The 125,423-nt window shown below is 39.5% G+C and overlaps 2 protein-coding genes across 5 annotated transcripts; one reads left to right on the forward strand and one right to left on the reverse strand.

Annotated features, from left to right (window-relative positions):
* Positions 1 to 1,212: 1,212 nt before the first annotated feature.
* cblb (Cbl proto-oncogene B, E3 ubiquitin protein ligase) lies at positions 1,213 to 76,296 on the reverse strand. Its single transcript, XM_033648339.2, has 19 exons — positions 76,084 to 76,296; positions 74,680 to 74,857; positions 74,170 to 74,420; positions 47,818 to 47,964; positions 37,966 to 38,122; positions 32,959 to 33,080; positions 26,394 to 26,531; positions 25,179 to 25,266; positions 23,120 to 23,251; positions 17,475 to 17,675; positions 16,532 to 16,726; positions 15,380 to 15,766; positions 11,484 to 11,575; positions 6,785 to 6,919; positions 6,620 to 6,684; positions 6,147 to 6,260; positions 3,533 to 3,718; positions 3,213 to 3,329; positions 1,213 to 1,641 (listed from the first exon to the last, which is right to left on the reverse strand). Exons 2-19 carry the CDS (start codon positions 74,845 to 74,847, stop codon positions 1,388 to 1,390), a joined length of 2,949 nt encoding a protein of 982 aa, XP_033504230.1. The 5' UTR covers positions 74,848 to 74,857; positions 76,084 to 76,296; the 3' UTR covers positions 1,213 to 1,387.
* A 4,610-nt stretch (positions 76,297 to 80,906) lies between these two features.
* Positions 80,907 to 117,666, forward strand: LOC117270230 (uncharacterized). Of its 4 annotated transcripts, none has more exons than XM_078172209.1 (5): positions 80,907 to 81,067; positions 81,184 to 81,251; positions 82,262 to 82,492; positions 85,575 to 87,520; positions 90,396 to 117,666. In XM_078172209.1, the coding sequence occupies exons 2-5, from the start codon at positions 81,224 to 81,226 to the stop codon at positions 116,754 to 116,756; spliced, it is 28,566 nt and encodes a 9,521-aa protein (XP_078028335.1). In that variant the 5' UTR covers positions 80,907 to 81,067; positions 81,184 to 81,223; the 3' UTR covers positions 116,757 to 117,666. The 4 variants fall into 4 exon arrangements, with proteins under 4 accessions (XP_078028335.1, XP_078028336.1, XP_078028337.1 ...); XM_078172210.1 differs by having other exon boundaries at positions 85,578 to 87,520; XM_078172211.1 differs by lacking the exons at positions 80,907 to 81,067; positions 81,184 to 81,251; positions 82,262 to 82,492 and adding an exon at positions 89,193 to 89,253 and having other exon boundaries at positions 87,443 to 87,520.
* The last annotated feature ends 7,757 nt before the right edge of the window (positions 117,667 to 125,423 follow it).

Below are 125,423 nucleotides of genomic sequence, written 5' to 3' on the forward strand. Positions count from 1 at the left end.
TTAAGGGGCTTTTAACTTCACGCTACTGCACTGTGAAGGTGCATATGACTCATCTCAGTGTTTGAATGCTCTGCAGTACTCTGTTCGTCTCTGCTGTATTCACACTATAACCCCACAGAGAAGATGCATAATTACTGCAAATCAGACTGACAGCGATTCCTCAGACACGTGGGGAATGTGGACATTTTCAGCACATGATGGCTGTGTAATTGAAGTGGCGACAGGCGGCTGCAGAGCACATCGTCTCTATCAGCGACGTCTGGCTCACTCCTGTCATTTAAATGCTTGAGCTGAAATGCAGGCACTCTGGCTTTTGTCATGGAGAAATTAAGAGAATTCCACAAACATTAAACATTTCCACCACTTAGTCATTAAAGGGCAAGATGGGGGCCTGAGAGGAGCTCAGTGTACAAAGGTGTAGCTCACTCAAACAGAATGAATACATTCATAGGCTTGCTGTGCTCAGATGAAGAAAGTTAAAAAAAAAGCACCAGCTGATGAATCCCCTAGTCTTGAAACAGAAACAAGGAGAAAATAAACCTTCTATCCTTTTCCTGTTTCCCTCCTCTTGTCCAAATAAGATACCAAGTCCAACAAGAGTGCTCGTCTGGAGCTGTCGCACAGTTTTCTCCAGGTCTGAGGGAAACAAGTGAATCAATAAGGCATCCTCTGGCTCCATTTAACTGCTCCTGACTCACCACACCTTGTTACGACCTGCAAGTCAGCCAGACCTTGGGCAAATAATGGAGTATCCTCTAATGGGCAACACACGAAGGAAGAGCAGAGAGTGGGTGAAATAGCAGACATGTAGAGAGGAAAGTAAAAAAGGAGTTAGAGAAGAGAAACGGTGGAGTCTGGCTCCCCCCACTGGTTGTAAATAAAAATGACCCCTACACATTGGCTGTGCATGTTCGGCTAAAAAAGAGCTAGAGATGTCTTGCTCTATTGAAAGGCCCTTCAAACCTAATCAGGAGAGTGGCAGGATGTGAAAGGAACAGTAGCAGCAGTAGCAGGATCAGGCCATTAAACAGGCATACAGTCCAAGCCTGGAGACAAACAGGAGCGTTTGAAAACCAGAGGCCAGCACCGGCACAGCTCACTGTAAACAACACCAAGCCTGGTTTCTTTTTTTCACAGGTTTAAATCATTCACAGATGGTCTTTTCTCCCTTTTTTTGATTCTCTGTGTTCTACTGTGATTTGGTTTTAGCCACTTTGTTGTGCATCGTCGTCTCTGTTCGGCAACAAAAGGCAAGTGTCTTGAAATATTTCTGTTGATAACTGTAGTTACAACAGTCCCAGGCCGAGCAGAATGAAGAAGCCCTTTTAGTTCAGTTCATTCAGAGGCACAGCTTCATTGTTGTGCTCCCCTTTCACTGTCTCTAAGACTAGAGGTTCAGCCTCGGGGCCACTAAGGCAAACTCTCGCAGAATGTGTCGGGCCACGTCCACTTTGTACTGGGCAATCATCAGTGCCCGCTTCACGTCCTCGAAAGAGTAACCCTCCCCCATCAGCTTGGCAATTTTGGCGTCCACGTTCTCTGACTCTAGACTGTGGGGTTTGCTCGGCTGAATGTCCGGAGGGATCTTTCTGGGCAGTGGTTTGGGCGGCCTGGCAGGGGCCTGCAAACAGTCCATCGATACTTGGAGAAAGAAGAGGAGAGAAATCATGTCAGTGGAAAAATGCCCCTGGCACACAGGCAGAGTGTTATTGGTGGTCAAGGAGAAGCTTGTCTAAAGGCACAAACTTATATTTTATTTTTACCCCTACCCTCATTTTCAAGTGCCTTTTGTCCCTTGGAACACAGTTTCAAGGGATGGTGGTTGGAATCTTCCCCTATGAAATGGGACAAGCCTCCAATACCCTAGTACCTCATCAGTAGTCACCACACGCAACTATGGCCATAATGGCATTATTACAATAACATTTGCCTTTTTTCTGATGGAGAGAGAAAAACATGTCACGAATCATTCACAATTCGAAAATCTGCTGCAGCCCAAAAACACCATTATAAAACAGACCTCTGTAAAACTGTTGACAGGACACCTTGAGCTACGAGCAAGGTCAATTATATCATATCTATTATGAATTTTTGATCCACTGAGGTTTTATATTTGTAAAACTTTCCTCGAGCCAAGAAAAGCGATTGAAAAATCTGTGATGTCATCGCAATGTAAAGTCTATGAGCCAAGCGGGAACTTGTGGGTGGGGCAAGCAGGAGAAACATGACCGTGGACGTAAATCTTGGAAGCTAGAAACATTGTCTGGCATATGTGGCAGGCGAGAAACTCCACTGGACTGAACAGGCGCCATCTTGGGGTTACACATCTATGACTTCTACTGTACATACAGTACCCTGCCAGCCTGCACTGCTATTAGAGGAGCGATAAGTGCAACAACTTCGCTGCTGGACTTAAGTTAAATCTCGCCATCATGCCCTCTCAAACGGGGGAATGTGACATGGAAACATGTCAAAATTGGGAACTATCATATGCTTGTTATAAAAAAGCACCATGTTACATTGAAACAACATTAAACTAAGATAATATGATGGTTACTGTAATGTTAAATCTGTATTTATGAGGAAAATACCTTTATTAGTAAGTAATCACCATCTTTCATAGCTACAAAGCAGATATTGACGTATTCACTGCACAGAAGTCTTTGATGTCCTGCTCCTCAGTCTAATACCAGAGATGGTAAAATGTGGTCAGCCTGCTTCCAGGGAAACACATTAGAAGTGCTGAAACCAAGCTGATTTGAAATTCAAAGCTTCAGGCAAACTTGACATGTCTGCTCAAAGCAACATCTACTGTCAACACTTAAAAAGAACTGCTCATGCAACATGAAACACGTTGGTCATGTTGAAGAGACTCTCCGGCCCGTGAGAGCATACATGATTCTTTCAAAAGACAGGCAGGGATTTTTTTCTTTGAGAGTAACTTTTTTTTTTTTTTTACCATACTTCTTTCTTACTTGAGTTGCACAATTTCAATTTCAAAGCCTCATATTTTTTCCAGACCTTAATTCCAGAAAGGTTTTGATCTTTTTTGGTTTTATGTCCAGTCAGAATATGTAAGAAGACTGTAGTCCAAAACACAGACAGTATGCAGTTATATGTATATTGCAACTATATTTTACAATGTTATTGTTAAAGTCCACAAACCCAGACACGTGTGCATTTCGTTCACTAAGAAGGAGAAGTAACTCTACCTTGACTGGCTGGTAAATGGTCGTACTCCAGGCAGCCTCTGGAGCCTTTAACGTGTTCTGTGTGTCGTCTGACTGGAGGCAGAGGAGCAGCACTGTTCAGCATGTCAAACACCGTGTCTAGACACAGATGACATTAAGGAATTCAGGTAAAGAAGCCTATTGCTATCTGTCACACATCAAAGTAATACAGTGTGTATTTTCCACAATTCAGCAAACATAACAAACTCTTTACCCACTGCAAGAGAAAATAATCAAATTAGCATAACATTGTACAAGATGCACTATATTTATTCTAGGAGTTCAGGAGTTTGGCAGCTCACCGGGGGTTAACAGCAAGTGCTCGTGTCCAGATGAGGGCCTGTGTGGTCGTGCAGTGACAGAGGATGAGGATGTGGAGGAGTTGCAGAATGAGGACGAAGAAGAGGAGGAGAGGTCGATGAAACTGTGCCGCGCTGGTGGAGGAGGAGGCTGGGACGGAGGGCGGCTGTTGAAGGGGTCTTCTAATGCTGAAACACAACAGAAAGCGAGGACAAGACTGAGCTCTCTGCTCTGCTCTGATTCACACTTTATACTTCTTCCATGAGGAGGTGGCTGACGCTGCTATAAAGTCTAAACCATGTGCAGTCCCAGCAATGGGATTACATGCTGAAGAGCAACTGACATGCCGCCTGTTAGAGAGAAGCCAAGAGAGGATATTCTTGAGACATCAGAGGAGGAGGAGGAGGAGGAGGAGGAGGAGGAGGAGGAGGACTGGGAGAGGAGGTGCAGGAAGGCTCTGTTTCAAATACTTAGCCATGCACATTGCACACATGGATGACTCCGTAAAGGTGTTGAACTACAAAGTCTGAGTTAACAGAACCCTTAACTGGTGCTAATCAAACAATACAATACAATACAGTAATAAGCACATAATGAGTAATCAGAACAGTCAGGCAACTACAGCTATGGAGGCCCATAGGGGTCTTTAACAAAATGATAATGTAAACTTGAAAATGAAAATGTAATTCCACAATAGCAGATCATCATTCCAATAGTAACCCATGTAGCAGAGTTCACATGGTCCTCATCTGTGAAGGACTGAAGGTGCACTGTGTGATTGTAATGCTGTAAGGGACTGTTCTTTATTCACTAGAGGGGAGGGGATGGTGCAAAAAGGGGGAGGCATGTCAAATAATTTTTGAAGCACGGGGAAGGCATTGAATGTTTTTTATTTTGCCTTAGGGGAGGGGCATACAAATTTAAATAGCTGTATTTTGTATTTATTTTATCGCTGATTACACAATATATCACAATCAGAGACTGTAAAAACAGAAATTATTGTGTATTTTCAAATTTCTGATGGTCCTTGGACACATTGTGTGTGACGGACACTTCTGTCAGAAAAAAAACAGAATCAAATCTGAGCCTAAAATAGTGATATTATACCAGTATCACCTTATTCTATGTCTCATTTAAAATTTGGCCAAAAATAAACCGCTTTCACTAATTCACCAGCATGCATGAGTGAAAATCCAAGGCTTTTTTTCATACCAGGATCTTCAACTGTTGACTTTTAACTTTAAAACATCAAAGGGTAAGTTTAAAAAATCGAGCTACAGGCTACAGTGAAGCTAAAAACAGAGTTCATATGACGTTTTTCGAAACAACTTTTTATGTCGCGGCTGCAGCACACTTGGATCACTATGGATGAGATATTTTGTGGATTCAATTTTGTGTTCTTGGACGTTAGTCTGGGGTGCCGTCTGCCATTAGGTGTGCTAGCCGCTCCCCCCGCCGATCTCCGCAAGGGATGTGAGGACTCTAAAACTTCACCAGGGCCTCCATCGGCATATAGGTGAGTAGATAATGGCTGAATTTTCATTTTTGGGTGCACTATCCCTTTAAGGAAAAACATTTGTAGCTTCAGGGAGGGTCAAAATGAAATATGTAAAATAAAAATTTAAACTCCTCTGAAGAATTTAAAAGTAATCCATATACAAATAGCTATACTATTCCACAATAGCAATATCATTTTCCACGTATGTATGTTATTTGAATAAAGACGAAAATAAAATGTAATAAACCAATTTGCATTTTACATTTTGACTTAACTATTGCCTCCATACATGGAAAATGAGGTCACATTTTTATATTGCATTTTAATTTTCAAATTTCAATTAACATTTGAATATATTCCACTGTTCAGCGGGGTGCAATTTTGAAAATTAAATGTCAAACAGCTTTTTCATTTTTATTTGAATACGGTCTCAGAACGCTCATACAGGTAATGTGAAAATAAAAATGTAAATTGCATTATTGCAATGTTGTGAACATTTTTACTCAATTCATAGCTGGAAAATTATAATGTAGCTGTGGAAATACATTTTCAAATTTACGTTATCATTTCAATAAAGTCCTCTGTGACCTTCTATAATAGCTGAAGCCTACTTTTGCTTTTTGATGACAGCGTTAGAGTAACACACTGCAAATGTAGACCATGTGAACTCTGCTACATGTGTTACTATTGGAATGATGATCTGTTGAATAGATGCTGTATACTAGCTGCAGAATGTGGTTTTAATAAAATGACACTAAAGTTAATCTTATTTTGGGGTTTATGAATAGATCTTATCTTCTGATAATCTGCCTGTAATCACACTGAACTTCTCAACAGAAATTCCTGTATAAATGAAGGAGACAGATATTCTCAGCCTGTCACTTGAGATTCACTGGTAGAAGTCAAGATTGCAAGTCTGACACTGGGAGATTTTTACGTGACAAGAGTGACATTTTACAGTCAGACAGGTTTGACAACACAGGTGTGTTGCAGAGAGAAGACAGGCTCAGACAGGCTCAGACAGGCGATTAGCCAGCAGAGGGGCTGAGACAGACAGGGAGCTGAGGCTGGGCGAGGGGAGGAGGGGGTGGAGAGGTGTATCGGACGGGGGTGGCTACCTTGTGGAGGCAGCAGAATGTCATAGTCGGAGGGTATCTTGTTGGCGCTGAAGGGGCAGGGGGCAGTGTGTGGCACCCGCGGGACCAAGCCCCTGACTGACTCGGAGTGTCCACCTGAAGAACAGAAGCAGAGAGTATGTTTTTCTCAATGAATAAGACAGAATTTTGCCAATGGTTGTTATGCACTTTTACATTATTTAATATCTTCTATAAGGTTTAACATCCTTAAATGAGACAGAATTCTGGTATCAAGATAATATCCAACAGGAAACTTGAAAACAGGCTGATGTGTAATGGAAACACATGAAATTATATGATATGTTCATACAGTTTCTACAGATCATTTCTGGGCATCTTATTCACCCTGCTCATTGCAACTTCCTCTACATCAGATGAAAATGCAAATGATCTCATAGCACTGGAGATTCAGATAATTGTGATGTTAAATCCTCTCTGCTGGTTTCAGGACTCACCAGGCTCGGGTGGCTGGGACTTCTTCTCGTCGTTGGAGGGCTCTGGAGAGCCGTTCTCCAAGTGCCTGAACGAGAGGAAATCTTTTTGGTTCACAGCAGCCTAATTAAACTCTAATGGAACCATCATTGCTGTATCACCACAGTACATTGAAAGAGGGCCGGTACCTGCTGGGTACAGAGATGCAGATGGGAGCCTGGCTCAGGCAGAGGTTGGATGAAGGGATCTGGTAATCGTCCTCCGCTCTCTCCATCCCTCCCCGCTGTCGTTCTATCACAGGACTGCTGAAAGGGTTGGAAGGTCTGTAAAGAGCATTATGACAGGTCAACCTAACCTTTCCATTAGTGTCACTCATGCAGTTATTACATTCAAACTGCAATCACTACCCCATTCCCATAAAATAAAATAAAATGTTTAAACAGTGTGTGACAGCTCTATTCAGCCTTTCTGGTACTAGGTTACTTAGAGCACTTTGAACAGCGTGGTGTTGTTTCAGTTGCAATTTCTGATGAATTTTTTTTCTTTTTTCACTTCGCTCCCAAATTCATTACAAAAAAACAAAATGCACCCTGCTAAGTATGTAGTTTTGTCACAACTAATGAGAACTGGTTGTCCAAGTAGTGCATCATGCTCTCCAACTTGTAATATATCAATGAAAGTGAAAAGATTTGTCACTGTAAATAGAGCTAATAAAATGCTGATACATTTCAGCACACAAACAAATCTGAGCTGACCAAGATGACTCATATCAGACTGTACACTCAGAGCCACTTGACAGGACAGGTTTTCGCTGCTTGTGGGACAAATATTCATCACTGTCCAACACTGTATTTAGCGTGGTACTGCCATTCGCAACGTCATATGTGTGTAAGCCGATGTTTTTATCCCCGATGGAAGACTCATCTGTCAGTAGAATCAGACTTACAGGCTGCACTGTCTCTAATTAACCATATTTTAATAACCCTGCATAAGACACTTTGCGTGTGCATAACAGCACTTTCACATATCCCACAAAATGCTTGTAACCTTTTTCTGTTATTTGTTTTGTCTTTGTGCACTTTTAAGGCTAATTTTACTTTGATAAAAATGACAGAAATACAACTAACCAATTTTATTCCAAGTTTATTCTAAGTTGTATCTGCCAGTCTGCACAGTAACCTATCCTAAACCTGCTGACATCCTTTATCCTGAGTGATTAAAAGTTCACTGACACCAATTTTGGTTTAAATATGAGAGAGGGAGGCCTGTGGACTTAGGGTGTAGGGTGTAATCTCTCTCCAAGGAATATGTGAAAAAATGTGAAAAGCAGCTGAGCTCCCTCACCTTTTTCATTACTACTCAGCCACCCTGGAGCAAAATACTAAGCCATGAAGTGTAGCCTATCAGCAGAAGTGGTTGCACGTATGAAGTTGTGACTGATAATAATCAGGTTCTTTCTAGATGGATAAAAGTCCCAAAACAACACAGACAGACTTCAAACCACAGCCAAATTCATTTAGACTTCAATTTTGTGTAGTGTAATGTGAAATTATGCAGCACCACTTATCAGCTGGCTCCACCCTGCTGGCTGTGTTTACATACCTAACGTGTCACAGTACAGTGTTTTTGTGCTGCAGAGGTACAAAGTACACTAACTGTTGTGTCTTCTGTGGGAAACCATGAAACATGGGAACAATGAGGGTGCTGTCTACCATGAATGATGCAGTAATTTCTTTGGCCAATCAGTTACAAGAAGCTTCATGTCCCACTGTAACCCCTGTTACATATTAATCATGAGCATGGAAACTAAGCCAGTAGTTAGTTTACTAAATAAACATTCAGGTTCAGATCAGGCCTTTTGGGAATAAATGGTAGTCTGCAAATACATAGTGAATGGAAATACTACCTTGTGGCTGTACGCCTCCACCAGCCAGTCAAGTTGCAATTTACATTTATGTCTGTCCAGACTCATGTAATATATGTAGTGAAGACTTTAATAAAAGGTATTAAGTGTATTTTGGGGGGAAACATTGATGATTCACACACATCTTCAACCAAGCAGCACAGAAGATCTATTTAATCACCACTGTTTTAGGGATGACACCCAAGATTAGTGTCACAATTTGTTATCTAACCTCGGGCTAGGCAATACTGCCTACCAATAATATTGCGATAAATTGAAATCTCCTCTATCTGTAGAGTACTAAATACTAAACTACTAAATAAACTACTGTTACAATAAAGTTGCATAAATAAATTGATAAATAGTTAAAGAAAGTACTGTTACAATAAACTTAAATAAAGTAATGTTAATGTGTAAAGTAATATTATTATAAAGGTTAAATAAACTGTTGTAACAATAAAGCGAAAGACAGTACTGTTACAATAAAGTTCAATAAAGTATTGTTAGTAATTTTGTCGTAATCTGTGTGGGAATTCTCGAGTTACGGCTTTGTGAGGTCACAGTGACCTTTGACCATCAAATTCTAATTGGTTCATTGTTGAGTCCAAGTCCACATTTATGTTATTATTTGAAGAAATTCCCTCAAGTTGTTCCTGAGATACCACATTAATGAGAATGGGACAGAGGAACAGACTGATTGATGGAAGGATGGACAAATGGCTACAGCTGTTGCTAACACAGAGGCACAATAAAAAGTGTGTTATCCTGTGAAAATAATGAGTGTTTGCAAAATGCATATGTGCATGTCAGCTGCAGCCATTTGTCTAAGGCAAGGCTGTGTATATCACTCTAACAACCTCACAATATTTAACAACACTAAATAGTTTTCAGCCGAGCCAGAGCTTCCCCTCTCAGCTCAAGCTTCATCAGAAGTGACAGCTCTATCCCCTGCCTCCACTACAGCAGCCCGATAAACAGAAATACCTAATCTAATTCTGGCTGCAGCTAAAAGGCTATTAGACATCCAGCCATCATTTTTCAAAGCTGTTTCTAACCAGGACTTTTCCCTAAGGCTAAAAGACCTCACTGGTTGACGGTCCCTGAGTCTGAAACCACAGAGAAAAAACAGAAGAAGGTTCAGGAGATGAAACTTTAGACTGAAAGGAAAGACTAAACAACTGACTAGTGTTAAACTGAATGTTACTCAAATCTAAAACAGGTGTCCAATTTTGTTACAGCTTTCACCAAAGTTTGCTTTAAGACTGCAGATCACTCAGCTATTTTGTTCTATTCCCATGTTGGTCTGCACAGTTCTGCAGTCAAATAACTTTGTGGGTTTAATATTGGAAATTAGATATTAGGGATGTACCCGCATGCACATTAGGAGGAGGAGGCGTCATGTGCGGGAATGGCGAGACAAAAAAGCCTTGTGTGGCAGCTGAGCTCCCTTCAAATCTACGCAAATTATATATCAACATGAAACTTAGAACATGCAGTTTTCTGGTGTATTAACTGGCTCCGTTTAAAATACTCAACAACCAACAGATAATTTTACCTTGTATTTTTGTATTTCAGTCAATGTTCATCCATTTAAGATGTATCATGAGTTTTGACTTAGCACCCACTGACACACTTCCTCCTATAGATTTCCTCATTCATTTATTTCAAGAATTATTTTGTACATATGTAGGCATTTTTCTTATTTATTTCATATTAGGGATGCACGATAATATCGGTACGTCATCGCTATCAGCTGATATTGGCTTTACAATGAAATATCGGTATCGGCCAACATGCTTTTTCGTAATTTGCACAATGAATGATTATATACATTGCAGTATGTAATTAAGTATTGTATTTCATGTCTCCATCTGCTGGTGAGCCTTCACAATAAGAGAATGCATGCATAATATGATGTTAATTCCACTACAGCAGAGACTTGATGATCAGTAAAATTAGGAAGGGAAAAAAGACATAGTATTGGATATATCTATTGTCGATATCGGTAACAGTTATCGGCCAAATGATTTGTTACACATCGGCATATCGGCAAAATATCCAATATCATTTCATAGGGATATTTATAGAGATAAAGTCAGAGAGGCCAGACTGAGATGGTTTGGACATGTTAAGAGGAGGGATAGTGGTACATCGGTAGAAGGATGCTGAGGTTGGGACTGCCAGGCAAGAGGCCTAGAGGAAGGCCAAAGAGGAGATTTATGGATGTAGTGAAAGAGGACATGAAGTCAGTGGTGTGAGACAAGAGGATGCAGAGGATAGGGTTAGATGGAGGCAGATGATTCGCTGTGGCGACCCCTAAAGGGATCAGCCAGAAGAAGAAGAAGGGATATTTATTTATGTACTTATTTGTTTTATACTGACTTAAATGGCATTTCATAGTGTTTGGGTTCAGAGAGTTCATAAAACTTTGTTTAGTTAACAATAAAAAAATATTAATTATATGGCATTATTAAATCAAGCTGATGCTTTAAAGGCGAAACAATGTCATTGACAGTAAATATTAGTTTAGAAAATACAACACTTGACAATTTAACGTGACTTCTGATATAAATCACACCCACTTCTTCCTTCTATTCAAATACAAACACAGACAGATAATTCCCGTGGTTGAACAGATACCAACACAGATAATAATGTCTCTGTGCATCTCTATTAGATATACCAGCATGTCTCATCTCTATGATTTACACAGACATGCATTTTGATACACTGGTTTTCGATACGGCCTACAAACAAGTTCACTGGGAACTCGCTGGCTGCAGAGACGTACCACTGCATGGATACAGAGAACAAACATGCCTCTAAACTTCTCTGCCCATATTAATACAAATGTGTTGATATCATTTCACAACTTTCATAGGATACTTCCAGGGAAACTCATATCTCGCTGGATAAATAGTCCCATTGTGTGTGTGTGTGTGTGTGTGTGTGTGTGTGTGTGTGTGTCTATGTATAATACTCACTTGTGGCTACAGGCAAGCGAGGACTGCGTTGGCGAGTGCCGTGAGGGAAGGATGTCATACTCATCGCTGACTTGCACACCATTAGAGAAGGGCTGAACACAAGAGAAGGAGGAGAATTATAAACACAAAGGAACAGCTGAAAGCTTAATGTTGGCTGAACTTGATGAACTAAAATAAACTTTAATACAGTAGATTCTGCTTCTCATGTTCCTCCCTGATTCTGTCGTAGGAGGAAGGCAGTTTAGTCCTCGCCACTTATCAAACACATCCAGGACACATGAAGGCTGACACAGCAAGTCTGCAGAAAACTAATATGTCCCTCACCTACTGGAGCTTTCAAGAAACTTACTAGCATTGCTGTGCAAATTACTTGTTTGAATCAAACCTGATACATTTCAAACTAAGGGTGCTTTCTGCAATCATCAGCTGGCAGGGCTGTGAACAATATAATTTACTTTCTGACATCTGTTTTTATCTTTTATCACAACATGACAAAACACTACATAGACAATGTCACATTAAAGCAGTGCTGCTGAGAGGAAATGCAACGCAGCTCCTCTGTGACTAAGATTTGCATTGATCCTGTGCCAACAATAATCTACATTCACAGGACGGCATGACCTGTGAATCTTCTGCCTGATTTGCCAGCATGTAGTAAAGTGAGTAACTCTCCAGATCTGCAAAGACACATAAAGATGCTGTGGGAGAAGCATTTCAGCCTGTGGTACTGTCTTCATGTTTTAGGCCACATCATTGGACAGTTCTGAAACTCCTCATGCAGATTTGACCTTCAGTAACACTAGCTGAGAAAAATATTCCATACACAAAGCGCACCTGTCTTTGAAATCAAAGCAGCTCTATATGGAAGACAAAAAGTATGCAAATAACTGCATGAACTTCCTGAATATTACCAAAAGTGACAATGCTCTCCACAGGCGACAGACTGGAGGCACTTTCTGATCAAAGAGTGTCTCTAGAGGGAGAGTGAGTGATTGGCTGAGTGTGTGTGTGTGTGTGTGTGTGTGTGTGCATGAGTGTGTACTGCACACTAAGCTTTTAAAAGATAAAGTGTCGAGAATGTACAAATTATGCGGATGCTCAGCAGCACTCTGGTTTCCACTCTGGTGAATGTTGAGGCAGCCTCTGTAGGATCTGATTGGTTGTATTTGAACGGTCAGACTGAGTTTCAGTTAAATCAGGGATTTCATTATTTAGCATAGATTATCATATTTACATTCCATCTAACACACTTCAAGTGTGTATTTACACATCAGAAGAATGGCGGAGCAGCTTACAGTAAGAGTCTTGCGCCTGCTACATGTCTTATCTACAAAGTGACTGTGAGAAAAAGCTTCTGTTCTTACTTCTGGTTTCATGTCTTTGACATTCAGGGTGGTAAACTGTACGCATGAGTAATTAAATCAGGAATCACATCTCCCTCATGAATAAAAACAACACAAAACAAGTGAACTCAAATTCTATGTATGACACATTACAGAAACGTACGCATCTATGAATAATGCATATTCAAATTATGGGCACCAGGACATCCACATGATGGCATAAACAATACTAACCTACATCTGTAAGAGGTGAGGGAGATACTGTGTTTCCCTGATCCAACACTGAGTTAATGTATGTTATTAGATGCTTTTGGAAATCTAAATCAGTCTGAGTGACCTTTCCAAAATAAACAGGTTATTATTTAGCATGCTAGTAAGCTGTGGGGATAACCTTTGGTTCTGTTTGTCCCACTAATACCCTCTCCATGGGACACCTGGTCGAGAAGGATCAATGTGTTGAAAGTTGTAAAATAAACTCATAATCAACATGGGTGGGGCTGAAAGCAAATGGCACCCAAAACCTATTAGCCCACCCCTTCCTTTATACTATGTCTTCAGTTTCTCTGTAGAGACTGTGACACTGAAAACACATTTTACCAACTGGACTGGACTTCTCTCTGCTTCTTAAAACTGCTTCTTACTCGGTCTCATGTATTTGCTGTGTTCAAGTCCAAAGAAGATGATATCATTGGCCCCTCACTGAAACAAGACCTTACCAGACAAAGCACTTACAATTTGTCTTTTGTTGACCCATTCACAAACACATTCATACAACAATGGTGGTGGAGCTGCCATGCAAGACGCTGGCCTGCCTTAAAAACTTGGGATTCTGTGTCTTCCTCAAGGACACTCCGACATGCATAAAGGAGGAGGATCGAACCGCCAAACTTGTGATTAAAGGATGACCTGCTCCAGCTCCTGAATCACAGCAATACGTACTGATCACCTTAGTTTTAGTTTAGCAGTTAGTTTACAAAAAAGTAAACATACTGAAACGTTTTATATTAACAGGAAAGATACAATTGTAATGAAGCAACATCTACACATGCACAGATGCTTGTCACACAAACTGCAACGTTGGTGTGAATGTACATTAAAGGGGCTCCATGTGAAATTCAAAGCATATGAGTTGTCCGTGCACTGTTCTCGACATGGAGGTGGCTGAGCCAGTGGCTAGCAGCTAACAGTGCTAACTCCATAAACAGTGCTAAACAACAACAAAAGTGCTGACAGAGCTAACAGTGTTAACCAGGGGGGAACTGGACGGTGGGGGCTACGCTTCTGTGATGACCCTGTCCTGATCAGCGATATGAGCGCAGTACAGAGTGGCAATGACGAGCTAGTCAGTGTGATACACACATGCACCAACATGCATGTGCGTCTGGACCAGCTTACCAGCTGACCAGCTCAAGACACACAGAGGGAGGATGACTTCATTCTCTGCTCAGGACGCCATTACTCCATTATATCCTTACTTAGCAAATAGTGATTTGCTGCGATATCAATGCTCTGGAGGTTACATATCGGACCTTTTCTCTTCTAAATTAGACATACAAATGTTTTTGCAAGGGTGTTTTTTTTCTGGTGTGTTCACAAAGCTGTTTTACCACTGTCTACAATGTTTTCCAACTGTGAGTAGCTCTTCAATTTCCTTTGAGCACTGCACTGTGCATCAACAACCCATTAAAAAAACAAGGGTTTTTTAGTATGCATACAGACTTCTTTGAGTATACTTCTCACTTTTTCAGTGTGAGCACAAAAATGAAAACCTATTTGGATTTAGTATGTAGTTGAATATATTATGGAATACATAGTAAATGTGTACAGCCATGCTAGCAGCTCTGTAGGGCTGCATTGCTCATTGTTACAATGGCCAAACAATGAGATGGATAAAACAAAGTATTGGACAAACAGAAATTTTGACCTGCTGGTGGAGCGAAATGAAAAGTTCTCCAAGACAATGAATGACTCCACCAAACTGCATGACACTCCATCCAATAATTGGTGTAATGTTTGCCATGTTCGCCGTCTTAGTTCAGTAAGTTTGCAGAAAGTCAATCAATCAATAAATCAATTTTATTTATAAAGCCCAATATCACAAATCACAGTTTGCCTCACAGGGCTTTACAGCAGTCCAGCTGAGATGGGTGTGTCATTGGTTTTGCAGGTATTTGGTCATAAACCAAAGTCATGGACAACTTAAAAGGTTGGCCTAATGATGGCGCTAGATTAAAAGCCAGAGGTTCACCAAACTTATCCCTTTTCATCATGAGGGGAACCTGAATGTCATTACAATTACTACATAATTTCATTACAATCCATCCAACTGCTGTTGAGACATTTCATTTTGTACCACAAGTGGCACTAGAGGAAAAGGCAAAGAATAACCAAGGACATTGGGATTCTCAGAACCCTGAATGTCTGAGCAAAATTTCATGGTCATAGATTTCTTTGTGCTTATTGAGAAAACAAAAGAAAGAAAATAAAGAAACAGTTTTTTCTACTTGTCATATATAAACATCTTAAATGTTCGAACTGATACCTCAGCCCTACCTTGGAGCTCTCTGAGGTTCCTGCTCCCTCCATTCTGTGATGTAACCTCCCAAATCCAGCTGATGGACAACTGAGCGGTCTTCCGTTAAGGTGAGAGGGGCCGCTGGGTTCCAGCTGGAGCGGGTGCTCCGATCCAGTCCTGTGGGCATCTGCAAAGTGGCTGTCTTTGGGACATCGTGTCTCAGGGGGCATCTGGGAGTCTGACAGCGTGCCAGTAGAAGATGAGATGGAAGAAGATAAGGAGGAGGAACCTGGGAGCCAAGAGTGACGCGACTCTGGGGGGATGGGAGGGGGACGCTCAGGAGGAGGCGGTGGAGGTGGGTCCCTCTGAGGAGGAGGCGGGGCTGGGAGAGGCTTGTCCTGTTTCCTGGACATGCCTGGTGATGACTAGAGAGGAAAGAGACATGGTATTTTCACTGAAATGATAAGAGACATTCAAAATAATGCTATACAAATTTCTAAATGACACCACGGTTAATGTTTTACTGTTGTTTTTATGTAAGTATTTTGTGGAAACTTCCTGTAAGAAATAAAGAGACTTTATGCAAAGATACTCTAGTTTTTGGCATTCAGTATGGTCACACAGCCCAGTCGCCAGAAGAAAATGTTGGCATTGTACATTTCTGCAAATCACAGATACATTACATTTGCACATTTCATTCATATCAAATCAGCGTTTTTCAAGTGACATAGTATATGAGCTGACTTTGTCATCAGGAGGTGGAGAGCATGATGAATGGTGGGACACCTTGGCGCAAATGACTCTGAAATGTGTCAAGGTTGTAAAGAACACACTTTATTTTACAACAAATTTCAGGCACAGAGATTTTATTTTGAAGTGCTGTTTCCTGCAGTAGAATGAGTGACAATGGACAGCTACTTGACAGAGACAGCAAACTAGCTCAACAACATGGTCAAACGAAATTATGATGCTAAGTGTATTAAACTGTGTGGACCTTAAACTAAATAGTAAGGAGAAATCTGGACCCTGGGGCTGGACTGGTTGGGAACCACTGCTTTGAAGACCTGTCTAAATTTTATTTTAAAATAAAATTATCATGTGACAGCCCACTGACACTTGACTTTGGTGATTATGTGCAGGAAATACAGGCAACCTATTTTTCTTTATATGTGGGGAACTGTGTGACTGACCTTCGGGGAGCCGGTGGGACTGGCAGACGGGGAACGGATGGCACCCTTCTGGATGAGGTCGAGTCGTGGCGGGACTGGGGGAAGGCCGAGGTGCTGGACACAGTGGCTGGTGTCTCCACCCTGGACTTTTCTGTGTTGGCTGACAGGTGAAGAGCTGGGAGACACCATGGGCGAGTTCTGACGCTCTGCACAGTGCTGATAGAAAAGTAAATAATCTGTTAAAGGGCTGTTCAGTCATTTATGACCAGCTGTGGTGCAGTGTTGTAAGAGAGTTAACCATCTGTTCATATTTATTAAACTGCTAAAAGTAAAATTCTGGACCAAGTGAAAGATAAAAGTAGAAAATCTTTACCTTAACCCTAAAAATTAAAAATGTAATATAATGCCTTTAAATTTAAGAGAGCTTGAGAGACATTGTAAGGGCAGATCATAGATGACTTTAGTAGGGAAACAGAGATGAGGACACACCATTTAATACACGTTCTGGACTGATTGTACAAAATGATCATTGATCATCAAAAATAATGTGTCAGTTTAAGCAATATGTGTGTGCAGTAGTTTTAACAGACTATTTGCATTTGATCTTAACATGTAATAGGATGTTACTACTTTCTTTGCAGTTATCAGGGCTGCGAAAAACAAAAATATACACGACAGTGGTTTTGTTTGGAATCACTTTTCATGCACCTTTACTGTCTGCTCTTGTCATTGTGCTCCTAAATTCTCATATTTTTTCTCTGATGCACCTCGTCTACTAAAAATTCCTCCAGTTAACCTTTCTTTTTGTTAGTATTTCAGCAAAATTGATATTGGCGGATACCGATGACGTGCCACTTTTATTGTGCATCCCTAACTAAAAGAAAAGAATAATCTGATTTTGTGAAGCCCTTTTACCTACCACCAATCAACAGATCAACTACCAGCTGGTTCTGCAGGTCTTTACCTTCCTGATGTTGGCCAGTCCATTCATCACCAGGCAGTCCTCTCTGTCTTCCTCATCATCCAGCTCCAGCATGGGACAGCTGTGTTGGTCTAGGAAAAAGCACTTGTTGCCCTCATTCCTTGGGTCAAAGGGATCAACAATGATGGGCTCTGTGCCTTTGATCTCACAACGACAGAATGGACAACCCTGACCATCCGATTCCTGGAACAGATAAGAGAAAGGGTTTGCATGATTTGTCATGCAAACACACACACCAACATACACAAGCTTTAGTATGGCAGGGACATTTGTAACCCTACAGACGTTTCAAGATCTAACAATCTGATGAGCATGGCTTTGTTGCTGCTGTGTTTTGGGAACATGAGGAATCACTTGGGCTGTGGAACAGGAAGGCTTGTTTCTGCACACAGCTGGGATACACATGGTTAAGGTTATGTGCTGCACTACTGCCCTATATCTTACTCGCATTTCCCTCATTCATGCAAGGATTCTGGCAAAGTCAACCGGACACATGTTTGCGTAGATCCTCTCCAGGGAAAACTGTTTTGCGACTTTACAACATTCATTGGCCACATGTACATATTCCACATGGCTGCCTCTGTCAAACAGGGGTCATAAATAATAGGATAAAAGAGGTTTCGGTTTTCAGTGCATCTCTCGCCATTGACTCAGGGGCTACAATCAAAGGCACACAATATTTACAGAGAACAAAGCTGCATTTGTGGTGGCCATATGGTTGGGGACTTGGCGGTGGACGCACCAAATGCATGTTTGAAATTGAATCCTAATTAGAGTGGGTGGAGAAGGGAAGGAGTGGGAGGCTGAAAGGAAGGGAACCCAGACAGGGGAGGAGATGGTGTGATGGTCGGAGACACTGAGGAAACTGTTGAGCGACAGACGCGACTTAAGTGACAAACTAAAACAAACTGCTCCTGAACCTCTGTCATGATGAAGGGGAAAAACCTGTCCAGCTTTACATCAACTCTGAGCTATGCAGAAAATAGCCCTTTTGTTCAAAAACAAGCTGTTGGTATACTCAAGCTTCCCACATTAATTTAGTGACTTGCAGATGTCTTGACACCGAGGTTAAAAGTGGGCAGCACTGGTTATGGAGTAAAGCTTTTTTAAATGTCTAGTTTAAATATAACCATCGTTTCAACAGCATTTGAATTGACCGAACTTTAATGGGTAGTCAATTAAGTAGCCCACTAATGTATGTAACTTTGACATCTAAACACATGCATTTATTGATTTCTTTAGGATCACTTTTTCATAACACTAGAAACAGTACTGACATACTGCATTATCCTTTATAAAGTTGATATTTTGATGCATGTTTGCTAATAGCTGCCTTTTCACACATCTGGTAAACTAAGTTTGAGCAACATTAACATATATTTAGAGTCATGTGTCTGGCCACCTGTGATATTCACTCTCTTTTTTGCTCCGGTTTGGTCTCCACCGTCTCCTGATCATAAAATGTGGCTCTTTAGCTGCAGCGTGCTTAAGCAACTCGCTGACAAACATATGCTGATGAGAGCAGTGAGAATGAACCAGAACAGTAAAGCTGTGAGCCATAATACCAAAACAATGTACTCAAAGATGCTAAAATGTTAAACAGAGCTAGGGGGCACTGCAGAATCAGGTGATTATTCTCTGCAGGTTTGTCACTATGAGTGACACATTTTACAATATACAGTGGCAGCCATTTAAAGTAGTCAGCTGAGCCCTGACAGGGTTTGGGCTTATTTACAGCCGATGTCCGCTAGGAATCAATGACATACAGTATAAAATAAGCACCCACCAACTGTACCACAGCGCAGAGGAAAGAGTGTATGTATGGACAAGAGTAGGGTCGGGTATCATTCACATTTGAACCAATGGCGGTGCCGGTTCCAGTACCTGGAATTCCTTAAGGGTACCCAGCAGTACCTTTTTTCAATACTCTACTTCCTCTGTAATAACAACAAAAAAAATGTAACAAGCTGCAGGGGTTAACTAAAAACACAATTCTGCTCCCCCTTTTTTTGTTGGGCAGCATTAGATCAGTCCATAGGAACTTGGAAACCGGAGGGTCGCTGGTTCAAGTCCCCATATGGACCAAGTATAGAGCATGGACTGGTAGCTGGAGAAGTACCAGTTTGCCTCCTGGGCACTGCCATGGTACTGAACCCCCCACCTGCTTGGCGCACCTGTCCAAGGCAGCCCCCTCACTCTGACATCTCTTCATTCAATGATTGTTTGTGCATGTGCGTGTATATGACAACAGAATGAAAAAAAATTGAATTTCCCCTCTGGGATTAATAAAGTATAACTTCTCTTTCTAAAACATGGAGCTAATGTTGTGTCTCTGTCTGTCTGCTTGTCTGTGCATATTTGTCTGTGTTCGTGTGTGTGTCTGCTCATCTAGCAGTGATAACAGACTATTACTAAAATGATATAGAAAAAGAAAATACTCTGAATGCAAAAGCTATCACAACAGATCGGTGCTGCAGCAAGAGTTTTGGCTTGCTGTCAAACCGACTGAATGGCTGAATGAGTGGCTGTGCAAATCTGTGACCGGCTTTCCAGCTTTGGGGTGCCTCTGCCTCCCATCTAAAGTTGAGCCCAGCAGCTCCACAAAGCTTCACTATCAACCTCAGAGTTCCGTGGCTGACTTCCAGGCTTCGGGGCACTTCGCGGCACTTTCACCTCTTATCTAAACCTGGTGTTCTCACCCAGATGCACTCTCAGGTACCGACATTTCACACTGATGAATTTAACGTGAATTGGTACACAGTAGTAGTGACAGCATCATCTCACAGATTTCTGGAAAGAGACATTACTGTTGAGTTTTTCAAATGGATTTTTTCAATGTTTTGAGCACTGCAAGCTGAGCACCATCTTGTTCCATTATATTGGAGAGAAAGCAGACGCCTCTACGGCTGATATCTCCAACACTGGGCAACTTACACCAAAACAATCTAGATTGATAAACAGCACTACAGGTAATAGGAAATATATGTATTTTTGATTTTGGAATGAAGTGTCCCTTCATAAGGAATAAATAAATTACAGCAGCTTTCAACATCATCCACATTTTTGGTTGGGTTAAGCAGTTTTTGTCCATATGTCCAGATCTCTTTGACCTGAAAGTCACCAAGGCTCTGTTTGCATCAGTCTGAACGATGTTGACTTTCGTGGAAAGACCTAGTTACCACTTTCCAATGCTCTTGATCCAGTCATTAGATGGATACACAACCCTCATCATCTAATGGAACCTACAGTCTGCTAAATAAGAGAGAGAGAAAAGCCCCTGTGAATCACTCAGTAATTCCTCACTACATTGATTCAGGAAAAAAATAATAGCAAGAACAAGGGAACCCTCTCATGTGCCCCCATACTCTGCAGAGATCAAAAAGGGTCATTATAAAGAACAGGATGTAGAATTACATCAGCCAACTGTGGGTGTCTGATCCACCCCAGCTGACTAATATACAGAGTGAGAGGACCGATAGGGAACCACCACTGAGTCAATGACCTGAAAGGACCACTGCTGGATTACTCACTGTCACAGGGTAGGAGGGTTCCCTCTCTCTCTGACTCACTGTTTCATTAATGTGGCGGAAAATACTTCATTACTGAAGCACACACATATGTTCACACACGCAGTGACACACGTCAGTCAGTCATTCAGTGACTGAGGTTGTAGAGGAGGCGGGGTCACAACGAGTTGTCATAACAGGAAGTATGACAAACAAGCACTGTTAATGTGGGTGCTGTTGGGTCCCACTGTTTACAGAGCAGAGGACTGAGCTCTGGAAAGACTGCGCTCATTTGCTTAACCTACAGCTGTGTTCATACTGAAAAAGGTTTCCAGCTCCGTAGGCATGAAAATGAACTTCTTAAGAACAAACCAAACACTTGTGTGCACTCCAAAAGCTGCTCAAATGCTGGAATCAGGGTTTTCCAAGACCTTTTACGTCAAGGACCGTTGAACTTACACTCTGTGAAGCACAGATCTATGTTTAGTAAATGCTTTCATTATTTCTTTGTTACAATAACTGTGACCAAAAATATTTGATCTGGGGGCAGATAACCCCAAAAAGAAGTTGTGGTATAATTTGACTTTTAAGCTTGTTTGTTTTTTTTGAAGATTAATGAAAAGTCTACAAAAACACTACAGAGGATGACTTCCTGTGAGGGTAAGCACAGGCTGACTGCGTTACCACAGCAGCTACTGACGAGCCTTTAGTTCTTATCATGTTTGCAGTTTCACCAAAAGACACTTTCATCTTTACTTTGGTGAGCAAAACATAAAAAGCAATGGATTTGAATATGTTTTCATGGTATAAAATGTGTTTCATTGTTTGTTCATTTAGACACCCACCCCTGACTAATGCAATGCAAACAAAAAGCTCATGATAAATGGAAAGTATTCTAGCCCTGACTGACTGAAAAACAAAGTGCACTCAGCCCCGTGTATAAAACCTTGACTCATTGTCCTCTGAATCATCTTCCATGTCCTCCCTCGCAAAAGCTCCACTGCCAAAGTAGATGTTTGAAAAGCAGCGTTGTGATATGGTGTGCTTGTGTAAAAAATACAGAATGCATAATACAAAAATATAAATAATGCAAGATTTGCTGTTGGTCTCTACTTGAAACCATTCCAGTTAGAAAACAGAAGGAGTCCAGTGATAGGTTTCTCTTGTAGAAAGTTTCCAAATATATTCAACACCAATCAAAAAATATCCTAATTTGTCTGCTGACTAAAAGTCTTTGATATGAACCCCTCTGAGAATTACAACAAATGTACTCTCCACCAACTCAAAATAACCTTGATACAGAATTGTCATTGCAAGTCAGGCTTTTGGGCTTATGTCCAGGACTGCAGGGAGAATGTGTATGTGTGTGTGTGTGTGTGTGTGTGTGTGTCTGCCAGAGATCAATAACATCAGAGTCAGTGCAGACCTCGTACATGTCTGGAGAGCCACCTCTCTGTGACTGCAACACAGATGTCCCACACAAAGGAGAGAGGCAGGGGGAGTCTTTGGACTCGATGCTAATGACTCATTAGGGGAAGGTAATTACAAACACACTTTGCTGGCACAGCTTCTGAGTGCACAAGCACAATGAACGCAGCGGTGCAGGACAGTGTGCTGTGGGATGCAAACATTACAAAAAAATAGCACACAGCAGGAAGCAGAAAAACACACGCAGAAACACTGGAATATACCGTGTGCACACATTCTCAGTTTTCACTCCCACTACTGACTGATATGTGGAAATTTGATTAGGATAGATGCAAGGACACAGCGAGGAAGTGAGTGAGGGACAGAGTTTTTTTTTATCTTGCAGTGGAGGCTAAAAGCTGCTTCTATTATTCAGTAGTCTCTCCTCATTTATATACAACCGCTTTTTTAGCTTCAAACTCAAAACTCTAAAAAACCCTTGGTTATCAGTGTTGAATAGCTCAGAAAACATTCAGATCAGCATCGAGAACAGAGATAATGTGATGATGTAGACGTACAGATTCTGTCATTAACCCACAGTGTCCCATGGATGTGTGTAATGGAAAAAGCAATCGGTCAAAGCCACAGATGTGCCCCCTTTGTTCAAAGAAATGGTCTGGAAATAAGTTTACGCAGTACGGTTCATTACTATACCTGCCAGGCTGTGAGACAGGAAGTACACATGAGGTGACCGCAGGGTTCAATCTTGACGTCTTTGTCGTTCTCAGCGCAGATCTTACAGAGTTGGAAGGTGGAGCCCATTTCACAGTACAGCTCATACTGCTCCTGTTCAGGCAGAGTAAACTCCTGTTAGTCATCAAGTGATGCACATATCTATTCTAACTATACAAGAGAACAGACACTAAACTATACAGACACAGTAAAAGCTTCCCACCACGGCCTTAATGTTCTGTGATGTTTCCCATCTCTAATGCAGAACTATTCCATGACCTTGAATAGTCATGGTTAATGATGTTGTCAACAGGGGTGAATAATCTATTTTCTGTCTCGGTCATGGTAAAATCACTGGAAAACAAATCATATGACAATGTATGTTACCCGTCTGCAAAATCCCCTAATATTTACTGACTTCCCTGTTTGGAATACACTTCTAAAAATATCATCTTATCAGAAATTCCCAGTCACACAGCAGCAGCCTATCATTTTCTCTTCACACACTATCATTTGGTCAAGCCAATAAAAATTAGCTTGAGACAACATTACAACTACAGTTGGTAACTTCAATAACAATAACTGTTTATTATATTTGCTGGCACTGTCACTACAACCTGACAGTAGCACGGGACAGATTATCTGTAAAAAAAAATAATCATACTGCTCTGCCTCCTCCCCTTAGTGCTTCCAAAGGCATTATCGTATGTCAACAAATACAACCAAGCAGAGCCGAGGACTCTCTAATGTCAGCCAGGTCAATCACTACTTGTAAACTGTGGTCAAACTTTAAAACTAGACAGTGCTGATCATATATGAATCAAGATTCTGTTACGGCATTCTTTATGTCTCACCTCAAATGTTTTTGGAAACATATATAAGTTGTTTAGCTGTAAAACGAGAACATTTGTGACCCGGCCGCCGAGTTGGAAACATGAGAGCCGCCCACCAACCAGTAAGGGTGGCAATAGCACAAAAGTTGGTTTTGATCTGATACCAAGTAATACAGAGCCAGAATCCCCCATATCAATATCAATATGATACAATACGATCTGTTATATTATTAAATGTGGCAATTTTTTGTTTTATGAAGGGAAAAGCTAATGATGACCAGTTACAGTTTGAAAATGTAACATTAAGCAATGCTGAAGATCTGATTTGACTAAAATATTCATTTCACTAGGCTACTATATACCTGGATATTTTTATTATCTGAGGCTCTCTAAAAAGACACTGTCAGTGAACTTGGTCTCTGTGGCAGAGGTCTGGATGTTGACGCATTTCCCTCATCCTCCCTTCCTTTTGGTTCCAGCCCAGATTTCTCTTTCTCCTGTTTTGTCCTCTTTCATTAAGCTATGATTGCTAGATGTGTATACAACAATGGAACAATGTTTGCACAGACAGTTTCACTCTTGAAATACAAATAGGTGCAATGTAAAAGAGAGAAACAAATAAAATTTGTTATTTACAGCTAAACAGTACACTAAAATATGTTTCTGAAAACATCTGAGGTGAAAAATAGGAAATGCAGTGACAAAATCCTGATTTATATTTGATCAGCCCTGCCTAGTTTGACCACAATTCACAGGCAATTATTGACATGACTGACAGTTGTGATAAAGGCTCCTCTGGTCTGATTGGTTGTTTTACAACATTCTAGTAAATGCTATTAGAAACACCATGTGGAGGCAAAGGAACATCAAAGGAAAAGGAAATATGTGGTGGCAATTCTGGAAAGATCATCAACTTTCAGCCTAACTTTACACAAAAATCTGTTTCATTTCATAACATATTTCATATAATTTTCTAAACACTGCATACTGAGCATACCGCAACATATTTGGTCAAATTCAGTCAGTTCTCAGTGAGCATTTTCCACCCTTAAATGTCATAAGGAAAACTGAGCCTACAAGATGTATTCTGGCTCTGTGAGGCTAAGAAATTCCATGACCACTGGGAATCATTAACATTACTCTGCTTATTCAGATGAGGTGTGTTTTCAGTCATACATACACACACACACACACACACACAAACCCACTTGTGTCACTTTGATGTGATCATGAGGCGTCGGCTCACATAAACCAGTGAGGTCAGGATTGTAACTGCGACCATCGGGGAACAAGTAGCTGCAAATGAGACAAAAAGTTTCAGCAAGCTAACAGTCACAAACACACAGCAAGACATCTGCACGACTTATTGATTTAAGTCATGTTTTATTAGTCATGTCCTCTAAGAGGTTATCAAATATGAATTTTACTTACTGCACTTAAGGGATTTTTACATGTTACATATATGATATTTTACACATGTAAATGTGTAAATAACCCATAGATATGTTTCACATTATGTGCTAAAATATGATGAAACAAAAATCCTTACAATGAGTAGCAATTAGAACCACTAGCGGCAATGGGAGCTCTTGTAGTAACAGTTTTAAATTAATCCTGATGTCTGACTGACACATAAATTATGAGCAGAAGTTAAATGATTGAAAAACACTAGAAGTCTTAAATTAAAAAACATATGAGTTAGTAATATCTCTCTGTATGGAATAAAAAGTACAATATAGCCATCAGCAATTATTACAGAACTAAACTTAAACTCTTTTCCAATTGAAGCCCATTTTGCAAATTAATTCTGCATTTACAAGCCTGATTAATTACTACCATCATGACTGACATTTGAAAGAGCGTCTGATGAGAGCTTAACTTCCCCCAGAGTTGCTGGGGTCTCCCTGCTTGATCAAAAACAGAGGTGCTTCAAACAGGATCCCCCCCTCCTCCCCCATCTCTCTCTGGCTACAGTGGACTTGAAAGAAGACACGCCGCTCCTTGAAGAGCCCCAGCCAGCTGCAGTTGATGGCTGAGGGAAGCGAGACGCCGCACACTAAATGGAGGGAAGCTTGTTTGATTTGTCTGGGGGCCTGTCAGATTATCAGGTACGATAGAAACAGATGGTCTCGCAAAACGACTTGAGGCTCAAAGACATCCTCTCGTCTGTCTGAGACAAAAGAAACACCTTGTTTCATCTAGGAAGTGGCTTTCAGAAAAGAGGCACTACAGTGCGCTCTGCAGAGAAACATTTAAAAACTATGCAAATCAGACATGACTGATTGAGACAGTTTCTCATTTGGATACAGCGGATACACAGTGGATAGTTTAGCACAGCTGATCAATATACAAACAGCGAGTGAGCTAGAGAGAGATAGAGAGAGAGAGTGTGTGAGTGTGTGAGTGTGTGATAGGTTACGTACAAGCCCTCTCTGTAGCCATCAATGAGGGCCTGGAACAGCGGTTTGTTGTGGGGGATGGTCTGCAGTATGTTGCCATCATTAGTCACATAGCCAATGGCCCACTGGCCCAGCCGTGTACAGCTCAGTCTGAAGATGTAACTGTTGGAGACAGACAGGACAGACGTGCACGGTTCACACACACAGGCTGCTAAACAAAACATGTACCAAACTTTAAATAACAATGCTAAAGCAATACAACATTTGAATGTAAAGGTTCCTGTGAAAATATATGCAGAAGACTCAAAGAGCTGTGAGTGAACTGCTGCAATTAACTTTTAATATAAAAAGTGTTTTTCAATAAATGTTAACAGCATAACATCCTTATCAAACTTTGACTAGTCATAAATAAGCTACTTATTAATATGTTTATTGACTTTAAGCTGAATCATAATTATATGACCATAACGACAGATAAGATTTTATTGTCCTGTATTTTCTGCTGCCACCCTTGCTAGATTTTGTTCATGGTTTTATTTTGTACTCTTTGTTGTTGTAGGCATTTAAAAATTAAGTATGTTGAATTTACATGCAATAAAATGTGCTACATAAATAAAAGTATTTTGTTTTGCAAAGGGCACTCTTTTCAAAGATCAGGTCGACATGGGATTCAACATGTTTAATCAGTGTGTCCGCCTTGGATTTTTTTCAACAGCGGTGCTGAAGTCTTTTTGCCGTATTTCGATCAACCTCACTCACAGGCCAGAAAACAGGTTAGTAAACAGCAGAAAGCAGTGTGAAGGCCTGTGAAAACTTTACAGTGGTTACTTCTTTTTATATATCTCTCTCTTTCAAACTCAATGCACATGAATTTGGATTGATGTTTGAGCATAGTTCGGGCAGAGATGGACAGTATTTTGTAGTGGCAAGTCATTGCATCTCGTCGGTAAAATTAGCATGTTCACCCTCATGTTGTGTTTCTGTCAAAGCCGGAACCGATAAATACCCATGACCACTGCTGAATCATTTGATCTGGGTGTGAATGCCAATAATAACCTTTCTTGTTATATTAAAAAAACAGATGTTAGCAGGTTTTTTTATGCAGTGGAAAAGGGGCTAAACATTGCTTGTACAAACAAATAATGATTGTTAACATGTAGAACACAGATACAAGTTACCTTGATAAAAAAATGTATCCAAATAGTTCAAGATATTTTTGAGTAATGACATCATAACCAAAAACTGCTACAGTCGCCCTCAGTCTCTCCTACTCAACCCTGTGTTTCCAGTCACGGAGACAAAACATCTTAAATCCTGGAGAAATGCAGATGAGAAAGAGCTGGTATACATTAAGATGCAAAATTATATGTCAATAGCTGAGTGTATCGCAGCCTCTACAGAAGTGCATCTGGACAGGCAGGTGAGCAGGACATAAATAGCAACATTCAAACCATCAATGTATCTGTGAAATCAAATCAGTGTGAGCTAGTTTGTCACAGTAAAAAAAAAAAATTGTATGTAGAAAAGTGTCTCTTGTGTTTTTTTGGTCATCTAATTGGCTCCTCTAATCGACCTTTAAACTATTTAGAACAAATATTGTCCGATACTGATCGGTGGCCGATAGATTGCAGGATCCTTATCAGGGGGTGTTCAGTTTATAAATCTTGCTCATCCCTAAGTCTTGCAGCTTACAGTAAAGATAGCAAGTTAACTGTGTATGGGGAGATTTTTATACAGCAGCAGTGCTTATCATTTAGCAACAATGCAGCACCACGGCTAAATTCATGTAGGAAAAACGCTGTTAATTATAATCATACACAGCAGAGTGGTTGAGATGCATTCAAACAACTGCCTCAACAAATAAAGCAAACTCTAAGTCTTTTTAGTTTCACCATTTGTATATGGTGTGACTGAAAATCCCCTTCTGCTAAATTGAAAATATAAAACCACTATGTGGGACACACTGCAGTCAGACCTCTATAACTATTGCTGCTATGTTGCGTGTGATTGTGTGTGTGGGGGCTTTTAGTGGTTTAAGAAGAAAAGATAGATTGAGTCCTCTTTAGGACAAATGAAGCTTCAGCTCTGTCCTTGGAAAGACTTTACGTGATTATTGGGTGCAAATATAGAGATAAAAACTCATTCTTTGAATTATCTTTGAAAACGTAATGGGCTTTCAGATTTGGCTTATTTGAGGAAGGACATTTGCATTTGCTGGCACTTTTCAGGATTATTTCCAGGGGTGAAAGTGGATTTAGGTTCATGCCGGTGTTACTACCCCAACCTCTATTGCTCCATGTTTCTGCTCTGGCCCCCAGTTTCATGCATCCATAAAACTAATACTCAGTTTTTTAATGCTGGTATGGTGTAGACAGAAAATAAAACACTTGCCATCATATGTAGCAAATAATTTAAATGGTGTAAGTGCCACAGAATAATTCCTGAATTTTGACAAAATTATCAAAAATGAGAACAATGTTTTGTTGTTTGTACACTAAATTCATCAAAAACAGTCCAATAGTTTAGAAATCTCTGTCCTTGAATTTTAAGAACATAAAAAACAACTTTCTAAGAGCAAAGTTATTGAATATTTGGGCACACTGTAGGTCTATAAAAGTGATTTTTTTTTTTTCAATAAAAATTCTCCAAAATGATTTTGGTGACACTACACTGTTTAAGAGTAAAGTTATTGATTATTTCGTATTATCTCTTTTTTGTGTTGCACTTTGTAGATGGTCCCTGCGCACGTGTCTCACAGCCAGTGGCTGTGTTTTGATGAAATGTAGCATGTTGTTTATGTCATTATGGCTAGAATACGAAGTATGAATACAAATACAAATATGAATATGTCATTAAGACATGTATAAAAATGTGTATTCACCATAGCACATCCCACAAAACGCATACATACAACATTTAGGCTACACAAAAACAGAAACACAAAATGCTACAAGACGGAGGTGTCATTGTGTTTTAAAAAAGTTTCGCTTGTGAGTTATTGATCCAGGCACTTTAAATCTGTGAATATTTTTCCAGCTTTACCAAACTGGCTAAGGCAGGCAGGCAGCTGTTGTCCCCTCTGTCCAGTACTGTGTACTGACACTGAATATATGAGTGGTAAAGAGTACCAGACCATACCAGCCTACTTTCAACCCTGATCATTTCATCAACAGCCATGGCGAGTCTATCCCTAGAAATAACGCTAACAGCCTTTTAGAAATAGCCTCATGATTCAATTGCAAAGACCTGATGTGATCAGTTACACCTGAGTGACCGCTGGGGGGTACAACAAATGAGATCATTACAACTCACCCGCTTCAATCAATGAGAAATGAGCCAATAACCAAATAACCAAGAAAACAATGTTTTTTTTTTCTATGGTGAAATATGAACTTTCTACCTTTGGCTTTTATATAAAACTAAACTGCAACAAAAAATGGAGCTTCTGCTGCTTCTTTCAAGCTTTTGTGATTTCCTCGTGCAAATCATAGCTGAATACAAAGGGAAGAGCTCAGCACGAGGTGGAACAATCTGAACGTGAAAAAGATGTGGAAATGAGAAAGAGGAGGTATTATAAATTCAGTTCAGTATGAGTACTGGGCTTAGAGCGAGCCTTGACCACAGTATGATCCCACCTCTACCAGCAACAAAGGCACCAAGCTAAATCCACCAGGGCTTTGACTGAGAAGAGATGTGGGAAGGCAGTTTGAGAATTTCAGACTGTTTTACTGATGTTAATAAGATTAAGGTTTCCTCTCTCACGGTAAGAGCTCTGCTGAGGATAGAAAGTCTGCCTGCCTGCCTACATGATAATCACACATGCAGTCCCACATGCATTACAATTGCTTTATCATCACTCTCAGTGTGATAACCACGTTTGGTGTTAATGTTTAACTGAGATATGATCATTTTTCACCAATCTGTAAGATCTGGCTTATCCCAACTGCATAAACAGAAGTGGGTGTGTGTCTTTGTGGTGTAGTGTGGGCCTGTGTGTGTGTTTGAGTGTGTGCCTGAGTGAGTTGAAGTGGTAACATGACATATGACCGCCCTCCCCCACACAGCTGTGTGTGTTTGATCCAGTGTTGGTTCATAACAATGGCATCTGCATGATTCACTCTGTGATCAGCATACTATACATTTGCATAGTCAGACACACAGACACATTTAAGCCCCTTCCATGCTCACTTACACCACACGCACACACACACACACACACACACACACACGTTTCCTGTCCTGTCATTATCTGCTCTGCTCTACCATGCCGCCACGCAAGACCGCCTAATCACAGGGCATGCATGGCTCAGCTCAAGGCTATATGAGCTGCTCGCAATGAATTAGCACTGTTTTTAAAGGTATTTTTTCAAGCTACTTTCTTCCCCCCACCAGGAACTTGCCACGTGGAGGGAAAAAACCCTTAAGATTGCCACCAAACCAAACACAGCTTGCCAGCATTCATTTTGGAGATCAGCATGTAGGCTTTTGCCTCAACACACACAAGCACTTAATCCATATTATTGCAAAATTTGTTTTCCAAAAAGGTTGAGTAAACTCTATTATAAAATGACTTACTGCATTTTTACATAGCATCTGACTTTCTTTTTGATGTTCTCACAGTTTTTCACTTTTCTTTCATAATTCTGCTGTTGTTTAAACTGATCCAGGCCAGCTGGATTTCCTTCACTGATTCTTGCTGTGTTTAGGGACCATATACGTGCACACTGCTGCTATCATAAGCTTTAAAACAAATATGTGACATGTTTTATGAATATATATGACAGTAATAAGTAGCTTAGGGAAGGTTTTTCAGACTGCGGCTCAGAGGTGTGACAGTAAAGCATGACCTGTTTATGACACACATAATCCTAAATGCAAATTTGGTAAAGTCAAAAACATTCTTTATTTCTGACTGATATTTGTTGCCTTTAAGCCAGTGCTCTAAGGCTATTTGCTACGGCAACCAAGGTTGTAAATATTCATGAGCATATGTGCAGAGGAGATCAATGGTTTTATCCCTGAAAACTGGATCCTGAGACAGACATTGACTTTCAGACCTGGCTGTGTGTCTGCACTAGATAACTAGAAAAGTGCACTCAGTAGAGCGCAGATATCCGCCAGGCGGCGCTGATCGCGGCCTCACTAGACAATGCATGTGGTGCAGCAGCACCCGGTGGAGCCCTCTAGGCTCCCTAAAGCTGAAAACATACCAGCGACGTGGCTGTGCAGCGCATCATCTAATGCGTGTCAAGTGTCACCCCTAGCACACAATGGATGTGTTTCACTGCAGCTTGTCAACAGATGACCACGCAAAATTATTACTACTTTTACTGAAAGATCTGTATGTCTAGCAGCTGCTGGTGTGGGGTTGTACGTCGAAAATAATACAGCCATATTTTGCAATGCTTGGCATTTGCCGCTGGTGTGTTTTGGTCTTTACAGTCATAATGGCAGGTAAAATAACAGCAAGGGCAATTTTTTTCATCTTGTATCGTGCATAACTTTAGTGAAAATAATTTGCAGATGCTCCACTTTAACATGAGCACAAACTTGTCTATGGATGTCAGTTTTTAGCCATGATGAAGGCCACAGCCTGTCTTGAAACAGATGCTAGGGCTTCTTGTTTGCGAAATGACACAATTTCTGCAAATGCTTTTTGCTACATGCTTTTGTTGATTACTTGCGGCCCCTACCATCCATTTAAGAGGAGTGAGGAGTCAGCAGTCAATGACGATATAAAACAGATTTTTCAGCAATTGTGAATCACTGTAACCATGAAAGGTCCTTGAGCAGTTATACATGCGCACGCAAAATATTGGGCAGATTGGTCCGGTAGTTTTCGAGGTTAGCTGCAGACAGACAGATACACACACTCACAGATGTACACACACACACACACAAACACACACACACACACACACACACACACACACACACGACCAAATGCATGATCCTCTTCAGGCTTTCACCTGGTGGAGATAACAACGGAGAAGCTGTAGGTGACCAGCAGAAGGGTTCAAATTACCCAAACAGTCCAAGTTTTTCACCATTAAACTGTGATCAAAATCACACGTACACATATACATACATGTGGACAGATGGACGAACAACCTGAAAACATATTGCTGGCCATCACCGGCGTGGAGGCATAAAAAGTTAGTTTCAGAGAGATGCTTAAACCCTACTTACTTCCTCACTGCCACACAACTGGCCAATCAGTGTGAGGTGGGTGTAAACAATTATTGGTTTCATAAAGTTACAGAAACTTTTGGACACAGCCCTGAGCCACTCTATTCCTCAGCTCTATTAATACCTCATCAGTGTTCCGCTTAAATAAAGCTTCCATTTAATTTCATGTTGGGTTGAAACATTCCTGTTACCGTTTAACTTATTACTATGTTATTTGATGCTTTCTATTGCTTTTCACAGCGTATCATATGTATGCCAATATGATTAACAGCATTCTAAATCAACTAAGAATATTTATTTTCTAACTTTAACTTTGCTTGCTGCTCATGTAGTCTTGATATGTAATGTCATAGAGAAATACTCTGACATCAAATTTTAGGTACCAAAATAGTTACCCTACCTGCCAGGCTTGTTGATGTACTTGTGCAGTCGGGCCTTGACTTCATCATATGTAAGGAAGGCCATGTAGCCAGGGTGTGTCACCGCCAGGAAATTCCAGTTCCTCAGAATTGATCCCCACGGCTGAAAAAGACCAGTCAAAGTTGTTTTAATGAAACAGATTAACATGTATTATTTTTTTCATATTATCAGCATGAAGTTACATTGAGTCAGTGTTTTGCCTCAAATAAATAGTAAATAGTAATATCATAGTATACTGACTTGGCTGAATCTGAATTCTCTGGCTGTCATCAAGTTAGTAAGTAACAAACCAATTGAGGGAGAATGCAGAGCAGCTCAACAACTAGGAGTTTCAGGTTGAGCATACGACAGTCTCGTTTGAGGTTTAGACCATGCTAACTTGAATGGGGATAAAAGAACTAATTTGGGTGACTCTTCTGGACTTTCCAAATGTTATCAGACCGAACTGGTCAAATTCTGATAGTGAAATAAATCATTTTGCCAGGGGTTTTATCCACGGTTTTACTGCCACAACAGTAGCGACAAAATAGGCTACAGTGCAGCCTTTAATGTAAGCACAAGCTTACCTAACTTGGTTGTGACTGGCCAGTGAGCCCGCATGCGCTCATGCACACAACACTCCTAGTTATGTTATATTCCAATTAATTCCAGGACCCACAGTTTATTTTTTAAAACATAGTCAAGAGAAAATAACAGTTCATCTGTTAATGGCTGGCTAGCTTAAATGTGTTTTTCCTGAATGACAATCACACTTGCTGCTAACGTTTAAATAAAAAAAAACTGAGCACAAATTCATCTAAAAAAAAAAATGTACATTGCCACTGACAGATGAGCTGTTTACATCCAATCTCTGAATTAAGACCAAAACGCTGTGGGGCATTGTGTTTGGAGGTCTTCAGTGAGACTGCCAGTTGGCTCCAAGGTAGAGGCAAATGCCACAACATTCACCTGCCTGTTAGCTGGAGCTCACCAGGCACAATGCTCTGTTGCCCTTACTGTGTAGCTGGATTGGCAGAGGAAAAAAAACTAATGGATACTGGAATTACTGGCCTTCGGGCTGAAATGGCAGTGGAGCCAAGCCCTGACCACTCTGTGAGTTTGTTGATTTGAGCTGTAAACTGGACAGTGGCCCGGCCCAAGGAGGCACGCGCAGCCAAATTTAAAAAAAAAAAAAAAAACTCCACTAACTACTGAGTCTGACACAGAGTGGAAAGCAAAGCAAGTTAAAACACCCCTCTCACTCTGTCCTTAATGGTCAGATCACACATTTGTGTTATATGAGTTAAATCATTTTGTCAATTTTAATGAGAGCAGAAGCTGTCACATGACCTACAACTAGTTGACACACATGTATGCACTTATGATGAATAATGTGGAGCCTCTGATCCTTGCTCTGCCTCTTAACAGGACTCCTAACCAGTGAATCAACCAGGGCAGGGACATGAGGTTGACCACAGCTAACTGCCTTGACTGCCACACAGGTTACACAGTCAGTCAGCGGCAACAACTACACAAGACTACATTTACTTTAATAGACTATTCTGCCCTATTATGCACATTGACCACCCATGGGCTCAGGAAAAGTCAGCAATGAATCAGAATTTTAAGATTATTTCTAGCACAGATGAGCCCAGGTTCAGATATGGCCACTCTGTACCACATTTGGTGCTGTCCAACTCTGTTATCAATTTGATATGCCATCTTTAAAAAAACTCTACAATATTTCTAATAAGGAGATAGGACCAGATCCAGGATAAGCAGTATTTGGAGTAGCTCAGAGAGAGTTTACACTCAGGTGTACAGTCTGACACTGGCACGAAGGTTAGTGTTGATTCAATGGAAATCTGCCAAGCTGTCACTTCTCTCTAAATGGGTGGAAAGTATTATAGCACATCACTCAAGTGGCTAAGCTGAGATGTCTGCTGATTTTTGTGAAGTCTGGAAACCTTTCCTCAACCACTCTAGGCGTACACGCGGAACGATTTAGTCGCCTCTCCGGCAGTTCCACAAAATGTGTGGTAATTTATAATAATTTATGCTCTTTAAGCTATACCTTTTGCATTTATATTAAAAAATGGTAACATAAGACAACCTGGTGAGGTTGTCAAAACCTGGTCGAGGTTTCCAAATGGAAAAAGTGGACATTTACCTTTTTACACCAAAAGTAATGTTTTTTAAACATGGGAAAACATGCTAAAAAAAAGGCTTTGCAGCAGATGAGTATGCCATTCTGTGTGTGTGTGTGTGTGTGTGTGTGTGTTTTACTGGTATTTAAATAAAACATAAAACATCATGGATAAGCTGGAAAACAGGTTAGTAAACAGTGGCATGCAGCATGGAGGCCAGTGGAAATGTTGCAGTGGTTACTTCCTTATCTATTCAGATCTCTTTCAAACTCTGCTGACTAATTTGGTGCGATGTTGGAGTGCTGCTTGGACAGAGACAGACAGAAATTAGCTAAAATTAGCATGTCCACCCCTGTGTTGTACTTCCATCACTGCCAGTGGAGGTTGATGGGAGCTGGAGCCGATAAATACCCGTGACCCGGGAGTGAATGCTAATTGTTAGTGTTTTTTTGTGTAGTGGAAAAAGGGCTATTGAGAAGCATGATCATGTGTGCATTTGTCTGTGCATACATTTCTACATCAGAGAAGGCACTGAGGCAAGCGTGGAGGAATAAAACGCCGGCTGCAATCCTAGCCACATGGATCTTCTCTATCAAGCATCCTGCTAGCCAATATAGACGAATTCGGCAAGCGATTAGTGTATGCCGCCATCTTGCGGCAGCGCCATTGCTGCGGTGACGTGTCAGTCATCAATTCATTATGCTGTCAGTGTGAACTTACTCTCTGGCCTCCGGTAACTGATGAAGGTATCTTAAATGAGTACTGATATTAATATAGAGATTAATCATTTGTTTGAGCGATAAGCAGGAAAGATTAGAGTAATAGGGAGATAATAGACTGTATCATTAAACACTGTGTAATATAACGTTAGCATACGTTACGTGTGCTGACGTTAGCAAGCTAGCAAGGTGACATTTTATCATTATGGACATATGACCATCACATCATATTGAAGGCGATCAATATTAATCGCCTTCAATATAATGTGATGGTCGTCTAAAAGGCAGTGTAAAATTTGCCCGACCCATCCAGAGCTCAGGTAATTTGAACCACAATCAGAGACCTGTAATTGCTGTTTTTTTGGTCATTGGAGGCCAGGCAATCAATAAAATATTCTTGAATACCTAAAACAAAACACAAACACATGTTGTTGTTGTTTTTAGTCACATAGCCTGTCCATAATGATTAAATGTCACGCTGCTAGCTTGCTAACGTCAGCACACGTAACATATGCTAACGTTATATTACACAGTGTTTAATGATACAGTCTATTATCTCCCTATTACTCTAATCTTTCCTGCTTATCGCTCAAACAAATTATTAATTTCTAAATTAATATCGGTACTCATTTAAGATACCTTCATCAGTTACCGGAGGCCACCGTCTAACATCATCAATCCAGCTATTCATGATGCTGTCATTGTAGAGAGTCAGTTCACATTGACATCATAATGAACTGATGACTGACACATGTCACCGCAGCAATGGCGCCGCCGCAAGATGGCGGCATACACAAATCGCTCGCCGAATTCGTCTATACAGACATTAGATAATAAACCTCAGAGCCCGCATCAGTTTCCAACTGGATATCAGGAAGTGGAATATCCTTTGTTTCACTTAAACTTGCCTAAAACCTTAAACACTGGACAGCACCATTCAACCAGTTTACTCTTTTTTCTAAATCCCAATCTTATAGAGAGAGGACTCTGACAGGAAACGGGAGGAGACGTGTGCATCATTGTGACTAATAAGTGGTGTGACAGTGGGAATATAAAATACTTTCTTGTTACTGCTCACCTGATCTGGAGTTATTGTCAGCCGAATGCATCTTTTTACTAAAGGAATTTACACTGGTCATTATCACAGGGGTCTTCACTCCACCATAAGCAAATACAGAGGCTGCCCTGTTGGATGTCTGCAAAGAACCACACAGACCAGTAATACTGATGCTGCGCTAAATGTTGCTGGAGACTTCGATCAGGCTAACCTTAGGAAGGTCATACCTAACTTCCATTATCCCATCAAAACTGAGGAATTGCTATTCTTACACCATAAACAGCATCCTGACACGAAACATGACTGTGTGGTATGGAGACAGCACCAAGTCTTTCAAGGCCTTTCAAAGAATGGTTCGTTCAGAACTTAACTGAAGGATGTTTACACCAGGCACAGCAAAAATAAGGCCAGGAGAATCATTAAGGATCCGAACCAATTAAATAGCAGCCTTTTTTCCCCTGTTAAGGTCAGGAAGAAGATACTGGTTACCCAAGGCCAGCACTGAGAGGCTCATGAAGAGCTTCTGCCCTCAGCCAATAGGATCCTAAATAAGAACACTGCCTTAGACTGCCTAAATCCAGCTAATACATTTTTTTTCTTACTGTTAAATAGTCACTGCCACATCTTGTATTCTTCATTAGAGTAGGTTATGATAAATCATCAGTGACATCGCATTTGATGGTTTGAGCTGCTTACTGAGTTACACCCGCAAGTGCATTGCTTGTTAGCACATGTAATGACAACACCACACTTTACGAGCATTCTGTTTTCTGTCTGTCCTCTGGGTTCTCAGAAAAGATTATTACTCTGGTATGAAAAAGCTCCAATTTTCATGATATATTATAAATAAAATGCCATGCCTAATATTATGTTGAAGGGTGTCATTTCTGGCAGTAATTTGACAACATGTCTGGCTTCAAAGGGGGACTGAAAAATGCAATCCGCATATTCCACGCAAAGAGGACATGTGTAAAAAGAACACAACAAGCTAAAGGCACTACATGAAAACTCCACAACCAAACCAGCAGTAAAGTGCTATGCACCATGTGTGTCAAAATCATTTTAGTAGTTTTATGTTGACTGACCTGGAAGAGGCGTGTGAAAATGTCGAACTCAAACACAGAGATGTAGTCGTTGCAGGTGAGGTCGATGGTGGATTTGAGAGCCATGGCCTCCAGGCCTGAGCTGATGGGATGCACTTCGTGAAGGCACTGTCGGAATACTTTCCACGGCACTATTGTCCTGCAAGAGAGCGACAAGTCGAATCATAAAAGTGAAAGCACCAAGGATTCACCAATTGTCACATTCAGGGCCAGTACTAATACCAATGCTTAAATTATTTTGGCTAATATCCAGTACCAATGTTTTACTGTTGTTGTTGCTGTTGATATTGTTTTTGTTTTTCTTTATTCCCCTTCTTAGTGCCGGGGAAACAAAGAAATCTTAATTAACTGCTGCACAATTCTAACTTTAATTGAACACATCATAATGTATCTCAATGCAACCTCTGTTAGCTTAGCCACTGAGTGCTAACAGCAAACAATAACCTTCTGGCCTCCTGCCGCTTTCAACACATATATGTATTTCATAATGTAGCATTATCAAGGAATAAACAGCATATGTCCCCATCAATAGTGGGTTTGCTGCATCCTGTTGTGTAGCGGGAAAGATCTCTGTTTGTCGATACCATTAGTCCCAATTTATAATTTATAGTCCCTACTTTTTAGCCTGTGCAAAAATTGATGTGACACAACAGAAAAACATCGGCCATTGCACCTGCGTCACCTTATTTGCTGGTAGGCCAATGGCAGCCAACAAGGCAGAATTCAGCCGATAATGATGTTTGGCCAATAAGTCGGTACACCCCTAGAAGATACAGCAACTTGTATGACTAAAAAATATTTAATCAAACAACACATCTTTACTGATATAAATATACATTTGACAGAGTGGAAGAGATTCTGTAGAACAAAAACTGCATGATAAGGAATGCAAATCCACAGCTGATTTGAAGATCTCACAGATAAGGTGAAATGTTTGTTCTGCTGATACAGCTTTTTTTGGCTTTAGATTAGATAAAACAATGAAAAGAAAAACACACGTTCTCTAGTGATATTCAAGTCTGGTGGTACAAACTGAGGAGGAATGAAGTGTCTCAATCACAACTGACAGAAAGTTGCCGTGGGAAATTAAAGTATCTGTTGGTGATGCCAAATGCCAAATTACCAGATGTTTGTGGTGACTGATCTGCAACCTCAGTGCAAAACACAACTAGTTTATCTCACACCATTTTATCTTCATTCCTTACAAAGTATTAAAACTTCCATTGCAGCAACAGAACAAAACTGAAGAACACTGTTACTGGGCAGCAACACAGACTCATTCAATTAGAAAACGGCACCTGCAGAGAGATTAGTGTATACTGTAGCACTAAACAAAGCCTTCCTGGAAAAAGCAACATGTTTTGTACATAAGCGAGGAAGGGGATGGTCACAGGTCTGTTACATCTGTTCCCCAGCTAGTGCTAAACCTAAACCCCATACACAGCATGTTATTAATGCTGTTGTTTTCATTTTATGATTTTATCTCAAGAGGCTGCACCTTATTGAGGTGGAGATAATACAGAGAAAACTCTTGCACCAAATACTTCTATTCTATTATCATTGCATTACAATGAGAAAAAAAGACATATATTATTATTTATTATTGAATGTATAAAATAAAAAAATGAAAGGTGTATTTTGTCGCCATATCAGCCAACTGATGTGAGCTCCATAGCTCAGTTATTGCACTGACACGATGACAAATGTGGCTCTGCAGCAAAAATATAAATGTGTGTTTCCACTGAAGGTGAAACCCTGAATCTCCACAAGGCCGACTGAAATGAGGAGTGGCAGCTCCATTATGAGGACATTTACAGAGGCTCAAGAGAAATGTCTCTTGGGGAACATTTCCTCCTTGCTCATCCCACCCAGTGTTTGAGCGCCAGGCTTTTAATTTTACCGTTCAGCCACAAGCATTCGAGTGTGGAGACGTGTCTTAGCTGAAAGCCCTCCTGCTATTCTTATGATTGTCTTCCTTATTTTAAATACAAAATATAGATGAACACATTAACAATAGGCCTGTCACAATAACTTTGCTGGATAATATATTGTCCTAGAAATAATTGCAATAAACAATATTACTGTCATTTTGAGACCATTTTATGCCACTGACATAATAATAATATAATTACAAGTACACCCTTTCAAAGATCAATGACATTTTAATTTTTAACAATACTCAGACATAAGAAATGGAACATGAAAAAAAAATTTTAGCATATGTTTAAAAAAGTAATTAACACCTGTTAATATATACAAGAAAGTACATATACTATAAAATTATAGTGTTTTCACAGAAGTAGCTCAAAATTACTTTATTTGAGATTTGATACAAAAGTTGACCACCAGAAACAAAACATTGTGATGCCTCTTGCAACTAAAAGCCAAACTTAGAGAAGCTCCGCGACCATCACAGTCGCTTCCATAATCCAGCCAGTGTGCTGCAGTCCGCTCCCAGGGATGGTCAGCCTGGGGAACAGGGCAGTTTGCTGGTGGACTTAGAGAGTGGACGATTTATTAGGTGTAAAATTACAAACAATGGACTTTTCAGCCCATTGCCGGGGGTGGCAAGCTACAACTATCAGGACTGCCTCTTTCATCTCTGAAATGTAGATGCAGGCTACCAGTAAGCTACACTGTGTCGTCTTTGAAGTGTTGTTTTAATTTTGACCAGATTCACATTAAGTAGGCAGGATGGAGGAAAAATTTTTTAAAAAAAAAGGCAGAATTGCTGTGCCCAAAATGGTCCTGAAAATGTTGATTCTGGCATCATTTTGCTAAAATATTGGTGGTATTTTTATGTTAACAAACCTGCTTGTAAACACAACGGGCGATATCAATGTCAGTAAAATGATCGAGCTCATGTCCATATATCATACAATAAATCGATAATGTAATTATTGTGACAAACCTAATAAACACTTAGTGGCTCCTTACATCCATCAGATCATTGTTAAATGTGATTCTAATATTGTTTTGTTGTTGCTGCAACACAATATACAACTAGGGCTGGATATAAAATAAAAATAAATAAAAATATTTCAGTCTGTATGAAACGAAAGAGTCACGAACCAAAAGTTATTATCAAATGCTTTGTCAGAAATGTTCTTGTGCGGCTGCTGGGTTGGGATTATCCCCGTTTGTGCCTCTAGTGTTTTACCATTACATTCAAGTTAAATAACTAAGCATCTGATTTTCGGTAAATCATTACCTGTCCATCTCTGACATACCAAAAGGTTCAGGCCTAGTCCACACAGACATGAATATTTTTGAAAACTGGGTTTTTCCCTTATTCGTTCTCAAAAAAATGCCTGTCCACACATGCCAAACCAACACACGGCAATACACAGTAACGATAACGCTAAAGCTACACGAAGAAGAAGAAGAAGAAGAAGAAGAAGAAGAAGAAGAAGCAGAAGAAGAGAATGTCAGCCAATCAGAAGTCTAACAAAAGCTATGACTAGAATACTACCTGGAGCAGTGACCTCTGTAGCACATTCTGACACCTTTGCCTCACAAAGGAGATAACACTCCGACATCACAATCCAAAAACTCTGTTTTCCCTGTCTCTGCATCAATACTGAAAATAGAGTTTCTGAACATATTTACCCTGGATAGAGTTTTACAAAGACCCATTTTCAGTAGGGATGCACCAAAATGAAAATTTGTGGCCGAAGCCGAATATTATTAAACGCTTGGCTGAATAGCAAGTACCGAATACCGAATACCGTTTAGTTTTTCATTAGTTTTTGCAGATGAACCCCCTCCAGATTAGTGTTGTCACGGTACCAAAATTGGGACCCACTGTACGATACCAATGAAAATATCATGGTTCTGAGTAGTATCATGATACCACAGTGAAAATGAGACAGATGTGCCTTTTGTCATTTATGAAAAGATAAATCACTTTTCTATAATACATCAATGATATTTCAATGGAATAAATTACTTATTGACTTATTCATACTTGGGGGGATCAAAATAAAATAAATAAATAAAATAAAAATCAACCAGCCACCCTCCTCCCCTGACAAGTAAAGAACAGTCCCTAAAGTGCGGTGAGGTTTGTGGGCCGTGAACGGCTCGTTTCTCCTCTGACACATCACATACCTGTGTTCGGCTGGCTCGGCTGTTCAGGTACTTCTGGGCAGTCCTGACACCAAGAATTGGATATTATTGGAACCGACTTCTCCGTCGCCCGGTAAGCCGATGGCCGCCGTATTTGACAGGAATACATTAACGTTACTGTCTGTGTCTGTGACCCCCGTTCAACCCACAATCGGTGGGATTCGCCTTTCGTTTCTGCTGCTGGTTGAAATCTGTAGGCTGCTCGCACAGCATGCTGAATGATTTAAGCCTATTTTGCTCGCTCAAAACTATTTTTAGTCGCAAATGCGAGTGTCGTGACGGACAGATCGCCACACTACCGACATTTTATTCCGCCCGTCACGGCACGCCGTTTGATTGCGTTATCAAAACGCCGCTATTATTCGGCCTTGCTTTTAACTTATTCCACCGAATACCGAATGTGTGTTTTTTTGCAATATTCGGCCGAATATATTCGGTTACCGAATATTCAGTGCATCCCTAATTTTCAGTGACCTGAAATGCAGTCTGCATGTGAACAAAAGGCCAAAATGAACAGAAAAGGCGACAAAGAACCTTGTACATATGGACAAGACCTCATTTAACAAAACTTACACTACACTGAAGATATTTTCAGAACCCTCGAAAAAGAGCAAGGACATGTGATAAAGTGACATTTCCTGCTAACTAGACAGGAAGTACAGTCTTAAATCAAGAAACAAATTAAAAATATTTCTCAAAGTAAGGCATCACAACAAATGTGTCAGTATCACGACTGAAATTAAATTGTTGTATTCAAAACAGTATGAGATGATGTCAAATGATTCCCAGCCGTATGTGCAACACAATGAACAGCAACATTTGATTTTAGAATCATAACATAACAGCCAATCCTGTAATAAGGCAAAGATGGTATATTATGAAATGGACAGCTGGAGTTTAGAAAATCAATCAAAGACTGTGTGCTACAAGGCCAGCTGATTGTATTGTGCTGCCATGATGATGACAGAAATAAACCAAACTGGACACAAGCTGGTGACATCACAGCAGCTCCTGAGCTACCAGCTGGAAGAGCTTTTAGTACGAACACACAGTCGGAGTTAGAGGAGAGGAAAATGAGCAGAGAGAGGGAGGGAGACAGAAGGGAAAAGAGACACTACAAGGACAGTGAAAGAGTAATGAGAGCGAATACAGCACACTTGAATGCTTCATGACAGCAGAATGCCTTTTGATAGTAATCAATGCCTTTAAACAACAACAACAAAAAAAGCAGCACAGTGCTGACGGGAACAGCCCTCACGAACTCAACGCTTGGCCGACCACAACTTTAATATCAACTCGCCTGTATGCATTAGCCTCACATACACACTGCTGTGTCTGACACCACCTTACTGGAACACAAACACACACACACACACACACACACAGAATAAAGTGATTAATTATGCTGCTGTATTAAGAATGGTGTATGCAAACGGTACTTCAAGAGGAAGCTGGTTATCCTGCACATATGAACCGTGTTTTGTAACATTAAGATATTTTACACATAGAGTTATTTGATTACAAAGAGCTCATGTAATGTACAGTAGGTAATATAGTTAGCTCATTTGCTGAACCTGACTATACTGAAATCTGGGACAACTTTGATTAAATGATTCAGTATGACCTTGACTAGGTGTAATTTATGGTGAAACTCCTTTAGCAAGTTCTTGCAGGGTGTGGGTCTCCCAGCAGTCCTCTCACAGTATTGATGACGAGCCTCCATCCTCTCCCCCTAACCACGGGAAGCTGAGGTTTGTAACAATCTATAATAGATTAGTCTTTGGAGTGGCTGCAAACACAGTGGACATCTAAACTGCAGTGAGGAACACATAGTCTCAGGTGGGATTTTTGTCTCAATTCACTCTTCTGCCAAGGATTTGACAAATAAAATAATACACACATGTACATATAACATGCAAGGTTTTATTTTGTATTTCTAGAGGTACATGTTTTTATGGACACATAAGAAATTGTCAATATGTCCTATTTCTCAAAGCGAGTTTGGCATAATATTTTCCACCAGGAGCAGGATTGGAAATAATCTTCAAAGAAATCTAGTGGGTCCTATAAACAGTGACCCTGCAAGATCCCTAGTTCAGTCAGGACCACTTTAGTCAAAGAAAACTTTATTTCCATTTGCAGTATTGTATTGGGTGGTATGGCTCTATTCTGGGGCCTCTCTGCCTTTCCTAGGCCTACGCAGAAAGCTTAAGGCAGAGAGAGCACACCCCTTCCACACGCAAAAAAGGAACGCCTGAGGAAGAAAGAGCAAACCGCCCTGCCCTTCCATGTGCAGCAGCAAAGCCCCCCTGGGAACAGAACAGAGCCAGTATCAATGACAAACAGAAATGACATTGATACGTAAGTCACACACAAAATGAAAAGGAGGAGCTGGGGTGGAGGTAGGTTGCAAAGCAGCTTACAGAGGAAGCAGCAACAGTAGGCAGGGTTCTTCGGAACATTCTGAAGCAGCATTATAAAGAGGAAAGCATTTCGTATTGTAAACAGCAGTGTGTTGGGTGAGTACCAGACAACTTGGCAGCAAGGATCATTAGGAGCAGAAAATCAAGAATTTCCTCCACTCTCACTTCAAAGAAATCCCTATTAAAATGCCAACTGCTATTGAAACAGCAGAATATTATGACTTCAGTTTGTCTTCACCTAACAAGTGAAACTATTGAGACTTTGTCACATGCAATACTGACCTGTTGCAGTCCATGGAAGTCAGCAGTACATAGGATAATACATTCACCAATATCAGTATCCTTGATACTACTGCAACATCACAACTAATAGGTGTACTATACAGCAACTGACAATAAAAATTTAACTGATTTATCGTAAACATGATATGGCATTTACATGCGCCAATCAATAAATGGAATAGTTCTGCATTCTGTGAATTATGACAATAATGTGCAATAAGGATATGTTCAAAACTGGGCTCCTTTCTCAGCACTACACCTACATATTTTACTGTATGACAAAAATAAGAAAGCTCTCATTTTGTGTTCTTGTGGTTTATTTGTTTGTTTTCAACCACCCCATTTAGCCTAATTGCCTGCATTTGGTTTTCTGTAGATAACGGACACATTTAGAGAAAAATAAAGCTTTTTAGTTTACTCCCTGTAATCTAAATTTAACTGTTTACTGGGTATACCAATATTCTGAAATCATTTAGGCAATACAGAAAGTGTTCCTCTACTTAGGGAATTCAGTAAATTAATATGGGACTCTTCCTTCATTAAATGAGACCTCTCTCTCCTACCCTGTAAAATGCTTCTTTTGGGGTTAGTTGTGGGCTAAATGCTGTTTGATGGTGCCATTATTACTCAAAGAACTACTGAAACCTTTAAATGACTCCTAACTTCTACTTAAAGTATAATTAGGGGTTCTTTAAAGCATCTTGAGCTTCCAAACACAACAAAGAGGCACTTCTGAGCTTTCAGTTTATCAATTAAAAAACACTGATGGAGCAGTTCAAACAAGAGCCTGAAACAGTACTGATAGCCTAGGCTCCTAAAACTCACAACTGTTGTCTTAACAGGAAATAAAAACAAACAAATCTGACTTCTGAGCCTGGCGGAAGTCTTATGAAAAAATATACTCTTCCTATCATATACATCCAAAATCAGAGCTGCAGTAAGAAGAGGGCTCCAAACCCCCTGATACAGACAGTGTAAGGTTGACTTTTTTTTTTTTTTGCAGATAAAGTGTCATGTATGGTTACTGGTAAGCCATACAGGAAGTGGTGAATCGAAACTTAAGCTATGTTCACATGAAACAATATTCAAAGTCATCAGATCGGTGAAGTGTTCACACTAGACAACATTCTGTCTTGTAATCAGGAGTCTTGAGTCACTGTGGTTGTTCACATGTCATGCCTATCCAGCAACAGGTCACTTACTACAGGATCTTTCAACAGGAGGAATCCCAGATGACTATGTCATGTGATGCATGAGTTGAACCACAACCCAGGGTCATGGGGGTGTGCTTACTAGCAAAATATTAAAGTCTGAAAGTGACAAAAAAGCATTCTGGTTAAGTTATTAGACTAACAACTTAAAGAAACATTGTGTGCAATAGTCCACCTTCCACCCTCTCCTCTCCTCTCTTTGTCACTTTCTCTCTCTCTCCCTCTAAAACACACACACACACCTTGAAAAGTGCCGCAGCAGTGCTTGTCTCTGTCCTCAACCCTTGTTGTGTGCTCTCACTGGCTGTAGCTCGCCGGCACAGTCCAGATATTAAGCATGCTAGATATCTGAGGAGCCTCTACGATGCACTTACGAACCCCTCAGCTCATGTCTTTGAATAGTTCAAACATGGCACATAAATGTCGATTTGTAAGTGCCAAGCCAACATTGATTTGTCTCTGATCTGAAGCTTTTGACAAGGAGCTCCAAAGCACTGTCAGCAAGGGGAAAATCAGGGCTAAAGGCCTTGACACACCAAGCTGACAGTCGGCCATTGGTCAATGAAAGGCCATCTGTGAGAGTCTGTTGCCCTAGTTTTTGCTGTGTGTCTTGTGCCATTGGTCCTTGTGAACTTTATTTCCAGCCAATTCTGCATGTTGAATCAGCGTTGAAAGCCCGAGCCCATCAGTGAATGAAGTCACTCTGATTGGCAGTTTGGCTCAGCACACAAAAAGAGAAATGGAAGTGAAGAAAGTAAAGAAAGAGGCATAGTCAAGAAGGAGTGAGATCAAAACAAACTTGTTACACAAGGTCAGATTATTTCTTTTAGCCATGAGCTCTTTAGCAGAAACATTTCGTGATGGTTTCTGTTATTGTTCACTGGCGCACAGTTAAATGTGCTTTGTTCTTTTAAGATTGGTGTTAATGTGCTAACTGGCTAACTAACATCGTGGCAGTCTTCCGATTTCCCTTTCTGAATGACAATTACTGACTGCTACAGTCTGCTGGTGTGGAGAGTTACTTCCTCTCACGCAGAATGTATGTGCTGGTTGGCTGTCAGTTGTAGTCTTTGTGGTGTGTTCATGTGCAACTTTTTGCCGAGACACAGGCAACATGAGGTAATGCAACAGTAAGCTTTCATCATTGCTAGTTCTTTGAAGTCAGTTTGGGGCATCTGGGCCTTAAAGTCATGTAATGTGAACTAGGCATTAGCGAGATCTGGCTGCCTTTACCTACAAATCGCAAAAAAAAAAGTATTTTCTCATTTAAGGAAGGCAAAATGTGAAGCTGCCAAATACAGCTGTAAACCAAAAATACTGTTTTTGGACTGATAAAGCTTAGCAAAAGGTGACAACATACAGACAATGTAAACTAGGAGAGCTTGGGTAAGCACACGTTAGCGCATGAGAGAGGTAATGACCTTGTCTCTGCTGTGCATGTTAGTAAAACAAAGATGGTCAAACACAGCAGTTGCCCTCTGCTCTCTGCATGCGTGCGTGCGTGCGTGTGTTATCAGTGCTCAGTGTGACAGTCTGTCACACCTTTCTTGGAGGAGCTCCAACATCAGAGCATCTCTTCCTCATGTCATTATATTGAGAAACAGAAAGCACATGTTTGAGCCATCAGGAAAGTGATAGTATCCTGGAGATGAAAAAACAGGAAACATCCACACACTGACATCATTTAGATCCTGATGGCAGCTTCTCTTTATCACATAATTCAATCTTCCAAAAAGGGGAGTGTCAACTCAGAGTAGCAAAAGAAGAGGCCAAAACAAGGTGAAGCTTACTTTTCTCCAAAAAATTTCCTCCAGAAGTCAGCGGCATCAGCTTTGGTGATCCTGAAAGTGTCCCCCTGGAACTGTCCTCCGGGAAAGATGGCTTTGATTTCAGCCAGCATGTGGCTGAAGATCAGAGACAGCTTGGTCAGGTTCCTCCTGCAGAGAAGAGGCCAGAACAGAGAGGAAACACTTACTACAATTATAGCTTCAAATGCTTGACACCATATGGAAATTATTTGACCATCAGAATTCTTGACATGTTTGCAAATTTGGTTGACTGCACATTTAGTGGTACTAGAACATAGAAACTACCCTTTCTGACACTGTCTCAGACCAATATACAATACTTCAAAGTACAGTGATGATTTACAAAAGTAAATCCAAACAAAAATGTCTCACAAAATATAAAAAAAGAAGCCTTAATAAAATAAAAGTAAATTGTTGGTTATCTGTGTTATATCATGCATCTATATCACATCCATCTGTCACATGATAAATTAAACTGAATATGAAAAACTGTCCGTGTGTTTTCTCACTCAGGAAGTGTTGTATATGACACATGATGTGAGAAAGGTCACACTTTTGACATTCAGAGATAATTCTGTGATTAATTCAAAACCAAAGCCAAGTCATGTCATTTTCCAGCCTGCAAAGTTGCTTCTGCAACTTCCAGACCTAAAATGTCACAGTCACAGCAGGGCTCAGTTCAATCAACTTGGTATTGCTTGTTTCAAACTATCTTTGACTGTAATTACTCCTTGTTAGCTGTCACACCAGCCAAAATGTTTGATTGCAGTTGTCGTGTTAAGGGGAAGTCAAGTTCACTTAATTTCTACCCTTGCACAAAAACAATCCAGTCTGTTTGGGCGTGTACCATTGCTTCTGAAAGCCAGAAAACATACTATAACCCTTTAAATGTGATTTAGGATGTAAGATCTCGCATTGCAACGAATAACCTGCTGACTTTGTTAACTCAAAGGACCTTTAAGGAGTTCTTGCACCCATAAGTGGTTACATCTATTAAGCGACTACTGCATACAGGGCACAGTACTGTAGACTACACAGTATTTGCTTTAATGTGGTATTTAAACAAATGCTTTACAATAACACACCTGTACCTTGTCATTGATACACACTCACACTTACTATTATTATTAAACAAGTATAACTTGTAGTCACAAATCTAACATTATAGTAGATTGCATTGTATTATCGCATCTTATATTATTACTACTACACTGAATCACAGGATAATAATCATTACTGTACATGCATTATCATGTATTTATCTATTTCCATGGCATATATATGTAACACTTATGTAATAGTACAGTGTGTATATTACATATACTGCACATATATTCAACATAATATATTTACAATACATTTTTATATATTATCTTTATTATTCATACCTATATTTAAAATGTTATAACATAGTCTAAAGTATTGTAATGTATATAATATATATTGTTTTTGAAAGCTGCAAATTCTATGAATTCTGATTTTTACTTTGACCTATTATTCAAATAGTTCATCTGTTTTATTAGCTTTTGGTCTCTTTGCTGCTGTCATGTGTTTTTCTTCAGAATCATTACAGTATCATATGTTATCTTAATGTTAGGTTTATTTACAGAGCACATTTAAAAAATATAAATGTCCCTTTTGTGTGAGGGGCAATGGTGCAGGACACACTGCACATACAGCCTAACTTTGAGTGACAGCTGACTGCTGGTTTGGTGTGTCAGGGCCTTTACACTACATGCCACATTTACCTATTCACACACACATGCATACACTGGTGGCTGAGGCTACCATACAAGGTGGCATCTGCTCATCAGTTAAACATTAACACGCACTCACACACAGATGGCACAGCCACTGGGGGCAATTTGGGGTTCAGTATCTTGACCAAGGATACTGACCAAGGGAAAGCCCGCCTATCTTCTGATTAGTGGATGGCTGCTCTACTCCTGAGCCCAGGCTGTCCCAAATTTGAGAAAATGTTTTATCTTTGACCACCAAATTCTAATCAGTTAATCCCTGAGTCCAAATGGACGTTTGTGCCACATCAAAGAAGTTTTCCTCAGGGTATTCTTAACGTATCAGATTCTTGAGAACAGACTGACAGACAGACAGACAAAGAACCAGAAAACTTAATCCCTTCAGCTGCAGCTGTTGCCAGTGTGGAGGTAAAACAATGACTACTAAGTTTACACTGCTGGAGCAGGATCATCTGTAAAGGAAATACAGCTATGAAGTAACATTAAACTGGCAGTGGTAGAGTCTTCATCAAATATTTCACTTCATAATTTGGTGTTTTTCATTCCATTTCCATTCCATCTTGATAATATACAAACATGAATTTGCATTTAAATTACATTAGTAAAACTGAGTTGAGTACTGCCGTAGAAGGAGAGATAATTAAAGCCTTGAATTTTCAGAAGTGTAGTTTACTGTTGAAATTACAGCTGAATCGGCTGCGATATGGATAGTGGAGTTTAAGCTTACAGCCACATTTAAATGAGCAATTCCTAAATCCTCAAGGAAGTATGGAAGCACACTCCAGGAGGGTTTTTTTTTAGCTTATTCTTTGTAAAGTGTTGGTGACTCCCATCTCCCTCTCCTCTGGGACGGGGATTTGTCTAGCTGTGAGATTAGACTGTAGGCTCGTAAACACTCCCTGGTAACACTCAGGCACACACACAAGACAGGGTGACTTTGCCCAAGGTGTGAGTGTGTGGGACAAAGACAGCACACTGGCTGTGGGGTGCTGATAACAAGCTTTGTGTGTGTGTGCACATGTGTCTGTGTGTGTGTCTGTGTGTGTGTTTTGTACCTGAAGCACATCATCCAAACTTTTAATTCTTCTTTCAAACGTGAACAAAAAAAGTTTTGTTAATCACACCTCTGTGATTCACCAGTGTCACAGAACAATAATTCAACTGAATTTATCATTTTAAGTACACGTATTGTTTGGGTAATGAGGGTGTGTGTTGTTTCATATTTTTTTTCAATTATCAATTCAAATCTGATATAAGCTTACTGACAGTGACACAGCCTCAATAATAGTAAGAGATGATAACACTTTAGTGGGTCTTTAGCGTGACAATATTTCACGATAGCTTTGTCTCAGTCCTCACAGCTATACTTCTAATATCGGCCTCAAAATCTCACATAGAATGGGAGGGGGGGCAAATAGATACTGCATAGTATCGCGATATTTCGCATGGCAATATTGTATCCATACATGGGCACTGAGTATCGATATTTTATTGTATAAAATATTAATGCTGCATATACAAATCAAACTTTTAGCAGCTTACTAGAATAATAAAATCAATTGCTTTTTCAGTCCAATAGATTCATTTTGCTGCAATAAAAAGAATCAAAGTGAGACTGAAAACTTTAATTTATTAGATAAAAAAACAGATGAAGACAAAGTTGTTTCTTAATTTGTAGTTAAAAAAAGGCAATATGTTTTCGCAATACCCAGCATGTTGCAAAACATAAAAATATAGTAATAGTAATAACAATAAAAATAATAATAATAATATAAAGGCAAGATAATAATTCAGAAATATAACAATAACAATAGTATTGTATGATGACCTAAGTATCATGATAATATTGTTTCGGGGGCCTATAGTGATTCCCACCCCTATCACATAGTGCACAAAACTTATCAGGACATTTTTTTTATCATAGCATTATCATAACATTTTTCACATCACTGTAAATATTATCAATACATTTTAATTGTTGTTGCTTTTTAAATTAAAATAATCATTCTCAAATAATGCTGTCAAACTAATTAATATCGTACTAATATTCAGCAGGATTATACTAATATTATGGGAAAGAAATGTAATTGAAAGGATGTCATTTAATAAGAGTGACTTGAAACTTTCATTGTATTTATTGAAAATGCCATAATTCTGTAACTATAGTTAACATGGTCTATATTTAGACTCACTGTCTACACTTTAACTTACATATTCTCAATACTTTAATTTCTCTCTGACTATGTTTATTACAGATCAACAGAATTATATTTTATACAGGTGTTTTATACTAATGGAGCTCATCATCACTGTTGACCATACTGTACTTATTTTTGTTTTTCACAAAAATACACACTCAATACATACAGACACACACACACACACACACACACATACACTTATTAGATATGACAAGGTGCTTATTGTCAGACTGTTACTTAAGCTTAAACAGATGTGTGTTCAGTGAACACACCAAATCTAAATCACTTTTTTTTTTAACTTATTGCTTTGATGCCCTGGCATGTGGCCTTTGAGCCCTCAAAAAATGACCTTGCTTCTAAAAGGCCTAGTTACAAGTCTGGTGTCAATTCAACTTAATAGGAAAGCTGAATTCATGGAATGGGATTAGATTTTAGTTTAGATTTTAGTTTGATTTGTAAATAGATACTATGCTTTTTGAACTTTTTTCAGACCCTATTAAAATCTGTCTGGTAAAGAAAATACTTGCTTAAAGGGATAGTGCACCCAAAAATGAAAAAGCCATGATCTACTTACCCATATGCCAAGGGAGGCTCTGGTGAAGTTTTAGAGTCCTCACAACACTTACGGAGATCCAAGGGAGAAGTGGGTAGCAGCACAACTGCACACCTAATGACTGACGGAGACCCAGATTAAAACGTCCAAGAACACAGAATTGAAACCATAAAATATCTCCATACTGCTCGTCCGTAGTGCTCCAAGTGTCCTGAAGCCCCGACATGAAAAGTTGTTTGGAAAAACGTCATTTGAACTCTGTTTTTAGCCTCATTGTAGCCTGTAACTCTAACTGCATCTCTGTGGACCATGCTTATGTGTGCACGTGAGCAGTATGGAGATATTTTATGGTTTCAATTCTGTGTTCTTGGACGTTTTAATCTGGGTCGCCGTCAGTCATTAGGTGTGCAGTTGTGCTGCTACCCACTTCCCCCTCGGATCTCCGTAAGTGTTGTGAGGACTCTAAAACTTCACCAGAGCTTCCCTCAGGATATGGGTGAGTAGATAATGGCTGAATTTTCATTTTTGGGTGAACTATCCCTTTAATAATATAATTATTCTATATTTTTCTTTTTGTCAAGAAATCATGTGCGCAGATCCAAATGAACAATCAATTAATCCAAAGTATTGTGTGTGTATCAGAGCCTGATATATCTTCTTCCTCTGCGCCATAGAGCTCCATTGTTATCCAAAGACAAATAAAAACACATCAGTGAGCCACACTGTTGCACTGGATGACATGCTCCGTCATTACCATGAACACACACACACTGTAGTTTATTTTGACTCAGTCCCACATGCACCATTCTGCTGCAGAAATACTCACTAAACAACCAAATGTGGATTAATCCGCGACTGAAAATAGTCCCCAACAAAAGTAAATAATAATTTAATGTTAAAAAATATGACTGGCATTTTAAAAAATAAAACTATAAATTTGTGATCTGCTTCTAAAGATTTTAATTTCAGTAGCCAATGGGCTCAGGCCTGAGAGACAGAGATGTTATAAAGTATTCAGAGACAGACTAACACATTGTTGATGTGGGTCTCTCAGTGGACTTTGTCAGCTCACAGAAAATATAGTCCACAACTGGCCACCAGTGTTGCCAGTTTTAATGTCAGGACAATGTCTAATGTCAACTCCAGTTAATTGGGGAATGCTGATGATGCTGATATGTTGTTGATTTTAAGTTATTTTTTAAGTAACCAAAATCCAGCATCTTCTAAACGTCTCATGCCAACGTCATTTTGATGCAGATTAATGACACTGAGTCTTAAGATATTAAGAACAAAATCCAATGCCTGTGAAATGTAATGTCAAATCTGACACAACTGGAAATTCCAACATCATTAGAAATTTAAAATATCGACAGCTTGATTTTCATTCTAACCAAAATTTAGTCTGTCTGACGTTAGGAGCCTCACGACTTTCCGACATCATCATGACATCCAGCACCAGCTGGGGAATAATACAACAATATCTGTTAAACTCTACAGGTTTAGCAGTCACATATTCCCTCTTTCCATATCAAAGGCTAAATAATACATTTTAGATTCTTACCAAATATCTTAAATCAATCATTATATCATCAGCAGTGCAGCACTGTCAAATTGTATGTGCTAATGGAGCCTAGCTGGAGTTTAATTTCCTCTACATTAATCTGTTTTAACACCATCACATCGCTAATGCAAATGCTGTCAGTAATGATGGCTGCTGTATAACCTTGGCGCCTGTGTCTGTGTATGGCAGGTGTTTGATATTGTATTTTCTATACTCATGTGCTAATTGATGCAGCGCAACCACGTGAATAGACACCCACATGCAGTGTGGTTAAGTTCTAGTCCTTCTAGTTTGAGAACACTGATTCCTAATGATAAAATAAAGGTTAATCAGCAGTGAGTTCTGGCAACTTCTGAGCTTCAGTGGGAGTATTATGTTTCCTGTGTCTCACATGAAAAGTGCATTTGAAAGAAACTGCTCTCCACTTTCTCCACTGTCTTGCAAAGCATACATGCGAAGTAGAAATTAAAACAGAAAGTACCAACAAGTCACGTAAATAAGTCATAACAGTCTGAATACTGAATGCATAACTAGGAGAGGTGAGGGATCTAATACTGTACTAAAGCTCCTAGGTTCAAGCCAATCTTTGGGGTTAAAAAAATGACACCAATATGAAGTGTCAAAAGGTGCAGTTCCTCTTATGGCGACGAGACTGGCAACGAGAACGAGTCAATCCCCATAGACCCCCATGTTATGCTTAATGCTTAACTTTACAGCAGAAATAAACATGTTTACAGCCTGGAGCAAAAAGCAGTTTTGACCTACATAGCTAATTTCCCCGTTCATGACAACTGTATGGCAGGTGAATTTTTATATAACTGACCCATTTACATTTCATCCGGGCTTAAACTTACACATAATTAAGGGTGTGGCCACCTTGAGTCACAGGTCAGATCCTACCCTTGCTCCTCCACAGCAACACCCTCTCATCCAAATGTGGTCACTTCTGGCTCCAAAAACAAAGACAATGGCGGTCAAAATGCCAAACTCAAGGCTTCAAAATGGGCTCGTCTATTGTTTTTAACACAGCTGATGGCTCAAGCATGGAAATACAATGAGAGTTCCATATACATTTCCAAACAAACTACCTTGCAGCAAGTGGCTGACTCCCTGAGGTGAGGTTTTGCAGTAACAACCAAACTAGCAGTGGAGTAGTAACATTAGATTTTCCAATAAGGAATCCTTCACTTTTAAAATATCATCGTAACTGTTATTTCCCTGTTACTTTTAACGCTACTAATTTCATGTTTGTGGAAACATGATGTACAGAGTGGGAGCAGAGACACAGCATGTAGCAGTAAATTTTTTTACATCTAACTCTGAATCAGGGATTTATTTTGACCGAACTGGAGCCTGTGACTGTTGGAACATTGGACTAAAAACTAGATGACTAACAAGATGATCTGAAAATGTTTTGGTAAAAATTTTTTGTGTCTGTTGAGTCTGCATGAAGTGTGTTTTACTATGCGTTAACAAGGCAATTAAGTTAGCACTACGGCCCCGCTGATGTGTGCTGTCACCATGACCAGTGGTGAAGTGGTAATTGATGAGGCTGATGTACTACTAGAATGATAGGTCGGCTACCGAGGAGGAAGTGAGTATCCTCTTTTTAATATTCCAATGGCTTTTTGGTTGATAGGTGGGTATACTGTAAACAGCCAAAAATAGGGGTAGGTGTATGCCCATATGCCTGCATATAACCTGCAATACACCACTGACCATCAACGAGCAACAATCGTTTTCTATTGTACTTAAATGACCATAGCAAACAGTCCACTGTCCTTGCTACTCATTTTATTTCTATGGGTTCAAGCATGCATCAGTTGAAAGTCTTGCAGCATGTATGTCTGAGCCACTGAGGTTGGGGAAATACTATATCTCACATTGGCAGTATCCTCAATCAAATAATTTTATAGTTAAATAATGTCCCGTGTAGGACTGTTGAAAATAACAAATCAGCTGCCAACACATTTAAATATTTGAGAATGTATCCTGTCTTTTCTGGCAGCATGCAGTGCAACCAACAGCAGTAAAAAGGCTTCACGAGCAATAGGAAATCAAAATGCACATAATCTCCAGATAAACCTGTCTTCAGTATGTGTTGGACTGCTGACTCATGCTGAAGGCACTGGTACAGATCTCTGTTCTGTACATCAAGATAGTGGTTATTAAGTGAGGTTGACATGATTTATTTATGATTGCTATGTTTTCTACTGATAGCAGACTACGATCAATCCCAATGCTGCTTAGGTCAAATTATTTATGACACAGCAGATGCTCTGCACTTTCTGTCCTTGACCACACACGCTTTTGCATGTGGCGTACACAACACAGCTGACAGTGATATGACTCTATCAATGACTGTGACTGACAAAATACACTCCAATTTGTTCAACAGCAAAAACCGGATGTGTTTTCTTCATACTAGACTGATCAATATGTCAAATAATCCGTAGTTTTCCATGTAGTGCACTTGCAGAGTAGTGACTGGAATAAAGTAAAGAGGGGAACAGCAGGGTAAAGCGGGATAAGTGGGAATCACTGTTCTGTGCCTTGGTGGTAGCATACACTCCAGTCTGTGTGTGTGTGTGTGTGTGTGTGTGTGTGTGCGCCTGCGATGAAAAAGCCAAGCCCGTCTCAGTAATTTCATGCTCATGCTTTCATGCTCTCCAGTCAGCATTAGGCCTCTAATCAACCAAGGACCAGCCAAAAAAGCTCTCTATTGGGATGCAGAGGGAAACGCTGCAGATTCTTACATAATGGTTGTGATTTGGAACTCAATTTCTAGCCTTGTTGTGGAGGAGGGCTCAGCTCCGAAACACCCCCAAACAACCAGAAAAACAGGATGCATTCTGAGCTGTGTGATGTATTTGCAGCTATTTGTGGTATGCAATATTTATCTTTGCTTATTGCATCATGAGACTGCACTGCTTACTGACAAGACCCATATATTTCTGGACAAAAACTGCAGGGCAGATTGTATGTTCACGTCCCCTGCAATAACATCCTACATGGTTTGGTTCGTTAGTCTTCCTCGTGTGTCCTTGCCATGTCCTGTGCCATTAGACTGGTTGTGTAATCTGCCTCGTTTGACAAGCGCCCCAGGAAAGCCCAGCCCATTCATTAGGGCTAATGTACTCAGAGTGTGTGGAGCATGGTGGCCAGAAACTGTTGGCTGACTAACACAGTTGTTACCGACATCCTTCCGTGGCTCTGTTATGTGCATATATGTATATCAAACCATCATCAGCACCAAATGGAACCGTACCAAGAGGGTTTACATCAAAATGTTTACTGAAAAAGTCACATTTCAGCCTCTTCTGAGATAAAATAGAATCCTCCAGCCGAACACTTGTACAACCAGAACACAAACTTGCTGACACGGTGTCACTCCATTGTTGTGGTGACACCTGCACTAGTGCAGCTCAACCGCTCACTATCTCAATCCCTACTGGTTTCCTGTCACCTGAACGACATCACTATCCTCTGTCAAAAACTGTTGTTCCTCTAACTCACTGTGGCAGTGTACATTTCCCTCTAAAACATTTGGGCCACTTTTACCCCTTTTCGCAATGTGGAAGAGGTTACGTTTCAGTTCCCAAATCTATTTTGAACCATTCGAAGCAAGTGTTGCATGGCATACCAACGTTAGTAAAGTACTGCAATACCCTGCTGTTATTAACAGTACAATACCTTGTTTTATTAGTATTGATACTTGAAGAATGAGCATATTCCCTATGAGTTGTGTCTATGTGCAACAGTGGCTCGCTGTGCACACAAACACTGCCCTGCTGACTGTGTGTGCAGCACTCTGCTTCCACTCCCAGTAAGCATAGTGGTAGAGACATGGCTGCAATTCAAGTGCTCTTGTCGACAACGCAGACACACAAGGCAAAATATGGCACTATTTGGCTTGCGTAGCCAACAGTCAGGTTGAGCCCACAGACACCACAAAGCCTGCCTGTGTAAGATGTTTAAAAGCTATGCAGACTAAGGGAGCTAACATGTCCAAAGGGGAGACAATGACAATGTATCTGGATCTCCAGACAAGTGAAAGGTTAGAGGAAAGGCTGATTAAAACCAAACACCTGCCTGAACTCCAGGGTTTTCTGGGATTGGTGATAGCTATGATAATGAGGCCTGAGGGTTAAAGGTCAAAGCTGGTGGTTTAGGGTGGAGGGGGGAGCAGTTGTTATATGAATAAAAGCTACATGCTTTGATTCATCGGGGCCAGGAGGGGCCAGTCCTGTTTTCCTCTGTGTGTGTTTGAGTTTGGGTGTGTTCTCACAGCTGACAGCAGAGATACGGCAAGAGCAGAGTGGCCATGAGGGACTGTAATGGTTTCACAAAGGGACTATCAGACAGATGAAATGTCTATCAGATCTCCAACATGCTGCTGCTGCCGCCACACTGACTCAGCCAAAGGGTAGGACAGAGGCTGGTGGAGAACAAACAGCTGCGATGAGGGTGCGGAAGGAGAGGTGGTGGGAGGGAAGGCTGGGTGGGTGAAAACACATTGTGGGTCAAAGCAGAAAGATGGAGGAATAATGGAGAGTGAGAAGGGCACTCAGTCAGCCGAGTCGCTGATTTAATTGTTTCTTGGGATTATAATTAGCATCAATTATTCAGGCAAATATTTGTCACAGAAAAAAGCTACAGAACACCGTCCATTAAGTCAGGGAGACAGAGTCAGAGGAGGGAAAACGAGCTCCTAAAAGCATTTTATTTCAAACAAGACCAAGTCGAAACCTAGTATATGGCTGGATTGCGTATGGTCAGTGTGCTAAATTGTGGCCAAATCGTTACACGTTAAGTCAGTGGTCGTGTCTAGAGATACAGAACACATTTACGTCCCGTCCCCACTGAAGGGAAAAACAATTATCACTCTCATTGACTTTGTATTGCGTGAAGGTGCCTCCTTATCATTTACGTCTCCTAGCAAACAACTCAAAAATGCCTAAAAGCTTCTGTGTGGTGGGATGCACTACCAATACGGTAAGGCATCCATAGAAAAGCTTTAACAAGCTGCTGAAGCAAAAAAACTGAGCTTTTAGGCAATAAGATGTGAGTCATCTGCAGGAGGATATGAGAAAACTGTGGGATCCTAATACTCAGTATGCCTACGTGCAGCAAGCATTTTGCTTATTTGGCCAGACAAACTGTTGAGGTTGATGATCTTGCCTAGTGATCGATCGAATCAAATAGTTGTAAATATCAAAACTACTGGCCGTTAAGTGGAATCATTTCTCCGACTCCAAGATAAGCAAAGTAAGGAGAAGTGACACTGAGACAGATGCAGCTGTGAGTTTGTCAGTAAAACTTTTCTTCTCTGGTAGACATAAGGTGCTAAAATAAGCCTTTGACATGCTGTTATCTAAGGTTTTTAGCTAGTCATGGGCAGTGTTTAGTGAATCAGCTCTGGGTTGCATACTGTGGCGCCAATGTTATTTTCCCTACGGAGGACATGGTTTCCAGAGTATGACACATTGAGCTCTGTCTCTATGATGTGAATTTCTGGATGTTACGACTTCATGTGGGGCCCCCTGTAATGTTCATTCTTAAAGGAGAAGAATACCAAAAGACATAATGAAGACACGTTTGAGTCAGATAATTGAGGAGTGTCCCCCACGGCACTGTAAAAGCCTCCTGAGGAGCCCGGGTTCCCATCCACACTTCACATGGATGTTTTTAGAAAGCTTGTCTCATTTTTCTGTCTTTCTTCTGCTCTCTCCTCTCCTGCTCTTCTTGTCTGCTCACTAGTGATGCCATAGTGAGGTTGCCCCACTGGATAATAAACTCATAACAACACCGGTGTTAGTGATTACACGGGATATTTTACCAAAAAAATACATTTGTGAACAATGCACAATATGTCTAGAACCCTGTGGGAAGTTACTGCTTATGCAAATTAAAAAATTCCTACTGCTGCAGCTTCACATTTAAAGTGTTGAACTGCCACAACATAAGTTGACTTTTACTGTAAAGTACACACTAGAAATGCAATATCTTTGTCAGTGACATTAGTACTACCGCTACTGTTCATAAAAGTGCATGTACAAAAAAAAGACACAGTCACCTTTGGCATTTTTTGATAGCGGATCAGTGTTATGTGTTTAAAGTCAAGATGAAATGAAAAATGACTTAGCCACCCTTTTAGATCACATCCCTGACAAGTGTTTGCACCTATTTAACAATATATGCCAAAAGAATTGACAGAAAACAATTTCTTCATATTCTTATATCAAAATCCAATCATGTTTTCTTCCTGTAGAACAAAATATGATGTCTGCTTACATATGCTAGTACCAAACAATAATATCATGACTTTCACCCATCAATCAATCTGCAAGTTTTAGCTGCACAGAGCTGAGATGAAGTTAGCTAGCTGGCAAAATCATGCTACGTCAGTGTATCTCTGTTTCCCCAAAATACTGTGGCATCAGGCCCTCTAGCTAGAATTTATTCATAATGACTTTAGTTGTTCTTTTATCTCAGACATGTTAGGATGTTACATACTTTGACATGTTTCAGTGGAAACTTCCTCCTTCCTCAGAAGTAACTTGGTATTAGGGAGGCGTGACCGTCTTGTCAGTTTTTGACAGGACGGTCACGCCTCCCTAATATCGGTTGATTGACAGATCAGCTGATAAAGACGCGTCACAACCACCATCAAGTAGGGCTGTGACGGTATGTATTTTTTCTCACAGCGGTGACAGAGTGATGTATGGCGGTGATACGTCACTCGTCGTTGTCCATCAGCTCCTGCAGGCCTGGGTGTTTTTTCCAGTTTAACTTAGTGATTGCTGCAAAGTTTTCACTCCTTGTGATGCACTCTCTGTGGCGGTTTTCCTCCTGATGATATATCTCCCCAACGATGGTAGCACCGAATCCCATTCTGTGCAGCAAAATGATTCCACCTCCGTAGGAATATGTTAGCTAGCCCCGCAGCTACACCACCAGTCCTCCCCTGACCTCCGTCTCCCCTCGGCCTGTTGCTGCTCCGCCGCTCCGGAGGATTCAGCCTCTCTTCTCGCCCACTCAGCATCCAACACCTGGGAGTTCCTCATCTGTATGCTCCGGCTCAAACAGGTATGGCTCTGGGTCTGTGTCCGCTACAAGAAACTCCTCAAAATCGTGTTCAAAGTCGTCCATTGCAGCTACTATAGTCCGGAGATATCGCTAGGCTAAATAAACAGCTGAGTTTTGTTTACAGGCTATGTCTGTGCCTGTGCCTGCTCACCGGTGCATCCCTCCGCGGATCACAGCGCCGGACGTACTGACCCCAAAGCTAACCGCTGAGACCCAGCCACTGGACGTATAGACATACAGTCTATGGTATGGAGTATTCTTTTAACATTTAGCTTGGGAACCAGATCCGCCGCCATGATGAATTAGCTTCTTTTTTTTTTCTTTCTTTTTTTTTGTGCGGTGATGACCTCTTCACTGCGGTAGGCATCACTTGACCGTGGTATTGCGGTGATGTGGTTATTGTCACAGCCCTACCATCAAGTGACACTTTTGAGGAAGGCGGAAGAAACTAAAGGCATAATCAACACCACTGAAGTACAATTTATTCACCTTGAGGAAAGAGGTATCTGTGGCAGCTCCAGATTATGCGGAAGGCAGTTTACAGTGTTACATGGAGCATACGACAGGCATCATCTCGCTATCCCTCCTTGACAGATAGTACTAGCCTATTGGCGTTACACCATAAGAGCCTCACTGGTATGACCAATATGACACGCCAACCAATATCGTTACCTTATTTTTTTTAACTTGAAAAAAATGGCATCAGTCAGGCTATACCTAAATGTGTTTAAACCGTGGGAGGAAATGAAAAATAACCACTCGGAGAACGTACAAACTCTAAATATAAAAGTCACAGCAGTCAGATTTAGATCATTGAATTAAATGATCGGCAGACATGTATTAGTCTAACTTGTGTGGGTGTGAGTAAAAGGTGATAATGTTCGTATTTGTAACCCCTCATTAGGTTACAGCAGTTTAAGTAAATGTCATGAGTTAGTTTGGGAAATATTTGGCTCTAAGTTTATCGAGTCATGAAGGAAATACTCCTCCGTGTCCATTCCACACAACTTGTGTCAGCAATTTGAGAGAAAACCTTAGTCAGAGTGCAGTGAGTAAGCCTAGCAACGACCCTTATTCCCCTCTGCCACACACACACACACACACACACACACACACACACGTACACACACACACATATACACACACACACACATACACACCTCCCCCTTGCTCTGAGCCTCTTGGTCCCTGGCTGAAGCGCTCTGGCTTCCTACTCTGGTGCTCCACTTCCTCCCCAGATGGTTCTACTTTCTGGAAGCTTACTCATCTCAGGCAGGCTCAGGCCTTTTAAGCCTTCCATGGGAACATGTGACATCATCACTTCAAAGCTTGACTGCTCGCTGTGACGTACCGACGTGTGAGGATGTGTACAAGTTTATTCTATAGAACTGACACCAAAGCAAATACCACATTAAAGCTTATACGTGTGGCAACTAGAGATCAAACTGCCAATTTTGTCTATAAAGTTTTGAATAAATATGTTAGATACTATGAACAAATACAATTAAAGGAAAGGGGATTTGGAAAAACACAGCTTTTGATCTGTATAGGGAACTATGAAATGACAGCAAGAAAAAGGGTCTCATCTTACACTATTGGTTATGCTGCAAAGTGATCCTGATTTAAGACAGCGAGACATGTGGTGAGATTATTCACAAGGAAACACTTCCTGTCCTTTCAGCTCAGTGATTCAACCACATCACTTCCATCCATCCGGCTACAGCCTGCACTGGTAACAGGAATCACGCATTCAAACATAAAAGGACACTATTTTATCATAGGAGCCAATGTCATTACCTCAATAATAATCAATGGAGTCCAACTAAACTCTGAAAATTTAGAAGCACAGAAAGATCCAAAAAATATGTTCGTTTTGTCTGCAGTGCCCTGGCCAAACGAGATAGCAACTTAAATCTAAACTTTTAAAATACTGATGATCAATTAGCAACATGAGATAAACTAAGTGTCACTGTTACACTGTCATATGTCTCATGTGTTAGCTTGGTATGTTAAAATGAACGTAAATAAATTGTCTTTCATTTTCCTGTGAAAGGTGGAGACTTTGGTAAGGTCTGCCTGTATGTGTAACACGTGACTTCAGTGGTTTCGGCGATGGGCACCACAGCAGATAGGAAACCAACTCAAATAGAGAATTACGGTAAGCAACCAAACCTAAACCCACACCAGAACAATTAGACAACCGTTAACAGAGCTGGTGACTACTTTTCCAGGTTTTATGAAACATTTATTTAGGTGTTCATTCTCTCAGCTGCACAGTGATTAAAGGGCCAGTGTGTAATATTTGGCATGGTTTATTGTCAATCTGAATCTGAATCTGAATATTCTACCCATTAATATGTTTATACAAGTGTATAATCGCTATAAAATAAAATTCGTTTGGTTTTCATAGCCTTATAATTATGCTTTTATATATATATAGCAAGGGCCTTGCTTTAGAGAGGTCGCCATCTTGCGGCGCCATGTATGTAAGGCAGCCCGAGCAGACAATCCAGCCAGCCAGAGAACGCGTTTTGCGTGTATAAATGAACCAACGAAGACAGTGGAAGGAAGGAAGAAGGAGGAAACAGCAGAGAGTGTTAGTAGTTCGTCGATAGAGAGTAGTGAAATGTTTTTTTAGTTATAAAGTTTGCGAATGGACCACACTTACCACGCAACAGGAGAGAATAAACCCGAACCGTCATCTGCGAGGAAAAGAAGACGCAACTTCACTCCTTGTGATGCACTCTCTGCAGCGCTTTTCCTCCTGGTGATATATCTCCCCAGCAATGGTAGCAGTAGCACGGAATCCCATTCTGTGCATTCAGCCTCTCTTCTCGCCCGCTCAGCATCAAACATATGGAGTTCCTCATCTGTATGCTCCGGTTCCAACAGGTATGGCTCTGGGTCTGTGTCCGCTACAAGAAACTCTTCAAAATCGCGTTCAAAGTCGTCCATTGCAGCTACTATAGTCCGGAGATATCGCTAGGCTAAATAAACAGCTGAGCTCTGTTTACCGGCTACGCTGTCAGTCAGTGTGCGGGCTGGAGATTGAGCAGAGAGGGGAGGGGGTCCCCACTCTGTATGGTAAACGAGTATGTGTGTAAAGTTATGAAGTGTGTCTGTTACGCTAGAAGAGTCAGAGTTTGGGATGGAGTCTTTTACCCCCTGGAGTGTTACCGGAGTTTCTGGAGTGCTCAAATAAACTGGCCTTTTTCCCGAATGCTCCTCTGGTCTCCTGCTCGTGAGGGATTCATTACAATATCGTAACATGGCTTAGATTTCTAAATAAACATTCACCTCATCGCTAGATAGACCTACTCCTGAAAAACTCGTGCGCAAGGCTTTTTGTCCCTACAAGGCCACCGTCATTTACCCGACGGGAGGGGTGAGTGAGTGAGCCCTGCAATCTAGAATTTGACCACTGATGTCACTGTTTTCAACCCATTTTACACACTGGCCCTTTAAGTTTAAGTAATGGACAGTGATCCTCCATTTTAGCCCAACAGTAAATTCTTCATATACTGGAAACACTGTAAAGTCTGTGCCAGACACAAGCTTCAACTAGTTGGCAGCCATGCAGACACAAGAGCTGTAAGACCTCAGAGCTTTATTTAGTCGGATTTTTACAGCATATCTTTTTCATTCAGTATGAAACAAAACTTTGCTTGTCTTTTTCTCTTTGAGCTAGAAAGGCTTGCCAGACCTCTATTTATGTCAAAAGTGGTGATGATTCCTAAAAGCCTAAACACACCAAACCATCATCAAAGAACTAAGAGCGACGAGGGCAGACTGTTGCGTTGCCTCATGTCGCCTGTCTCTCAGCCAAAAAGGAGCACTTGAACACACTGCAAAGACTACAACCAATGTCCAACCAGCACTTACTTACTTTCTGCACCTGCATGGGAGGAAATAACTCTCCAAACCAGCAGATGGCGACAGTCTGTATTCATCATTTAAAAAGGGAAATCAGAAGACCAAAAGACAGACTCATTGTGATGGTGAAGGTAAGCCATGCAACTGTGTCGTAGTTTGTTAGTGTCCTAATGTTAGCTTTTAACTTATCGTGATTGCATCTGCGCTTCAAAAATTGTACTAGTGGTGTTCCCCTATGGAGATCATCTTACTGAACAAAACAAGTAAATATCATAAATGTTTGTTTCCCACAGAGCTCATTTGTTGCAATAATTCAAAGTTCAATGAAAAAAATCCAAGGGTGATGCTAAATTCTGTGTCGGCCTACAAAACACGTCATCCCTGCAGCACCCTATATAATAAGTCTGTTTTGATCTCACTGCCTCTTGACTTAAGTCATTTGTTTGCTTTCCTCATTTCCATTTATAGGGATGTACAATAATATCAGCATGCCATTGGTATTTTCTGATATCGGCTTTAAAATGAACTATCAGAACTGGCCAACATGCTTTTTCTTATTTTGCGCAATACATTAATGTTACATCCACTGAAAAGCATTTGTTTCATGCCTCCATCCGCTGCTGGGCCATCACAATAAGAGTATGCGTGCATTATATAATGTTAATTTCACAACAGAAAACACTTGATGATCACTAAAATTAGGTGGGGAAGAAAGTGGATATATTGACATCAGTGTCAGTTAGTCAAATGAGCTGTTACATATCTGATATTGGTAAAAAACCCAATATCGTGCATCCCTATTCATTTCCCTTCTTGTACACTGAGCTGACCTGCCAATCAGAGTGATTTCATTCACCAATGGGCTCCACCATCAACGCCAATTTAACATACTAAATCAGTCAAAAAGGGCCAACAAGGGCTGACAAAGGCCAATGGTGCAGGACACATTGCAAAACTAGGGCAACAGACGCTCACCAGCAGCCTGACATTGACGAACAGCGACCGTCGGCTTGGTGTGTCAGGGCCTTAAAAGCTTTTTTTGATGAATAATTCTAAATGGTGGCTTTGATGAAATAAAGTGAACCACTGTCAAGCCTGAAGAGGTTCAATCTCCAATCAGGAAGATTCAAAAGCAAGTGTCCATTTACAGTATTTCCCCTCTGAATTATAAAAAATGATAAATTATCAATTAGACTAAGCACTAAGCTGCACTGTACCTTCCAGAGTCAGCAAATTACAAATTAATGAGAAAAAGATGATATTCAATCCACTCTTGTTCTGGGTGAGGCACACAGGACACGGGATATAAATCTGTAAGTGATGGAGTCATCTTGAAAGACCATTTCTTCATTCATTCTTAAAGCCTTAACACTCCTGTTAGAGAGTTACGAACATGAGTGTTGGTCACAGCAAACAGTAACAAAATACTGAGCAGGTTTCTCCAACATGTCACTGCACCATGAGTCAGGGGTTATTCACAATCAGCCAGAGGCGGTCGAGGAGATGGATTGAGAGAGGAAGGGAGGTCAGATTGTCTTTTATCTGCAACGCTCTGCTTCCTGGCAAAAGAACTGCACTTTTAATCCATCTGATTTAGAGACAATCACTTTAGAAAGCTGCTAAAGCCATTTTTGTCAAGCCGGCTATAAAACACTCTGCTGTGCAAATCACTTCAGATGTGCTCTATAGCTGTATCGAAAGGGCATGAAAGAGTTTGCCACTAATATATATATATTGTTATATCCAACATTTGACTTACTCTATGTGGAACTAGCAGGCACACTACCAAATACACACTTTAGTGGTAATTGTAGGGCTGTAATTATGTAATTATTCGATATGAAGCCCATTGATTGACTGTCAAGGTCTGCCTTTGCGGGATCATCCTGGAAAAAAAGGACAAGTTGACCCAGCCTTCACTGCAGAAAGGGTGGTTTCTAAGGCAGAGGCGGATATCTCATTCAAAGAGCAGCTTTATGTTTTACAGCCCAGCCTCAGCAAATAACATCTCATGCAGTGAATTGATCCTTTGCAGCAGCACGCTATGAAAGCCACGGCTCTCGTGTTTGTCAATGTCATTTTATGCTGTGGTTGCAGGTCTCTCTCCTGAGAAGGGTTTTCATCTCAGAAAAGATTAATCTGGCTGAATGTAGAATTAGAACCACTATTTTGACCACTAACTGCCCCCATACATTGTTGACCATTGTATATCTTTAGTAAGGAAGTGACTCATCTTCTACACTGATCCCTCTTTAGGAACACAGACAGTAGAGAGTTCAGTCATTGCCAAGGTGCTGAGGTGCCAAAGGTTTGTTCGAGAAAAGATTTAATTAAAAAAGGATCTTCAAAAAATGTCAAGAAATCCAATTTGCCTAATTGCATAAAGCAGCCCACAGACTCACATGAGGGGCTCTTGGGCATTTTTATTCAAAAGAGGCTACAAAAGCAAATTGTTATTCAGGCTTAAGTGGCAAATATAACTCAGGGTCAAAGACAATTAACTCAAAGAGACATGAACAAAGTTCTATTGCAATCTGTAACTCTTTAACAAGAACAGTTGTTTGCAATTTTCCCCCATCCTTCAATTTCCTAATTAATATTCCTATCTCGTCCGTGTCTCACTCCGCATGTGAAAAAGAAAAATGCAGCGGGATGGGGGATCAGGTGGTCAGATGTGGAGACGAGGACAATGAAGGCTGGGGGGTTGGGTGTGACGCATGGACATCAGATGGCTTAAGACAGGGTGCAGCCCTGAAGAAAGGTTTGGGGGTGATCACAGCAGTTAATCAAGCGCATGAAACAGACTGGTGCTAGACAGGCTGCCACAAAGACACAGCAGGCCACATATGGGTACCCACGTCCCTGGAGACAGATGTGATACCAGATGTGAGATCACCTCACTGTTTCCTCAAAGACTGCTTGTTCCTTTTATTCCTCTTTGTTGGAGGATGTTGTGTGTTGTGTTAAACAATAATTACACACTACGAGACACTGCTGAGAACTGATGTTTACCATGACACACAACTAACAGTTAGATCCAGCTCAATGTGAATTAAATCCTTTACATGTGCAACCATTTATTAGTGATGTACACTTTAATCTATGTGACAGGTTTTAATGCCTATTTACACAATTCCAAGTGCTTACACAAACATTTTGTCATTGATAATTTTGCTCATGTAATCTGACAATAACAAACAGGGATGGATTACTAAGAGGGCCTACAGGGCACAGATCAAGGGATCCTACAGGTAAAGGGGGTATCCATTCATGTTAACAAGGAGTTGAAACTGTATTAAGTTAATAGTAAGATATGTTGAAATTTGAGTATGAAAGACCATATTATATACCACAAGATTATCATTCAACACGGTATTGGCTGGCAACGATGAAGAAGTCATTTGTAAGCTGTATGATAAACAAGTTGGGACTAAGGGCTCATTTATGTTCAACGTTAAATACGGATGCGGATACGGACGGAGCCTTCTGTCCGTGCTCCACGTTCATTTCATCCGTATTTCTGCACGTTTCCATAATACTTACGGATATGGGCCAAACGGAGCAGTACCACCGGGAACCGTGGGGGCAGTGTTGCTGTCGCTACCCGATACGTAGCTCTAGTGAGACACGAAGAAGAAATAACAATTCAATTTCTTTCATCGGCAGTAGGCTACTAGAGAAAAGAATTCTCCGTCGTCCAGTCGCGATGTATTTAACGGCCTCACCGACCACCGCCTCCTACAAGGCTGCCTCTGTTTTTGTCTTTTATGCAAGAGGTAAATTATCAATATCTCCTCCACAGTCGGCATGTTTGTTTTTGAGTTTGTTGTTGTCATAAACTTTTGACGCTGGGCTGCCTCCTGGTGGATATATTGGTTAACATCCATGCCAACGTAAAGGGCGCATGGAAATATGTGGGCAGTGACGGTAACATCGTTTGAAACAGACATATACATTTTCGTACGTAAAGGGAGCATAAATGAGCCCTAAAGATGGAAACACCACAAAATTTCTGCTTCCATATTAAAATTTTCCATCCAACAAAGGGCTAGGCGATATGGCTTATAAATAATATTGCAATAATTTTAAGCTATTTCACGATGCACTATATATATATATATATATATATATATATATATATATATATATACATATATATACATATATATATATATATATGTATATACATATACACATATATATATATTGGTATTTTGAAATCTCCTCTAAACTACTGTAGACTACAAAAACACAATATTATTAAATAAACTACAGTTACAATAAAGTTAAACAAACCACTGCCATGATAAAATTAAAATCAAGTAATTATGATACAATAAAATAAATTACTGTTATAATAAAGTTAAATTACGCATTGTTATAATTAAATAAATCAAAGTGGAACCACTGGTGCTTTTATTCTGAAGCACCCCACTTGTCTCATGTCAGAGGTGTTGATGTCCATGCTGTGAACTTGAAGCTTCCAGTCAACAGTTAGATGTTGGCAGAAAGTTAAATTGATTGATAAAGTGATGATTTATTCACTGTAAGCTGGAAACAAACTAACAGCTCTCCAGTTCATATATTAATTATATGTACAAGTTGCACTGGTGCTCCATGGTTGCAAAAATCTACTTAATAGTCAGAGTCTGGAGTCCTCTGGATACAAAAACACACACTTCGCCTGCTCAGACACTATCAGTCAGGAGCTAGTGGTCTAGATGGAAGAAGAACCGCGTGTAATTTATCATTTTTGATATCATCATTTTATACATCCCACAAGGAACAAGCAGCGATACATTGAGTATAATCAATATATCGACCACCCCTAATCCAACAGAATACGCTAGTCTGTAACCAACTCCATCCACAGAACAGCCGCACCAAACTTGACAGTCAACGATGGCAAGACTGTACGAGGGCGGTTAAACATGATATAGAATAAAAATAACCTTATCAGTTGACTGATCTAATTTATTGATCTCAGCGTGCCCTTGTGTAAAATAGCGCTTACTGCCTATACATTGTGGCAACTTTTAGGTATTCAGTCTCCAGTCCGTAGATATTTATATCTATGTGCATCTCTCTTCAGCTTTTGTTTGCACAATAACTTCATTGTTTTTTTTAAAGCAATATCATCAGTAGGGAAATTTCAATATTACCCAACCAAAAATGACACAGCAACATGACCTGGAGAAGGATATGAGGGGGTGTATATGTACGTATACACAAGGGCAAGCCTGAACATGGTCATTTAACACTGCACTGTCTGAAATGTTTTAGGTCTGTATAAAAAAAAAATCCCAAACTGTGTTTTATGTGGGCTTTGGTTGCCTAGATATTAAACCAGGTAGCAGAGGGAAATTGAATTCATTGTGATTACAGACACTGTTGCATTGCCATTATTACATGATTGCACTGAGAAGGTGAATACAGCATTCTTCTTCTTCCTTTTGTTTTTAGCTTTGACTGTATTATTTTGTTTTGTTGTCAGGTTTACTGCTGCTCTGAGAAGTTAATAATCCTGTGGCCTGAATCACATCGAACAATTGCCAGTGGGCTTGTGCATAATTACAAAAGTAAGATTCCATTGTAATAACAGGTTGTTTATGGGTAAAATTTATTTGATTAAGATGCATGAAGAAAACATCTGTTTCAAAAAACAAAACTTTATTGTAGTATTTTTTATAATAATTTACTTGCAATTTACTTTACAAAAATATCCCTGTAGTGTTAGAACAGCACCCCTGGAGCAGGTCAGGGTCCACAGGGAGAAAGCTTGCAGACAGCTGTGTTTAAAAACAAGATCTGGTTTAAGAACGGTCTTCCTGTTCACTATGACACCCCGCTGCCTCTGAAATGAGCCACACCACAGCCATGAATAGAAGTGGTATGTCTGTAAGCGTGTGTCAGAACAGCGGATCAGACAAAAGAAGCTGCTAAAAATCTTCTCAGTCAGTCTCCTTTGGCGTGACTATGCTTGTGGTGTCCAACAACACCTGCCCACAAAGCAACAGCTCACCCTCACATATGAAAGTAAAAGCAATTAAGTCAGTAACACCAGTCAATAATGAAATTAAATCCTAGAACAGTCATACTAAAGTGTCCATGAGTGGTACCAAGAATCTGATTTTAGTCTTCATTTAATGGAGACACTACAGATGAAAACATAATTTTTGTCTTCTTTCAGACTTCTGGAAAGAAAACATCCAAAATACACATTGAGGTGTTTATTTTAGCTCGGATTTCTGTTTTGGAAATTTCTGCAAAGAGAATATATTTAAATGTATAATGCCTCATTTGCATATTTAAAAGAAAACTTGTAATATAAAAAGTAATGTCAGTACCCTATTTACCTGCAGTGTCTTATTTTTTTGTCTAAATATGTGATTTTGCAATACATAACCTTATAGACGATTTTCACAAAATGAGTTCTTTCTCATACTTTGAGCCAGAAATCTCTGCTTCAGTGGCACTTACCAAACTGTTCAGTTTTATTCCTCTCTATATTCTGAAGGTTTTTACACAGGGGCTTTTTCATAAATCATTCATAGCCTGAATTTTATGACTTTTTATTCCTAAAAACATGGCAAAAATTGATTTTTTTTTTTGTGGCTTTTCTTATTTGTGGAGTAATAAAAAAAAGAGATTTTCAAAATTCCCTTTGTAAAAAACCATGACTCTTAACATGCAGACAAAAGCAACAAGAATTTTGAGCTGGACTTTATCCAATATTTAGATTTATGTCCCAGAAATGTCTCAAAATTAGTGTGTGTTTAATTGTATAATGCCATATTGGCATATTTAAACATAAAATTTGAAAAAAAAAACCCTTGTAATATGAAATGATGTCCTCATGTAAGTAATCAAATGGCAAAGTTAGTTTTGCTCTATTCACCCAAAGTACTTCCCCTTAAAGCAGGAGATATAGTCAGGATATCAAGGGTGGGATGTTACATTTTTAAACTTATTCTGCTTTAACAACTGCGCTTCTCCTGCTGATACCAAAACAAATTTAGTCCATCTATCAAGACGTCTGACACATCCTGCATGACTCTCAACATCTAATGCAAGTCTGAAAGATACTATGTTAAAAGCAGGAGATGAGACGTGTACGCCTACTTGTTGTAATGCCTGTTAAAACCTGCCTAAAATGTGAGTGGCAGAGGGACGTGTTGTGTTTCTTGGGAAAATTACGTGAATTGCAGCTTGAACTATCCTGTAAGTGGCAAACAAAAATCTGCTGAATTACAGTGTACGTAATGAGTGAGCATGTGATTCAACTTTGACATTTAGTTTAAAGAAACATACAATTCATGCCTGATTTCTCCTCTTTTACTGTAAGTAAAAGCAGCGATGTGCTGTGTTTACTGTAAACCCTGTTAACATGCAGATAGATAAAAAAAAATCTGCTGGCTGACTATTTGAGAGCTGAACCAGAAAGGAAATATATGAACAGGATGTAAAGTGCATGGGGATTTTCCCTCTGCTCTGCACATGGCAACTAGAAAGAGCTCCTGAGAATCACTGGAGCCTTTCACACCCCTCATTAACTCGAGCTCTTCTCTTGCACTAACTGTTTAATAAATGATATGAATAAGGAACCAGATTCACTTTTGTTGGTCCTTACTCCTTTTTGGAAACAGCCTCCAAAAAAGACAAATCATGTGATCCAAAACATATGCTGGTGTACAGTGGGGCAGTCCTCTGTCTTTGCTGTTGTGTTGTTTTTACAGAGTACTTTATCTAAAACAAATTTACTACTTAGTAGTTCCCATTCATCCGGTCTCATTCTCCTTCGGCACTCCAGTCAATACTAAGTGACCATAATGCATTTAGGTCACCGTTAAAGAGGAAATCATGTGAGCTCAAAGCAAATTTAGCTGCGACAATCACAAAAAAAATGGTTGGAAAAAAAATGGTTCTATATTTTGGTTGACTTAATAAAGGCAAACTCCCTGTCAGCAGTGTCAGCAGCTTGACTCTCCCAGTACCAGAGATATGTGACATTTTTTAATATAGTGCTTCATAAGGTAAAGCATAAAGCAAGTGCAGCAGCATAGGCTGCTAACACAGATAACCAAAAAACTGAATATGCCTCTGCTCTCTATTCTCTCTCTAACTCTCCTGTTTTTCACTTCTCCATCTTCACCTCCCACACTCTCTTTAATCTGAGTCACTCAGGCTCATGTCTAACACATCACGATCACAGTGGGTTGATTTAAGTAAAGATGACATGCCAGACGGTTACAGGCCACACACCAAAATCTGCGTTTGATATGTCGCAGCCTGCACAGTGAGACCGTGGAGGGGACAGGACTGCTGGGTGTCCTTCCTGTAGCCCTGGTGAAATGGGCAAACCTCTGTCATCACTGTCATCACAACACCTCTGCCGTCAACCCATGCTGAGGTTTTAATATCTATCGTGACAATGACACGGTTGAGGTGAGACAACATTGGCGTACACCAAAATGATCATCATTAGATGACTTTCAAGATAAGCAACTTGCAACTAAAGAATTGAATTCTAGAACTGAGAAGTATTTTTGCTTATGAAATCTACTTTTTATCACCAGGCCGTTTTAGTTCTGAAATTCAGTGTGACAGATATGAGTAACTGTGGATTCAACTGATGCTGTGGGAGGTCAGATAGTTCACACCATCTCTAAGATGACACACATCTGAAGTACAAAGCTGAGCCCAGATGACGAAATGTAGCCTTATTTAGTTTTGATGAAACGAAACATTCACAAAAGCACATTTTCCATCAGCAGCGTATCAAAATAAAAATGCTGATGGAAACCCCGCTCAGCCAAGAGAGGACAGTCAGACGCTTGTGACTTCAGCCTGCCATCTCTTCTCTTGCCACTGTGACCATGGTTGTCAGTGAGTGAGAAAACGAGCGGTGCAGTGATGCCAGACACAACTCACATCCTGTCTATTATATTATTCTAAAAGGGCACTGACAGCTGAATAGAGGGCATCCTGTAGCATCTACTGCATGCTTAACCCACAGCGTACTGCATGAAGCACTGGAACCAGGGGATCTGAACAGAGTGTACCCTCAGAACATTTTAATGCTGAAACCACCAACAAAACTGTTTTATATTGAACTGCTTTCAGATTGTCTGTCTGACATTGTAACTGGAAAGTGTCATGATTATCATCTCTTTGAAGGAGGTTTTCCACTGAGGGGTCAATGCAGGTCAAGTCAGTGACCCTCTGTACACCACTGTCATCTCAAAAGTTAGAAGTTAAAAAAAGCACAAAAACAAGATTCTTTATCAAAAGTTCTCTTACCTGTCCTGTGACTGCTCCTCATACATCCTCTCCTTTCCCTCTTTAAAGAGTCTGATGGCCCGTTTGGATTTCCTCATAAGGCTGTCGATGTAGATTTTAAAATACTCGTTTTCACTGAGCTGTGTGAGTCTCTGGTTCTCTTCATATTTGCCCAGTGTAAGCCGCAAGTGCTGGTAGGCATCAGGTAAGATATCCAGGATGTATGGCGGACTGTTTTTCAGCTGGAGTCTGGGATTTTGGCAGAGGCGGACCTGTGGCAAAGAAATCCATGAATGACTGTATCAACTCAATCAGTGTCATCAATGAGTTATTACAGAGTTTGAAAAATATGTTCCAGCCAATATGTAACATTAGAGGATATCAAATACATGCTTGTATTATTTGAATACACAATCACAAAATGATCAGAGTACACATGTGCATTTGCTCCACCTCTCCATGTGCATCTACAACAATGTGCTTACTACCATCTGGCATGCAGGCCTGTCGGGTTTATCACTCTAAACTTACAACTTTATCCATGAGTTTCCAGGTTTTCTCCACAGTCCGCCGGTCGGCAGCCGCTTGTTTCGGCGGCCCCACTGCATCGTGGATTGCATCGATGATGCCTAAAATCCGACCCTTACTTCTGTTCGGCCCTCGTCCTCCAGGGTTTCGGCCACTGAGAGCAGTTGCCATTTCCTATACACTGAACACAAAGACGGAATTATTACAGACAGTGAAATTGCCTTTTGTTCAGTATATACAAATAATCAGTTACAGTTATTCAGTAGTTTGGTTCAGATCCATTCATAGTTGTTTCTCCGAGAGAGTTCCTTAATGTTTATATTATACAAGAGCTGGATCAAACAGCAACGGATCATTTTCACACATATATTCAACAGACACCTGAAACATCTCTTACTGTTTGACTGATGCTGTTTGTGAAAGGGGTTCAAGGACCAGAGGAGGTCTTTGAAGGTGCACCAGGGGTTCACAGTTTAATGGCAAATAGTATTTTATTTCTGTAAATTATCACGATGAGAGAATCAGAAGAGTCATTCTCTTTGACGAAGAATGTAAGTAATCAAACGAAGAAAGCCTGTACGAAATCATAACTTGTTTCAAATGCTTAGAATACAGGTGGGCCTCATTGTTTTGTGCATGTATGTCTGCTTGGTCGCTGACACGATGGTTACCTCCTTCTTTTATGCATGCTATTGTCTTCCCTCGAGAGTGTCATTGTCCACTGACGATCATGTCATTTTTGTACATAATAATTCAATGATATAACTACAGAATGAAACCAGATTACACGTAACAAACTGCTAATTATAGTGTTTTAAGGTTTAAAAGATTAGTTTACACTGGTTATCATTGAATATGTTGTGATGTACTCCTTTATGGCCTATTTTTACACCTCTATAGTCACAGTTATGGGGGAAAAAACCACACAAGAAAATAGTCATAGTTTCACTAGATTAGAATGTAATCTATAAACTATTTTAGTTAAAAATTAAAATATTATTTGTTAGACTACGCAGTCTTTAAAAAAAAAGAATAAAATAAAATTTCAAAAAATAAAAACATGGTTTTTTTTTTCTTATTGTTTGTTTGTTTGTTTTTTCTATGCATGATAATTTGATGGATCTGAAAACTTTTTTATGGCCCCCCTGGCAGAGTGTCCCGCACCCCTGGGTGTCCTCGGACCCCACTTTGAGAATCACTGACTTGGAGTATTGCTGGTACCATGTTATTACCATTTTATTTTGTTTTACGTGGGTTGATTTTTAAAGCGACTCCGCGCTGCCACAGACACTCACACAAGCCTGTGAAGCCCAGAATAAAAAAATCCCTCTACGGCCACTGTGTGTTTTTAAACAGGAACTCATAGGAATCGATCATTAGGGAGAAAAACTCAAAGTCCTAACTTACCAAACCACCAGGGACTGTCTGCTGGGATCCCTGCTGAACTCGGTCCACATCGAGCGAACAAAAATTAAGGAGTGTCCAAGTGTCCAGAGGGAAAGAGTGGCGGAGGAAGTATCCAGCGTCTATAATCCCGTCACTTCACTACAAAGCCTCCATATTTTACACACGTCTTATAAAAGCTGCTCCCAGTATGTGTCGGAGGAGTTGGATAAACGCGGAGCTGGGAGGTCTGTACTGTATGTTTTGTACGGCCACATCAGTGTCAAGTTAACTCTTTTTAAAAATGTCGCATCCTTTTGTACATTTCAAAATAAAAGCTCCATATACTCAAAGATCATAATTAAATTAAAATTACTTTTTACTTATTCATACTCAGCTTTTCCTGACTTTTGTAAATCAGATAAGCGTTTTAAATTCTGTTGTTTTTATCTCCTTCACACCTGCCCTTTCTACTCAATAATAGCACATGCTCGTCCTTTAATCTGAAGGACGGCTTGTTACTTCCTGTACTCTGTCTGTGTGCTGGCTGGCTTGATGCAGCTGTTCCAGCGGTAGGAGGGTCAATGGGAGTATGAAGCAATATTTTCCAGGAACAGACCAGCGCAATGACAGAAGCGACCAGACACCCATTGGTGCTCTGTTAGGATGTCACTAATGTCAAGTTTGACATGATCAGACTGAACAGCGACCTCCGGTCTGAACTCCCAAGATAAAAGACTCGTTGATGACCCCCAGGGGGACAGAGCTGACAGCTGATGGCACAATAATGCTGTAGTGAAGGATCACTGAAACAACTTCCTGGATGTTTCCCTCGTGAGCTTATTAAATGTGTTCAAAATACACTTGTGTTTATCTGTGTTTGTTGTTTTCTAAATTATGATTACAACTTACTGTGAGCATGGGTAGCACATGGATTAAAGACTGACAAAGAAAGAAAGAAAGACAGAAAGGCAAAACAATGTATGTCTCAAAGGGTAGCTTAATTTTGTAATAAAATTATGTAGTAAATTATCAATACTATGGTTTACGATTTTTGTGACGTTATTATTTTTATAACGTCTACACAAGTGAACATGTATATATACATTTACTGTTTACACTCTCAACATCAACACAACACACTAAGTGAGAAACAAAAAACATTTTATTCTCTGGACTTTCACAGACTTACATTTGGTCAGAACCCGTAGAACTATGTTGTACGATTGCTTCTTATCACATTCCAAAATAAAAAAAAAAAATTAAAAAAAATCTATGCTTTTACTTTGAAAGCAAACTGGTCTCATTTCCGGTATTGCTCTTGCTTTATGCTGGTGTCTTGATGCGGCCACAGAGGAGATGGGCAGGAGAAGGGCCGCTCCCAAATAAATCCTCGCAACTCCTCTCACTCTGATCAAACGAGCACTGTTCTACCGGAAATGACACAAAGAGCAGTGTGGGTGTACTATAACTAGGAATAAAGGGTTAGTGTGTGTGTGTGTGTGTGTGTGTGTGTATACATATATATATATATATATATATATATATATATAAGTGATGCACCCACAAACTAGGAGAGTGGCTCCAGCAGATTCCAGGTGCAACATCTGAGGACTCTGTCCAGAAGAATGCAGTCCTAAGAACAGCTAAAAACCTGCACCTCAACTGTAACCCTCAATATATATAAATTTAAAGTTATTACACCACACATTACACAGTAGTACACTGTACGCAATGAGTGTCAGTCAGTTAGTTAATAAGGTTTCAAAACCTCGAGACAATATTGTAAAAAGGTATCAGATGTTGAATTTGTATTGGCGCCTGACAAATGTTAATCAAAGAAACTGCATTTTGTCACATTATATACAGTCCAGGACATATGGGAATATAATAACGGTACTTTTACGAATATTCTGATTGATTGTTTGTGTATACACTTATCAGCCACAACATAAAAACCACTGACAGCTGAAGTGAATAACATTGATCATATCATTACGATGCAGGCATTTGATCAGATTTCGATCAGAGGTACCTGCAATCCATGGCGGGGCCTCCTTGGACCAGACTTGGCTCTGACCTGAAGAGGCATGGACACAGGGCCTCTGTGGGTGTCCTGTGGTGTCCAGCACTAGGGCCTTGGCAGTGGATCCTTCAATTCATGTGCATTGTGAGGTGGGGTACCAGCAAGTCCCATCCCAGCTCAATAAATTGAGTGTTTGGGATTGTCACTGCCATCAGGGAGTGCTGTTGCCATGAAGAGGGGAACTTAGTCTTCAATGGTGCTTGGGCGGGTGGAGCGTGTAAGGTAACATTCACATGATTGCCAGGACCCAAGGTTCCCAGCAGAACATTGCACTGTAACTAAATGATCAGTTACTCACTTCACCAGCCAGTGGTTTTCTCAGATTTTATTATAATTATTTTCACATTAGATTTAGTTACTTTGAATTAAAAAATGAAAATGAAACTATACCCTGAATAAATTAAATCATTATTTGACTCTGTGCAGCTCAGCTTGCCTGCACTGACTTATTCAGTGATGTGTTGATATGGTAATTTTGACATTTAAGAGAAGAATGCTGCAGAAAAGGTTGTGCAGGTGGCCTGCATAAAATCTGGAGAAAGGTGTGAAGTTTAGTGAATGTCATAACGCCTTGCTGTGTGCACTGTGGAGTTTGTCTGAATGCTGCTTAAAAAAGATGCAAAAGGATTATTCTATCTCTACTTTGACCTCATAAATGTCAGCAGTAAGTTGGCAGAAAGTTTGTTGATCATTACATAATTGGTCACATGCTGCTTGTATGTAACTTTGCACTGTTTGCAATAGTTTGTCATGTCTGTCAGTCATATCTTGTATATGATGTGCTTTTAAAGTTTGAGTCATGGAGAGATAAATTAAACTGAAACTCAAATTTTAATATGCAATCTGCATGACAGCTTTAATTCACTCTGAGATAAATATATCAGGATGAACATTACACAACTTATTTATACATTTTATTTGCTCCTTCATTCTGTTCAGTGTGAGGGTGGCGGTTGCCAAGGCTCATCCCAGCATGCATTGAACAGAAGCTTATAGAATACCCTGGACAAGTCAGATATCAGGTTACTCACTGTCTTACATGACAGCAACTTATCAGATGCACCTGACTCGTATGTCATTGAAATGTGGGAGCGAAAGCAGTGTCATAAGAGGGGGAAGGAAATGCAAACAGGGACAGGGATCCAAATCACTCTGCCTTTTTGTTAATGACAAAATAAAACCTCCTTCACAACATTTCATTTTCACATCAAATGCGTGTGCATCAAATCACATTTGATGGTACATTTATCTTTTCCAGCAGAGGGCGCTGTACTCAAATGGAAAAGACAACTTGATGTTACAGAGTTAATGCAGTACATTTATGGGGAAAATGTAATTGCATTGTCCTTATACACTGCACTGTTTAAAGTTTTTCACATAGGTGGCACATCTGTAGAGAGACGGTGGCTGTATTCACTGGCATTTTAATATATTGTTTAAAAGATAATTTCATTTTCTAAATCAGGGGTGTCAAACTCATTTTAGTTTAATCTGACCTCAAGTGGCCCAGACCAGTAAAACCCATTGCAAAGTAGCCCATAAATAACAACATCTCCAAATTTTCCCTTTGATTTACTGTAAAGAAAAACAAGCGCATTCTGAAAACATCCATTTATAGTACAGACGATGAACGGCGTGCAGGTGTCTGAAGATGAATACATACAAGTTCAACAATATGTCTCAGTTTTCCACATTTAGTCAGTCTGGCACTCACTGATATTACATGTGCATTATTTCATACATGTCCACTCCTGTGTAGTAATGCTGTCATCACCACACCAAACTGAAGTGGAAGATATTGAGGAAGCATGTGAAGTTATCCCCTGCCTCCCAAACCATTTACAAATGTAAAGTTTTTATTTGTGCCTTAGCAAAATGGTTCCACCAATATTGTTTTAAGAGAGGTCTGGTTAGAGTGGAATAGCCTCTGCAGCAGCAGTTTACATGAAGTAGGCTACTCACTGTTTAACTTGCCTATGAAACCTGGCACAAAAGTGCAGCAATAGGACTTTTAGGTCTGCAAAATCATCCAGTAGGCTGGACTGACAACCAAAAATGTATGTAATCGTTACACCTACAAAACACTAAAAGAAAGGACTGATGACTTTAAACCTGATATATTCTAACCTTATGTCATGTTTGTATTTAGCTTAGGGAATAACTGTGTGAAAGGGAATACCTGCAAATGTTTATGTTTTTGAATGTTTGCCCTTTACACTCAACTTATTTCCACACAGTCCCTAGAAAAGTAAGATTCAGCCCAATTTTTCACATCCCACATTTCCCCAGACCCTGCTCTTCTCACTGAGTACATGTAGTTACCTGTTTGGTTTAACCAAGACTGCATAATAATATTAGCCAAGTATTTGATGGAATATGATTCAGCAATGTAATTTTCAACCATATTTACATATGCTAAATTCAAGAACTAATGCCACTGGGAAAGTATCCAAACACAGCACACCCTTTCTGTGTGTAAAAACAAGTATGGGAGTCACCTCCTGTTCTCGTGATTACTCAGTGCTCATCAGGAGTGTCGAGGGAATCCCACCAAGCCAAACATGGACTCCACCCTTATCAGCTGAGACCAGACTCACAGAGTAAGAGGTTTCACCTCCCAAATGTCACCTACCATCCAATCATACCCTCACACTTACTGGGCGTCACATTTATCTGACCACCCATGACCAACAAACGTTAGGTGGGGGAGGGGGGGGGGGGTGTTTGGGGGGAGAGATATAAAGTGTTTTGAAGATAATAGTGCAAGCCTGGTTCATTCCCGCAGAGCTCCACAGGGTTTACCACCGAAGCAGACATGCAAATGACTTGATAAAATGTTCCTTGTGTTTTAGGACTCTGAGCCTAACGTGATTTATTTTGTATTTTTGTAAGCGATTCCAGACAAAAAAAAAAGAAGATGAGGTAAGGAAAAAATAATGATATAAATAATAATATAAATTGGCAATGGTTCAATACACAATGTGTGCTTGGTTTTCTATAATTATCTGAATTCTAATTCTATATCATTTCTGCTCAAGCCTGTGATCTAATGGAAAACAACAGTTCTGAATTTGTAATATGGAAACAAATCAACCAGGAGACCATGGTGAGTTTATTTCATTCCTCAAAGGTATTGTGTGGTTCTCAGCATTAAAGGATAACTTCAGCATTTTTCAACCTGGACCCTATTCCCCTGTCTAAACTGATCAAAGGGACTGATGTGAACAACAATTTCTGAAATTGTTCCAGTATTGAGGGAGTGGGCAGCAGCCGTGGAGCAAGCTGCAATGGAAGCACATGGGGCAATTGAGCACTGTCACTGTATGCCATTAAAAGAGGCTATTTTTGACTCAGACAGGCTCAGATTGTTATTTTAAGTGTCTCAAGTATCTTTTTACTTTTCACTTGATCCAGTCTGTTTGTTATTGCCTTTATAAGCAGGAGTCTTGTTCTGAAATATCACAAGAGTGTAATAACCAGAGTAGATTACAGAAAATGTATTTTAGTATTGTCTAGAAGATTTTCAATATCATGGATGATTATTTACCTAATTTCAATAATGTGGCTCAGGCCTTTGAATTTGATACTGTATATATTGTACATGAAGAGAGGACGAGGAGGGAGAGAAAAAAGGCAGCTTCATCCAGCTTCCATTACAGCTCATTCCCTGCCTGTTGGCCACTGTCGGCTCGCTCAGTACCAGACAAATTTCAAAAATTGTTGTCCACATCAGTCTCCTTGACCATTTTACATGGGGAAATAGGGTCGGGGTTGAAAAATGCAGACAATATCCTGTAAACATAGTGTGTATGTATTACAACTATGAATTGTCATTACATGTTGAACTTGCTGTCAAATTTACCCCAAACTGACACTGTGTTGAAATCTATTGCAAGTTGGTTGTTCTGCAAAACATGTTGTGACTGTTGCATGTTTAAAAGATTAGTTTTAGTATTCTGGATGTATGATTAAATGAAAACCTACCTTGGAAACTCAAAGAACATTTGACAGCACAGTAAAGTACCACCAATGTCAAATTACTGCCAGTCACTGCACACATTTCTGCTTGTTAAAATATCTAATGGTTAGAGAACTAAGAGTTGAATTCATTTGTAGTGGGGGCCTTCCTGGAGGAGTTCAGGGAGCAAATCATTGCTGGGGTGAGATCACCCGGAGCCATCATACAAGCCTGGATCTCACAGCAGCCGACGACCATCAATCAAACTTTGACACCACAGGAACAAATCAGGGAGCTGTTTCATGTCGTGGAAAATGGAACATCACAATCCAAAGTTTGCTTCTACCAGATACTTTCACAGGAGGAACCCGAGCTAATAGCTGATTTAGGTAAGCCAAACCTGTAAAATGGCATAGTAATACATGTTTTAAACACCAGCATACTGTTGAGGAATTCAATGTGCTATAACAAATGACACAATTGTGACAGTGGATAAAAAAGACGCTCCTGAATCAAAACAGCTGCAGTCATTTTTTAAACCAACATAACCAAAAAAAAGTAAAGAAACAAAAACAAGAAGTAGTCAAGGGAAGGTTGTAAAGTGTGTGAGGGTGATTAATGCAATTTTCCTCCACAATTTTTTTGTCATATTTGTTGAATGTGTCACTATATCCTGACAGTAGTACACATGAGACAATCTAATCAGTGCTCCTCATGGCATTTGCAAGAATCCACCACATCTGCTCTACCAACAACAGCACTGTCAATGTGTAGTGACAGTTTCAGCAAATATGATAAAAAGTAATGTTTATAAACGTTACCTACTGAACCTTCAAGCTACAGCACCCACATAGCCATGGGTGTGTCCAGATGTGGCACCTACATCTCAAACTGGCACACCCAGCATAATCATGACAAATGTAGAAGTTAGCTACAAATTTAAAAACAAAATCTCTATACTATAGATTTCCCTTGTCATCTGTCCCACCCATGGATATATTATAGGATCACCCATCTATGCCATGTTGCACCCTTGGGGGCGGGCCAGGCTGGGCTGCTGTGCCAGCTCATTTAAACTCCTTGCCAAGTTGCCCAGGGCTGATTCACTGACAGGGGCCCTGCCCTGGCCTCACGTTTCACCAACTTTTGATTGACAGCCTGTCACAGGCTGTGATATTAAGTCATTATTGTGACACCGCTGATGTTGACAAGCGGAACTGCAGTCACCAAGTGCACATTATGGACTTTCAGTTGAAGGCCCTGAACTGACTTGTACAGCAGATAAAAAGAGAAGCAGGCCTAAGACATTGTTTTCCCTCACTAATGGAGGTGCTGGACTCCTGTCCCAAAGACATTTTTCCAAAGATGAACAGTTGCGGGTCTGTGAACACAGTTATGTTCACAGACCCACTGAACAGTTTATGTCGGCTACTCTTTTATTTGAATGATGATTAAATTATTACATTGTTCAAGACCAAGCCTGCTGTCTTACTATGATGCTAGCATACTAGCTAACATTGATGGGACCTGCTGGTGCAGCCTATTGTTTAATCATCTGAGGGATTATGAACGTAATAATAGTTGAAAATGAAGCTGAACTTAGTTAATGTCACATTTTACTATGTTGATGGATAAATGATGCTTAGTGAATTTATGCAGGTGGAACACTGTCAATTAGTTTTTGCCATGTAGTGGCATTGTGCAAATAGCTCATAGGCTTAGCCAATAAAAATCAAAGCAAAACACAATTCATGGTTGTGTGGTTAGCCTACTCTAATATGTTCAGTGGGTAGACCATTGCAGTCGCCACCACTCCAGATTTGGTGCTGCTTTTATGCAACAGTTGCACTGTAATGCTGTTGGGGAAATCATTGCAGCATTAAATTAAGAAATAATGTTGCAGCTTGCCTCTGCCACCCTGTTTCTTGTAACTATCACATGTTGCTAATCATTATCAATAAGTAATCAAAACCAGTAGCATATTATGGATATCAATGTATGTTTATAAAGATAGACAATGTGCTTCCACTTCCCCCGTCTGTACAAAAATAAAGCCAAAACAGAGTGCAGCAATCTCTGCAGTAAGTCGCCATACGACCAATTACAAACAGCGCCGTTGGCTGCGAGCCCTTGATAGTGTGACGCAGGGATGATGTTTTTTGTAGGCTGATGCTGACGTTAGCACTGCCCTGGTTCCCTCCTCAAAAATTTTGGATTACTGCATAAAATAAGTTGGGTGGCAAACAAACGTTTATGATACTTACATGTTTTCTTCAGCAAGATAATCCTGACAAATGAACACCACTTTTATGATTTTTAAGATGTAAATGCGATTGCAAGTAAAAAGCTAATGGTAGGTTAAAAACGAACTACAACATGGTTGCAAGACTTAATGTTGCCACCACAGTGGGGCTGTAAAGCCATGTTCGGTGTGATGATGTTCTGCAGTCTCATTTAGCCAGCTGTTTATAACCAACGCATAAAAGTAAATAAATTCATGTGTGGGTTATTTACTAACAAATTTTAGTAGAGGTGAAAAAGGTGAAAATCTCTTTAGCTTGTGATAGTGGCAGACATTATTTTAGGAATCTAAACAATAACCCATTAAAAAAAAAACATTGATTTTAACAGGAGGGAATTGGGAGAGCAAAAGTGCTGGCTCATTTCCCTGGTTTTAGGACTCGATTCTATTCACATTCTTTCTATTCGCAAACAAAGCCAAACCCCCGACTAAGCTAGTTATACCCAAATTTATGAGAAAAATACAAACTTAACCATACATCAGTGTGATAAGAACTACCTAAAGTGGCAGAAACCGTCTTTTTTGACATTTTCATGTTTAATTTGGCCCACGTCCATCTGCTAACACAGAGGTGGCAGACTTTATGACCTATACTGCAGCCAGCCACCAGAGGGTGATAGAGATGTTTTGGCTCCACTTTTGGGGAGCTGTCATGTTGTCTATCTTTATGTAAAGTTTGTGATTGATACAATTTATAGTAGGCATATACTCTAAATAACATTTCAATGAGATGAGAGACAGAGTTCAGCAAAGAGAAGAGAGCGAAGGTTGCAGTGAGTGGGGATAGAGAGAGATTGAAAGAAGAGACAGGAAAAAGAAATGAAAACTTCTCTGACTGTATGCTGAAAAATTAGTGATGCACTGTCACCTGGCCAGTGTGAAGGAGTGTGTCTTACTAATAAATAAATAAATGAAATGTTGTTGTACTTGCTTTTATATATGTTTAATTCTGTCAATGCCTTGTGAAAAATGTCTGCTCTTAATATACTTCTCTTCCTTTTGGTGTCACTAACAAAGATAAACATGCTTGAAATGTGTTTTTCAAGTGGCTCTGCACTACCGTTCCACCCTCTCATATGTAGTCAAAAGATTTTTTTATGGCCTGGTTTAACATAATATAGGATACAGTTTGAAATGACAAGTGATATCCTGTCCATTTTCTTGATCAGCAGAGCTAAGACAACAGAACAGCAGGACGACCCAAACAGAACAGAAGTGGACAATGGAAAACAGCAAGCAATTAGACGACAAACACACAAAAGTCTACATAAAAACCAAAAGGGATACTATTAAAAGACAAAGAGAATTGACATGTCAGGTAATGGGGGAGGTTGAACAACTTCTGGAAAAGACACAAAGAGGGAGAAAGGAAATTGACTACCTAAAGACAAATACAGAGCAGCAACAGGAGGACATTGCCAGGCTGACAGCTGAAAAACATGAGCAAGACTTACTGATAAAAAGACTGAGATTACAGATAGAAAATGTTATTGAGAAACTCGAGGAGCATAAAAATGAAGCCGCTCAAGAAAAAAAGCAACTTCTAAAAATGCAGACTGAAATATACCAAGAGAGGGAAACTCTGGAAAAAAGTCGCAAGGAGCTCATGAATGAGAGACACAAGTTAGAAATGGTCAAGCATGATAAGACAAAATCACAAGAAAGCAAGGAACCTCAAAAACCCATGGAGCAGACAAAGAGAGAGCAGGAGATAACAGAGAGGCTGATAGCTGACAGTCTGCAGAGTCTAATTAAAAAAAGTAAGAAAATGATGCTTGAAGCAAAGCAGGAAAAAGAACAAATGGAGAAAAACATAGCAGACCTCAAGCAAGAGTTAAAGAGAAATAAAAAGGATATTTCCCAACATAAAGATAAAATTGAGCACATCAAACTTATTCTGAATGTAAGTACCAACACAATGAAGCAAACAAAAACTCAAAGAGCTGTTGAAATGCAGAAAGCTGCAGTCCCACAGATGGAAAGCAGAGAAAGACAGGAAGACGACGTAGACACATTTGACACTGTGAAGATTAAACTCTGCAGAATCCAGGAAGAGATGGAGAAACTTTGGGATGTGCTGGAAGATAGTGAACAACAAGTAGAAGTGACTGTGGGAGAGAAGCAGGAGCTAAAGACAGAGAGTGGTCGAAATGAAGATGTTACATCTGACTCCAAAAAGCAAAGACAAGACAAGGATGGAAGCATGAAGACAACACAGTGGGAACCAGAGATAAAGGCTGATCTGCAGAGGCAAAAACAAGACATAGAGAACAAGTTGGCACAAATCCAGTCTGAAAGAGATGAAATACAAAAAACCAAGGCTGAAATAAAAATAGAGAAAGAAAACATAGAAAGAGACAGGCAGTTAGCTAAAGCTGAAATGAATGCAATGAAGTGTGTGAGGGAAAATATCGAAAGGCAAAAACAGGAGCTGGATGACAAGTTACAAAAGACAAAGAAAGAGATAAGAGAGATGGAAGTGATGAGCTCTGAGATTGAAATAAAGAAAAAGGACCTAGCAAAAATGATTAGAGTGAGCAAGAGAAAAAGGGGAGAGATCAGCAAGATGGGGGAGGAGCGTGGACATGCTAAAGAAGACATGAAGGAAAGACAAGATAAGACTGAGGGGCAGGGGATGGAGTTGAATGTGGAGAACAGATCTGAAAATCAGTTTGAGGAAGACAACATGGAGACAAGCTCAAAGAATGAAGTGAACACTGGCATGAAGAGAGTGATCCTCGACATAGAAGAGATCAGAAAGATGCTGCGCAGGGTGAGAGAAGATACAGAGCAAAGCAGGAGGGACTGTACACAGGAAAAGAGCGAAATCCAATGGATGAATTTTCAAGTAAAAAAAAAGAGACGAGAGCTTGACCAACGGCTGGAGAAGACCATGAATGAGAGGGATGAGTTAGAAATCATGAAGGTAAAGATACAACAACACAGGAAGGAGGTTGAACAAAAACTGGAAGATACAATAACTACAATTCTGACTTTTGGGGAAATAAAAGCTTGCATAGAAACAGCTGCTGCAGAGATGAACACCACCAGGGAGGAGATAGTCAAAGCCCAAAGGTCGATGGATCAGAACAAGGAAGAGGTCAAAAACTACATGGTAAGTAAATCTTTTCTCTTTTTTACTTTTTAATCCTGGACCAGTAATAAGCAGTTTCTAATTTTAGCATGTCATAGCAGAAAGCAGTTGTATTTAATATAATGCGCATGGCTTTCTTTCTTTTTAGCTGTGCCAATTCCAGGGTCCAGGTTTTGTCACTGATCATGAGTTTTATACTTTAAAGAACAGAATAAAATGGAAGGTAGAATATAAAATAGAGCAAAAAAAGCTTTGACATAGAATTTCTGCAGAGTCTTTAACCTCCACGTCGTCATTCTTGCCTGATCACATTCTTACACTGTCATAAGTCACTCATTTTGGTTTGAATCAGCAGAAGAATCAACGTGGTCTCACAGATGAAAATGACCATGGCCTCCTACGCAATATGTGGTGGGGGCACATATTGTGTTAAAATTACATGGTGGCAGCACGTTTAGGCACCAAAACTACTTCGTTAGGTTTAGAAAAATATCATATTTTCAGTTAAAATACCCTAAGTACATCATGTAACTAGGGCTGAGCGATACTGAATATACCTCAAGTATTGTGGCTTATTCCACATCTGAATATATAAAATGACAATAACACAAACATCTACTATAAATTGTCATTTTTTAAAGCCACTGGTATGACACTCGCTTTGGTGTTTCAGTTCTCTTTCTCTCTCCAATGCCTGTATTCCTCTCGCAGGCACACATACATAAAGACTCACAAACATGATACCTTACACACACTCCTCCCATTTAGATCAGCTCCAGATCACAGCTCCAGACAGCTACTATTCTGCGGCCATGGAGCACCAGTGTGACTTGCACATATTTTAATATATGAACTGGAGAGCTGTTTGTTGTTTCCAATTTCCAGTGAATAAATCATCCATGTTTAATGGCACCGCTGTAACAGTTTAACTTGATGAGTTTAACAATAGTGTGTGAACAGATTGTGTGTTTCTGTACAAGCGGGGCTCCAACCCAGTGTTGCCAAGTCCGCTTATTATAAGCGACTTTTCTGTAAAGTCGCTTACAAATATTGGTAGTCGCGGGTCGCGTTTTTTTTGGGCTTGTTTCTAAAGTGTAGTTGCTTATTTGGGCTTGTTCCCAGCTCCATAATAAGTTGTCAAGCAGATATTTTCGATATGTTATTTAAACGTAGGATAGTTATCCTATCCTATCCTCCTAGGTATCCTAGCTGAGAGTGGGTGAGATGCGGGGTACACCCTGGACAGGTTGCCAGACTAAAGCCATATCGCCCGGCCCTAACATGTAACATGATGAATTGTGAAAGTAAGTTCAGTTAAAAGAAGTCAACATTGACTTTGTCAATGTTTCACACAAAACATTAACAGGGGTTTTCCAAGTCAAAATCTTGTGTTTCTTTGATCCATCCACCAGCCTCCTCCCCTGCGATCTTTCTCACCATTTATGCTACCTATGGGGTCATAACATTAACCAATGACCACTGTATGATGTTGTTGAACCTAGGGAATTTGTGTGTCCACCATAATCAATCAATTTTCAATCAATTTTATTTATAAAGCCCAATATCACAAATCACAATTTGCCTCACAGGGCTTTACAGCATACGACATCCCTCTGTCCTTAGGACCCTCACAGCAGATAAACAACACCATAACAATGGATCCCTTTTGACTTTCCACTTGTGGTGTTTTCAGGGTGCTGCCTGTGCCCGTGCCACCACAAAGTTAAAAGGTCTTGGCCATTTCCTGTATTTCTGTGAGTCCAGGTTGAGTAGAATAGAAGTCATCATCACTAAATATCACACTGCTGTAAATCCATGGATTGCACTGCCTAGATTATTGATACAGTCTTCATATCCTTTTTTTTTTTTATAACTGTAGGCGACTGATATTCTATCCTGACCATGTTTAGTCTAAACTTCTTAAAGATTCCTCCTGCACATACACCATTCTGCACAGTAAAGCTTGGAACATACAAATGAAGTAACAATACGTAAAACACATTTTTTGAGTAACATAAAAGCCAATGTGAGCTTAGCTGACTTGATCTATCTTGATCTTATGGAATATCACCAGACTTATCCTTTGACTTATGTAACATTAATATATCTCAAGTTTTTCCAAGCCATAAAATATTATTTCCCCACCCGATGAGGGCTTGGTTTGGAAGTAGCTCTCAGTACTGTTCCATTTAATTACATTTTGCATCTGAACTGAACCCATTCAAATCTTACATTAAATCTTTTTTGACTTTTTACTTGTTCTTTGTAAATATAATGCTAGAAAATAATTTAAAATCATAATGATTCTTTGCTTTGCTGTTGGTACAACAAAATAATATGTAAACAAGAAAATAACTACAGTAGCCATCCATCCATCCATCCACCCATCCACCCATCCATCCATCCATCCATCCCAGACTAGCTGGTCTTTGTTTATTGTTGTATCAGCACTTTAAAGATGATGATTAATAAATTATTAAATTACTTTATGCATTAGTTTCTTTTTGAACCAATACAGAATAAGTATCTGTAAAAAAAAAAAAAAGAAAAAAATAGACAATAGACATTCAAATCACATTTACAATAGCACATACTTTTACTTCGGTAACATTTTTTTATGCAAACCTTTACTTGTAGAGAATTTAACAGTCTGGTATTGTTTTTGCTTTAGTCATATATTTGAACACTTAATCTGACACTGCTTCCTGTCAGTGTGAGTTTGACAGTGTGAGTGTCTCTTTTACACCCATAGTTGTTTTACTGGGGGAAGTACTCAATCAATATAACTAATGATAATATTAATTAATTAAACTAAAAGTTCTTTGGATTGTTGACCTAGCATGGTCGCATGAGAAGCAATAAGAAAAACCATGACAATGCTTTCTTTTTTGTGAAGGATAAGATGACTTCCATGAAAGCTCAGCTCAGCAAATGGACACTGACAGACTCTCCAATCAAAAAGACTTTTCCAAGGAAAACATCTAAACTTCAGGAACCACAGAAAGAAACAGATGGAGACGCTATCAAAGATCAAACATTTAAAATTCCAATAGACAAAGAAGGAGAAGAAGAGGAGATTACAAAAGAGACCATGTCTTTGCAGCAATCTATAACACCAGAAGACCAGCATCAAAGAGAAGAAATAAAAGAACAGGAGAGTACTGAGTCAGAGTACAAACAAACACAAGAGCTCAATTTTTTTGCTGTGGACGTGAAGAAAGAGCAGAATGTTTTCTTACAGACGCAGACAGAAATTCATGAAGAAACATTAATGGATGATGATCAAACAGAATTACTGATAAATGTAAGAGAAATGGAAGAAGTGCAAAAGCAGATTTCCAAACTCAAAGAGAGAGAGGAGCAAATGAGGGAGCAAATGAACATTGCTATGGGAAACATGGAGGGAAACAATCAAGAGATTAAAAAGCTCATTATGGAAATAAATGAGCTGCAGAGCCAAAAACCAGATTATGAAAATGGGTTACAAATTACAGTCAGAGAAAGCACAGATGTTTTCAAACATGAAATAGTTAAATATGAAATGAGAGTGCGAAAACAGGAGAGTGGCAATCGGGTGAAACAAGAAGTTATTGATGATGTTCAGAAGCAAAAACAACCTCAGGAGTCAAGAGAAAATATACTGATATATACTGAAGAGCCAGATGGACGTTCTGATAAAAAGGACACAGGAAGTGCTGATGTACAACAACTTAGGGCAGAGATTCATAGAACACGAGAAATCATGAAACTAGTAAAACTAGAACTTGAAAATCAAGCTGAAGAAAGTCATATAGACAAAGAGCATAAGGATGAAGGCAGTGAACACGAAGGATTGATCCAGGACATGAAACAATTCCAAGAGCTTTTGAAACTGGTACAAATTACAATGAGGCAAAAGCAAATGCATCTGAATGAAGAAATGAGCAACATGAAATCAATGAAAACTGCAGCAAAAAAACAGAACAGACAGCTGGATCAGAGGTTAGAAAAAACCTTGAGAGAGAGAGATGAATTTGATATTTTAAAAATAAAAATACAGAGACAAACTGAAGTGACTGAGCAGAAGTTGGAGAAAATGGGCAAAGTTAAAAGCACCATGGAGAAAATTGCTGAGAAGACAAGACAGAAAAGTGAAGACGTAGGGATTATTATAAAAAGGACCGAAGTCAAACTGAGACAGTTGGAAGACCTGAGCGATAAGATTGAGGCCACAAAACAAGAACTGGAGAACAGCCGTCCTTTAATATCCCAGAAAAGAGCTGACATTGAAAAAATCAAGACTGAACTCAGGAAGAAAAAGGACAGAGAATCTGCCTTGGAAAGTCTTGAGAATGTAAAAGGAGACATAAAGAAACATGACAGAGCTGAAACAGATACGGAAAGGGACAAAATCCAGAGAAGAATGGGTAAAGAATTGGAAGAAATGGAAAATGAAATCTCCAGACTCAGATCAGAAAAGGAGAAACTGGAAAGGGATAGAAAACTGACAATGGATAACTTGGATCAGAGAAAGAGTGAAATTAAACAGCTGAAAAAGGCTGTAAGTGACCAAGTGAAACAAAAGACAGAGAGACAAGATATTGAGATGCTGAAACAACAGATTCAAGTGGAGAGGGAGAATGTGAGAATGGAAAAACAACAAGCTGAGGCAGAAATGCATCAGATGAAACACTTAAGGGAGAGTATGGAAAGACAAAAACAGGAGCTTGATGACAAAGTGCAAGCAACCAAAAGAGAAATAAGAGAAATGGAGCTGCTCAAGTCAGAGCTAGAAATAAAGAAAAAAGAAAGTGAAAAAATATTTAGAAAAAACATGCGAAAAATTGAGAGTGAAAGAAAGTGGAATAACATTCAAAGAGAAAAAGAGGAATTAAGGAAAGAGACCAAAAAGAGCATAAGAGAAGTAGACCAAAGGCCTGAAGAAATTGTGACAGAGAGGGGTGAGTCAGAAATGTTGGAGATAAAACTGCAACAGCAGGAGGAGGAGCTGGCTGAAGAGAAGCAGAGAAATAAAGACCAGACTACTTTTATCCAAGTACACAGAAAAAATGAAAAACAACGTCTGGAAACACAAGCAGTAAGAACCATCAGCAAGGAAGCTGAAAAGATGCATCTAAGCTCAAAAGCCACAGATTTCAGTTTTGACCTTCAGAACTTGAGACAAAAGATTCATGTAAATTTGGAAATAATTAAGAGGGAAATGGGAATCCTTGAAAATGTAAATGTTTGTTTAGGGAAACAAAGAGAAGGACTCAAAGCATTAAAAGCTGAGAGTAGGACTGTGAGAGACAACATGAGTCAAATAAAACATCAGATAAAGATGACCTTTGACAAAATGACAATACAAGCAAAAGCAGAGATGGATGAAATGGTCCACATGTGGGATGATATCCAGACAAAAGAACAGGGGATTGAAATCAGATTAGAAGAAGTTAAAAAAGAAAGAAGAGAAATGGAAGTGTTGAAGTCCGAGTTGGAGATCAAAATAAGAGAAAATCATAAGATGATCCGAAAAGGCATTAAAAAACAGCAGGATGCTAAAAACATATGGACTGAGATCAAAGGAGAAAAAGATGCCATCAAGAGGGAGACACAGAAGAGGAAGAAAGAGCTTGACAAGCGACTGGAGAGGATCATCAGAGAGAGGGATGAACTGGAGATCATGAAACTGAAGATGGAAAGAGAAAAGGAGTTGAGCGATGGTAAAAAAGATCAAAAACAAAGTAAGACAAGATGGTCCAATGTGGTCATTGAAAAGGACGATGTGAAAGAGCAGTGGCAGCTGAACATTGTTGAAGAACATGAAGTTCTTGAAAAACTGAAGGCAGAGCTGAAGAAAGACAGAGAGGATCTGGACAGAGAGCGTGAGAAGATGGACAAAGAGAAGCGTAACTTGGAGCTGATGAGGTCTGACATCCTGAAACAAAGTGACACATTAAAACAAGCAATACAAGATATAAAAGAGCAAAGAGACAAATTGGAAATCACACAGTCTGAGCTACAAAAGAAGAAAGAACATGCAGACAGTCAGTTTGATGAGATAAATAGAGAGAAAGGCAACATCAAAGATCTGACCCTTCAGCTTCAGACAGAAAGACACAAACTTGAGAATGTCATGAACATGATTATCTTAAAACAAGAAGAACAAGAACTCAAGGACGATGAGTTTAAGAGACAAACACAAGAACTGGAAACTGTTAAGAACAGTTTACTGAAAGAAAGAAAAGAACTGGAAACTTTGAGGAAGAATCTCAACAAGAAGAAAAAAGAGGTTGAAGCTGCCCTTACCACCATCGGTGAAGAGAGAGAACAAGTCACGAAAATGAAGACTGCATTTTACGGGGAGCGGGCAATGCTTTCAAATGATGAGGAAAGAATTAAAGAATTGTCTGAGCTGAACGTGAAAGCTGATCAGTTAAATAGTACAATGAAATCCATGGAAACTCTTAGAGCAAAACTCGAGCGTTTCACTGAAACAACACAAGAAGGTCTAAAAACCAAAACGGAGAAATTAGCACAACATACTGAAGATGTGCAAAAGCTGTGCATGATGTTGGAGCAAAAACAAACAGAATTTCATGCAGCTCAGAACAAACTACCTGGTCACATTCAAGAGTTCAAAAGAGAAAAGCAAGGTCTTATTACTATGATATCAGACATGCTCCACAGCATAAATGAAGCAGAAGATCAGGTGGAGACAAAGCCTGTTTTGGAAACGCGAGTCAGTGTAGAACTAAAGGCTGAGATGACGAAAGGGAGAGAGGATCAGAAAAGTACTTCTGACATAATGACCAAGGAGAAACTGGACTTAGAGCTGATGAAGTTTAACATGAAGAGACAAATGAACCTCTTTGAACAAGTCATACAAGAAATTAAAGAGAGAAAAGATGAGCTTCAGATCACAATGACCCAGCTAAAAGATGAGAAAGAAAACATCAGCAGCGTCCTTGAAGAGATAAACAGAGAAAAAAGCAACATAAGACAGATGGTGCATCAGGGTCAGACAGAGAAGGACAAGGTTCAGAAGGTGACAAATATGATTGTTTTGAAACAAAAAGAACTCTATCTCAAAGACGCTGACATCAAGAAACAAACAGAAGAACTGCAGAAAAGCAGGAACATCGTACAAGCAGAAAGAGATGAACTGGAACTTCTGAGAAAAGATCTCAACAAGAAAACAGAAGAGACTGAAGCTGCCATGAAGACCATCAGTGAAGAGCTAGAACAAGTCAATCAGATGAAGAGTAGTGCTAACATGGACAGACAAATGCTTGAGAATGAAAAAGAAACAGTGGAAGGAGAAAGATCTGGTCTTAAAATAAGAGAAGATCAACTCTTGGATAAAATGAAATCAATGGAAACCCTGAGAGAAACACTTCAACAGCTGAAAGAAAGGATGAGTGAAGACATGAAACACAAACTCATCAGACTGGAACAAAACAATGAAGAAGTACTGAAACTGGTCAGTGTTTTGGAGCAAAAGCATGAAGCTCTGGATAAACAGAAGGAAAATATGTCATCTTACACTGAGATATTACAGAGAGAAAGAGAAGGGTTGAGGAGTACCTTGTCAGAACTTGCCATTCAGAGACAAGAGATTGAAAATCGACTGAAACAAGATGCTTTGTTGGAGATGACACATCTTGTCGACCTGAAGGCAGAGCTCAAGCAAGACAGAGAGGATCTGGACAGAGAGTGTGAGAAGATGGAGAAAGAGAAGGGTAACTTGGAGCTGATGAGGTCTGACATCCTGAAACAAAGTGACACATTAAAACAAGCAATACAAGATATAAAAGAGCAAAGAGACAAATTGGAAATCACACAGTCTGAGCTACAAAAGAAGAAAGAACATGCAGACAGTCAGTTTGATGAGATAAATAGAGAGAAAGGCAACATCAAAGATCTGACCCTTCAGCTTCAGACAGAAAGACACAAACTTGAGAATGTCATGAACATGATTATCTTAAAACAAGAAGAACAAGAACTCAAGGACAACGAACTTGAAAGACAAACACAAGAACTGGAAACTGTTAAGAAGAGTGTACTGGCAGAAAGAGAGGAACTGGAACTTCTGAGAAAAGATCTCAACAAGAAGAAAGAAGAGGTTGAAGCTGCCATGAACACTATCAGTGCAGAGAGAGAAATAGTCAATCAGATGAAGAGAAGTGTGGACATGGACAGACAAATACTTGAGGATGAAAAGAACAAAATGGAAGGAGAAAGGTCTGATCTTGAAATAAGAGAAGATCAACTCTTGGATGAAATGAGATTAATGGATAACCTGAGAGAAAAACTTCAACAGCTGAAAGAAAGGATGAGTGAAGACATGAAACACAAACTCATCAGACTGGAACAAAACAATGAAGAAGTACTGAAACTGGTCAGTGTTTTGGAGCAAAAGCATGAAGCCCTGGATAAACAGAAAGAAAATATGTCATCTTACACTGAGATATTACAGAGAGAAAGAGAAGGGTTGAGGAGTACCTTGTCAGAACTTGCCATTCAGAGACAAGAGATTGAAAATCGACTGAAACAAGATGCTTTGTTGGAGACAACACATCTTGTCGACCTGAAGGCAGAGCTCAAGCAAGACAGAGAGGATCTGGACAGAGAGTGTGAGAAGATGGAGAAAGAGAAGGGTAACTTGGAGCTGATGAGGTCTGACATCCTGAAACAAAGTGACACATTAAAACAAGCAATACAAGATATAAAAGAGCAAAGAGACAAATTGGAAATCACACAGTCTGAGCTACAAAAGAAGAAAGAACATGCAGACAGTCAGTTTGATGACATAAACAGAGAGAAAGGCAACATCAAAGATCTGACCCTTCAGCTTCAGACAGAAAGACACAAACTTGAGAATGTCATGAACATGATTATCTTAAAACAAGAAGAACAAGAACTCAAGGACAACGAACTTGAAAGACAAACACAAGAACTGGAAACTGTTAAGAAGAGTGTACTGGCAGAAAGAGAGGAACTGGAACTTCTGAGAAAAGATCTCAACAAGAAGAAAGAAGAGGTTGAAGCTGCCATGAACACTATCAGTGCAGAGAGAGAAATAGTCAGTCAGATGAAGAGTAGTGCTGACATAGACAGACAAATACTTGACCATGAAAAGAACAAAATGGAAGGAGAAAAGTCTGATCTTAAAATAAGAGAAGATCAACTCTTGGATGAAATGAGATTAATGGATAACCTGAGAGAAAAACTTCAACAGCTGAAAGAAAGGATGAGTGAAGACATGAAACACAAACTCATCAGACTGGAACAAAACAATGAAGAAGTACTGAAACTGGTCAGTGTTTTGGAGCAAAAGCATGAAGCCCTGGATAAACAGAAAGAAAATATGTCATCTTACACTGAGATATTACAGAGAGAAAGAGAAGGGTTAAGGAGTACCTTGTCAGAACTTGCCATTCAGAGACAAGAGATTGAAAATCGACTGAAACAAGATGCTTTGTTGGAGACGACACATCTTGTCGACCTGAAGGCAGAGCTCAAGCAAGACAGAGAGGATCTGGACAGAGAGTGTGAGAAGATGGAGAAAGAGAAGGGTAACTTGGAGCTGATGAGGTCTGACATCCTGAAACAAAGTGACACATTAAAACAAGCAATACAAGATATAAAAGAGCAAAGAGACAAATTGGAAATCACACAGTCTGAGCTACAAAAGAAGAAAGAACATGCAGACAATCAGTTTGATGAGATAAATAGAGAGAAAGGCAACATCAAAGATCTGACCCTTCAGCTTCAGACAGAAAGACACAAACTTGAGAATGTCATGAACATGATTATCTTAAAACAAGAAGAACAAGAACTCAAGGACAACGAACTTGAAAGACAAACACAAGAACTGGAAACTGTTAAGAAGAGTGTACTGGCAGAAAGAGAGGAACTGGAACTTCTGAGAAAAGATCTCAACAAGAAGAAAGAAGAGGTTGAAGCTGCCATGAACACTATCAGTGCAGAGAGAGAAATAGTCAATCAGATGAAGAGAAGTGTGGACATGGACAGACAAATGCTTGAGGATGAAAAGAACAAAATGGAAGGAGAAAGGTCTGATCTTGAAATAAGAGAAGATCAACTCTTGGATAAAATGAAATCAATGGATAACCTGAGAGAAAAACTTCAACAGCTGAAAGAAAGGATGAGTGAAGACATGAAACACAAACTCATCAGACTGGAACAAAACAATGAAGAAGTACTGAAACTGGTCAGTGTTTTGGAGCAAAAGCATGAAGCCCTGGATAAACAGAAAGAAAATATGTCATCTTACACTGAGATATTACAGAGAGAAAGAGAAGGGTTAAGGAGTATCTTGTCAGAACTTGCCATTCAGAGACAAGAGATTGAAAATCGACTGAAACAAGATGCTTTGTTGGAGACGACACATCTTGTCGACCTGAAGGCAGAGCTCAAGCAAGACAGAGAGGATCTGGACAGAGAGTGTGAGAAGATGGACAAAGAGAAGGGTAACTTGGAGCTGATGAGGTCTGACATCCTGAAACAAAGTGACACATTAAAACAAGCAATACAAGATATAAAAGAGCAAAGAGACAAATTGGAAATCACACAGTCTGAGCTACAAAAGAAGAAAGAACATGCAGACAGTCAGTTTGATGACATAAACAGAGAGAAAGGCAACATCAAAGATCTGACCCTTCAGCTTCAGACAGAAAGACACAAACTTGAGAATGTCATGAACATGATTATCTTAAAACAAGAAGAACAAGAACTCAAGGACAACGAACTTGAAAGACAAACACAAGAACTGGAAACTGTTAAGAAGAGTGTACTGGCAGAAAGAGAGGAACTGGAACTTCTGAGAAAAGATCTCAACAAGAAGAAAGAAGAGGTTGAAGCTGCCATGAACACTATCAGTGCAGAGAGAGAAATAGTCAATCAGATGAAAAGAAGTGTGGACATGGACAGACAAATACTTGAGGATGAAAAGAACAAAATGGAAGGAGAAAGGTCTGATCTTGAAATAAGAGAAGATCAACTCTTGGATGAAATGAGATTAATGGATAACCTGAGAGAAAAACTTCAACAGCTGAAAGAAAGGATGAGTGAAGACATGAAACACAAACTCATCAGACTGGAACAAAACAATGAAGAAGTACTGAAACTGGTCAGTATTTTGGAGCAAAAGCATGAAGCCCTGGATAAACAGAAAGAAAATATGTCATCTTACACTGAGATATTACAGAGAGAAAGAGAAGGGTTGAGGAGTACCTTGTCAGAACTTGCCATTCAGAGACAAGAGATTGAAAATCGACTGAAACAAGATGCTTTGTTGGAGACGACACATCTTGTCGACCTGAAGGCAGAGCTCAAGCAAGACAGAGAGGATCTGGACAGAGAGTGTGAGAAGATGGAGAAAGAGAAGGGTAACTTGGAGCTGATGAGGTCTGACATCCTGAAACAAAGTGACACATTAAAACAAGCAATACAAGATATAAAAGAGCAAAGAGACAAATTGGAAATCACACAGTCTGAGCTACAAAAGAAGAAAAAACATGCAGACAGTCAGTTTGATGACATAAACAGAGAGAAAGGCAACATCAAAGATCTGACCCTTCAGCTTCAGACAGAAAGACACAAACTTGAGAATGTCATGAACATGATCATCTTAAAACAAGAAGAACAAGAACTCAAGGACAACGAACTTGAAGGACAAACACAAGAATTGGAAACTGTTAAGAAGAGTGTACTGGCAGAAAGAGAGGAACTGGAACTTCTGAGAAAAGATCTCAACAAGAAGAAAGAAGAGGTTGAAGCTGCCATGAACACTATCAGTGCAGAGAGAGAAATAGTCAGTCAGATGAAGAGTAGTGCTGACATGGACAGACAAATACTTGACCATGAAAAGAACAAAATGGAAGGAGAAAGGTCTGATCTTAAAATAAGAGAAGATCAACTCTTGGATAAAATGAAATCAATGGAAATCCTGAGAGAAACACTTCAACAGCTGAAAGAAAGGATGAGTGAAGACATGAAACACAAACTCATCAGACTGGAACAAAACAATGAAGAAGTACTGAAACTGGTCAGTGTTTTGGAGCAAAAGCATGAAGCTCTGGATAAACAGAAGGAAAATATGTCATCTTACACTGAGATATTACAGAGAGAAAGAGAAGGGTTGAGGAGTACCTTGTCAGAACTTGCCATTCAGAGACAAGAGATTGAAAATCGACTGAAACAAGATGCTTTGTTGGAGACAACACATCTTGTCGAACTTAAAGCAGAGCTCAAGCAAGACAGAGAGGATCTGGACAGAGAGTGTGAGAAGATGGACAAAGAGAAACTGGACTTGGAGCTGATGAGGTCTGACATCCTGAAACAAAGTGACACATTAAAACAAGCAATACAAGATATAAAAGAGCAAAGAGACAAATTGGAAATCACACAGTCTGAGCTACAAAAGAACAAAGAACATGCAGACAGTCAGTTTGATGAGATAAATAGAGAGAAAGGCAACATCAAAGATCTGACCCTTCAGCTTCAGACAGAAAGACACAAACTTGAGAATGTCATGAACATGATTATCTTAAAACAAGAAGAACAAGAACTCAAGGACAACGAACTTGAAAGACAAACACAAGAACTGGAAACTGTTAAGAAGAGTGTACTGGCAGAAAGAGAGGAACTGGAACTTCTGAGAAAAGATCTCAACAAGAAGAAAGAAGAGGTTGAAGCTGCCATGAACACTATCAGTGCAGAGAGAGAAATAGTCAATCAGATGAAGAGAAGTGTGGACATGGACAGACAAATGCTTGAGGATGAAAAGAACAAAATGGAAGGAGAAAGGTCTGATCTTGAAATAAGAGACGATCAACTCTTGGATGAAATGAAATTAATGGATAACCTGAGAGAAAAACTTCAACAGCTGAAAGAAAGGATGAGTGAAGACATGAAACACAAACTCATCAGACTGGAACAAAACAATGAAGAAGTACTGAAACTGGTCAGTGTTTTGGAGCAAAAGCATGAAGCTCTGGATAAACAGAAGGAAAATATGTCATCTTACACTGAGATATTACAGAGAGAAAGAGAAGGGTTGAGGAGTACCTTGTCAGAACTTGCCATTCAGAGACAAGAGATTGAAAATCGACTGAAACAAGATGCTTTGTTGGAGACAACACATCTTGTCGAACTTAAAGCAGAGCTCAAGCAAGACAGAGAGGATCTGGACAGAGAGCGTGAGAAGATGGACAAAGAGAAACTGGACTTGGAGCTGATGAGGTCTGACATCCTGAAACAAAGTGACACATTAAAACAAGCAATACAAGATATAAAAGAGCAAAGAGACAAATTGGAAATCACACAGTCTGAGCTACAAAAGAAGAAAGAACATGCAGACAGTCAGTTTGATGAGATAAACAGAGAGAAAGGCAACATCAAAGATCTGACCCTTCAGCTTCAGACAGAAAGACACAAACTTGAGAATGTCATGAACATGATTATATTAAAACAAGAAGAACAAGAACTCAAGGACAACGAACTTGAAAGACAAACACAAGAACTGGAAACTGTTAAGAAGAGTGTACTGGCAGAAAGAGAGGAACTGGAACTTCTGAGAAAAGATCTCAACAAGAAGAAAGAAGAGGTTGAAGCTGCCATGAACACTATCAGTGCAGAGAGAGAAATAGTCAATCAGATGAAGAGAAGTGTGGACATGGACAGACAAATGCTTGAGGATGAAAAGAACAAAATGGAAGGAGAAAGGTCTGATCTTGAAATAAGAGACGATCAACTCTTGGATGAAATGAAATTAATGGATAACCTGAGAGAAAAACTTCAACAGCTGAAAGAAAGGATGAGTGAAGACATGAAACACAAACTCATCAGACTGGAACAAAACAATGAAGAAGTACTGAAACTGGTCAGTGTTTTGGAGCAAAAGCATGAAGCTCTGGATAAACAGAAGGAAAATATGTCATCTTACACTGAGATATTACAGAGAGAAAGAGAAGGGTTGAGGAGTACCTTGTCAGAACTTGCCATTCAGAGACAAGAGATTGAAAATCGACTGAAACAAGATGCTTTGTTGGAGACAACACATCTTGTCGAACTTAAAGCAGAGCTCAAGCAAGACAGAGAGGATCTGGACAGAGAGCGTGAGAAGATGGACAAAGAGAAACTGGACTTGGAGCTGATGAGGTCTGACATCCTGAAACAAAGTGACACATTAAAACAAGCAATACAAGATATAAAAGAGCAAAGAGACAAATTGGAAATCACACAGTCTGAGCTACAAAAGAAGAAAGAACATGCAGACAGTCAGTTTGATGAGATAAACAGAGAGAAAGGCAACATCAAAGATCTGACCCTTCAGCTTCAGACAGAAAGACACAAACTTGAGAATGTCATGAACATGATTATATTAAAACAAGAAGAACAAGAACTCAAGGACAACGAACTTGAAAGACAAACACAAGAACTGGAAACTGTTAAGAAGAGTGTACTGGCAGAAAGAGAGGAACTGGAACTTCTGAGAAAAGATCTCAACAAGAAGAAAGAAGAGGTTGAAGCTGCCATGAACACTATCAGTGCAGAGAGAGAAATAGTCAATCAGATGAAGAGAAGTGTGGACATGGACAGACAAATGCTTGAGGATGAAAAGAACAAAATGGAAGGAGAAAGGTCTGATCTTGAAATAAGAGACGATCAACTCTTGGATGACATGAAATTAATGGATAACCTGAGAGAAACACTTCAACAGCTGAAAGAAAGGATGAGTGAAGACATGAAACACAAACTCATCAGACTGGAACAAAACAATGAAGAAGTACTGAAACTGGTCAGTGTTTTGGAGCAAAAGCATGAAGCTCTGGATAAACAGAAGGAAAATATGTCATCTTACACTGAGATATTACAGAGAGAAAGAGAAGGGTTGAGGAGTACCTTGTCAGAACTTGCCATTCAGAGACAAGAGATTGAAAATCGACTGAAACAAGACGCTTTGTTGGAGACAACACATCTTGTCGAACTTAAAGCAGAGCTCAAGCAAGACAGAGAGGATCTGGACAGAGAGCGTGAGAAGATGGACAAAGAGAAACTGGACTTGGAGCTGATGAGGTCTGACATCCTGAAACAAAGTGACACATTAAAACAAGCAATACAAGATATAAAAGAGCAAAGAGACAAATTGGAAATCACACAGTCTGAGCTACAAAAGAAGAAAGAACATGCAGACAATCAGTTTGATGAGATAAATAGAGAGAAAGGCAACATCAAAGATCTGACCCTTCAGCTTCAGACAGAAAGACACAAACTTGAGAATGTCATGAACATGATTATCTTAAAACAAGAAGAACAAGAACTCAAGGACAACGAACTTGAAAGACAAACACAAGAACTGGAAACTGTTAAGAAGAGTGTACTGGCAGAAAGAGAGGAACTGGAACTTCTGAGAAAAGATCTCAACAAGAAGAAAGAAGAGGTTGAAGCTGCCATGAACACTATCAGTGCAGAGAGAGAAATAGTCAATCAGATGAAGAGAAGTGTGGACATGGACAGACAAATGCTTGAGGATGAAAAGAACAAAATGGAAGGAGAAAGGTCTGATCTTGAAATAAGAGAAGATCAACTCTTGGATAAAATGAAATTAATGGATAACCTGAGAGAAAAACTTCAACAGCTGAAAGAAAGGATGAGTGAAGACATGAAACACAAACTCATCAGACTGGAACAAAACAATGAAGAAGTACTGAAACTGGTCAGTGTTTTGGAGCAAAAGCATGAAGCCCTGGATAAACAGAAAGACAATATGTCATCTTACACTGAGATATTACAGAGAGAAAGAGAAGGGTTGAGGAGTACCTTGTCAGAACTTGCCATTCAGAGACAAGAGATTGAAAATCGACTGAAACAAGACACTTTGTTGGGGACAACACATCTTGTCGAACTTAAAGCAGAGCTCAAGCAAGACAGAGAGGATCTGGACAGAGAGCGTGAGAAGATGGACAAAGAGAAGGGTAACTTGGAGCTGATGAGGTCTGACATCCTGAAACAAAGTGACACATTAAAACAAGCAATACAAGATATAAAAGAGCAAAGAGACAAATTGGAAATCACACAGTCTGAGCTACAAAAGAAGAAAAAACATGCAGACAGTCAGTTTGATGACATAAACAGAGAGAAAGGCAACATCAAAGATCTGACCCTTCAGCTTCAGACAGAAAGACACAAACTTGAGAATGTCATGAACATGATTATCTTAAAACAAGAAGAACAAGAACTCAAGGACAACGAACTTGAAAGACAAACACAAGAATTGGAAACTGTTAAGAAAAGTGTACTGGCAGAAAGAGAGGAACTGGAACTTCTGAGAAAAGATCTCAACAAGAAGAAAGAAGAGGTTGAAGCTGCCATGAACACTATCAGTGCAGAGAGAGAAATAGTCAGTCAGATGAAGAGTAGTGCTGACATGGACAGACAAATACTTGACCATGAAAAGAACAAAATGGAAGGAGAAAGGTCTGATCTTAAAATAAGAGAAGATCAACTCTTGGATAAAATGAAATCAATGGAAACCCTGAGAGAAACACTTCAACAGCTGAAAGAAAGGATGAGTGAAGACATGAAACACAAACTCATCAGACTGGAACAAAACAATGAAGAAGTACTGAAACTGGTCAGTGTTTTGGAGCAAAAGCATGAAGCTCTGGATAAACAGAAGGAAAATATGTCATCTTACACTGAGATATTACAGAGAGAAAGAGAAGGGTTGAGGAGTACCTTGTCAGAACTTGCCATTCAGAGACAAGAGATTGAAAATCGACTGAAACAAGATGCTTTGTTGGAGACGACACATCTTGTCGACCTGAAGGCAGAGCTCAAGCAAGACAGAGAGGATCTGGACAGAGAGCGTGAGAAGATGGACAAAGAGAAACTGGACTTGGAGCTGATGAGGTCTGACATCCTGAAACAAAGTGACACATTAAAACAAGCAATACAAGATATAAAAGAGCAAAGAGACAAATTGGAAATCACACAGTCTGAGCTACAAAAGAAGAAAGAACATGCAGACAGTCAGTTTGATGAGATAAACAGAGAGAAAGGCAACATCAAAGATCTGACCCTTCAGCTTCAGACAGAAAGACACAAACTTGAGAATGTCATGAACATGATTATATTAAAACAAGAAGAACAAGAACTCAAGGACAACGAACTTGAAAGACAAACACAAGAACTGGAAACTGTTAAGAAGAGTGTACTGGCAGAAAGAGAGGAACTGGAACTTCTGAGAAAAGATCTCAACAAGAAGAAAGAAGAGGTTGAAGCTGCCATGAACACTATCAGTGCAGAGAGAGAAATAGTCAATCAGATGAAGAGAAGTGTGGACATGGACAGACAAATACTTGACCATGAAAAGAACAAAATGGAAGGAGAAAGGTCTGATCTTGAAATAAGAGACGATCAACTCTTGGATGAAATGAAATTAATGGATAACCTGAGAGAAAAACTTCAACAGCTGAAAGAAAGGATGAGTGAAGACATGAAACACAAACTCATCAGACTGGAACAAAACAATGAAGAAGTACTGAAACTGGTCAGTGTTTTGGAGCAAAAGCATGAAGCTCTGGATAAACAGAAGGAAAATATGTCATCTTACACTGAGATATTACAGAGGGAAAGAGAAGGGTTGAGGAGTACCTTGTCAGAACTTGCCATTCAGAGACAAGAGATTGAAAATCGACTGAAACAAGATGCTTTGTTGGAGACAACACATCTTGTCGAACTTAAAGCAGAGCTCAAGCAAGACAGAGAGGATCTGGACAGAGAGCGTGAGAAGATGGACAAAGAGAAACTGGACTTGGAGCTGATGAGGTCTGACATCCTGAAACAAAGTGACACATTAAAACAAGCAATACAAGATATAAAAGAGCAAAGAGACAAATTGGAAATCACACAGTCTGAGCTACAAAAGAAGAAAAAACATGCAGACAGTCAGTTTGATGACATAAACAGAGAGAAAGGCAACATCAAAGATCTGACCCTTCAGCTTCAGACAGAAAGACACAAACTTGAGAATGTCATGAACATGATTATCTTAAAACAAGAAGAACAAGAACTCAAGGACAACGAACTTGAAAGACAAACACAAGAATTGGAAACTGTTAAGAAAAGTGTACTGGCAGAAAGAGAGGAACTGGAACTTCTGAGAAAAGATCTCAACAAGAAGAAAGAAGAGGTTGACGCTGCCATGAACACTATCAGTGCAGAGAGAGAAATAGTCAGTCAGATGAAGAGTAGTGCTGACATGGACAGACAAATGCTTGACCATGAAAAGAACAAAATGGAAGGAGAAAGGTCTGATCTTAATATAAGAGAAGATCAACTCTTGGATAAAATGAAATCAATGGAAACCCTGAGAGAAACACTTCAACAGCTGAAAGAAAGGATGAGTGAAGACATGAAACACAAACTCATCAGACTGGAACAAAACAATGAAGAAGTACTGAAACTGGTCAGTGTTTTGGAGCAAAAGCATGAAGCTCTGGATAAACAGAAGGAAAATATGTCATCTTACACTGAGATATTACAGAGAGAAAGAGAAGGGTTGAGGAGTACCTTGTCAGAACTTGCCATTCAGAGACAAGAGATTGAAAATCGACTGAAACAAGATGCTTTGTTGGAGACAACACATCTTGTCGAACTTAAAGCAGAGCTCAAGCAAGACAGAGAGGATCTGGACAGAGAGCGTGAGAAGATGGACAAAGAGAAACTGGACTTGGAGCTGATGAGGTCTGACATCCTGAAACAAAGTGACACATTAAAACAAGCAATACAAGATATAAAAGAGCAAAGAGACAAATTGGAAATCACACAGTCTGAGCTACAAAAGAAGAAAGAACATGCAGACAGTCAGTTTGATGAGATAAACAGAGAGAAAGGCAACATCAAAGATCTGACCCTTCAGCTTCAGACAGAAAGACACAAACTTGAGAATGTCATGAACATGATTATATTAAAACAAGAAGAACAAGAACTCAAGGACAACGAACTTGAAAGACAAACACAAGAACTGGAAACTGTTAAGAAGAGTGTACTGGCAGAAAGAGAGGAACTGGAACTTCTGAGAAAAGATCTCAACAAGAAGAAAGAAGAGGTTGAAGCTGCCATGAACACTATCAGTGCAGAGAGAGAAATAGTCAATCAGATGAAGAGAAGTGTGGACATGGACAGACAAATGCTTGAGGATGAAAAGAACAAAATGGAAGGAGAAAGGTCTGATCTTGAAATAAGAGACGATCAACTCTTGGATGAAATGAAATTAATGGATTACCTGAGAGAAAAACTTCAACAGCTGAAAGAAAGGATGAGTGAAGACATGAAACACAAACTCATCAGACTGGAACAAAACAATGAAGAAGTACTGAAACTGGTCAGTGTTTTGGAGCAAAAGCATGAAGCCCTGGATAAACAGAAAGAAAATATGTCATCTTACACTGAGATATTACAGAGAGAAAGAGAAGGGTTAAGGAGTATCTTGTCCGAACTTGCCATTCAGAGACAAGAGATTGAAAATCGACTGAAACAAGACGCTTTGTTGGAGACGACACATCTTGTCGACCTGAAGGCAGAGCTCAAGCAAGACAGAGAGGATCTGGACAGAGAGTGTGAGAAGATGGAGAAAGAGAAGGGTAACTTGGAGCTGATGAGGTCTGACATCCTGAAACAAAGTGACACATTAAAACAAGCAATACAAGATATAAAAGAGCAAAGAGACAAATTGGAAATCACACAGTCTGAGCTACAAAAGAACAAAGAACATGCAGACAATCAGTTTGATGAGATAAATAGAGAGAAAGGCAACATCAAAGATCTGACCCTTCAGCTTCAGACAGAAAGACACAAACTTGAGAATGTCATGAACATGATTATCTTAAAACAAGAAGAACAAGAACTCAAGGACAACAAACTTGAAAGACAAACACAAGAACTGGAAACTGTTAAGAAGAGTATACTGGCAGAAAGAGAGGAACTGGAACTTCTCAGAAAAGATCTCAACAAGAAGAAAGAAGAGGTTGAAGCTGCCATGAACACTATCAGTGCAGAGAGAGAAATAGTCAATCAGATGAAGAGAAGTGTGGACATGGACAGACAAATGCTTGAGGATGAAAAGAACAAAATGGAAGGAGAAAGGTCTGATCTTGAAATAAGAGAAGATCAACTCTTGGATAAAATGAAATTAATGGATAACCTGAGAGAAAAACTTCAACAGCTGAAAGAAAGGATGAGTGAAGACATGAAACACAAACTCATCAGACTGGAACAAAACAATGAAGAAGTACTGAAACTGGTCAGTGTTTTGGAGCAAAAGCATGAAGCCCTGGATAAACAGAAAGACAATATGTCATCTTACACTGAGATATTACAGAGAGAAAGAGAAGGGTTGAGGAGTACCTTGTCAGAACTTGCCATTCAGAGACAAGAGATTGAAAATCGACTGAAACAAGACACTTTGTTGGGGACAACACATCTTGTCGAACTTAAAGCAGAGCTGAAGCAAGACAGAGAGGATCTGGACAGAGAGCGTGAGAAGATGGACAAAGAGAAGGGTAACTTGGAGCTGATGAGGTCTGACATCCTGAAACAAAGTGACACATTAAAACAAGCAATACAAGATATAAAAGAGCAAAGAGACAAATTGGAAATCACACAGTCTGAGCTACAAAAGAAGAAAAAACATGCAGACAGTCAGTTTGATGACATAAACAGAGAGAAAGGCAACATCAAAGATCTGACCCTTCAGCTTCAGACAGAAAGACACAAACTTGAGAATGTCATGAACATGATTATCTTAAAACAAGAAGAACAAGAACTCAAGGACAACGAACTTGAAAGACAAACACAAGAATTGGAAACTGTTAAGAAAAGTGTACTGGCAGAAAGAGAGGAACTGGAACTTCTGAGAAAAGATCTCAACAAGAAGAAAGAAGAGGTTGAAGCTGCCATGAACACTATCAGTGCAGAGAGAGAAATAGTCAGTCAGATGAAGAGTAGTGCTGACATGGACAGACAAATACTTGACCATGAAAAGAACAAAATGGAAGGAGAAAGGTCTGATCTTAAAATAAGAGAAGATCAACTCTTGGATAAAATGAAATCAATGGAAACCCTGAGAGAAACACTTCAACAGCTGAAAGAAAGGATGAGTGAAGACATGAAACACAAACTCATCAGACTGGAACAAAACAATGAAGAAGTACTGAAACTGGTCAGTGTTTTGGAGCAAAAGCATGAAGCTCTGGATAAACAGAAGGAAAATATGTCATCTTACACTGAGATATTACAGAGAGAAAGAGAAGGGTTGAGGAGTACCTTGTCAGAACTTGCCATTCAGAGACAAGAGATTGAAAATCGACTGAAACAAGATGCTTTGTTGGAGACGACACATCTTGTCGACCTGAAGGCAGAGCTCAAGCAAGACAGAGAGGATCTGGACAGAGAGTGTGAGAAGATGGAGAAAGAGAAGGGTAACTTGGAGCTGATGAGGTCTGACATCCTGAAACAAAGTGACACATTAAAACAAGCAATACAAGATATAAAAGAGCAAAGAGACAAATTGGAAATCACACAGTCTGAGCTACAAAAGAACAAAGAACATGCAGACAGTCAGTTTGATGAGATAAATAGAGAGAAAGGCAACATCAAAGATCTGACCCTTCAGCTTCAGACAGAAAGACACAAACTTGAGAATGTCATGAACATGATTATCTTAAAACAAGAAGAACAAGAACTCAAGGACAACGAACTTGAAAGACAAACACAAGAACTGGAAACTGTTAAGAAGAGTGTACTGGCAGAAAGAGAGGAACTGGAACTTCTGAGAAAAGATCTCAACAAGAAGAAAGAAGAGGTTGAAGCTGCCATGAACACTATCAGTGCAGAGAGAGAAATAGTCAATCAGATGAAGAGAAGTGTGGACATGGACAGACAAATGCTTGAGGATGAAAAGAACAAAATGGAAGGAGAAAGGTCTGATCTTGAAATAAGAGACGATCAACTCTTGGATGAAATGAAATTAATGGATAACCTGAGAGAAAAACTTCAACAGCTGAAAGAAAGGATGAGTGAAGACATGAAACACAAACTCATCAGACTGGAACAAAACAATGAAGAAGTACTGAAACTGGTCAGTGTTTTGGAGCAAAAGCATGAAGCCCTGGATAAACAGAAAGACAATATGTCATCTTACACTGAGATATTACAGAGAGAAAGAGAAGGGTTGAGGAGTACCTTGTCAGAACTTGCCATTCAGAGACAAGAGATTGAAAATCGACTGAAACAAGACACTTTGTTGGGGACAACACATCTTGTCGAACTTAAAGCAGAGCTCAAGCAAGACAGAGAGGATCTGGACAGAGAGCGTGAGAAGATGGACAAAGAGAAGGGTAACTTGGAGCTGATGAGGTCTGACATCCTGAAACAAAGTGACACATTAAAACAAGCAATACAAGATATAAAAGAGCAAAGAGACAAATTGGAAATCACACAGTCTGAGCTACAAAAGAAGAAAAAACATGCAGACAGTCAGTTTGATGACATAAACAGAGAGAAAGGCAACATCAAAGATCTGACCCTTCAGCTTCAGACAGAAAGACACAAACTTGAGAATGTCATGAACATGATTATCTTAAAACAAGAAGAACAAGAACTCAAGGACAACGAGCTTGAAAGACAAACACAAGAATTGGAAACTGTTAAGAAGAGTGTACTGGCAGAAAGAGAGGAACTGGAACTTCTAAGAAAAGATCTCAACAAGAAGAAAGAAGAGATTGAAGCTGCCATGAACACTATCAGTGCAGAGAGAGAAATAGTCAGTCAGATGAAGAGTAGTGCTGACATGGACAGACAAATGCTTGACCATGAAAAGAACAAAATGGAAGGAGAAAGGTCTGATCTTAAAATAAGAGAAGATCAACTCTTGGATAAAATGAAATCAATGGAAACCCTGAGAGAAACACTTCAACAGCTGAAAGAAAGGATGAGTGAAGACATGAAACACAAACTCATCAGACTGGAACAAAACAATGAAGAAGTACTGAAACTGGTCAGTGTTTTGGAGCAAAAGCATGAAGCTCTGGATAAACAGAAGGAAAATATGTCATCTTACACTGAGATATTACAGAGAGAAAGAGAAGGGTTGAGGAGTACCTTGTCAGAACTTGCCATTCAGAGACAAGAGATTGAAAATCGACTGAAACAAGATGCTTTGTTGGAGACAACACATCTTGTCGAACTTAAAGCAGAGCTCAAGCAAGACAGAGAGGATCTGGACAGAGAGCGTGAGAAGATGGACAAAGAGAAACTGGACTTGGAGCTGATGAGGTCTGACATCCTGAAACAAAGTGACACATTAAAACAAGCAATACAAGATATAAAAGAGCAAAGAGACAAATTGGAAATCACACAGTCTGAGCTACAAAAGAAGAAAGAACATGCAGACAGTCAGTTTGATGAGATAAACAGAGAGAAAGGCAACATCAAAGATCTGACCCTTCAGCTTCAGACAGAAAGACACAAACTTGAGAATGTCATGAACATGATTATCTTAAAACAAGAAGAACAAGAACTCAAGGACAACGAACTTGAAAGACAAACACAAGAACTGGAAACTGTTAAGAAGAGTGTACTGGCAGAAAGAGAGGAACTGGAACTTCTGAGAAAAGATCTCAACAAGAAGAAAGAAGAGGTTGAAGCTGCCATGAACACTATCAGTGCAGAGAGAGAAATAGTCAATCAGATGAAGAGAAGTGTGGACATGGACAGACAAATGCTTGAGGATGAAAAGAACAAAATGGAAGGAGAAAGGTCTGATCTTGAAATAAGAGACGATCAACTCTTGGATGAAATGAAATTAATGGATAACCTGAGAGAAAAACTTCAACAGCTGAAAGAAAGGATGAGTGAAGACATGAAACACAAACTCATCAGACTGGAACAAAACAATGAAGAAGTACTGAAACTGGTCAGTGTTTTGGAGCAAAAGCATGAAGCCCTGGATAAACAGAAAGAAAATATGTCATCTTACACTGAGATATTACAGAGAGAAAGAGAAGGGTTAAGGAGTATCTTGTCCGAACTTGCCATTCAGAGACAAGAGATTGAAAATCGACTGAAACAAGACGCTTTGTTGGAGACGACACATCTTGTCGACCTGAAGGCAGAGCTCAAGCAAGACAGAGAGGATCTGGACAGAGAGTGTGAGAAGATGGAGAAAGAGAAGGGTAACTTGGAGCTGATGAGGTCTGACATCCTGAAACAAAGTGACACATTAAAACAAGCAATACAAGATATAAAAGAGCAAAGAGACAAATTGGAAATCACACAGTCTGAGCTACAAAAGAACAAAGAACATGCAGACAATCAGTTTGATGAGATAAATAGAGAGAAAGGCAACATCAAAGATCTGACCCTTCAGCTTCAGACAGAAAGACACAAACTTGAGAATGTCATGAACATGATTATCTTAAAACAAGAAGAACAAGAACTCAAGGACAACAAACTTGAAAGACAAACACAAGAACTGGAAACTGTTAAGAAGAGTATACTGGCAGAAAGAGAGGAACTGGAACTTCTCAGAAAAGATCTCAACAAGAAGAAAGAAGAGGTTGAAGCTGCCATGAACACTATCAGTGCAGAGAGAGAAATAGTCAATCAGATGAAGAGAAGTGTGGACATGGACAGACAAATGCTTGAGGATGAAAAGAACAAAATGGAAGGAGAAAGGTCTGATCTTGAAATAAGAGAAGATCAACTCTTGGATAAAATGAAATTAATGGATAACCTGAGAGAAAAACTTCAACAGCTGAAAGAAAGGATGAGTGAAGACATGAAACACAAACTCATCAGACTGGAACAAAACAATGAAGAAGTACTGAAACTGGTCAGTGTTTTGGAGCAAAAGCATGAAGCCCTGGATAAACAGAAAGACAATATGTCATCTTACACTGAGATATTACAGAGAGAAAGAGAAGGGTTGAGGAGTACCTTGTCAGAACTTGCCATTCAGAGACAAGAGATTGAAAATCGACTGAAACAAGACACTTTGTTGGGGACAACACATCTTGTCGAACTTAAAGCAGAGCTGAAGCAAGACAGAGAGGATCTGGACAGAGAGCGTGAGAAGATGGACAAAGAGAAGGGTAACTTGGAGCTGATGAGGTCTGACATCCTGAAACAAAGTGACACATTAAAACAAGCAATACAAGATATAAAAGAGCAAAGAGACAAATTGGAAATCACACAGTCTGAGCTACAAAAGAAGAAAAAACATGCAGACAGTCAGTTTGATGACATAAACAGAGAGAAAGGCAACATCAAAGATCTGACCCTTCAGCTTCAGACAGAAAGACACAAACTTGAGAATGTCATGAACATGATTATCTTAAAACAAGAAGAACAAGAACTCAAGGACAACGAACTTGAAAGACAAACACAAGAATTGGAAACTGTTAAGAAAAGTGTACTGGCAGAAAGAGAGGAACTGGAACTTCTGAGAAAAGATCTCAACAAGAAGAAAGAAGAGGTTGAAGCTGCCATGAACACTATCAGTGCAGAGAGAGAAATAGTCAGTCAGATGAAGAGTAGTGCTGACATGGACAGACAAATACTTGACCATGAAAAGAACAAAATGGAAGGAGAAAGGTCTGATCTTAAAATAAGAGAAGATCAACTCTTGGATAAAATGAAATCAATGGAAACCCTGAGAGAAACACTTCAACAGCTGAAAGAAAGGATGAGTGAAGACATGAAACACAAACTCATCAGACTGGAACAAAACAATGAAGAAGTACTGAAACTGGTCAGTGTTTTGGAGCAAAAGCATGAAGCTCTGGATAAACAGAAGGAAAATATGTCATCTTACACTGAGATATTACAGAGAGAAAGAGAAGGGTTGAGGAGTACCTTGTCAGAACTTGCCATTCAGAGACAAGAGATTGAAAATCGACTGAAACAAGATGCTTTGTTGGAGACGACACATCTTGTCGACCTGAAGGCAGAGCTCAAGCAAGACAGAGAGGATCTGGACAGAGAGTGTGAGAAGATGGAGAAAGAGAAGGGTAACTTGGAGCTGATGAGGTCTGACATCCTGAAACAAAGTGACACATTAAAACAAGCAATACAAGATATAAAAGAGCAAAGAGACAAATTGGAAATCACACAGTCTGAGCTACAAAAGAACAAAGAACATGCAGACAGTCAGTTTGATGAGATAAATAGAGAGAAAGGCAACATCAAAGATCTGACCCTTCAGCTTCAGACAGAAAGACACAAACTTGAGAATGTCATGAACATGATTATCTTAAAACAAGAAGAACAAGAACTCAAGGACAACGAACTTGAAAGACAAACACAAGAACTGGAAACTGTTAAGAAGAGTGTACTGGCAGAAAGAGAGGAACTGGAACTTCTGAGAAAAGATCTCAACAAGAAGAAAGAAGAGGTTGAAGCTGCCATGAACACTATCAGTGCAGAGAGAGAAATAGTCAATCAGATGAAGAGAAGTGTGGACATGGACAGACAAATGCTTGAGGATGAAAAGAACAAAATGGAAGGAGAAAGGTCTGATCTTGAAATAAGAGACGATCAACTCTTGGATGAAATGAAATTAATGGATAACCTGAGAGAAAAACTTCAACAGCTGAAAGAAAGGATGAGTGAAGACATGAAACACAAACTCATCAGACTGGAACAAAACAATGAAGAAGTACTGAAACTGGTCAGTGTTTTGGAGCAAAAGCATGAAGCCCTGGATAAACAGAAAGACAATATGTCATCTTACACTGAGATATTACAGAGAGAAAGAGAAGGGTTGAGGAGTACCTTGTCAGAACTTGCCATTCAGAGACAAGAGATTGAAAATCGACTGAAACAAGACACTTTGTTGGGGACAACACATCTTGTCGAACTTAAAGCAGAGCTGAAGCAAGACAGAGAGGATCTGGACAGAGAGCGTGAGAAGATGGACAAAGAGAAGGGTAACTTGGAGCTGATGAGGTCTGACATCCTGAAACAAAGTGACACATTAAAACAAGCAATACAAGATATAAAAGAGCAAAGAGACAAATTGGAAATCACACAGTCTGAGCTACAAAAGAAGAAAAAACATGCAGACAGTCAGTTTGATGACATAAACAGAGAGAAAGGCAACATCAAAGATCTGACCCTTCAGCTTCAGACAGAAAGACACAAACTTGAGAATGTCATGAACATGATTATCTTAAAACAAGAAGAACAAGAACTCAAGGACAACGAGCTTGAAAGACAAACACAAGAATTGGAAACTGTTAAGAAGAGTGTACTGGCAGAAAGAGAGGAACTGGAACTTCTAAGAAAAGATCTCAACAAGAAGAAAGAAGAGATTGAAGCTGCCATGAACACTATCAGTGCAGAGAGAGAAATAGTCAGTCAGATGAAGAGTAGTGCTGACATGGACAGACAAATGCTTGACCATGAAAAGAACAAAATGGAAGGAGAAAGGTCTGATCTTAAAATAAGAGAAGATCAACTCTTGGATAAAATGAAATCAATGGAAACCCTGAGAGAAACACTTCAACAGCTGAAAGAAAGGATGAGTGAAGACATGAAACACAAACTCATCAGACTGGAACAAAACAATGAAGAAGTACTGAAACTGGTCAGTGTTTTGGAGCAAAAGCATGAAGCTCTGGATAAACAGAAGGAAAATATGTCATCTTACACTGAGATATTACAGAGAGAAAGAGAAGGGTTGAGGAGTACCTTGTCAGAACTTGCCATTCAGAGACAAGAGATTGAAAATCGACTGAAACAAGATGCTTTGTTGGAGACAACACATCTTGTCGAACTTAAAGCAGAGCTCAAGCAAGACAGAGAGGATCTGGACAGAGAGCGTGAGAAGATGGACAAAGAGAAACTGGACTTGGAGCTGATGAGGTCTGACATCCTGAAACAAAGTGACACATTAAAACAAGCAATACAAGATATAAAAGAGCAAAGAGACAAATTGGAAATCACACAGTCTGAGCTACAAAAGAAGAAAGAACATGCAGACAATCAGTTTGATGAGATGAACCAAGAAAAAGAACAACTGTATCAAATGAGAACAACGACTGAAACTGAGAGAGAGATGTTCTTACATGAACAGAAGAGGATGAAAGGAGAACAGTCTCAGCTGGAAATAAGAGAGGACCAGCTCACCAGGTTAATGTACTCCATGGGAAGTCTGACAGCAAAACTCAAAAAACTGTGTCAAAGGACACATGAAGACTTAACAAAGAATATGAACAGATTAGGCCAGAAATATGAAGATATGCTCCAACAGAACTCAATATTGGAACATAAGTGTATTGAATTTGTTCAACAGGAAAATAAGATGACTCGTTATTGTGACCTGATAAAAAAGGAGAAGAAACATGTGGTGACAATGACATGTGACAAGGCAGAGCAAACTGACATTTTGAAAGAATGGGTGGTTGTTCTTCAGTCAGATGTTGCGATCCAGACTGAAGATCAGTGGAAGCCAGAGCGACATGAACAGGATCTTGAAAGAAAGGTTAAATACTTGAAAAGTGAGAGGAAAGGTCTGCTGATGGAAGCAGAAGATGAAGAGCTGGAAAATGAACAGAAACAGAGGCTTGAGTCAGCTTCAGAGCAAGATGGTTTTACAGATAGGAAAATATCAAAAAGAGATTGTTTGCGAAAGCTGTGGAAGGACACTAAAACAGAACGGAAGGAGATTGATCGGATGAGGCGCGCAAGCCATGAGATGAGAAACAACCTCGAGAACAGACTCAAGGGGATCAAACAGTTTACTAAGAAAACATGGTTACAGAAAGAAAAGGAACCGTTGGACAGGAAGCTGAAACAAGGACTCAGTAAGGACACAACATCGCAATGTGACTGCAAGAGAGATCATACAACCCTTGATGAAAAATACACAGAGCTCCAGCAAATTAAGTTTCAGATGCTCAGTGAGATTGAGAAACTCAGCGTTAAGGAAAAAGTGTCTCGGACAGTGACAACTAGCAACAAAGCTAATCAAACATCCCAGGTCAATATAACCACAGGGGATACAACAGTGCAGGTAACAGAACAAGCCTCTGCCAAAACGAGTCAAGAACAGATGTGGGTTGAAGAAACAGAAGCAGATACAGACTCATCCATTCGACTCCTCTGTCAGCTACAGCATTACTGCTATCGATGCTGCTGCCATTGTGATGCCTGCTGTAAGCAAGTCTGTGAAGGGGACAGATGAGAGACACATCTGGGTCACTGTTATCATCAATCTAAATGTTTCTGGCATACAGTTGAAATACAAAACAAGTGTTCGACTGAACCATTTGTAATACAAAGATAATACCTGAACATTTTTGTTATATTTTTAGTCCAGCAAGTATGCATCACATTGCTGGCAAACGCTTGCTTTGGCAGTCCAGATAACTGACATTTTTAAAATTATCAGCCTAGAATTAGGTTTCCTAATTGATAAGAATTGCTGGAGTGGAATCAAACTAATATGTTGACACTTTTTTAAACCATCTTAACAAAAAGTAATAGGATAACTAAATATGTCAAGGTATTTGGCAGATCAGAGTTCAAAATGTGTGATGCTTGTGTGTCTTGAATAATTCTTTACTGGCTATTGCACCATATTTGTTTGCATAACAATATAAGATTTAATAGTGCACTTGAGCCATTTTAAGAATGAATGCTTCATTTTTTTTAGTTTTGCAGCAGAACCACCATTCTTCATATTGCATTTTTAAATATAATGCATCAAACTTAAGAATCAATTTTCACTTATTTACAGAAAATCATACAAATTTAAGAACCCATGTTCCCATGTTGTGTTACAATTATTTTAAGATATTCAGGCAGAGAGCTCCAAAGCCCTCACAGCAAAAGCCTGTTGACCTGGTATTTTTGCACTGTGACCTGCAGGAGAGCAGGTCTCAAAGTCCAGATCAGCCCAGTTACTGTGCTGCTGTGATGTTTTGGAAGTATCTAATGATCCTGAGTAGAAAATATATGATGCCGTTAAGAGATTTGTAAACCATTTTTAAATATTGCATGCATTTCAAGGTATAGATTTTTGGAGAAAATATTGCATATATTATTTACACTATTTGTAAATGTAAATAAACCTTGTGTGAAGTAGAAAAATATATACTTGTATCTGTTTATTTCACACACTTTTTTTCACGCAATTTTGTATAGAAAATGCTTAATCTCTTAAGTACAGGTGTTGTAAGAAGAAACATTTTATGTGTAGTTGACAGTCTCATCCTGTGGATACGACACAACACAGACCCTTTTTGCATCTTTAATTGCAAATATTATAAAACTTGTAGATAACATGCAGTAAATGTAATGAATTGGTTGTATGGTGGATGAATATAGACTTCTGCTTCTTGGTGTCTGATCACAATGTTTACCCTTTACATTTTGCAAAGAGCCTAAAGGCTGACTTACTTAGTCCAGTCAGGTGCTCCCAGATTTTTGTGTAAGTATAATAATATTGCGTGGATGCCAACTTTTAGGTGAAGACCAGGATTCGTGGAGCCAGCCCTGACACAAAAGCAGACCGCAGACCATGTGGTCAGTTTGCAGTTGGTGAACTGAAATGCAGCTATCACTGGGGAAAACCTCAAGGAATTTCAAGGATTCAAAAAAGTAGAATAGTGTAGATGTACATTGTATTCTAAGTGAGTTGCTGTGATCTGTGACCTCCACATGCATACTTTCTGTCTGTTTAACTAGGTGATGACAGCCAGCTAGCTGATACAGCTACACAATGAGCCCAGCAACCCCAAACTAAAGGCTGTATTGATAAAGAAAAGATTAGTAACATTTTCTATACTGGACTGTGTTTCTTATCAGTAGAGAATTTATTCGTGATGGTCGACATGTCATGACAGTGGGAAGCACCAATGCATTTGACTGTTGGCTGCAAAAAAGTATGCATTATATGATTAGTGAAAAGCCGCTGTTTCACATCTCCAAGCACTTAAAGGAAGGAACTTACAATTATAAACATATAAAAGGTATTGATATAGATGGGAAACAGAGCTGTAGCTGGAAAATTAACATTCATTCATTCATTCATTCATTTTCCATAACCACTTATCTTGTTATGGGACACAGGGGTGCTGGAGCCTATCCCAGCTGACATTGGGTGAGAGGAGGGCTATACCCTGGACGGGCTGCCAGACTATTGCATGGCTGGAAAAATAACAAGTGTGTATAAATAAAAGTTTCATTCTATCCAGTTATTACTTAAAATGAAGACACAACAAGACTGAAGGGGCTGGATAACTAAATTCTCACTCACTTATTTACATAAACAAAGTATAAGTTGTTCTTTCAGTTACATTCTCAGTACACATGCAACAAGGCATGTGAAGTGGAATGTAAAAAAAGATTTTTTTTATATGGACCTGGTAAATGGACCTGCACTTGTATAGTGCCTTTCTAGTCATCCAACCACTCAAAGCCCTTTTTACACTACGAGTCACATTCACCCATTCACTGGTGGCTGAGGCTAACAAGGTGCCACCTGCTACTCAGTTTTGAACACACTCACACACCGATGGAACAGCCATCAGGAGAAATTTGGGGTTCAGTATCTTGCTCAAGGATACTTCTACACACAGACTGGAGGAGCCGAGGATCAGTGGATGACCCGCTCTACCTCTGAGCCACAGCCGCCCAATATATGTCATTAACGTTAAACTGTTCTTTATTTGGTATTATTTATTTCCATTAAAAATTACTTTTATTCTTTCTTTTGGGGTTGTTGCTTTTATTTTTCATCTTTTTGTCCTCCTCTGATAAGGATGTGAGTGATGAGGATACAAGGAGGAAGCTCCTGTACCTTTCTTTTCCACTTTTGCCCATAAATATGTTATTTCCCAAACACTGCTTCACAAATTATGTTTTACATAAGGCACATGAAATGTATCAATGCAACTGACCCTTAGCTAACTCCAACTCTTCTCAATTACTTTTGTCTAGTCTGTCCAGCTTTCACATCCAGCATGTCAATATGGCCTTTTCAGAAATAAGAGTAAGAGCTATTCCAAAGGAAATAATGGCAAAAATCTGAAATAACAGCTCTGAAATTTCAGACAGAAAGAGATAGGAAAGGGACTTCAACATGCATTTGAGAGCTATGAAAAATTCTGTGTTGTCACTATGGAAAAAAAACACCACAGTTCAAGGCTGGATCACAATTTAGCAGCTCAGCTAAAAGCTCTGCTTCAGCAATAAACTACAGTAGTCTATGCAGTTTATTTTTAGTGAACGTTACATTAGACATCACATTTATTTTTCACTGGCCCAATTGGACATGAGGCATTTCACTTAGAGTATAGCTACCTAGTATCAAGCCCTGCTTCCCCACTACTCTCTGCTGAATGGAAATTGTTGCTATGTAGAGGAAAAGCAACAGTTAGCAGGCCAGAATAACTGAAAGATGGCTTCCCCATAAAGTGCAGTAAAAAATTACTTGAAACTGATTCAGCTAAGAAACATAAAACAAAGCAATCAATTCAGCTCCATTACAAATTACAAGTTCCACAGACAAAATAATTGCCTCTTGCTAGTCAAGTTTTACCCACAGGGGGAGTGCTTTTGTACTGGGCACTCGGCCTATGACCGAATCAAGCGCCATTTATCAACAGTAAAAAGCGGCAATGGGTTATATTTTTTTTTTAACTCCGCTACCACAAATAGTTCGGCAACTGGACAAAATTGTTGCCAAAAAATGCACTAAGTAGCTAGCCTACTCCTGCACACTAGCTTGCAATTCTGTGTTGCTCCACATGTTACCACAGACCAACTACATCTGTGTGTTTCCATTTATTTTGCACCACTGCTTAATCAGTACCTTGTGTCGTCTTCTGCTGTCATATGAGCATACCTGGAGATTTTCAGTTAAGTATTCAGGCTTCTTTTCGTCCCTTCATCCTTCATCGTTTAACTCAAATGTTATTTGTGGTAATATATTTCATTTTGCGGTGCTAACTTTGTTGCGACGACCCTTAATTTCGGCTAATTAACGGTTAAGATAATTAACGACTCTTAATAACACCTGTAAAGCGGAGTGATACACGCATAGTGTGTAAGTCCAAGTGCTGTTATCGTTAGATTGTGCGTCACGTGACCCATGTAGACTTCAGATAGTTCCCGGAAGTTACTAACGGGTCGTTTGAATAAATAAGGAGCAGAACTCCGATTTTTGCAAAGTAACCATAGACATATATACATAGACGCCGCATTGACTGCCGCTGCCTATTGGAGCCGACGTCCTCGCCGGCCGCCATCTTGGATGGGTCTCGCTTCGCCTCCACAGTGCATTCACTTCTATTGAGGAAGGAGCTGTATGCACAAGTAAAATAGAATAACTCACTGAATTTTCAACTGATTTTCACGCGGTTTGGTTTGTTACAAACGGCACACATGTAGTTATGATACAGGATGCTTTCGTACATTAAAAATGCGGGATTTCATGCTTTAATACTTTCTGCAGATAGCAACAGCATGTTATTTAGATCACAACAAGTTCTTTTATTCACCTCAACCCCAGAGTGGGATATATATATATATATATATATATATATATATATATATATATATACAGTATTTATATACTGTATAAACATACTGTATAAACACCATATACACAATACAAAACACAGTATAGCATATTATGTATAGCATAATATGTAGATCTGAGGTTTGCTCAAACTGTCAGCTCCTTTAAATCAGGGCTAAAAACACTATTGTTTACTGAAGCGTACTCTTAGATTAAATACTTACCTGCTGTATTCTGCTGCCCGTACTTTTTGACTACACACTGCTGATTTATGCCTTTTATTATTTTACTTCTTTTCTTATCCTGACGGTTCAATGTATTGAGCCTGTTTTTATTTTATGTTACTGTATTTTATTATTATCATTATCATTCTCAATTTCTATTTCCCTTTTCAATCGACTGTTTTTATTGTTTTAAATTGTGTCTTGTTGCTTTTAATGTCTCTGTAAAGCACTTTGAATTACCTTGTGTTGAATTGTGCTATACAAATAAACTTGCCTTGCCTTGCCTTGCCTTGCCTTGCCTAGCACACCTTTGTGCACATATTCACTTTTCCACCAGCTGTGCTGCAAATATCCCCTGCTGCTCATCCTTCTGTATCTTTTTTCAAATTATCTTGACCACAGTCCCATTTTCATAGTTATAATACCAATACCAAAATTAATTTCAGTGTTTATGTAAATACTGAAAATGTTTTTTACTACTTTTGAGGGATCACAGCAGTCAGTGTAATAAGAATAACTTTACTAATCCCCGAAAAGAAAATTTCAAAGAAGTCTGTAAGATCATCTATTTAACAAAGAATTATTAAGTCTGATGGCTGTGGGTATAAAAGAGAGTGGGTGTGTGTGAGAAATAAACTCAATCAACAATAGAGCTTTTTCTTTATTAAAATATATTAATAAATTTATTAATATGCTATACTATGTTTTGTATTGTGTATATTGTGTTTATACAGTGTATACATATGTGTGTGTATATCTATATCTATCTATAGCCTATAGGCTATATATATATATATATATATATATATATATATATATCCATCCCACTCTGGGGTTGAGGTGAACAAAATAACTGTGTTGTGACCTAAATAACATGCTGTTGCTAGCTGCAGAAAGTATTAAAGCATGAAATCCCGCATTTTTAATGTACGAAAGCATCCTGTATCATAACTATATGTGTGCCGTTTGTAACAAACCAAACCGCGTGAAAATCAGTTGAAAATTCAGCGAGTTATTCTATTTTACTTGTGCATACAGCTCCTTCCTCAATAGAAGTGAATGCACTGTGGAGGCGAAGCGAGACCCATCCAAGATGGCGGCCGGCGAGGACGCGCTCAGGCAGTCGATGCGGCGTCTATGTATATATGTCTATGTCAATAACTGCATCGATTTACAATATATATGTAGCACATCATATGCAGTTACATCCTTATATCCTAAATATGTTGTTATTTTAAGTAAAATTTAGTGTTAACAGCTAGGGTCAGATAACACTTTATTAATCCCACACCTGGCAAATTCACACGTTACAACAGCTCAAAGCTCAGTGTCAGAGTCATTTTTTAAAAATAGGCCTACAAATTACATATATCCTAATTAAAATAATAGAAAATCTATGCACCTTTCACTGAAACAGATACTGTATGCTCATGATTGATCGTTGCACAGGATGATTGTAATACACATGATGTGTAGTATTTTTACTGTAAAAATATAGAAATGTATAAATATTATTCCACAGGAAGTGGAAAATATTGGAATTTGCACAGGAATATTACACAATATAATTATAAGATAGAAATGCATTATTACACAGTATAACTATGTATTATATACATTATTATATATTTAACATATATATATTACATTATATTATATTATATATATATATCTATATATATATAGTCTCTATATAGAGACTAGGTCGGAACTAACTGTATAAAACATGCTAACATTAGCATAAGCTTATAGCATCTTCACTGCATAAATTAGCTTAGCTACTCACCGACTTTTCCTGTACTCATTGCTTAACAAATGATTATACATTTTCTTACTCACTACTGGATGGTTTCAGTCCCTGCACCTGCCAACAGAGGAGCATATGGTTGACTTTCAGGCAGCATTCACGTTTTGTCAGCCCAACAATATTTAAACAGAGCAGCTGAAAGAACAAGAAAGCAGAGTTCCACGTCTGTTAATTGGCCTCTTTGCTCTGCAACTTACCAGGCTGGCTCAATTCTCTATCCACCTGAGGAAAGTATAACATTTCCACAATGATATATTGTGCAAATACGGTATTTTCATGTTCAGTACTGTCAGTTTATTCATCACTGTTCATTCATAATTGATAACTTCATCCTTTAAGACTTATATCCCTCCTGATAACTTGGTTTTATAACTATTGGACAGCATTGCCACCTACTGGAGAGAGCTGTGAACAAGCTGTGAGCTTTCATCAATGCTTGATTATACCTGTACTGTGAGCTAGTACAGTGGATGCTGTGCAATGATAAATAACTAATAAACTACATGCAACTTAGGTTTCCATGAACCGCATGTTACACAGACAGACAAGAACCCAAGGACTCAGAAACATCCTGACAAAGAGCCCTGATATCTCTTCATATTGCAGAAATCCAGCATTGACAGAAAAGAGAAAAAGACCATCACTTCCTTCAGTCTCAGTTTTATAGTCCCATTTTACTATGTTCATGCTCACAAGTGTTCAGTTTTGGTCTGTGGTGACTGACTGGGTTTGCAGTATGGATACTGTCGGTAGAGATGAATGAACAAGGCTCATCTGCAGCATGACATGTTTGCAAAGGCAGACTAGTCGCCACTTGGCGGGTCAGTCTACTTAGCCATACTGTGGCTTGCATGGAAAATAAATTTTAAGAATTCTTTAATTTTCTAATATTACAACATGAAATACATTCACAAATAACATGTTAAATGCAAATAATACTTTTACATCTGCACTAAAATGTGAACCTGAAATACAAGTCAGTATTAGGGAAATGCAATATCAACTGGGCCTTAAAGAGTTTCAATAGCAACCTTCACTGACTCAAAGTTTTTACAACATAATAATGTATTGCAACACATTATGGTCTACAAATGCAGTTATTCAAAAGGCATGAAAAAAGTCTATGAACCATCCATCAGCTGTCTACCTAACAAAAAGAACAGACACTTAAAAATGCAGAAATGTTTAACAATGTCCATCCATCTCTGTGCCTTATTTTGGGCCAGGTCACAGTGGCAGCAGGCTAAGCAAGGTAGTCCAGACATGCCTCTCTTCAGCAGCATTTTCCAGCTCAAAGCATTCCTAAACCAGGTGAGATGTATAATCTCTCCAGTGTGTTCTGGGACTACCTCGATATCTCTTACTAGCTAGACACAGGTGGAAAACCCCAAAAGGGGGGCGCCCAGGAGGCATCCTAATCAGATGCTCAAACCACCTCAACTGGTGCCTTACAACATGAGGGAGCGGGAGCTCTAGGCTGAGTTCCCTCCGGATGACTTATTTTTGCTCTTCCTTTTCAGTTTACATTCTCTTCCCTTTTGTTTTGCTGCGTGTGTGTGTGGCACGGGAGGCTGGTAGATACTAGTTTTCTCCTCTCACTATGTACAGCTTTCTTATTGCAATTTGAATAATTAAGTATTTATATGATTTCTTACACTGTTAAACCAATTAGATTTTATTAATAACATTTTTTTGATATCCTGTTTAATTTTTAATGGTTTAGTTTTTTTGAGTGACTAAATAATGGTGTAATTGAAGAGGAATTCCTTGCCTCTGTCCATCAATCACTATGTTTAATTATATGCCAGTCATGTCAAGTCAGGCCCAAGGGCCAATTGTGGCTTGTCTCTTAAAATATACTAGGCTATATGTGGCCTGCCACTCAAGATTAGTAAATCAAGCAAGTTAACTTTGCATTTTATTTCTGTTAACCTCACAATGGCAACACTATCATACAGTTTGTAGACACGCACCAAGTAGTAACTATGTAGGCTGAATTAATGGGGCCAGTGAAGAAAGAATCAGTCTGTGCCCACCTTGATAAAAATAAAAAACCAAGATAGGAACCTGTGATTTTTGTGATATTGGACTTCATACATCAAACTGAAATTGAAGCTGAAATGAAATAACTATTTGTACAGCCCTTTGAGTCATGCTTTGTGTTTGGGCTACAGTGAACTTTGACATGACTAATCTGTAAAGCCTTTTGGGTTGCCTTTGGGTATGAAATGTGCAATATAAGTAAATTTGCTTTGCCTTGCCTAATGTGTTTTCATAACCAGACAGTGAACGAGC

Source organism: Epinephelus lanceolatus, chromosome 11 (assembly GCF_041903045.1).
Source record: "Epinephelus lanceolatus isolate andai-2023 chromosome 11, ASM4190304v1, whole genome shotgun sequence".
NCBI classification, from domain to species: Eukaryota; Metazoa; Chordata; class Actinopteri; order Perciformes; family Serranidae; genus Epinephelus; species Epinephelus lanceolatus.

What these genes read in the sequence shown, in the direction of transcription:
- cblb (XM_033648339.2), bottom strand. Translation starts at nt 74,847, where the DNA reads ATGGCAACTGCTCTCAGTGGCCGAAACCCTGGAGGACGAGGGCCGAAC. An exon ending in GAGGAGCAGTCACAGGACAG is followed by an intron (nt 47,965 to 74,169) that starts GTAAGAGAACTT and finishes TCTTCTCTGCAG; the next exon opens with GAGGAACCTGACCAAGCTGT. An exon ending in GTCCCACCGGCTCCCCGAAG is followed by an intron (nt 15,767 to 16,531) that starts GTCAGTCACACA and finishes TTTCCTCTCTAG; the next exon opens with TCATCACCAGGCATGTCCAG.
- LOC117270230 (XM_078172209.1), top strand. Translation starts at nt 81,224, where the DNA reads ATGGAAACAAATCAACCAGGAGACCATG. An exon ending in AAATCAACCAGGAGACCATG is followed by an intron (nt 81,252 to 82,261) that starts GTGAGTTTATTT and finishes ATTCATTTGTAG; the next exon opens with TGGGGGCCTTCCTGGAGGAG. An exon ending in CGAGCTAATAGCTGATTTAG is followed by an intron (nt 82,493 to 85,574) that starts GTAAGCCAAACC and finishes TTTCTTGATCAG; the next exon opens with CAGAGCTAAGACAACAGAAC.